General features: G+C 35.6%; 7 protein-coding genes and 2 long non-coding RNA genes across 11 annotated transcripts; 3 read left to right on the top strand and 6 right to left on the bottom strand.

Moving 5' to 3' along the window:
• Positions 1–6369: 6369 nt before the first annotated feature.
• On the bottom strand, positions 6370–44145 carry LOC117315412 (sodium-coupled monocarboxylate transporter 1-like). The gene is made up of 16 exons (XM_033869594.1): positions 44021–44145; positions 40369–40717; positions 38985–39053; positions 38454–38505; positions 37922–37989; positions 37001–37081; positions 34270–34343; positions 25308–25448; positions 24659–24880; positions 21408–21520; positions 16632–16702; positions 15309–15395; positions 14609–14880; positions 8280–8380; positions 7381–7511; positions 6370–6760 (listed from the first exon to the last, which is right to left on the bottom strand). The coding sequence occupies exons 2-16, from the start codon at positions 40702–40704 to the stop codon at positions 6629–6631; spliced, it is 1950 nt and encodes a 649-aa protein (XP_033725485.1). The 5' UTR covers positions 40705–40717; positions 44021–44145; the 3' UTR covers positions 6370–6628.
• A 3990-nt stretch (positions 44146–48135) lies between these two features.
• On the bottom strand, positions 48136–50047 carry LOC117315411. The gene is made up of 2 exons (XM_033869593.1): positions 49384–50047; positions 48136–49183 (listed from the first exon to the last, which is right to left on the bottom strand). Exons 1-2 carry the CDS (start codon positions 49453–49455, stop codon positions 48743–48745), a joined length of 513 nt encoding a protein of 170 aa, XP_033725484.1. The 5' UTR covers positions 49456–50047; the 3' UTR covers positions 48136–48742.
• A 14731-nt stretch (positions 50048–64778) lies between these two features.
• On the bottom strand, positions 64779–65729 carry LOC117315193 (zinc finger protein 239-like). The gene has a single exon (XM_033869338.1). The coding sequence runs from the start codon at positions 65727–65729 to the stop codon at positions 64779–64781; it is 951 nt and encodes a 316-aa protein (XP_033725229.1).
• A 5776-nt stretch (positions 65730–71505) lies between these two features.
• On the bottom strand, positions 71506–87384 carry LOC117315192 (zinc finger protein 600-like). Its single transcript, XM_033869337.1, has 4 exons — positions 87360–87384; positions 86301–87023; positions 82828–83673; positions 71506–72602 (listed from the first exon to the last, which is right to left on the bottom strand). The coding sequence occupies exons 1-4, from the start codon at positions 87382–87384 to the stop codon at positions 71506–71508; spliced, it is 2691 nt and encodes an 896-aa protein (XP_033725228.1).
• A 2848-nt stretch (positions 87385–90232) lies between these two features.
• Positions 90233–109119, bottom strand: LOC117315864 (zinc finger protein 26-like). 2 transcript variants are annotated; one of them, XM_033870270.1, is made up of 6 exons: positions 109008–109119; positions 107027–107286; positions 106085–106371; positions 105026–105442; positions 104338–104481; positions 90233–93642 (listed from the first exon to the last, which is right to left on the bottom strand). In XM_033870270.1, the coding sequence occupies exons 2-6, from the start codon at positions 107284–107286 to the stop codon at positions 91442–91444; spliced, it is 3309 nt and encodes a 1102-aa protein (XP_033726161.1). In that variant the 5' UTR covers positions 109008–109119; the 3' UTR covers positions 90233–91441. The 2 variants fall into 2 exon arrangements, with proteins under 2 accessions (XP_033726161.1, XP_033726162.1); XM_033870271.1 differs by lacking the exon at positions 90233–93642 and adding an exon at positions 97376–101739.
• LOC117315866 lies at positions 96430–97009 on the bottom strand. The gene is made up of 2 exons (XR_004529779.1): positions 96682–97009; positions 96430–96633 (listed from the first exon to the last, which is right to left on the bottom strand). It is a non-coding gene; the product is annotated as an uncharacterized LOC117315866 (long non-coding RNA).
• On the top strand, positions 96848–97181 carry LOC117315865. The gene is made up of 3 exons (XR_004529778.1): positions 96848–96933; positions 96988–97081; positions 97128–97181. It is a non-coding gene; the product is annotated as an uncharacterized LOC117315865 (long non-coding RNA).
• A 4281-nt stretch (positions 109120–113400) lies between the features above and the next one.
• Positions 113401–119653, top strand: LOC117315702 (zinc finger protein 664-like). Of its 2 annotated transcripts, XR_004529746.1 has the most exons (5): positions 113401–113464; positions 114663–114919; positions 116144–116331; positions 116958–118166; positions 118211–119653. XR_004529746.1 is itself a non-coding variant. In XM_033870026.1 (4 exons), the coding sequence occupies exons 2-4, from the start codon at positions 114669–114671 to the stop codon at positions 117833–117835; spliced, it is 1317 nt and encodes a 438-aa protein (XP_033725917.1). In that variant the 5' UTR covers positions 113401–113464; positions 114663–114668; the 3' UTR covers positions 117836–119653. The 2 variants fall into 2 exon arrangements, 1 of the variants encoding a protein (XP_033725917.1); XM_033870026.1 differs by having other exon boundaries at positions 116958–119653.
• Positions 119654–124034: 4381 nt separating this feature from the next.
• Positions 124035–143592, top strand: LOC117315701 (histone-lysine N-methyltransferase PRDM9-like). Its single transcript, XM_033870025.1, has 13 exons — positions 124035–124264; positions 124835–124877; positions 127166–127334; positions 129225–129353; positions 133439–133515; positions 134414–134567; positions 136143–136219; positions 137466–137669; positions 139728–140004; positions 141948–142333; positions 142560–142585; positions 142644–142669; positions 142728–143592. Exons 2-13 carry the CDS (start codon positions 124869–124871, stop codon positions 143102–143104), a joined length of 1911 nt encoding a protein of 636 aa, XP_033725916.1. The 5' UTR covers positions 124035–124264; positions 124835–124868; the 3' UTR covers positions 143105–143592.
• The last annotated feature ends 587 nt before the right edge of the window (positions 143593–144179 follow it).

Below are 144179 nucleotides of genomic sequence, written 5' to 3'. Positions count from 1 at the left end.
GGTAACATAACATGTCATCATCGTAATATACAAGAGATCCCAGAGGGATCTTGGCGCCCACCATTGAATGATCTTTATAGGTTCCATGTCAGATTGATCTTTTCTCTACTTTTCCCTTCCTCTAAGTCTTATATTACTAATCTGTGTAAATTCAGAAACAGCCCTCTAGTACTTTTCAAACAAGGGGAACTTATATATAAAATTTAAGATTTAGCGATAATGGCTGTCTGTCGGCCATGTTGTTTTCCGATTGGTCCCAAAATGCAATACCAGGGACCAAGGGGAACCTACATATGAAATTTGAGAAAAATCCCTTCGGTACCTTCTGTACAATAGCGATAACAAACTTCAATTTTCAAAATACAAGATGGCTGCCTGTCGGCCATGTTGTTTTTCGATTGGTCTCAAAATGCAATATGCCTAACTAGGCACCAAGAGGAACCTTTATATGAAATTTGAGAAAGATCCCTTCAGTGCTTTCTCAGAAATAGCGATAACAAACGTCAATTGTCAAAATCCAAGATGGCTGCCTGTCGGCCATGTTGTTTTCCGATTAGTCTCAAAATTCAATATGCATAACTAGGCACTGAGGGGAACCTGCATATAAAATTTCAGAAAGATTCCCTTATTAGTTTCTGCGAAATAGCGATAACAAACTTCAATTGTCAAAATCCAAGATGGCTGCCTGTCGGCCATGTTGTTTTTCGATTGGTCTCAAAATGCAATATGCATAACTACGCACCAAGGGAAACCTACATATGAAATTTGAGAAAGATCCCTTCAGTACTTTCTGAGAAATAGCGATAACAAACTTCAATTGTCAAAATCCAAGATGGCTGCCTGTCGGCCATGTTGTTTTCCAATTGGTCTCAAAATGCAATATGCCTAACTAGGCACCAAGAGGAACCTACATATGAAATTTGAGAAAGATCCCTTCAGCGCTTTCTCAGAAATAGCGATAACAAACGTCAATTGTCAAAATCCAAGATGGCTGCCTGTCGGCCATGTTGTTTTCCGATTAGTCTCAAAATTCAATATGCATAACTAGGCACTGAGGGGGACCTACATATAAGATTTCAGAAAGATCCCCTTATTAGTTTCTGAGAAATAGCGATAACAAACTTCAATTGTCAAAATCCAAGATGGCTGCCTGTCGGCCATGTTGTTTTCAGATTGGTCTCAAAATGCAATATGCATAACTAGGCACCAAGGGAAACCTACATATGAAATTTCAGAAAGATCCCCTCAATAGTTTCTGAGAAATAGCGATAACAAACTTCAATTGTTAAAATCCAAGATGGCTGCCTGTCGGCCATGTTGTTTTCAGATTGGTCTCAAAATGCAATATGCCTAACTAGGCACCAAGAGGAACCTACATATGAAATTTGAGAAAGATCCCTTCAGCGCTTTCTCAGAAATAGCGATAACAAACGTCAATTGTCAAAATCCAAGATGGCTGCCTGTCGGCCATGTTGTTTTCCGATTAGTCTCAAAATTCAATATGCATAACTAGGCACTGAGGGGGACCTACATATAAGATTTCAGAAAGATCCCCTTATTAGTTTCTGAGAAATAGCGATAACAAACTTCAATTGTCAAAATCCAAGATGGCTGCCTGTCGGCCATGTTGTTTTCAGATTGGTCTCAAAATGAAATATGCATAACTAGGCACCAAGGGAAACCTACATATGAAATTTCAGAAAGATCCCCTCAATAGTTTCTGAGAAATAGCGATAACAAACTTCAATTGTTAAAATCCAAGATGGCTGCCTGTCGGCCATGTTGTTTTCAGATTGGTCTCAAAATGCAATATGCATAACTAGGCACAAAGGGGAACCTAAATATGAAATTTGAGAAAGATCCCTTCAGTACTTTCTGAGAAATAGCGATAACAAGAATTGTTTACGGACGGAGGGACGGAGGGACGGACGGACGGACGACGGACCACGGACGCAGGGCGATTTGAATAGCCCACCATCTGATGATGGTGGGCTAAAAACATCATCATGGTAACATAACACGTCATCATGGTAACATAACATGTCATCATGGTAACATAACACATCATGGTAACATAACACGTCATCATGGTAACATAACATGTCATCATGGTAATATAACATGTCATCATGGTAACATAACACGTCATCATGGTAATATAACATGTCATCATGGTAACGTAACACGTCATCATGGTAACATAACACGTCATCATGGTAACGTAACACGTCATCATGGTAGCATAACATGTCATCATGGTAACGTAACACGTCATCATGGTAATGTAACATGTCATCATAGTAACATAACACGTCATCATGGTAACAGGTCATCATGGTAACGTAACATGTCACCATGGTAACATAACACGTCATTATAATGTGCAGGATTTTTATGCATCTGTTAAGCACAAACATAGTAAAATAACAAAAACAACATATTATAGCTATTCCCGCAAAAACAAAACAAGAAATATGGTTCAATTGTAGCTAATAAGACTGAGAAGAATTAGCAAGTCTTGATAAAATCCTACTGGTGGTATTTGAAAACAAAAATTCAAAGGTTTAAACAAGATGGACAGATTGCTAAGAAGACTTTTATTCCAAAGCAAAATGTAGTTTCAAGTTTTTCTCTATACATTATGTCAGTATACAACAAGAGATCCCAGAGGGATCTTGGCGCCCACCATTGAATGATCTTCATAGGTTCCATGTCAGATTGATCTTTTCTCTACTTTTCTCTTCATTTTACTAATCTGTGCAAATTGAGACATCCCTCCAGTACTTTTCAAACAAGGGAACCCTAGCTATATAAGAAATTTGAGATTTAACGATAATGGCTGTTTGTTTGCCAGGTTGTTTTCAGGACAGACTGGTCCAAAAATGCAATACAAGGGACCAAGGGGAACCTACTTATGAAATTTGAGAAAGATCCATTCAGTACTTTGAGAAATAGAGAAAACAAACTTCAATAGTCAAAATCCAAGATGGCGGTCTGTCGGACATATTGTTTTCCAATTGATCTCAAAATGCAATAAGCATAACGAGGCACCAAGGGGAACCTCCATATGAAATTTGAGAAAGATCCCAAGATGGCTGCCTGTCGGCCATGTTGTTTTCAGATTGGTTTTAAAAACGCAATATGCATAACTAGGCACCAAGGGAAACTTACATATGAAATTTGAGAAAGATCCCTTAAATACTTTCTCAGAAATAGTGATAACAAACTTCAATTGTCAAAATCCAAGATGGCTGCCTGTCGGCCATGTTGTTTTCAGATTGGTCTCAAAACGCAAAATGCATAACTAGGCACCAAGGGAAACCTACATATGAAATTTCAGAAAGATCCATTCAGTACATTCTCAGAAATAGCGATAACAAACTTCAATTGTCAAAATCCAAGTAGGCTGCCTGTCGGCCATGTTGTTTTCGGATTGGTCTCAAAACGCAATATGCATAACTAGGCACCAATTAGGGAAACCTACATCTGAAATTTCAGAAAGATCCATTCCGTACTTTCTCAGAAATAGTGATAACAAACTTCAATTGTCAAAATCCAAGATGGCTGCCTGTCGGCCATGTTGTTTTCCGATTGGTCTCAAATCGCAATATGCATAACTAGGCACCAAGGGGAACCTACATATGAAATTTGAGAAAGATCCCTTCAGTACTTTCTCAGAAATAGCGATAACAAACTTCAATTGTCAAAATCCAAGATGGCTGCCTGTCGGCCATGTTGTTTTCGGATTGGTCTCAAAACGCAATATGCATAACTAGGCACCAAGGGGAACCTTCATATGTAATTTGAGAAAGATCCCTTCAGTACTTTCTCAGAAATAGCAATAACAAACTTCAATTGTCAAAATCCAAGATGGCTGCCTGTCGGCCATGTTGTTTTCGGATTGGTCTCAAAACGCAAAATGCATAACTAGGCACCAAGGGAAACCTACATCTGACATTTCAGAAAGATCCATTCAGTACTTTCTCAGAAATAGTGATAACAATCTTCAATTGTCAAAATCCAAGATGGCTGCCTGTCGGCCATGCTGTTTACCGATTGGTCTCAAATCGCAATATGCATAACTAGGCACCAAGGGGAACCTACATATGAAATTTGAGAAAGATCCCTTCAGTACTTTCTCAGAAATAGCGATAACAAACTTCAATTGTCAAAATCCAAGATGGCTGCCTGTCGGCCATGTTGTTTTCGGATTGGTCTCAAAACGCAATATGCATAACTAGGCACCAAGGGGAACCTTCATATGTAATTTGAGAAAGATCCCTTCAGTACTTTCTCAGAAATAGCAATAACAAACTTCAATTGTCAAAATCCAAGATGGCTGCCTGTCGGCCATGTTGTTTTCGGATTGGTCTCAAAACGCAAAATGCATAACTAGGCACCAAGGGAAACCTACATCTGAAATTTCAGAAAGATCCATTCAGTACTTTCTCAGAAATAGTGATAACAATCTTCAATTGTCAAAATCCAAGATGGCTGCCTGTCGGCCATGTTGTTTTCCGATTGGTCTCAAAACGCAATATGCATAACTAGGCACCAAGGGGAACCTACATATGAAATTTGAGAAAGATCCCTTCAGTACTTTCTGAGAAATAGCGATAACAAGAATTGTTTACGGACGGAGGGACGGACAGACGGAGGGACGGAGGGACGGACGGAGGGACGGACGGAGGGACGGACGGAGGGACGGACGGACCACGGACCACGGACGCAGGGCGATTTGAATAGCCCACCATCTGATGATGGTGGGCTAAAAAGAGAATAACATGAATTTGAATTTGAAATGTTACATTGAAATGACTAAATATCTAAGGAACAAAGTTAAAATATTGTTTTAAAGGTGGCTGTCATAGTGTCATGATTGTTCTTGTTTTGGAAATAATTCCTGAAGAGGGGAATTCAAGAAGAATGAAAGAATTTACAGAAATATGATTCACGAGGATGAATGAAATGTGATGATTTCCGTCAACATGAACTTGGTCACTTGATTTGATTTGTAATCATTAACATATTATATACAATTGTAATTTGGAGATCAGACACATTTGGGTAATTCCAAAATTAAGCAACTTCATCCATTTAAATCTCTAAATACACCAAGCCCTAAATAACTAATAAAACTAGAACTGTCGCCAGGATGGCCGACTAATACCCCTGCGAACCGCAGAGTCAATGGTCATCTGGAATGGTTATTTTGAGGCTAACTAAGATAACCTGTGCATGCCCCTAATTCTGAAATTCAGAATGGCTGGAATATGTGTTGTTCATAATAAAAACAATTTAATTGTAAGTTTTGTTGAAATCAGTCCACAGATATAAGAAGAGTTGTCCGGACAAGAAAAACCTATGAATAGTGATCAGTAACCATGGCAACCAAAAATTGGAATTTAAACAACTGCATGCACATCTGTACATGTTCCCTAACGTTCCCGTAAAGTTTTGTGAAAATCGGTTCAAAAGTTTAGGAGGAGTTGTCCGGACAAGAAAAACCTATGAATAGTGAACAGTAACCATGGCAACCAAAAATTTTCGATTTTAACAGCTGCATGCACATCTACATAATATTATGGTCCTCTCTATTTGTGTGAAGTTTCATTGGAATTGGCCCAACGGTTTTGGAAGAGTTGTCTGAACAATAAAAACCTATGAATTGTGACCAGCTACCATTGCAACAAAAAATCATTTGGAATTTAAACAGCTGCATGCACATGCACATCTGCACATGTTCCCTAACTTCGTTGCGGGGGTTTAACTAGAAAACATCAGTAAGACATAAATGGCCCCGCAGCCATTTGACATCCAGAAACACAGATTGGTGAGGTTGGCATCAGCAGTTCTTGAGATTAGCTAGTTACATTGCATCAGGACGGGATGGACAAGGGTAACACTACGTCCCCCTATATCATGGCAGGGCTATAACATTGATAACAACACACAAATGCCTAATCATCTATCCTCTTACAGAGCCTGGGTCGCGACATTTAAAGTTTGATCTGTAGGCAGTATTTAGAAGCAAATTAAAAAATTCACTAAAATTTCAATATTTCCCCTGAACACAACCCCGCAAACCTCTACATCAATGAATTGATAGTATGTTTGCACCCTGTATACCTTACAGACGTCTGTACATGTGTTGCCACAGAATTAGCAAAGTTCAACAAAATCACTCATTCTTAAAAATCACCTAAATATGACATTTTTACCCCAAAAATCATTCATTCTAAAAAAAACAAGAGGCCCCGAGGGCCTGTATTGCTCACCTGGTTTCATTAGATATGAAACAAGAATGATGCCTAAATATATTTGGCACTGGTATTGCTCTGTCAATATATCATAAGCATTTTATATGGGTACATGTACATTGGTTTTATTGTAATTCGAAAAAATGCCAATTTCGCAAAAATTGACCCCTTTTGGCCCCACTCCTCACTCCCTATTTTTGAATCACCCATTAGTTACACTAAATTGTCACACATAAATACTGTTTTCTCTCGGCTAGTCCTGCCTCATGTTAAACAAAGGCTGAAAAAAAACCAATGAAAAATCACAGTTCCTACATTATACTTGCACACACTCGTAATACATTTATACACAGCTACAGTAGTTATTTTCACAAGCAGGTATCATCATCTATGATATTGTCGTTACTTTTATCTGTCGGTGACGTGGCATGGCTCTCTGAGAGTCCGACAAGCTTCCTGTTCGGGTGATGAACAGGAGCATATAACTGGTCCCCCTGATCCTGCAACACAGTTTGTTCATTATAAGGACATCAGCATTTCAATAACAAGCGATCCTCCTCAATATCATTTTTGGTCAAAATTTTCGTTGCATTAAATATGGATACAAGGGATTCTTTTTAGCATTAGCTACACAGGTGCGAAAATTACACAAGCTTTTTAAGTATACATACAAATATTCCAGATACCAGTGGAAAAAATTAAAAATCAAATTCTATCAAAACCAACCCCCATCCCCCAACCCCAAAAATCTTCTGGGCTGACTCATTCTGTTTCATTGGTTTTGATTCCCCAACCCCAAAAATCTTCTGGGCCGACTCATACTGTTTCATTAGTTTTGATTCTAAGAGAAAAGCAAATTTTTTTTTAGAAATTTTAGAATTACATATGTATACTGGTTCAATGACAACTTGACAACTCCAATTTCTTAAAATCACAATTTTTCAAAAATCACAAATGGCCCTCACTGTACATAATGATATAAGAATTATTTAAGATGTATTCTAAAAACCAACATATCTATCTAAATGGGCGGATATCCAGATTCATGCATGAATTAATAGATAGAAGTCATTTGTTTATCCCCAAAACCTAGACAACAAATATCAATATATAAACTCACATTATCATGAACTCGTGAGTGATCTATATCACAGTGGAGAATTTTTCGGATTTTCTGCGGTAGACAACAACAGAATATGTCAAAGATGGGTATCAGGTACTTGGGGGAGACTTCGTGTCTTTTCGTAGGCCCTGCAATAAAGAGTCAGTTTTTTTATCAGCATTCCACATGTGAGCGGTTCTGGTATCAAGGTTGTTCTCGACTGGCTGAAATGGGACAAGGCTTAATTTCACTTGTCAAAATGTGGGCTGCGGGCCACGGTGCAAAGGACCCTTTATCAAAATTGACTCAGAAAATATTTCAAGTTGCCCTTCTTCCTTGTCAAGTTTTCTATAACATTTACTAATTTTACAATAATAGGCTAAGCGTTCAATTTATTATGAAGCATTTCTTCTATAACATTTTATAAATGTTTTATTTATTTCAATTTTACAATAATAGATTAAGTATTCAATTTTTTAAGAAGAATTTCTTAAATAACATTTTATAAAGGTTTTATTTTTTTTCAATCTTGCAATAATAGACAAAGTATTCAATTTATTATGAAGCATTTTTGACTACATTTAACAAATTGTATCCATAGCGGTCAACATGTGTAAAACCTAGATGTCTATAAACTCTTTTAAAAGTAAACTTGATAAATACCTGACCAATCAAGAAATTTTGTGAATCTAATTGTTACTTTCAAAGCTAACGTTCAGATTAATGGATAACAAAAATTACTATTTTGTGTATTACTTACATATAAAAGTATGTACATTATTATCAATTTATATTTAGATAATAATTCCTGTATTGAAAAAAACACACACAAAAAAACGAAAATTAATGTGTACCAACTTGTATTAAGTAGAATGTATCACCTGTGATTATTAATAAGCATTAAGAAGGATTCTCACCTGTAATCAAGCTGACAAGGAGTCCCACAATTATACAGACGAGAGTACCAAAGGTGGAATACCACAGGTAGGACAGCGAGTAGAGCTTGGTAAGGGCACTTCTGTAATGTCCGACATTGTATGATTATATCTCAGTCAAGGGCATAATAATGAAGTTCTTAAAATTTCAGACGACCTGGTTGTAAATCATAAAATCTGTGATTTAATCCTGAATAAGTATTTTTACAAAAAACTTCAATCTATTTTCTACCAAAAATCATAAAAATTGTGATTTAATCCTGAGTAAGTATTTTTTTACAAAAAACTTCAATCTATTTTCTACCAAAAATCATAAAAACTGTGATTTAAACCTGAGTAAGTAGTTTTACAAAAAACTTCAATTTATTTTCTATAAAAAGAGTAAAAAAATTTTTTTTAAATTCCTTCAGAAATGAAATGAAAAAGAATATTTGGAATTAGTAGAAAATGTTATAAAAAGTGTCAAATTGCAATACTCTCTTCCGGTTTATAACTTAACTGCTGCCCCAACTATTTCCAATAGCGAAATTCAATTTATTATTGATGATCAGCTATTTTTAGAAACTTTGTTAATGGAAATCAGAGGGCAAACTATATCTTATGCTTCAAACAGGAAAAAACAGCAGAGCATTAGAGAAAAAGAACTGATAAGAGAAATAGAAACATTAGAAGCTAATTATGATCACAATAGAGAGGAATTAGAAGCAAAAGTAAAAGAGTTAGAAAGTATACGGATAAAAAAGATCAAAGGTAGTATAGTTAGGGCCAGGGCAAAATGGATAGAAGAAGGGGAAAAACCAACAGCATACTTCTTCAGTTTAGAGAACCGTAATTTTACTTCAAAAATTATTCCAAAACTACAGAAAAATGATAATATTATAACAGACCAAAAAGAAATTTTAAATGAAGTACACAATTTCTATGAGGATTTATACAGATTTAAGGAAGTTGAACATGTTAGTCTGGACAATTATCTACATGGTTGTAATATTCCAAAATTAGAGGAACATGAAGCCAATAGTATAGAAGGTATGATTACAGTAGATGAGGCAGGTATATTTCTAAAACATATGAAAAACAATAAAAGCCCTGGTTCAGATGGATATACTGCTGAATTTTTTAAATGCTTTTGGAAAGATCTAAAGGACTTTGTTGTTAGGTCTATCAACTATGGTTTCTCTATTGGTCAACTTTCAGTAACACAGAGACAAGGCATAATAACCTGTATTCCTAAGGGTAACAAACCTCGACATTTTATAAACAAGAGATCCCAGAGGGATCTTGGCGCCCACCATTGAATGATCTTTATAGGTTCCATGTCAGATTGATCTTTTCTCTACTTTTCCCTTCCTCTAAGTCTTACTAATCTGTGTAAATTCAGAAACAGCCCTCTAGTACTTTTCAAACAAGGGGAACCTATATATAAAATTTAAGATTTTGCGATAATGGCTGTCTGTTGTTTTCGGATTGGTCCCAAAATGCAACATCAGGGACCAAGGGGAACCTACATATGAAATTTGAGAAAGATCCCTTCAGTACCTTCTGTAAAATAGCGATAACAAACTTCAATTGGACCTAAATACGAAAATTTGAGAAAGATCCCTTCAGTACTTTCTGAGAAATAGCGATAACAAACTTCAATTGTCAAAATCTAAGATGGCTCCTGTTGGCCATGTTGTTTTCTGATAGGTCTCAAAATGTCATATGCATAACTAGGCACCAAGGGGAACCTATATATGAAATTTGAGAAAGATCCCTTCAGTACTTTCTCAGAAATAGCGATAACAAACTTCAATTGTCAAAATCCAAGATGGCTGCCTGTCGGCCATGTTGTTTTCCGATAGGTCTCAAAATGCAATATGCATAACTAGGCACCAAGGGAAACCTACATATGAAATTTGAGAAAGATCCCTTCAGTACTTTCTCAGATATAGCGATAACAAACTTCAATTGTCAAAATCTAAGATGGCTCCTGTCGGCCATGTTGTTTTCTGATAGGTCTCAAAATGTCATATGCATAACTAGGCACCAAGGGGAACCTATATATGAAATTTGAGAAAGATCCCTTCAGTACTTTCTCAGAAATAGCGATAACAAACTTCAATTGTCAAAATCCAAGATGGCTGCCTGTTGGCCATGTTGTTTTCCGATTGGTCTCAAAATGCAATATGCATAACTAGGCACCAAGGGGAATCTACATATGAAATTTGAGAAAGATCCCTTCAGTACTTTTTGAGAAATAGCGATAACAAACTTCAATTGTCAAAATCCAAGATGGCTGCCTATCGGCCATGTTGTTTTCCGATTGGTCTCAAAATGCAATTTGCATAACTAGGCACCAAGGGGAACCTATATATGAAATTTGAGAAAGATCCCTTCAGTACTTTCTCAGAAATAGCGATAACAAATTTCAATTATCAAAATCCAAGATGGCTGCCTGTCGGCCATGTTGTTTTCCGATTGGTCTCAAAATGTAATATGCATAGCTAGGCACCAAGGGGAGCCTACATATGAAATTTGAGAAAGATCCCTTCAGTACTTTCTCAGAAATAGCGATAACAAACTTCAATTATCAAAATCCAAGATGGCTGCCTATCGGCCATGTTGTTTTCCGATTGGTCTCAAAATGCAATATGCATAACTAGGCACCAAGGGGAGCCTACATATGAAATTTGAGAAAGATCCCTTCAGTACTTTCTCAGAAATAGCGATAACAAACTTCAATTGTCAAAATCCAAGATGGCTGCCTGTCGGCCATGTTGTTTTCCGATTGGTCTCAAAATGCAATATGCATAACTAGGCACCAAGGGGAGCCTACATATGAAATTTGAGAAAGATCTCTTCAGCACTTTCTCAGAAATAGCGATAACAAACTTCAATTATCAAAATCCAAGATGGCTGCCTATCGGCCATGTTGTTTTCCGATTGGTCTCAAAATGCAATATGCATAACTAGGCACCAAGGGGAGCCTACATATGAAATTTGAGAAAGATCCCTTAAATACTTTCTCAGAAATAGCGATAACAAACTTCAATTGTCAAAATCCAAGATGGCTGCCTGTCGGCCATGTTGTTTTCCGATAGGTCTCAAAATGCAATATGCATAACTAGGCACCAAAGGGAGCCTACATATGAAATTTGAGAAAGATCTCTTCAGCACTTTCTCAGAAATAGCGATAACAAACTTCAATTGTCAAAATCCAAGATGGCTCCCTGTCGGCCATGTTGTTTTCCGATTGGTCTCAAAATGCAATATGCATAACTAGGCACCAAGGGGAACCCACATATGAAATTTGAGAAAGATCCCTTCAGTACTTTCTGAGGATTAGCGATAACAAGAATTGTTTACGGACGGACGGAGGGACGGACGGACGGAGGGACGGACGGAGGGACGGACGGACGGAGGGACGGACGGAGGGACGGACGACGGACCACGGACGCAGGGCGATTTGAATAGCCCACCATCTGATGATGGTGGGCTAAAAATTGGAGACCTATTTCTCTTTTAAACATTTCATATAAAATAGCTTCTGGAATTATCTCCCAAAGAATAAGAAAATATTTAAACAAGTTAATTAATTGTGATCAAACCGGTTTTCTATCTGATCGCTATATAGGTGAGAATATCAGAACTCTATATGATGTGATGCAGTATGCTGAAGAAGAAAATATTCCTGGAATGTTACTATCAATAGATTTTGAAAAAGCATTTGATTCTGTTTCATGGAATTTTATTGAGAAGGTCTTAAATTTTTTTAATTTTGGAACTGACATCAAAAAATGGGTCAAAACTTTGCATTGTGAAGTTTTTTCTTATGTAAATCAAGGTGGCAATATTTCTTCTGCTGTCAACATCAAACGTGGATGCAGACAAGGCGACCCGATCGCTGCATATATATTTATTCTCTGTGCTGAAGTTCTTGCTGCTAGATTAAGAAATAACAAAGATATTAGAGGTATACAGGTAGATAATACAGATATTCTTAATTTACAATATGCTGATGATACCGGATTGTTGCTTGATGGTTCAGAAAAATCTTTAAAGGAATCTATTAATGAGCTAGACAATTTTTCTAAGATATCGGGGCTCAATATTAACACAGATAAAACACATGTTATTTGGTTTGGAAGCAAAAAATATAGCCAGGAAACTTTTTTGCCACAATTAGACTTACAGTGGGGTAAAAGCAGGTTCACATTTCTAGGAATAGACTTTTCTGTTGACCTAGCTGAAATGCCAAGGATGAACTTTGACAAAAAAATAGTAAAACTTAAATCTCTAATATCTTCTTGGAAAAAGCGGAATTTGACTCCTATTCGTAAAATTAATATTATAAAATCCCTATTAATCTCTCAGCTAAATTATCTTTTTATTACTCTGCCTAACCCACCTGAGAGATTCATAGTGCAATTAAATTCCATAATATTTGACTACCTTTGGAATGATAGGCCTCATAAAATAAAGAAAGATGTTGTTATCCAAAACTACTTAAATGGAGGCTTGAAAATGATAGATGTCCAGGCTTTCATAGATTCACTTAAGTTAGGTTGGGTACGTAGGATGTTTAAGTCTTCAGGCAAATGGGTTATCCTCCTAAAGACTATGATAGATTTTAAAAAGTTACAGTGCTGTGGGAATGCTTACATATCTGTATGTGAATCTAAGTGTTCTAATAAATTTTGGAAAGATGTTTTCAGAATATGGAAAAAATTGAGAAATTCTAGACTATTTAGGAAAAGGGCATTGGATCATGACTCTTTTTTGAAAACTCCATTATGGTATAATACAGATATAAAAGTTGGAAATAGCACCATCTTTTACAAAAACTGGTTTAATGTTGGAATTTATACAATTTCTGACTTGGTTAAAAATCATGGTAATCTAAGTTTCTATACAATTAATGAGTTTCTAGAAAAATTCAGAGCCAACACTAACTTTCTCCAATACCACGGACTGATATCTGCAGTTAGATCTTTTATGGATAATTATGTTTTAGAGCCTCCATTTGAAAATCCAGTTCAGCCATTTATACCTTTGCATTTAGAAATTTTCTATAAGAACCATAAAGGCTCAAAAGACTTTTATAATTGTCTCATCACACCAGCTTCTGTACCAACCGGTGTTAGGAAATGGCAGGAACAACATTTCTACTTTAATGAAGACAAATGGAAAAAAATCTTTAAAATTCCCTTTAATGTCTTCCGCAGTCCAAAGTTACAATGGTTTCAACTGAGAATTATTCACTATATCCTAGTCTTTTCTCTGCCTTTTTTCTTCTTTGTTTTCATGTATAAATTAATTATGTGTGTATGCGAGTTTGAAAGTTTGTTGTGTGTGTATGTGTGTGAGTGTGTGTACGTGTGATGGTGTGTGCGCATGTGCTGTTTGTATGAACATGATGTTTACAAGTAATTTATAAGTGTGAATATGATGTTTGCTTTTCTCTCTTTGTTGTTGTATGCATACAGTATATATTTATATACCGTCTTTGTTTTCATGTACAAATTGAGTATGTATGTATGAGTATGTTTTGAAAGTTTGTGTGTGTGTGCTGTTCTGTGTGCATGTGCTGTCTGTATGAACATGATCTTTGTTTACATGTAATTTATTAGTGTCAATATGATGTTTTGCTTTTCTCGCTTTGCTTGTGTATGTATTATGTATACAGTATATATCAATATACCGTATACCGTACTATGTTAATATATCTCTGGATATAAGATTGGATGTGTGTAAATGTATGCAGTATGCAATATGCGTGGGAATTTTATATACAATATTTTGTCGATGTACGTGAGAGCAAGCAAATGATATATATAGATTAGGTTTTTGTGTATGTTTGTGTGTGAGTGTGTAAAGGAATAATTGTATTTTATGTATATTGATGAAAATCCTGAATAAAAAGATAATTACAAAAAAAAAAAGAAATGAAATGATCAGTTTTAATGGAGAAGTCTATACATAACTCTAAGTTATGAGAATTTAAAACAAAAACAGAAATCAAATGGCATATGATTTTTTTTTGTAAAGAAGTACAAGAAACACAACAACATCTTTTCAGTTTGTGCAAAGAAGTGAAACAATTTGATTCAGAATAGTCCCCCTTTCAGGACCCCTCTCTGTATTCCCAGTGGTTGAACCAGCCTCATTCATATAAATGATGATTGCTCTCCCCAAATGATGCTCAAAACTAAATTTGGTTGAAATACATTTCAGATTTAAGGAGGAGTAAGTATATTTGGAAGTAAAAACTTACATATGGTGCACGATGATTGATAAAACACAATGGCTATACAGAATGAAATACTTACACAGACTGTACTATGCTGGGAGCATTAGTGACGGGTAAAGATGAGAAATTGGTGTAGCCTATATCCGTCATAGTAGTATTATAATATAAACTGTCTGGAGAATGTGTCGTCATGGAATACGACGACGTTACATTTATAGATGAAATGTCTGTATTAGCTGAACAGTTTGAAGTAGGAAATTCTAAAGTTTCCGGTGAGCCGATCACGGAATATTTTCCGATGTTGATCCACAGCATGATGATATAGGAAACTAAACTTCCAGCAACAGCACCCTGTAATGGAGGAATAACAATACACGACATGTACAGCAAAAACTCTAAAACACAAACAATACACCACATGTACAACAAAAACTCTAAAACACAAACATTACACCATATACAGCAAAAACTCTAAAACACAAACAATACACCACACATATACAGCAAAAACTCTAAAACACAAACAATACACGACATGTACCACAAAAACTCTAAAACACAAACAATACACCTGCTTCATGCTTTATCAGTCAACAGGTAAATTTATCATTTCCCCCGAAGTGTTGGGTCCAATGCGATGAACTGTTCCTTCGGCAGTAGACATAATTATTGCCCCGAGGTTTTGGGAACTCTCCCCGACATACTTTGCCCCGAGGTTTTGGGAACTCTCCCCGACATACTTTGCCCGAGGTTTTGGGAACTCTCCCCGACATACTTACCATCCAGTTACAACAAGGAAAGAAAGCCCCTAGTATTACAATTCCATTCAGAGAACCAGACGCGGCTCCCATGAAACTCAGGGATGCCTGAAATGGAAATCAAACATAATTTGTAAAGTGACCATTTTGTCAATCTGACATGGCTTCTGACAAGTATTGGAAAATATTCATGAAATATTTAGAATGTGTTGATATTTTACAGTTTAAGTTAAGTATCCCCACGCAAGAAAAAAAAATGGTTACCCACTAATATTAACGAAGGACCATTTTGGGGACAAACTTGTTTATCTCTTTTAAAATGTAACATTTAAGAGTTAAATCGTAATGCACCTACAGATGCTTAATGGAACTGGCCAAAGATGGCCCATCAGCACGTTACACAAACATACTGAGTATTTCTAAAGCAATATGTCCCCTACTGACGCCCGCTACCTATTATGGTCCTTTATAAGTGTCTGAAGTTTGATCTAAGGGATTAAGCCTCTTGAGTGCTGGCATCATAGACCTTATTTCTTAATCTTTATAACGATCCTGAAACTCCAACCTTCCAAGATTAATATAATATATCATGGGTCCGTTCCCTGGACAGGGATATCTCAACCCGAGTGTAAGAGTTTGGCCTGTCAGCACGAGGCTTGCCGTCATCATTTACGACTTGGTTACTCAACGTAAAATAATGACGTTACGTTATTTTGAGCAGCGTCATATAGCGCGTGCCGGCTGTCTTTACCCACCCTGTGTAAGATCGATTTATCTTTTCCCTAGGAACTGCCAAATAAACCTGTCAAGCATGTGAGAAATTATGGTTCTTTATGATTGCACAAAGTTTGATCAAATCCTTCCAGGATGAAGCCACTAGAACACTGATGAGTTTGGTGCTACGTACAGATGTACATACATACGTAATAACCGACGGATGGAGAGTGAAACTTTTATCTCCCACCGCGTTTCACGATTCCGGGACTAATAAGGTCACAAGGTCTATCCTAGTTTATAAACAGACTCCAATCTGTTCATCAGTCTAGATTACCATAAATCAAAACAATAGGTAAAGATGACCAGGACAGCTGTATTATTGGCTTTAATAAAGAATATTGACTAGTATGACACATGTGTTGTGTCCTCATCAGAACCGGTTCTGATGACGGCACAACACATGTGTCAAAACTTTACCTATTGATAAATCTACTACTACGGCTGGACTCTTGTATTCCTTGTGGAATCCATCTGTTGTCCACAAAGAAATCTACTGCACCATCTACACGAATGCTGGGTCTCCCTTTCCCCGTATAAATGAAAACAGTAATAAATGTGTATGCCTACCTGTAGTACAGTTCCTTTCAGATTTCTCACTATAAAAGTCACCCCGATTCCTATGGCACCGTAAATGAACACTACAATAGAAGCAGATCATGTGACACTGTGTATCAGGGCTGCGAAGGTATATAGGACGAGGAGAAAGCACTCTAATAAATTACATGTGGTGAGGCGAGTTCAAATTAAAATCACATCTATGGGTTGGTGAGGTTTGAAATAAATTAATTCTGTTGTTGGGTGTATGTGATGTGTTTGTACCATTTCATGCATTAAAATTGCTTCTATACCAGGGTACCGTACACAAAAATGTGGATATTTGGGAGGGTCATCAAAATCTTAAATTGCTTCAACATGTTGGTCCCTTGATTTCAAAGTGCCTTCCCCCCCGTCCTCACACATGTTTTCTAGGAACAGACCTTAGTAAGATGTCAGTATATATCTGACTGCTACTCTGGAAAAAGAGAACTATTTATTATAAACAAAAGTTCAAGATAAATCCTATCTGCCAAAAATTTGGATTCTTCGGAGCTAGATATACTGTAAGCCCATACCTGCCAAGTTTCCCGCATTGAGCGGGAGACTCCCGAAAATTCAGTTCAGAAATCAAAATCTCCAGTTTGAGATCAATGACCCGCGCGGGTCCCGCGGGTCCCGAATTTTATTAAATTCTCTAGTTTTCTCCCGCATGGGAAAGCCCCAGCTATCCGCCATGACACTGTGTAAATATGTGGAACTCTTCACGCTTGAAACAACAAAAGGACAAGGACAGTCAAACTCTTGTTTCGAGCGACGGTTCTTGCAAGCGTTGAATTAACCGTGATTGGAATTGAATTCACTTCCGAGTCATTCGTTACCGAGACTAGACTCGGTATTTATGACGGATTCTTTCGTGAATACTACTCACAGTTGAATAGCTGAGCAGAATTCGAGGTAAGTAATTTGTATTGCACTTTCTATCGTAGTCATTCAGAGCGTAGCTATGGACAGAGGTAGTCCAAACGTAAGGAAGCGAAATCGATCTGGGCCCACTACTCTTCAAGGGGGGACACCAAAGAAGAAAAAATATGACTGTGCTTTTAGGAAAGAATGGAAATCAGAATTTTCATGGACTACCCCCAGCGATCGCTTTAAAAGTGATGCATATTGCAAGCTCTGCAAATCTCATTTTTGGGTCAATTTTGGAGGGAGAAACGATGTCACAAAACATGCAAAATCTACGTTACATGTCAAGTTATGTCGTGAAAAGTCTGAATCGTTGTCATTAGTGTCGTTTTTTCCAGGTCAGAAAACTCACATGGAAATGAAACTTGAACTCCCAAAGATGGACTTAAGAATAGATGAGTTTTGGGGGAAAGTCAGATTCCCATCCCTTGCAAAACTGTGTCAGGGTTTGACTGTCATCCCAAACAGCAATGCAGATTCTGAAAGAGCATTTAGCATGGTTAGAAAGATTCAAGACAGACCAGCGAGGATCCCTCGATAACAATACTGTCCGTAACATCTTATCTTGCAAGATCAACCAGGACTGTGAATGCTGGGATTACAAGCCATCCGAGTTTGTCTTAAAAACTTCAAGGAAAGTAATTTGGGAGTATAACAAGAAACACCAGGACCAGTAATTTCATTTACTATTCAGTAGATATTCACTAATCATTATAACTAGAACACTGACACGTCAGAAAGGGCCCTGCTATGTGTCTGACCCTTCAGGGTAAATGTAATAATTATTGTCAGTGTTTTTCCTCCCTATATAACTGGGTGCGCCAAACGACCCCATTCTCAATGCGTTTTAGCCTGATTTTTTCCCAAAATCAACTCGAAAATTCCCAATAATTTCAACCAATCAGAAACCTCCATTTGTTACCATGGCAACAGACGGTTTCATAAGTGGTACCATTGTGTTTGGCTTCCCTAAAAACCACTATGTACCAATTTTCACCGAAATCGAACAATATAGAAATTTCAACCAATCAGAAACCTCCATTTGTTACCATGGCAACAGACGGTTTTGTAAGTGGTACCAATTTTCACCGAAATCCTTCAACTCTTGTCAATAATTTGGCGCAAAAGAAAAAAACAGACAGACGGACGGACAGACAGACAGACAACCTGATTACTATAGGGCACCACATCTTCGATGCGGGGCCCTAATAAACCAGGTTATTTATTAAACAAAATTACAGTTAACCTGGTTATTGCTACAAATTAAAATCAATCAGGTTATAAGTACAAACTTCAATGGGAAATTTATATAATTAACCAGATTATTAGTATACAAACTACAATAAGTTATATAATATTATATTCAACTTAGGTTATTAGTATAGGAGCAGTTGATGGTGATATCACGTCGGAAAACTAAGTAAGCAAAAACATTTCATGTTATTAGATGATTTGTGCTGAGAAAATGTCAAAATTGTTTTGACTGCTAAAATCCAAAAGGGTCGATTACCTGGCATTTTGAAGCCGACCCAGGATGACCTTGACCGTTGACCTTTGAACTTGTGACCTTGAACTATGAGTTTGATCATTCTGTCAGTTAACTCTTGGTTTATTTCTTGACAACTTTGCATAATCGAATAGTGAACAGTTAAAAACAACAAAGATCCAGTATTTTCATGTTAAAGTTAAAATCCAATATGGCCGCCTAACAGCCATTTTGAATCCGATTTGCATGAAATACTACACATCTGATCTAGGATGCATGAGGAATCATCAGTTCCAATTTGATAAAAATCCTTCATCTCCTTCAATCATTTTTGTGCAGAAGAAAAAAAACGGACAGACGGACGGACGGACGGACGGACAGACAGACGGACAACCTGATTACTATAGGGCACCCGCATCTCTCGATGCGGGGCCCTAATTACTCAGTTGCATTCATGTGTAATTAAACTGAATATATCAATCAATTAATTTGTGTTGTTTTTTGTTGATGAACGCACCATGTTCTGTAAAAATGTCATCGCGCACAATCTCCAGTTTGAGGAAAGTCCTCAAACTGGAGATCTCTAGTTTGACAATATTGGACCCTTGTCAGGTATGCTTAAAGCCATTTTTCAAAAATAAGAGGCATTTATATTGATATAAATATGTATTAATTTATAATTCAGTTCATTTTCAATATTTATTAAATCTCTCATTGATATTAATAAATGAATTGTTAATATTAAGAAATGAATCATTAATATTAAGAAATTATCCATTGATATGGATGAGAAAGACATTGATAAATGCATTATAAATAGCAACATATTTTCACTTAAAACCACAAAAGACTCAGACTATACCTTATAGCAGAATACCCAAGGCTGTGGAAATGGTAAAATATTCATTCATAAAAATTTTCCAGACGAACGTATCTATTCATTATCATATATTAAGCTTAAACATCACTTGAATATTTCTGTAAACTTGTAAACCATGCCAGCTGATCTTTAGACCAGAGAACGTGTGTTCCACCATTAATGTTCAAATGGAACTCTTTTGTGTTCTATTTATAGACACAGGTGATTTCCCAGATCATTCCAGACATCGTTTTCTTTGACCTAATAATTGATTTACAATGTCTTTTACTAGCTTTCTGTTCTGAACAAAAGTTATTTATCAACAAGAATGAAGTCTTTTACTTTATCTTCAAATAAAGATGGTAAGTTATTATTTGTATGTGTGTTTCGTTTCGGGTGCTCTTTGTGTTCCAGTTACTTAATTTGCTGAAGAAAATAAAACACATAAATTGGCAAAACATTTCACGTGAATTATTACTTTTGAACACCATTTTGACACTCAGTCAAAGATTTATTTCCTTGAGAAAAGGTAGAGGCGCCCTTATTAGGGTAGGCACCCTTATTAGGTCAAATACCGTAGGTGTTGTTCAGGAAAACCATGATTGTGTAATCATGTTACAAAATGGCCGCCATGGCTGCCATGTCAAAGTTTTTATGAGGCCGAAAAATAACTACACTTTGTTGGCTCTCCTTCCTTAACTGGAGAAGAAGTTTAAAAATTGTTTTTCAAGATGACTGCCATGACAGCCATCTCGGATTTCTGACCGACCTGAAAAATAACAACACTTGGTCAGGACCATCTCAGGATCATTTCTGGTAAGTAAGAGCTGAATCTCGCTGGTGGAATTTGAGAAGTTTGAAATAGGTGTTGTTCAGAAGAACCATGATTGCGCAATCATGTTACAAAATGGCCGCCATGGCTGCCATGTCAAAGTTTATTTACGAAGCCGAAAAATAACAACACTTTATTGGCTCTCCTTCCTTAACATCCTCACCAATTTCCAGCTCATTGGCATGAGTGGAACTGGAGAAGTTTAAAATGTGTTTTTCAAGATGGTTGCCATAGCTGCCATCTTGGATTTCTGACGGACCTGAAAAATAACAACACTTCCTTAGGACCATCCCAGGATCATTTCAGGCAAGTTTCAGCTCAATCTCACCAGTGAAACTTGAGAAGAAGTTTCGAATGTGTTTTCAAAATGGCGGCTGTGGCAGCCATCTTGGATTTCAGACTGACCCAAAAAATAACAACACTTGGTCAGGACCATCCCAGCATCATTTCAGGCAAGTTTCAGGTCAATCCCACAGGTGGAACTGGAGAAGAAGTTTGAAATGTTTACGCACAGCGGACGACAGACGGCGCACGACGACGGACGAAATACGATGACCTAAAAGATATCAATATTATATCTCATAAAAAATATATATCTTTTTAAAAATGTTAATGAAAAATATTGGAATGTTATAAAAACAAAATGACATGACATACACTCACCTATACAGCGTGTGATTCTTGCCTTTGTCTGCTCCGAACGAAGTTTGAAAAAAGGTTTCAAAATATCCTCCCATGTGATTGCACTTAATGAACTTAGGTTTGATGACAGGGAACTAGGATAAACAAGAGATCCCAGAGGGATCTTGGCGCCCACCATTGAATGATCTTTATAGGTTCCATGTCAGATTAATCTTTTCTCTACTTTTCCCTTCATTTTACTAATCTGTGCAAATTGAGACATCCCTCCAGTACTTTTCAAACAAGGGAATCCTAGCTATATAAGAAATTTGAGATTTAACGATAATGGCTGTTTGTTTGCCAGGTTGTTTTCAGGACAGACTGGTCCAAAACTGCAATACAAGGGACCAAGGGGAACCTACTTATGAAATTTGAGAAAGATCCATTCAGTACTTTGAGAAATAGAGATAACAAACTTCAATTGTCAAAATCCAAGATGGCGGCCTGTCGGCCATATTGTTTTCCAATTGATCTCAAAATGCAATTAGCATAACGAGGCACCAAGGGGAACCTCCATATGAAATTTGAGAAAGATCCATTCAGTACTTTCTCAGAAATAGCGATAACAAACTTCAATTGTCAAAATCCAAGATGGCTGCCTGTCGGCCATGTTGTTTTCTGATTGGTCTCAAAGCGCAATATGCATAACTAGGCACCAAGGGAAACCTACATATGAAATTTCAGAAAGATCCATTCAGTACTTTCTCAGAAATAGCGATAACAAACTTCAAATGGTCAAAATCCAAGATGGCTGCCTGTCAGCCATGTTGTTTTCCGATTGGTCTCAAAATGCAATATGAATAACTAGGCACCCAGGGGAACCTACATATGAAATTTGAGAAAGATCCCTTCAGCACTTTCTTAGAAATAGCGATAACAAGTTTCAATTGTCAAAATCTAAGATGGCTGCCTGTCGGCCATGTTGTTTTACGATTAGTCTCAAAATGCAATATGAATAACTAGGCACCCAGGGGAACCTACATATGAAAATTTGAGAAAGATCCCTTCGTTACTTTCTGAGAAATAGCGATAACAAACTTCAATTGTCAAAATCTAAGATGGCTGCCTGTCGGCCATGTTGTTTTCCGATAGGTCTCAAAATGTAATATGCACAACTAGGCACCAAGGGGAACCTATATATGAAATTTGAGAAAGATCCCTTCAGTACTTTCTCAGAAATAGTGATAACAAACTTCAATTGTCAAAATCCAAGATGGCTGCCTGTCGGCCATGTTGTTTTCCGATTGGTCTCAAAATGCAATATGCATAACTAGGCACCAAGGGGAGCCTACATATGAAATTTGAGAAAGATCCCTTCAGTACTTTCTCAGAAATAGCGATAACAAACTTCAATTGTCAAAATCCAAGATGGCTGCCTGTCGGCCATGTTGTTTTCCTGATTTGTCTCAAAATGCAATATGCATAACTAGGCACCAAGGGGAACCTACATATGAAAATTGAGAAAGATCCCTTCAGTACTTTCTCAGAAATAGCGATAACAAACTTCAATTATCAAAATCCAAGATGGCTGCCTGTCGGCCATGTTGTTTTCTGATTGGTCTCAAAATGCAATATGCATAACTAGGCACCAAGGGGAGCCTACATATGAAATTTGAGAAAGATCCCTTCAGTACTTTCTCAGAAATAGCGATAACAAACTTCAATTGTCAAAATCCAAGATGGCTGCCTGTCGGCCATGTTGTTTTCCGATTGGTCTCAAAATGCAATATGCATAACTAGGCACCAAGGGGAACCCACATATGAAATTTGAGAAAGATCCCTTCAGTACTTTCTGAGGATTAGCGATAACAAGAATTGTTTACGGACGGACGGACGGACGGAGGGACGGACAGACGGAGGGACGGACGGACGGAGGGACGGACGGAGGGACGGACGACGGACCACGGACGCAGGGCGATTTGAATAGCCCACCATCTGATGATGGTGGGCTAAAAATCAAAGTACTCAAAGTACAGAAAGGCTTAACATGTTGATAAAGAGTATACAGTGTTTTAAAATCAGGGAACTATGCCAAAAAAAAAAAACAGAAACTTTAATACAGCATATTTATGACGCTGAATGAAGTGTGTATAATGTGGAGCTGGAGTGTGTATGATGTGGAGCTGGAGTGTGTATAATGTGGAGCTGGAGTGTGTATAATGTGGAGCTGGAGTGTGTATAATGTGGAGCTGGAGTGTGTATGATGTGGAGCTGGAATGTGTATGATGTGGAGCTGGAGTGTGTATGATGTGGAGCTGGAGTGTGTATGATGTGGAGCTGGAGTGTGTATGATGTGGAGCTGGAGTGTGTATAATGTGGAGCTGGAGTGTGTATGATGTGGAGCTGGAGTGTGTATGATGTGGAGCTGGAATGTGTATGATGTGGAGCTGGAGTGTGTATGATGTGGAGCTGGAGTGTGTATGATGTGGAGCTGAAGTGTGTATGATGTGGAGCTGGAGTGTGTATGATGTGGAGCTGGAGTGTGTATGATGTGGAGCTGGAGTGTGTATGATGTGGAGCTGGAGTGTGTATAATGTGGAGCTGGAGTGTGTATGATGTGGAGCTGGAGTGTGTATGATGTGGAGCTGAAGTGTGTATGATGTGGAGCTGGAGTGTGTATGATGTGGATGAGGAGTTTGTATGATATAAGGGAGGAATTTGTTATCCATACTTACCCTAATTCATTATAATAATATATCATGTAAGATATCTGAAGGAGAGATTTGTTTTCTTTACAATAATATGTATATAAACTGTTTATGATGTGCCATATGCTTTAAGATGGTGAACCAACATCATTTGTACAATTTTGAATCCCCACCTCAAAGTGATGCTACCAGGCAAATAGGAGCAATATCCTTTACTTGGTTTCAGAGAAGAAGTCGTTTATATTAATAGAGCAAAATTGACCCCTTTTGGCCCCGCCCCTCAGACCCCTGGGGGGTCAGCCCCACCATTTGTACAATTTTGAGTCCCCACCCCATAAGGATGCTTCTGACCAAATTTGGGTCAAATTCTGATCTGTGGTTATGAAGAAGAAGTCAATTGTTGACGGACAGACAGACGACGGATGCTACGGTATGGCATAAGCTCACCTTGGTCCTTTGGACGAGGTGAGCTGAAAACCAACGAAAACAAAACAAGACAAGACACCATACCGATGAATTGATTGTATGGAAGCACCCTGTATATATGCCAGTTAAGGATGTACATAACTCAGAGATAATACCTACCTCAATGTCCCGCTAAACAGGCATGCTATAAATAGACCAGGCATTCCCGGTATGTTGAGGATGTCCATGACGAAATGCGGAATTAGTTGGTTCTTGTTCTTTATCTGACCACTGGTCAAAGGGTCACAACCTAACTGTGTGTAGTAGGCAAAGGCAGACACACCCATCAGACTCGCCCCAGTCAACAGGAGAAACACACCCACACAGTTCACCAGGATGGCTCTGGTAACATCAAATATCAATAAGGTAAATATCACAGACATACAGACCAATAATGATTAATTAAACCCTCAGCAAAAATTTGAACAATGAATTATGTAAATCTATTCACACAATGTATAGATTCCTTTGTTTGTTTACAGCAAAATATTTTGACAAAGCGGTGTTAAGCAAAAAAATCCCTGCAAACTGATTTTGATCAGGAAATCAGTGAAAAATATGGCCCACAAAATCAAAGGCCTAAAAAATTGAAACAACTGTGTGGTATAGTATACATGAAAATCACAGAGAAATTTTGTTGCAAATCATCTAAAAAAAATTCAAAAATACATATTTTTTTCACTGCTCACTAAATATGTGAAATTCTATAGGTATTGTGAAAATTTAATTGATAAAAAAGTTGGCAATACTGGCAGGAATTTCTACTCACTTTTTTGCATCTTTCAGACTTCTAAGAGCACTGTAGCGTTGGATACTGGATTGACTGGCACCGTACGACCCCACCCAGTTCAAGGCTGACCCCACGACTAGACCCCAGAAAGTGTGGCGGACTGTCGGGTCTGGGTTAAAACTAGAAAACAATGCCACATGGTCAGTTACAGCTTTAAATTAATTTGTTATCAATTGTGTTAAGTCAGCATTAACCAAGAAAAATACATGATTTACAATTAGGAAATATAACCTGGTATTATGATTTAAAATTTGAGGCGGTCTAATTATCAATTATATGAAAAACTGAATTTTATTGGTAAGCTTATTATTCCACAATCTCAATACATAGCTGCACATTTAAAAACATGGTACAGTTAATGAAAACATTATAACATGAAAATAAATAAAATGTAGCATATTCAAAAACATTAGTTCAATTGAATTTACCTTCCAATGATTCCATATATTGAATCAATAATAATTTTTTTTTAATAATCTAAATATAGAAATTGAAGGCTCTTCTTCTTAAATCAAATCCATGTATAAGTTTCATTGAAAAAAGAAAAGAAAATCAAGTATCTTTCTTTTTTTAGTTATGTTATTTCCCGGAAAACAATTGTCTAAAATCAGGAGAGAGAAAAAAAAATCCTGAAAAAATTGTCCATTTCCGGATTCCGAGTCCATTTTTAGAATATTCATCACAATACAATCGGAACTCCTGTGCTGTTGCATAGTTACATCCGAGGAGTTCCGAGTGATCACAACAATCATGGTCGCCGTCAACAGCATGGTGCCGATTTTTTTTTAGTCTGACTGCATTTCTTTGTCAACATTCTTAAATCAATAAAAAAATATGATTTGTTGGCAAATATGGCTAGTTTAGGGTTTGTATAACTTCTTTGGGAAAATCTACGTTGCAAATAGCATATTTTACTACAGGTATGTTGATTATTGGAAACTTCACCCGAGACAGTCGGGGGTTTGTCACAGTTGACGGACTGTTTTAATTAACCCCTAGGGGTCAATTAGTGTCACTATCATGCTAATATGCCCTTTGTTGAGTCTGTATAGGGTTGGACTACGTTTTGAGGGTTCATTCCCACTCAGCCAACATGTTGTTTTTGCTATATAAACATTACCTGAGTTTACCTGTGGAAAATGTAGGTATAGTCTGTTTCAGTACATGTATACGTATACATGGGATTCAAAGGTGACTAACAACAATAAAATTGAAGAAAATGTTTAAGAATACCTTTAAAAATATACATTGATATTTACGTATTAATAACAGAATACATATAGTGATAATTTGTCACTTATATTAATAATGATATTACACAACACTATAAAATGAAATAATGGGGAAAAAAATTCATAATAAAAATGCACCATATACATGTATAGGTAACAATGATATACAGTGTACTTTCAATCATTTTTTTCTTGGTTTTTTCCCCTTTCAATTAGATATGATTACTATATTATAATAAGCAACTAATTCTTACTAATTGAATTACTGTTTCAAAAAAAAAAAAAAAAAAAAGTGCATTTTTTTATAATCACATAAAGAGTTAACAGCATAAACTTCAATGATATGTAGTCAAAACATTTTACCAATTCCATTAGTTATTTTTCTCTGAACACTGACTGTACTTGACGTTACTGAAAATAGATTATAGATTGCAATTGCAATGGCAAATGCCCAGATTAGGGTTGATTTCTTGGAGAATGGTAGAGTATCAAGCTGGAGGTAAACCATTGCGCAAAGAAGAGGAAAAATCGCCAACTGGAATGGAGACTCCAGACTCTCAAGATGAGACTACGAAACAACACCATGGATGTGACTGCATATGCTGATGCAACTTCACATCTTGTCCACTTGGAGTAATAAATCCAGGATAATGACAATTATATACACGTGTATCATATACTTGCAATTGTGTTTCCTGAACATTAACATTCAATATCATAAAGCGACCTAAGTGATTATGATATACTTTGAGAAATGGAACTTGTGTATTCTAAACATTATATACAAGTGTAATTTAACATTCGATTTCATAAAGTAACTTGAACTTGCAAGGGCTATGATTACCATATACTCGTGTTAAAGGAAGTGACAATTATATAGACTAGTGTTTCTTTGTAATAACAAGATTAAACTATTTATTACGTGAATAATTTCGTATGTGAAGACTGCATATATGAGAACCACCGATATGATTAAACATTGACTTTGGTGATATTGTGAACTTTATCCGTGATTTCTAGGATTATACTGATTTATGCTTTATTATTCAATCAGTTTCATGATCATACGTTATCTAAATTGTTTTACTTTAAATATTAAAATGTCATTTAAAGTGTTTTTGTTTTTAATCGTTTTCTATTAAGTACATTATATCAGAGACTTGTATATCACATATACAAACAATATACAAGTCTATGATTATATATACCTGATATATATCACAATGAAACAGGTAACGTTGAGGTAACGTTGACTTGAACTTATTGATAATGTGCCATTGCAATGTAAAGGTTAAAATTGAACAAATGTATTTTCTGTTTTATTTATAACACATTAGTTATGATAAAGTGTGAAATTTATAACAATGAAAGATATAGAAATTTATGAAAATTTGAGTTATTCGATTTTAATATTTTTTAATTATATAAAAGTATTTGTGATATATATATATATATATATATATTTAGTATACATTATCTATAAACTGTTAACAGCATGTAGCACAGGTAATACAGGTAACCTGAGAATCAAATACTTCTCCAAAACAGGCTATAACTTACCTGTAATTAGTGCCTATTGTTCTCTATTGTTCATACCCCCAATGTTAAAATAGGATATGTTGGCTGAGATTGATATACACACTAGTTTTAGTCAGAATTTGAAGCGTCAATAATTTCAAACTGGAGAATTTGATTTTTGTATTGAATATCGGGAGTCTCCAGTCCAATGCGGGAAACTTGACAGGTATGTGAAACATTTATTGGGTATAAACTTACATTTGGTATAAACTTACATTGGGTATAAACTTTCATTGGGTATAAACTTTCATTTGGTATAAACATTGATTGGGTATAAACACTCATTTGGTATTAACTTTCATTGGGTATAAAGGTTCATTCAATGGGTATAAACGTTCATCGAGTATAAACTTCCATTGATTTCACGGTTGCTATGGAACCATAAATACAAATACATGTGTACGCTGAATACTGATGTACAAATGTATGTATCATTTCTATGTCATTGTTTCATGGGCTAACCATGAAAGTTTGTACCTAAAAAATAATTTGAAACCACAAAACCACAAAATGAGTTACACACGAACATTTCATGTAAACTTCAATGAACAAAAAAACTATTTATTTTTTATATTTTGACGTTATTACCAATCTCCATTCAGGATGTGCTGGGTGACGGATGTTATCACCAATATTAATCCCCATTCAGGATGTGCTTGGTCATTGATATTATTACCAGGATTCATACACAAATGAGAAGTTTACACACAGTATTCATTACTATTAATATTATTAGACACACTTTCATAAAGGAGCAGGGGCAATAAGAGTCAATTTTGGCCCATCCAATGAATATTCTGTTTTTTATGTATTTTGTACATTAGGTTATGGGTAATTCAAAAAGACATATTTTTTTTTATTCTTGCAAAAACAGACAGCGAGGCAGACATTCAAAACGAGGCTCTGTATTCTGATTTCTGGTAAAATTGTCCAAAAACAAACCTAACATTCAAAATCAACAATAATTATTTTACATAGTAGTATTTATTCATTTCATTCAACAACAGTAGATGGTAGCTTTCTTCATTCTCTTGATGAATATATACAAGTTAACATATTTAGTGATTATATGAGTCTAGTTGATGAAAAGATGTAATGGTAACCATGGAAACGGAAATCATATTGTTATCTTTGTATCCGGATTAAAGTATGTATATATTTGGCAAAGATGTGGAAAATCTTCATTAAAATACATTAAATGTTATCTTTTAGGGCATAGCACATCTATTTGTCATATACATTGTATATATATGTGTGTGTGTGTGTGTATAATTATAAAGCCGTAGGCAAATTATACCTTTGTGCTACTTCAGCAATAACAATGCATGTACAGTAGACTTATATTACGACAATGGTACAGCAGGTGCTTTTCAATAACTTACAGAGATATCCGATCTTGTGGTTGCACAAACATAAATAAGTACGATAAGTTTAATTACAATCTGTATTGAAATTAAAGACATTAGATGACGAACAAGAACAGTAGAGATTAACTCGTATAAAAACATAACTGTGTCATATATAATAAATTATATATAGTTTTAATACCCGGTAAAGCAAATATGGTACATTCTAAAGAGGAAACATGGTGTTACACTTCATGCAATAAAACACGAAAATATGCCAATATGATATGAACAATCAAACATATTCTACAATATGTCTTTACATAAAACACATTTCATTAACATTAAAACACTACTAAAGTATTATCATTACCCCATGAACCTTTAAACGTCAAGCCAAATACATGTTTTATATAATTTAATGATCGTCAAAGATATATATGTATTTATATCGTCAATGCACTTGACAATATGGTGACCATTGCATCTGATCAGTAAATAATTTTTAAAAAGTCATTGATTTATTTCTTCAAAACTATCATGGTTTCTCGGTACATTCTAGGTCCGTATCTAAAACATTTTCTAGAGATTGTTTAAGTTTTACCAACTGAAACGTTCCTTAGGTAGATATGAGGTGGTGTTGTAATAAATGTTTAATCATGAATCATATCAAAAAGTATCTAATGCTATACTGTTATAATAACCTTTTCAAAAACCATTAGGATAGCGTACCCAATAGCAACCAATTCAAATCGTTAAAACGTGATGTCATTGATAGAACAGATAAAGATGAATAAATAACTATAAGTATACATTCGAGTAATGAAACATCACAAATAGATTCCGCAGGAGAGGAGAAAATGTTGAAGATAAATGTCACTCTCATTGCTATCGTCCATTATTGTTCATCACTCTTCAGAAGTTTCCTCGTCACTCCCATCGACACTGATTGGTTCGTGACTAGCTGCATCCAGGAGGTATTGAGACCAATCTTTTCCCATATCATGGAAATGTATGTTATTTCAGTCTGAAATTACAAAGTTGAAAATGTAAAAATTCTGAAATCAGGTGATGATTAATTCAAAGTATATTGAAAAGTGTGCTTTGGGGAAGGGAATTATAAAAACTGTATTTAAATAACAGTTAAATGAAATATTATCAGGAAGAAACATTTATGAGAATAATTACCTAATTTTTGTGACAAGACGGGATGCGTTGCTTTCCATTGTTGTGTGTTGTCTTTTCTTTGAAAATGTTGGCATCTCTGTATGGATCCCGAACTCTTCCAACAGCTCAACAGAATCCCGGAACCCCCTATCAACTATTACCACGTCATTTTCTGTCAGCCAATCAGTGATTTCCTCAACATTTCTTCTAAGGATATGATTGAGGATGCCTGCATCATTGTTTTTGCTGTCAGCAAAGTAGGGACCGATGACACTGACAATGTACCCAGTAGTTGTTACAAACATCAATGCATGGCTTCACAAGTGGTTTGTGTTTATGCATACTATAGTTCCTACGTTGGAACAAGTATTGACCACTCTTTTGGGTGTATATATACGTTCCATCAATTACAAGAATAGCTGGTTTCATAAGTCCTCCAAATAAGGTCTGTGCCAATGGTCTTGTGTGTTTTGTAATCACATCATCACGGCTGATATGTTTGAATCCTAAATATGATGGTACAAAATCCTGTACCAGGGCGTTTCTTGCTGATGTCATAGCACGCCTGATGGAATCCTTGCCTATATTAAAAACAGTTGACAACATCCTGTTTGACATGCCACCCTTCAACTTGGTTAAAAATATACCAACACAAGCTTCCAAACTTCTGTTTTTAGTATTACGCAATGTACTTTTCAAGTGAGAGCACAAATCACAAAACTGTTTCCTGCCTAACCCTGTGAGCGAAACATAGTCATCATTACTGAGTGCATCAGGAGAGTCAAAATTGATGCGTTGATCTTGGCTTTTATTGGCAGCATCTCTAATACTGGTGATCAACTGTGCAATATCTGTCCAGGTTCACTGAGGTCGAATCGCGAGATGCAACAATGCATTCTAGTGCTTCAGAGCTAAATAGTCCATGTTTTATAGGTACAGGACAACATCTTGTGCCAAATGATAACAAAATAACTTTAAGTAAAAACAAACTGTACTTTGTGTCACGTGGAACAACTATCAAATGGGATGGAAAACTTTGACAAACAACGCACTTAGTGTGGCTTCCACCTGTCGAAGGTATTGGCAGAGTTATATTTCGTGGAGATGACAATCTGCTTTTCTTCGCTGAAATGTCATGATCGGATGATTGATTAGACCTGGTTGATGAAGGAATATTGGAAAGTTGATGTCTGCGATGTTGCTGACGGCACCTACCACAAATCACATCACCTTCTTGGGCACGGATGAGATATGTTTTCAATAAATACTTTCTCAGCGATTTATTTCCACTGATTGGCCGTCGTTCCACTGGTTTGGTTCTTTTTGAGCAAACTACACAAGGGTAGGCTCTAGGTGCCATTCTGAAATATCACAAGAGGAATTAAGTTGTTAAGGCAGATTTGGAAATGCAATGTTTACTGTGATAGTAACATTGAGATATATTATATTGTTTCACAGAGCTAACTAGCTTTTGGTATGACATAAAAATGTGTCATTTGAAAACAAAAAACAAAAAACAAAACTAATGCATTTTTCCAACACAGTGATGGCAAACAGACAATGAATGGTGTGTTTTAACCATTTAGCTAGCTAGTGCCGCAAGAGCCAACAATACAGGTTAACTAACGAAAAATACTGACTTAAATTTCTCATTCCATGTTTTACATGCATGTATAAACAACGACAGATGACATAAACCTGTATAACAAATTAATAGAAATTATCTTATCTGTAATGCTTTTCGGTCTCGCATGAATATTCATAGAAAACTTGCGGGAAAAAAATTGTTCCTTTATATTGTTAACCAAGTCTTTATCATCTTGACACATTATATTTTTATCTTTGTAATTGTATGTACTATGCTATCATCCCAATGTTATGTAACATGTATTTTTTCCATTGTTAAACAATCATTTAACCTCAAAAAGTCGCAAATGTTTTAACATTATGAGAAAAAGGCCTATAGGATTTTAGATTAGAAAATTATATTAGTCACTGACAGAAAAACTTTACTGCTTGTTTGATAGTAAAAAAAAATTTTAAAAAAATATAAAAAATAACATCGTTACTTAGGAGGGATCGAACCGCCCATCATTACTACACAGGGACACCGCCCTAACCGTTTGAGCTATGCGCGCCTCTCAACAAAATCGAAAAATTAGGTGTATTACATAAGTCATCTGCGTACACAAGTTTGTGTGCAAGCAACGTAAATCTATTCCATTATTTAATTTCTTAATTTTTATTTACTAAACTTTTATAATTTCTATTTTTCCACTGTACATAACCCATAACATTCATTTTGTGACCAGAAAACGTGTTTGTGAGTGGTTGAGAAATGGCTTGTTGACAATGTCCAGTGTCTATTTTTAGAACTTCAATCGCATTTTTTTTTCTCGGTAGGCCTAATATAAACTGAAAAAACGATACAGAAATAAAAAACAAATGGAGGAAGGTGATTATTTTAATCATCATGTTACTGGATAAACCAGTAATTAGAGAGCATTTATAATATTTTGCAAAAAAATTGCCGTCCTGACCCCAGTCTTTTGTCGGCTGCCCGTCGGCTGTCAACAGTGGATCTGCAGATTGCGGTAGGTTCAACCGGCCGACAATCTTAACATTGCGAACTTATTATTGGTGAAAATTTCATACAAGAGACAATCTATACATGTTGGGGACTAGAATTATACTTACTTATCCTTTGGAATTTGTCTTGGACTACATTTTCTTCTTTGTTGAAAACTGGATTCAATGTACACAACCCGGCATAGACTACTCGCCAAACCCGGAAGTGATTTACCGCAACAAACAACACCGAATAATAGATCTATCGAATAATCTTTATCAAATTTATCACGATTGAATAAAGAGACTATTTCAACAAAATATATAACTCAATTTGATATCAGGTAATAATATAATTTATTAAAAACTGCCGTTTCCCGACCGACCGGACCAGTCCTAGGCGTGCCCGTGACAACGCTGTGAACATCGGCGCAAATAATGACATTTTCTGTCATATTTTCTGACCGCCTTGTTCAATTTTCAATCCCTCCGCAAGGGAGTACCAAGATTATTTTTTGGAATTAGCTAGACTATTGACTTATTATTACGTATGCAAAATTTAATGCTGGTACTAGCATGCGGAGGTTACTAGATATTGATGTGAACATCAAAAATAACATCATAATTCACAAATTTGTAAAATAACGTGAAGTTTCCCGCCAGTTTTTAGACGTCATGACGTCACAATTTTTCTCCCTATTTGCATATTTTTACTTACCAAGTACTCTATTGATAGAAAGTATACATGAAACAAGAATCTTGATAAAATTATAAATGGACATTTTTGGGGGCCAATACACCTCATTATTGCCCCTGCTCCTTGACCAATGATATGCTGTGTTACATCATAAAGTAATGAACTTGCCCTTTGACCCCTACATTTGACCTTCATAGCTGCAGCCTTATCTGGTCTTGATTGTTTCTAGGCAAAAATATTTGTTGTCATTCTTCTTATTATTCAATATGCGAGTAAAATTTAATGATTTTCCTGTTTCATATCTCAAAAACATTTTACTGAGTATACTAATAGTCTTGATCCGATTTACTCACTTCCAAAAGTTTACTCTGTTCCATTCCTGATTGATTTTCCACATCTCACCGAACCCTCCAACCTCAAGCACCCCCTGGTGGAGAAAATAAAATACATAGGTAATAAACATCCAACATCCTTTTGTGGGGAAAATACAAAACACAGGTTATCAAAAACCAACACCTCAGAAGTGATTTCAGCTTTAATACATTTTTAGCCACTTTACAAGTACAATATATATGTAGTTTAATACAAAATATATCATTAAAGATAGGATGGATAAGAAGGATTTTCAATTCAAAAGGGAAATGGTTAGAAATTCTTAAGACCCGAATAAACCTTAACCTTTTGGCTGTTTCTGGAAGGAAATATCTTGACAAAATATTGACTTGTTGTAAAAATGTTTTTTGGGTGGATGTTTTTAAAGCCTGGAATAATCTTAGAGTAAGAGAAGAAATATATAAGAAAGATGGTTATTCTATTCTTAAATCACCGTTATGGTATAATAAAAATATAATTGTGGGTAAAAAAGTAATCTTTTTTCCAAACTGGTTTAAGAAAGGAATAATAATAATTAATGACCTAATTAAGGATAAAAGTGATGGTTCTTTCTTTTCATTTGAAGAATTTTGCAATATATATGGGAACATAGCTAACTATTTACAATATCATGGAGTAATTAGAAGCATAAAAGAGTTCCTTAATAACTATCCTATCCTAAATAGAACCCCACAATACCCGATCATCCCTTTAGATTTAGAAATTATTTTTAAACAGAAAAAGGGGTCTCAAGATTTTTACAAACTATATTATGTACTTATAAAACAAGAAAACATTGTTTTAGCTCAAAATAAGTGGGGAAATATATTTGATTTTAATAATGATGCATGGAAAAAGATAAACTCTCTCCCATTTAGAATAACAAAAAATACAAAACTACAATGGCTACAGTTTAGAATAAATCATCACATATTAACCACTAATGTTTTTATTTACAAGATTGGCCTAACAAATAATCCTAACTGTACATTCTGTAATGGTGAAAGGGAGACAATCACCCATATTTTATGGGAATGTAATGAAGTTCAACAATTTTTGTTCACTTTTGAATCACTTTTAGAGATCATTACTATTCCTTTTGCAATTAATAAACAAGCTATGATTTTTGGATTATTTGAACATAAAGGCATTTATAATAAAGTTGATAATGAAATTATTTTAATTTTTAAACAATATCTGTACCAAACCAGGTGCGCTCATAAATCATTAAATGTTATGGCAATGGTAAATTTGATAAAAGATTATTACAAAGTCCTAAAGTATATTGCTCAGGGAAAAGGTGAACAGTGCCTCAATGTTTTAAATAATGAATGGAAAAAATGGTTAAAACTTGTTGAACTTGCCTGATCAAAAACGTTAAATTTAATATTTTTTATATACAGTATAAACCGAAAGTCTGACCACCTCTCACCCTAATATCCCCCGATCTTCTCTCTATCTTTTCCATCACCATCAACCCCCCCCCCTCCCTCTTTTCTGTCTCTTTCTTTACTATAGCTCTTTTATATGTGTTATATTTTTGTTCTGCTGTTTCTTTGTGTTTTGTCTGATTCTGTATGTCTTCATGTTGTATGCGAGTGTGAATGTAAGGTGGGTTGGATCTAACATAAGTATTAGTGTGATCAGTTAAACTGTTCAAATGAGAAAATGAAGAAAATTTGTGAGCGAGTAATTATATAAATGTACTTGTGAAATGTAACCTATTTGATGTTTATCATGCAAAATGTTTAAAAAATAAAAGAAATATAAAAAAAAACAAAATATATCATAGTAACAAGCTTCAAGTTCGATTTTAAAGAGTGAGAAAATTTACTCCGACTAGATCAGTAATACATGTAAATATACATATCAAACTTTGAAAATTTGAATTTGAAATAAAACTCTGATAAAATTCAGCTATACAGTATTGCATAATTTTTTTTTTTTTTTTTTTGATAGGCTTATCACCCCATAAACAGCCAGTCATTTTAAGGCAGGGTTTCCTTGTAGTAGCTGGTGACTACCCCACTAAACAACATCCAGATCAATTAGGGTAAAGTATCTTGCCCAAGGTCACGATCATGACAGTTTAGACCGGCCAGTTTCTCAATTTCACAAGAAACAAGAAACACATACAGACAATGGTAGGAATGGTAGGAAGCACCAAACCTTGGAAATAACATCACCACCTGAGGTTCTTACTGACTGAGCTATCGCAACCTTTAACGATGCCAGGTCAAGTGACATCATAACAATGCCAGGTCAAGTGACATCATAACAATGCCAGGTCAAGTGACATCATAACAATGCCAGGTCAAGTGACATCATAACAATGCCAGGTCAAGTGACATCATAACAATGCCAGGTCAAGTGACATCATAACAATGCCAGGTCAAGTGACATCATAACAATGCCAGGTCAAGTGACATCATAACAATGCCAGGTCAAGTGACATCATAACAATGCCAGGTCAAGTGACATCATAACAATGCCAGGTCAAGTGACATCATAACAATGCCAGGTCAAGTGACATCATAACAATGCCAGGTCAAGTGACATCATAACAATGCCAGGTCAAGTGACATCATAACAATGCCAGGTCAAGTGACATCATAACAATGCCAGGTCAAGTGACATCATAACATTACACAAAACAAGAGTTTAAAACTTAATGAAAATGTGACTGTTTGACATCATGCAGTATCTACTTACTTTGACAATGATGACCAGAATACCGGACATCATGATCAGGAACTGAAACGCGTCCACCCAAATTACAGCCTTCAGTCCGCCCTGTAGGTGTACAAAGGGAGATAATTCAACACCGTAAACCACTGTTATAACTGTTTTTAATTATAGAAAAGTATAATTATGATGATGTATCTTGTATTACAAACTAATTGTCAAAGAATTGTAAATGGTGTACATATTGTACGTACATGTATGTCTTCAGAATAACTCTGCATAAATGAATATAATCAAAGGCATTCAGGTTATATCATGATGTCCTGAAAACAACGTAAGATTTGTATATATATGGAGTCTAGCTTGATAACTTTCAGTATAAAGAATGATTCATAGAATGTTGCATCTAAAAAAATAATGTTTTTCCAATTATTTGGTTTATTTTGTTAAACATTGCAGAGACTCATGTTCACTAATTTCACACAAATTGGTAAAATATATCTGTGCAGCAGGAGTCCAATGTCAGGGTATTCCACCTTCTGTTATATATTAACACAAGGATTGATAGTATTGCAACAGCAATACAAAGTCCCCTGCCTGAACTTGTAGTGTACCTATTTATTTCCCATTTTTAACTACATGTTATACTGATCATGTATACCAAGTTTTGTTAAAATCGGAGTAGTACTTTAGGAGGAGTTGTCCGGACAATCCTCAACCAATGAGAAGCCGGCGGCCATTTTGAAAAATGGTTTTTCGAAAAGAAAAAAAAAATGTGGGATGCACAACTACATGTTATACTGATCATGTATACCAAGTTTAGTTAAAATCGGAGTAGTACTTTAGAAGGACAACTGTTGTGTGACAGACGGACGGACGGAGGGTAAACCTATAGTCCCCCCGTTTTTCAAACAGCAGGGGACTAATAAGTTAACAAACACAACTTACCAGGCAAGTGTACAGGGTACATACAATTCCGATGGTGACAAAGGAAGCCCACTCTGGGAAGCCAGTCACTAAAACATGGAATAAATGACACAACACACATTATATAAAATTCCATACATGATAATACCGCATATCGGTTTTTTTTAGCGAGTGTCTAATTTTCGCTATTTTCGCGACCAGACTCGGTCGCGAATTATAAGATATCGCTAAAATTGGTCACATTTTACAGTAAGAGTTAGCTCCCTTAAAGGACAAAGAAAATCCGATCAGGGACAGACCTGAGTTTGCTGAAGCAAACAAACGTGTAGATAAATTATTGTTACTGTACTTATTCGTTTTTGTTGTATATGAAACACATGTACGCTAAAATTTGAATTACACGTTGTGAAAACGCTAAAAATGAAATACGCTAAAAATAAAACGTGTCATTCTGTACAGAAAACGCGAAATTTGGCATACGCTAAAAAAAACGATATACGGTATACCATATAATGTACTTCATAATCTAACACACTTCATAAAGGTTACTCACTTGCTTGCAGAGCAGTTGAAGGGGCAAATGATGTGATCCCTGAGTATATCAACTGTAGACATGAAAATATTTTTTTTTTAATTAACATAACATACTGATACAGTATAATCCAGTATCAAGAGGCAGAATGGGTATGTTAGCTTACCACTGGCCTGTTAATCATTAACTATCTGTGACCATCAAAGTATTCCAACTAATAATTTATCATGAACAAACTCAACATCAATTAAGGTCTATGACCTTATAACCATAAATGACTTTCATGTGAAGATTTCATTTTGTTGTACATGTGAAAAATCTATAAAGTAGGTCAAGGTCATTCATTTGAACAAACATCACAATTTTTCTGAGCTGCAATAACCTTATGTATTTAAGAATATCTTATATTCATCTATATTCCCCAACAATTCCTACTGTCGAGAGATTAATTTTTGCAAGGAAATATTGTATGTTTATTTCTCAAAACTTTTTTCAATCATGGTATCTAATTTTAGCAAAACATAAAACCACTAAGAACAGCACTAGACTTACTGTAGATATTATGTTGATGAAGGTCCCAGTTAGTTTAGCAGCTCGCGAATTAAAGCGAAGTTCAAGGTACTGAAACAAAGGAAATGATTCATATATCACACTGGAAAACTACATGTATGTATACAGGGCAAGATTCCTTCAACATAAATACTAGCAGTAACTTAAGGAGATCAGACTGGTAGTCTTCTGAAACCTAAAAATCTTACCCAGAGGCAAGCGCAGATGTATCCTCTAATTTTACTGTTGTGAGATTAATAGAATCTCTAACATGATGCCTGTTCCGTGGACAGGGATATCTCAACCCGAGTGTAAGAGTTTGGCCAGTCAGCACGAGGCTTGCAGAGTGCTGGCCGGCCAAACTCTTACAACCAGGTTGAGATATCCTTGTTTGCAAAACAGACCCATGTTTGATTATTTTTCTCACACACCTGCAAGCAAATTTAAGTTTTTATTGAAGTTTTTCATAAAAACTACAAAAGTCAATCATCTCATTATCAAATCGTGTCATCATTTACGATATGATTACTCAACGTAAAATGATGACGTTACATTAACGTGAGCATTATCTACTACTTAATACAGTTGAGACAAGCTGCACCTGCTCTTAGTTTGCATGTTCTTAACAATTGTATGACATCACGGCAATAAAACAATGATGTCATGGCAACAATACAATGATGTCACGGCAACAATACAATGATTTCACGCCACCATTGTAATGCATTTATTGAGATCCCCCTCTAAATTCAAACACAAGGGCAGAAAGTTTTTGAATTTTCTGCCAGACATCTTCATTCCCTTGTCTTCATTCTTTAATTGAGGCCTATTCCAGACTTGAGGTTTTATATAATTATCTTTTCAATTGATAAAGTATACTATAATTTTTTTTTTTTACAAAAATTGTGAAACAAGTTACATGTACAAATGTATATTAACTCATATTAATCACACTTGTTGTTCCAGATGGAAACTTGCAAGGGATCTTACTGTGGGACAACCTACATGGTCGAGCAGGTGACCCCATACATTACATGTACCTTTTAGATCTGATCAGGGAATCGAAACCCTGGCCACCTAGGTGAAAGGCAAGTGTGTTATCTCTGTGCCATCTAACCACCCTTCGCATACATATGAATGCCTGTGTTGTAGGCTAAAGGGAAATATCTGACAGCCTGAAGTATTAATACTTAATATGTGTATGAAGAATGTGTGCACAAGTATGTGTTTGTATATATGTGCATGCACGACTGATAATTTTTTTCATTTAATAATCGTATAGATGAAACAGTAGTTTTCAATGGCTCTACAGAATCACTCTTGCAGCCGACCGAAAAATTACGCTATGAAAAAAAATTAAAAAATATATACAGTATTAATAATTTACCTCGTACATGCTGGTCAGTTTTAGTGGGTAAAACAGTGGAACGTAGACAACAGACGCCAACAACACTGCAAACATTTGTCCAAAAGTATATAAATAATACTGAGTTCCTTTGGTGTAGACTTCTGCCGGGGCACCTAAAATCAATATGGCCGATTGAAATGAGACTAGGATGGAAAGAGCAGTTGGTATCATGCTCATCTTTCTGTTGCCCATCAGGAATTCTCCAGTAGTTTTCTGTCCGCCGCCTGCCAAGGCATGGTAGATACCAATCCCGACAGAAACTAGCAGTATCCCAACAAACACTATCCAGTCATAAACGTCAAACGTCCGTGCCATGGCGATTTCGAGCCTGTGGAAAATGTGATTTCACTATATAAACTATAGCAAAGTTTACCATCTATGAAGAGTATTTGATTCTAACATATCTGAGAGTAGAGAAGAAGATTTTTGAAATTTCAGTCAATTTGACCCTTTTTGGCCCCGCCCACCAGCCCCTGGGGGTCAACCAGGGCCAACATGTACATAACATTAAACTGTAATCCCATGCCGATAATTTGAACCAAGTTAGAATGAATTCCAATACAAATCCAACAAATAATAGTCAAAAATGGGATTTCCCTATATAAACTATAGTAAAGTTTACCCCCTACCCAGGGGCAAACGTGAGACCCCAGGGTCATGAAATTCACAATTTTGGTAAAGCACCTGAAGACCCTTCCATCTATGAAGAGTATTTGATTCTAACATATCTGAGAGTAGAGAAGAAGATTTTTGAAATTTCAGTCAATTTGACCCTTTTTGGCCCCGCCCACCAGCCCCTGAGGGTCAACCAGGGGCAACATGTACATACCATCAAGCTGTCATCCCATGCTGATAATTTGAACCAAGTTAGAATGAATTCCAATACAAATCCAACAAATAATAGTCAAAAATGGGATTTCCCTATATAAACTATAGTAAAGTTTACCCCCTCCCCAGGGGCAAACGTGAGACCCCAGGGTCATGAAATTCACAATTTTGGTAAAGTACCTTAAGACCCTTCCATCTATGAACAGTATTTGATTCTACCATATCTGAGAGTAGGGAAGAAGATTTTTGAAATTTTAGTCAATTTGACCCTTTTTGGCTCCGCCCACCAGCCCCTGGGGGTCAACTAGGGCCAACATGTACATACCATCAAAGTGTCCTCCCATGCTGATAATTTGATACAAGTTAGAATGAATTCAAATACAAATCCAACAAGTAATAGTCAAAAATGTGATTTCCCTATATAAACTATAGTAAAGTTTACCCCCTCCCCAGGGGCAAACCTGAAACCCCAGGGTCATGCAATTCACAATTTTGGTAAAGCACCACAAGACCCTTTCATCTATAAAGAGTGTTTGACTCCACCGTATCTGAGAGTAGAGAAGAAGATTTTTGAAGTTTTAGTCAATTTGACCCTTTTTGGCCCCACCCCTCAGGCCCCTGGGGGGTGGGGACCATATAATTCACAATTTTGGTTGACCTTCAGCCATAGAAACTTTCTGCCAAATTTCATTGAATTTTGTTAAGTGGTTTTGGAGAAGAAGTCGAAAATGTAAAAAGTTTTCGGACGCACGACGCACACCGCACGACGCACGACGCACGACGGACAAAAGGCGATTAGAATAGGTCACTTGAGACTTCGTCTCAGGTGACCTAAAAATTAAATGTAAAAAAAAAAAAAAGAACACAATCAAATGTTCACACAACAGAATATGTACTAGATTTCTACCACACGTAAAACAACAAACAAACAAAAAATTTCTTATGATGGGAAATACACTAGATCTATACTCAAGAGTCGGATTTGAACCTGTCACTATATACATTGTATACATAGAGAAGGGGTGTTCTCTGAACGCCAACATTTTTTTAACAATAGATAGGTGTTGTTTCAGGAAACAATGGGGATGCAATTATATACTCTTTCATATAAGATGTCCTGTACAGTCACCTGAGTATCATAATTATATTTTTTCCCAGCTTTTTGTACATGCCCACATTCAACAAATAGCAACAAATATATGATACAATGTACCATGTAATAACATCATTTTTTTGTCTATATACTTATACAGATCACATTTACTAGAAATATTCAAAGAGTTTACTTAGCTTGATCAAGTTTACTTAGCTGTTTGATCAAGCTTAAGGGTAATAAACTGAAGAGCAAGTCTCATCCATATAAAACCCAATCCAAGTTCAAAAAGTTTCTGTTTTACAAACTCTAGCCAATTAGATTTTGGATAAGCTTTTTCAGTTTCTTGTGACAAAAATCTGTAAATTTCATTCAAAATACAATATGTACAATTATCATGATTTAATAACAAAGTAATATTTTATGTGATTAAAAAATGTGGTTATTTCTTAATCTTAAAAACGGAGATAGATTTCGCCTTTTCGGGCCCCGGAAGATACCATCTTTACTTACTTTGGCCTTGATACCATTGTATAATTTTTTAATAATCCGAAAACATTTGCATCGATATTATTGATATTATTGATCAAAAATTTATTCAAAAAAGACCAATTCGCCATACACTATCAAACGCCTTTTCAAAATCTATAAAGGCACAAAAAAATTCTTCGAAACCCTTCCTGATTTTCGAGAATGAGTTCAATGTTATTAGCATATTGATTTAAACGGGGATCGTACAAACTAACATTATTTTTAAAAACAGGAATAATAGATAAAAAAATCATTTAAGTAATGAGTATACCTTTCATATTAGTATTGTCACATCAGAGGAGATTACTGAGGCTGACATAATCAATTCTGTGTGAAAGGAACAGAGCTCAACGAGAGCGATGATGATGGAACTGACCCGGAAATTTACATGCGTTACAGATCGCGAGGCCCTCGATTGCCTTGACAAGTTGAAATCATTCGTTCAAAATCAAAATGACGTTCAAGATTGTTTTGACTGTAAGTAAGTTCAGCTCGGAAAGAGTCAAACAAACACTGGTCAGTAAGTTTTTTTCGCAGCTGCAAAACGTGATTAGCGCAATCGTGACATGAACTATGAAATGTGTGTGCATGTGCTGTGCGTGCATACATGGTGTTGCACATTGGAAATACGACCCAACATAATACGAAACCCGTATAGTACGAAAACATTTGAGGGGTCCCCAGAAATTCGTCATAACCGGGTTGGACTGTATACATAATCACGTTTTGAAAAGTAGGAAATTGAAAAGTAGGAAAACATCTTCTCTTAATATTTATTTTCAAAAAGTCTGTTGGCATTAGACTCCTTTTTGGAAAAAGACTATAATCACTATCAAAACAAACTGCCCTACAGGTAACTTCAAAATGTTGGCGTTCAGAAATACACCCATAGAGAATACATGGTCAGTGCCTTAAAATATAAGCTGTATTATGGCAAGGGTAAAGAAAGACAAAAGTGGCGAGCCACTTTTTTCTGTCCCGAGCCAAAAATACAGATTATATTTTAAGATACTAACCATGTATTCTCTCTATCAACAGTTCTTCAGTGACTAGCGCAACCGGACCTGTGACGGTGCCGCACTAGATTTCTACCACACGTAAAACAAACAAACAAACAAAAATTACGACGTTAAACACAATAAACTCAATGAAAACGGCCTCATCTGATTATATAATTACTTCACATTGCAGAGACTTCACATCTTTTAAGCTGTTGTTTTCTTACAGAGCACATGCATTGTGTCGAGGTCGGTGCAGGTGAAAAGGCATGTGGGCCCTACCTACCTACATGTGTGATCTGGTGAAAGTAATCACTGGGCGAGTACAAAACCCGGAATACACTCAGGCGTTAAGAGATTTTTGTTGATTTATTGTGTTTATTAGGTCATAATTCCGTTATTACTGAATGGATTTTTGTTCGGATACCAGCAGTAAAAGGGTTGATTTATCCCCTTTAAAATGGTATAAGTAATATTTAACAGTATCAAAAATTAGAAGTGAAAGTGGTGGCCGGAATGAACCCATATGGAATAAAAATGTCGATATTTACAACTGTTTTTGTTATAATAAATACCCATATCTCAAATATTACTGAACAGATTTTTGTTCGGGAACCACACAAAAACGGAGAATTTAGTACTCTTTCACATGATATAAACAGTTTGAATACATGTTCGATATTACTTTCAAAAGTGGTGGCCGGAATGAATTGATGTGGTGTGAAAAAATAGCAAAATCGTCAAAGTTACATGTAAATTTCCATCTTTATTGGTCAATAACTCTTTTATTACTTAACCGATTTCTGTTCGGAACACACTCTGGACAAGATAATTTTATAGGCTTTAAGCTGATATAACTTTTATTAATATTCATTACAAATTCGGTGCAAAAGTGGTGGCCGGAATGAACCTAGTTGAAATTCACGGACGCCATTTTACGAGTATGTCCAAGCCGATACCACACTACGTCTATACTAAAACAACATATAGGTCTACACGGTACACCGGTCACCATGACCAGGTAACGGGCGGCTCGTTCACACCTTGATGAATATAATTAATCTTTAGATGACCGATGGCCGATGACTGTTAACTAGGAAGCCAATTATATACTACTTATAAGATAATCCAGTCCAAGACAGTGAATCAGTTCAAGAACCTAATGTTAGTAAAGTTAGTGAATCTAAAGAAGTAGACATATCAAACGATCTCAAAACCGACAAACAACAAATAACTGATAATATTCAAGAAGGTTTAGAAAATAAAAGTCAACCATCAAATAAAAATCTGTCTCAGGTATGTTTAGCTAGATTAGTTTTAGAAAATAATGGTGTCACTTTTGTTGAAAATCAAAAAGCGTTCATTGTATGTGGGAACAACAATTCTAAATATGCAGTTACATTATATCCAAAGGAAACTTGTCAATGTCCGTCTACTGGAACTTGTTACCATATCATGGCTGCTAGAATGAAAATGGGGGATGAAATTGTAGACAGTAAAAGAACCGTTAGTTTAAAACAGTTATCTAAAAACAGTTTAAAAAGAAACGATAAAAAATCAGGCAGAAAAAAACCAAGATGTAACGATTATGATAGGGATGTAATTGCGGCACCTGATTCGGTTACTCTTAATCAAGATAATGATACAATAATGGTAGATAGTACGCCACCTAAAACGCCAAAATCTACGAAAAATCTAGGTCCATCAAAAACTCCTATTCAACAAATAAAGACTCCTACAAATCAATCTATTAAAAAGGAAACTTTAAGTCCTGTAAAAAAGGAAACCACGTGTTCCAAAAAGAAATTAAGATTTCAGTTAGAAGATTCTGATACATGTAATATTAGCGAAGATAATGTACAACTTGTTAAAAAACGTAAAGTCGCTGATAGCACAGAGTCGCTACAAAACCCATGGGTAAATAACTTAAATGAAAGCCATAAACTTAAAATTTCCAATAAAGAATGGATTTGCTCTGATATTATAAATGAAGTACAATCAATAATGTCTAAACAATTTCCTGGTTTGAATGGTTTTCAGTTGACAAACTTAGCTCCAGTATATGATTCAAATAAATGCAAATGGAAAAACCAAATAGCTTTTCAATCTGTAGTTTCACCTTCTGTTCAAATTCACCATAATGGAAGAGACCACTGGGTTACAAGTTTTCAAACAAGTAATGGGGATATATCCATTCTAGACAGTTTAGCATCAAAAGAAAAGCATACAGTTAATACTCCGTCAATCGAACTTCAGCTTTGTAGTATTTACGGTAATAATAAAAATAGTATCCCAGTCAAAATTTTAGATGTACAGGATCAAAATAATGGCTACGATTATGGGCTTTTTGCAATAGCTAATATGGTAGAATTTTGTTTTAAAGGTAATTCATTCAAACAAAAAACTAATTTCATTGAAAAACAAATGCGGGATCACTTAATTTGGTGTTTAGATAAAGGTTATTTCATGCCGTTTCCACAGTTCGTTAAAACAGCATCACAACTAAAAAAGGCAAGTAATAACAGTATCACAATAAATTGTAGTTGTTCTTGTGGTTTTCCAGATTGGATGGATGAAATGATTGGCTGTGACTGGAGAACAGGTAGGGTACATTGCAAAACGTGGAAACATAAAGAGTGTGCAAATCTTACAGAGACTGAAGAACAATGAAACAAAAATAGAATAAAAAGATTACAATAAAAAAATTAAATTCATTTAAATAAAACAATAAAGCAAAAATAAACTGACTCTATGAAAATAAAAGAATAAAAAAAAAATAAAATAAAAAAAAATAATAATAATGGGCTCTTAGTAGAACTGCGTCCACGTCGCAGAGCCTGGTAACATTCTAACAGAATGGCTAAAAGTTCTACAGGTAATTTTTCCTTGCTCGAGTTACTTCCCTTGTACTAAAGAACTAGCATGTAGCTTGTGTTGTTTTTACATTCAACTTATGTTCAAAATCGAAGCGGTGCCTCGGAAAGTCATCGAGGGTATCTACGACACAACAACAACAACAATGGCGTCCGTGAATTTCAACTAGGTTCATTCCGGCCACCACTTTTGCACCGAATTTGTAATGAATATTAATAAAAGTTATAACAGCTTAAAGCCTATAAAATTATCTTGTCCAGAGTGTGTTCCGAACAGAAATCGGTTTAGTAATAAAAGAGTTATTGACCAATAAAGATGGAAATTTACATGTAACTTTGACGATTTTGCTATTTTTTCACACCACATCAATTCATTCCGGCCACCACTTTTGAAAGTAATATCGAACATGTATTCAAACAGTTTATATCATATGAAAGAGTACTAAATTCTCCGTTTTTGTGTGGTTCCCGAACAAAAATCTGTTCAGTTATATTTGAGAAATGGGTATTTATTTTAACGAAAACAGTTGTAAATATCGACATTTTTATTCCATATGGGTTCATTCCGGCCACCACTTTTACTTCTAATTTTTGATACTGTTATATATAACTTATACCATTTTAAAGGGATAAATCAACCCTTTTACTGCTGGTGTCCGAACAAAAATCCATTCAGTAATAACGGAGATATGTCCTAATAAATACAAAATATTATGAAAAATCTCTTCACGCCTGAGTGCATTCCGGGTTTTGTCCTCACCCCCACCAGGGAACGTCCGGTACAACCCATCAAACATTCATTGACGAAACAAATAGACATCTAGGTGTTACGTACACATATACATCTAGGGGTTGGGTCACATATAATATCTAGGGGTTGGGTATGATAATGTAAAATGATAAGAAATAGGATCCTAGGCTACACATCCTTACTTGTGACTATGCAATATATCTAAATGGGCCAATTCCCCTAGGGTACGGCCACACTAAAATACGCCATAGGGAATTATACGCCATAGGTACGCCATAGGGGTTTTCCGCACGCCATAGCAAAATAGAAACGATAGATTCACAAAATGAATTGTTTTTTGCGTTGGTATGTCCTTTTTACAGGTTCTGATGACGTTTCATTGAAAAAAAATGTGTACTTTGTAAGAAAATTGATCTTGTTTGCGCAGCCAGGTGAGAGCACTTTACACTAAAATACGCCATACGTGTATATTCACGCCATAGAACAATCAAAGTGTTATTTCTGCAAAATCAATGTTTTTTCATCGTTGTATATGTATTATACATGATATGTAAAAGTGTCATTAAATTAAAATGTGTATTTTGTATGAAAAACGATGATTTTGTCCATCACGATTTCCGAGTCAATCCCAAGGGAAGTAACTCTTACACTTACAAAATGAACAACACAATATTTGACTCACTATGAAACACTGGCCTATTTATTTATGAAAACACAAATCATAATGTAATATATACAACATTTGTAAAACAATTTGTATTTAGTAATACAAATAACATAAACAAATATAAATTGTGATATAATCATATATTATTAGAAATGACCAGTTGCAATTAAATACTGAAAACTTATTTATTTTTTGTAGTAAACTAAAAATATTAATTTTTCAAATTCATGTTACTATCAAATCTACAAATGATATATTTAAAGAAATCATTATTGTACACATAGAATTATGATGCATGTGTATTTTCATTTTCAACAGATTAAATATTGAAACATATGACATACATTATAACAATATACATAATATATATCAAAACAGCTTCTATTTCAAAATGAATTACATAAATTTAATACAACCTTTTTATTTATTTTACAATGTCATAAATTTTCAAATCTAGCGAATAGTGACACACTTAAAGTATATGTTTTATAACATTGTCTCTATTACCCATTATCAATAAATCAATCATTTTTAAGATTAAATGCTTGAAACATATTATAAATTACAAAGCGTAACATGACATAATAAAAGGTGTTTATCAATTTCAATCAATTATGCAAAAAATGGTCGTCTCAAAGCATGGAACTGGGTCCTGAGTCCTGAGTCGTTGAAATGCACTTGGTCACGGTCATAGTCCTCTGGAAAGTTAACTCTAATCTTGATGTATCTCAGTCTAGTCAGCAGTAGTCGATTTATCTTCATCCGTTGTTTCTCAAAAGACGTCGCTGTCAGGCCTGGGGACTTGTCAGAGTTACCACGTCGCACAATCTCTGAAAAGTACACCTCCTGAATTCCAGCATGATGTAGGTCCACCTGCAGTGTCAGAAGTCTCTGGAAAATGTCGTTGGGGGATGATGTCGCTGAGATGTCATTTCCTCCTAGTTGGATGAGTACAACATCAGGGTTGTACTCTATCAGGTCTCTAAGTAGTTGTCTTGGAATCGAATCAGAACGCATGCCACCCTTCCCGAAGAATCTGACGGTGCCAGGAACCTGCATAAGAAACAATAGTATGAATAAGCATAATATTTCATATTAGTGAACAAGATTGAAAAATTAAATTCAAATACCAACTTTGACAGTTATTATTATTATTTTTTTTTTTTTAATATTACTTGCATTTTGGGAATTACCCAACACATAGAGTTTTTGATATTAATCTATTCTCAAACACATTTGCTATCATTATTTACCTTAAGATCACCATGACAATATCTCTCAAGACGAGTAACATAGCTGCTCCCAAATACTGCAAACTTGGCCATTGCTGGGTAATAGATGAGTATGAATGTTTCTTTGTAGGGGGAAGGTAATAGAATGAACAGAAATTGAAAAGGGTCTTATTTATACCATCTGACACAATGCAGGGACAGCTTAATTACCTTTAATAACTTATTTTCTTTAATTGCTCATGGAATGTCCTGATTTTAAGTTCATTTATCAACATCCTTCATCAACCTGTTTATGAGTATCTATGTTTACACACTATTCAATGTGATGTAATTGTGAACACTTATTAGAAAATATTAATTCATTAAGTAAACAACACATTATTTGACCACTCTCATTAATAATGAAAAACACTGTTCACAAATTGTTTAATGGTTTGGGATTATGTGAACAGCATTGAATCACTAAGTTCATTAACACATGAATTAAGTATTTGGACTGATGTTAACTGTACAGGTAAAGGTAATGAAAAGTGTTCAGTATTCTTGTAACAACAAATACTAGTGTACCTTGATGATGGAAACATTGCTGCCAGTGGAAAAATTGTTACAATGTTATGAAACATGCATACTTTAAGTGTGTCACTATTTAATAAGTTGTATACATTAAAAGATTTTATGAAATCAATGAAAAAAAACCAAAAAAAAAAACCACACAAAATAAAATGTTGAAAATAAAACTTTTATTGTGTGATTCCTTTTGAAATTGAAGTCATGACCAGGAGTGGACCGGATCAAGCATTACCCCACTTAGAGCTACTTGTAGTAAAAACGATATATTATACATGTATGTGTATATACAATTGTAAAACACGACATCTCTCCCTTCTTCCGCTCAGTAGACTCTGACTGCGAATAAATTAGAATATACGCAGTGAAAAAAAGCAAGAATTGGTAATTTATTAACATGGAGTTGTCTATTTGTGACGTTACCGGAACGTCAACTAGACGGTGATATTTTCAAAGGACTGATCAACGCAATTTTAATGTTTTCTCCCGTTCCTGTTTCCTGTTACCCGATGACCTCTGCCAAAAAAAAGCTGACGTCAAGTAAGTATTTTGTCAAAAACTAAACTGAATATTGCGGAAATGGGTGCATAATTAACACCTTGACCGGGTAAGTTATCAAGAAATGGCTGAAGTGTACAGTTCCAAGAGAACATTTGACCACGTCACTACAAAATCTGTGTCAATACACGCTGTACTTAACAACCATAGTTAATCTGAGACGTCGCAAAACACAGTTTATTTTATTTTCTTCGTACTGTGTTTAAACAGTTTATATTAATGTAACGCGCTAACGATAGGAAATGTTCGTTGTCAACAGCGGGCATACTACCATATGCGCAGTCAAAATGAGGCACAATCATTAAATAAATTGATAAGATTGGAAAAGGTCCAAGTGCACACAACCTATTACTGGTGCTACTAGTACATTTCTAATGGAACCAGTTGTTGAAGTATGAAAAACACTTCCAGACTGATTTAAAGAAGGCGGGGACAAAAGTTTGCCTTATATTCTATTTTTTCAGAATGCTTATGATGAAAGTAAGAAGTATTGTCGATTAGAAGTCATAAGGTGTACGGTATTCGTGTAAAACGTATGCCTAGTTTCTAAGGGAAGCGAATCTCAAGTTTAATGAACAAGTCTAAAGCTAGAAATTGTTGGACAACAGTTTGACGGACTTTTTACCTAAATTACACACAAGCCGCTTTAGAATGACATCATATCAAAAGTCTCGCTATTTGGAGCGGGAACAGTCTTCTATACCTGAGTTTGACTGTGCGAAATGTGGAGAAGTGTTTCTCGGTGGAAGTCTGTTTACAATCTTCTGTATTTCAATTACATGCAAAATGTCTTCTTTTTTTTTTTAAGCCACATCTCACACTTTTCAACATGAAACTCTCATCTTTACTCGAAACATACAGTGTACGAATTTAATAATAGAAAAAAAAAATCAGAAATATGCCTTTATAATAATATTCGCAGAGAAGAGCTCGTAAATTGTTAGAACTCATCTTACTGATTCTACAATAAGACATATTCAATCACGAATTCAGAATGAAATGATGTTTTCACTAGCATCATAACTGTCCTTAGTAGTGAACGCTGACATTTTGACATAAAAGTAACACAATAAACAGTGTTAAATCAAAACGTATCTCAGTCATATTAGGTTGCAAATTCAAATTCAACGGTGACTGCAACAGCACAATCCCTTCATCTGGATCCTAGTCACTGTTTAGTTCCGTTTTATATATCATACTTATATCAACACGGATTCCGCTGACGCGTAATACAATCTATTAATGATGAGTCATTTCCTTATTTTTCTTATAAAATGGTCACAAAAGAATGCAAGTCTTATCTGGCTATTTTCATCACATTCCTTTACCATTTTTTGTGTCTGTATCTTTATCAACAATATATTTCATTTTCGATCTGACATTCTGGCTTGTGACAATGGATTTACAATAGCTAAAACAACATATTATGCTTAAATGTATATCAGCCCTCTCCTGGACTACGAGCTACTGAGGCTGCTGGTGGATGATAGGACCATATTTTACTTCTTTTTTTTCACCTGAAAACATACCTGGTCTTAACAACTTAACAGCAGTGAAAGGAACTGGGGGAAGTGGCGCGAAATCGAGTCCAACTGAGCTGTCTGTTCTCACGGGGGAAAAACCTACGAAGCAGGCTGAACAGACCTTGGGGAAAACATATAACATGACTTACCAACGTGTAACTGATGTATCCTCTGGGCAACTAGAAAAAGTTGCGTCAGAAGCGGCTATATATATATAGCTTACCGACGTGCATGGACCACGAACCAGAGGGTTATGGTTTGATATCTGAAAAAAAAATGTGATCCATCATGTCTAATCGGACATTGATCTCTGTTTTATGCCCGCCATGAAAGGGAGGAGGGCATAGCGTTACCCATATCCGTCCCGTCCCGTCCCGTCCTGATTTTTTTTTTCAATTCAAGTTTATTCCTTATGCAATGTGCGTGTATGTGATCCTCACCAAACTTTGTTTTGGGGTGTCAAGTGGCAACAGGGGCATTTATGTCTTAAGACAGTTTTTAGTTTTATTTAAATTCTAAACTCGTTGGCATTTAATAAATAAACAAACAAACAAACAAGCAAAAAAAGAAAATGAATAAGTAAACAAAATAAAAATGAAGTGGGAGGCAAATAACGTATTAAAAGCAAAGCACATGATTAGCCATGATACATACTAACAATTGATGAGGATTTTTCTGTTAAATTCCACCAGAGTAGCGATGTACATATAGGCTTACAGACCACAACTAGATATGCTGTTTAGTTCACACTTACGTTGGTTTGCAAGAGTTTAAGCTTCTGTTAAATGCTCGATACATCCGTTGTAACCAAATACATTCAAACGTACATACTCCGGGTACATATCTTAACCGTTATCAGTGTACAATGTAAACATCTCTTATCAGATCACATATCGTATCGACATGTATTTAAGATATGATACAAAGACCAGCAGACATGTTCTCATACGATACTGGGTGGTCGGCTGGCACAGTGGTAACAGTAACACACTTACCTTTCACTAGGCGGCAGTAGTTGGACTCCCCGAAAGGACGTCCACTTGGGTATTCTCCGGCTACTACACTAAGACCCCTGACACTTCAAACCACGCTAACCAGAGCGATTGATATAGTTAGTATAGCTTGTTTCGCAAAAGTTGTTGTAAAGTTTGCATTTTTTACATGCGATACCTATATGTCTAGTAACGTCCATTAGCGTGAACTTTCAATGTGCTACATCTCTGACAAAGCGTAATTACGATCGAATATTTACATTTGGCACCATAGCTTCCCATTGCCTCAATGCTAATCTGCAGTCAAGATTGATAAACGTCACGGAAGTGCTTCGTTATGCGATACGAATAAATCAAACGCAGTGAAGATACTCCTTGAGAATAATAGCGTTATTATACGTCATTTTGGCGCTATGTTGATCATCGTCACGGCAAGGCTTTATACTGTGTGTCAGAATGGTTGCAAATCAATCGCAGAAAGGAGTTTGATTTAAAGATGCTATTCTTTCTAGTGAACAAACAAAGAAATGGGTGAAATAAAGAATGTGTTTATTTAAGAAAGACATATTTTAACGTTATAATTGTGAATATAACAATTAAACGCTATCGGGCGCCATTCTCTTAATTAAAAAGTACCATAAGCTAGTGTACAAACATTACCAAATGTGACATAGTGTACGCCACTACCAACCTCCTAAAGTTTGAAGTTTTACATTTTTATTGAAAAAAAATCATTTTTACAAATGACATTGGCCAAACCCTACTAAATTTACTTTAATATCGTAGATCGACCTCGCAATAAACATATTTTCCCACCTCTGGGCTTCGAAGCGGATAAGCGCAGCCATATTTTTACTCGCAAAGCAAAACAAGATATTAATAGAATATATAGGTTCGACCTCCTGATCTACATGTATCATTACAGTAGCTGTGCTGCTTTTGATAGTACCTGAAGATAGGGAATGCTGATTCGAATGCGCATATAAAGTGGAATAAAAAAAACTTGAAACACATGCTGTGTAGTCAGCTGTATAATTCGTATATTCATTTGCATTTTATTGTATGTTGATATTTGATAGAAAGGCCATTGTTTAAACTCGGACAATATTTTCACCTTTGAACATGAGGAATCAAACGAACTACACTGAAGGACCTGCTACTAAAATCATTATCTAGATTTATTTTTACCTGCATTTCACCTGACATGTGGGCAAAATGTTAACAGGGTATGTATTTCTACACGGAAAATCAAGATTCATGACTCCACATCGAATTTCCAAATCAGCAACAACAACGATTTAAAGCCCATACTCATAAAGAAATATATATAAATGTTTACAGTTTGACATCTACAGTTTTCAGACTTAATATATACCTAACAAATTATCGCGAATCAAAAACTGGAGGGAAATGTCTATTTATGAAAGTTTATTGGAAATTCCCAAAAATAATAACTGAGTCCAACGGACCAAGTTTCTCTGCAAATTAGTCCCACAATGCAACGGGAGGGTTATCAGTCAACACAAAATGGCGGACCGCCAAAAGCGCAGGCCTACCAAAACACAGACAGATTCTGCCAAAAAAAGAAATGTAAAAGGGACTGGAATCGGCAAAACCCAAGGATTTCCTTGGGAAAGAATTGATTCATTGGGACTTTAGCAAGAGAAGAAAAAGGAATAGACTCGAATTCAGATTTTGCCGGACGACCGTTGGATTGCTGGTTAGCTTTCACGCATTCGTCGAACATTGTCAGCTTCACCAATCTGAATTGTATCGATGTTTTGATGTATGGATATTGCTTTATTAAAATTCAGTATATCTATTCGTATGTTTGTTTACATTGATCAATTGTTAAGAGAATACTTTGCTGATATGTTCAAATGAAAGCATTATTACGCGAGTTCCACTGGTTCGGCATAGCCGTATACTATTCTTTTGGCCCCGGATATGACGCGACAGGTGGCGTTACTGGTCAAGATGAAGTATGTGATTGGCCAAAGTAGCGGTAAATGCAAAATGCAGACATTCAGTTAAAAACGAAACAAAGTTAAGATTGTATGCAAGCTGAATAAGTGGATATATCTTTTCGAATGACACATTAATACAATTATATTTCTGATTCAAATGCAGTCTCATATCACCAAAAATGATTTAAACTGATATAATTTTGTTATCCGTGCTGAAACGCATAAATTCGTTAATTTATTTCACCAGCAGTTTTACATTATAACCAGCAGCATTGAAACTATGACGTTAATCTTTTTCGGCATAGCCGTATAATATTCTCTTGGGCCCGGATATGACGCGACAGGTGGCGTTACTGGTCAAGATGAAATATATGTGATTGGTCAATGTAGCGGTTAATGCAAAATGCAGATATGCAGTTAAAAACGAAACAAAGTTAAGAATGCAAGCTGAATAAGTGGATGTATCTTTTCAAATGACACATTATAAAATTATATTCCTGATTCAAAAACAGTCTTATTATCACCAAAAATGATTCAAACTGATGTCGTTTTGTTATCCGTGCTGAAAGGCATTAGTTCGTTGATTTATTTACCAGCAGTTTACATTATCACCACCAGCATTAAGAATATGCCGTTTATCTTTTTTTAAAGACATTTCTTGTTAAATATTGATGTCGCAAAGATTTCCCCAGTCAAGCGTCCAGTCCAATGGTCATTTCAATATCAGGAGAGCGTGAATAAGCATCTTGGTTTGCCATTAAACGTGTGTGCAACTAGAATGTTAGGTTATTTGGGAGTATGCGGCTTTAACTTCGCAACATTCTATATTCAACTACGCGCATGGGACAAGACTGCACATGTGATTGGACAAACTGCTACACTTTATGAAAGATACTTTATATGCTATGTGAGATATCTTATATTTTATGAAATATGTATCTTTTTTATATACATGTATATTGTGTATATCCATATTAAAAAAAACTATATACATTTTTTGACTTATTGAAATATCTGTAGTTCATCACAAATTAACTTTTTAAAATTAATCTCTGATATCTTGAAGATTAAGTGATTTGTCAGTGACAACGACAATGCTATTTTTTTTTATAAAACTATCCATCCTCCACATGGATGAAGGTTCAGGGAAGGTCAAGGGAGGGCCATTTTAAGAATTTCAAAAACTTTATTTGTAAAGTCATACCAAATCATTACACTCCATGAAAATTTCAAGTATCCCTTTAAAAAATGTTATTTTGTGAAAATAAGCTTTTAATTTAACAATAATTTCTAGAAAGACATAAAACTGCAAAAAAAAATGTTGCTAGTAACGAGTTGTAGACAATCAATACCCGTGTCGACTATTCACAGAGTAAAGAATTAAAATCATTATGATAATATAAAGGAAAAAACGCAGTACATGCATTGTAATCGTATCTACCGAATTTCAAAATAATGTCTGCTAAGTGGAAAAGAACGTAAGGACGGTGGTGTATCTGTTATCTAATAAAATATATACATGCTTTTTACATATTCTACAAGGTACCACATACAGTGTATCATATATCTGATATCCTATATAGGACCTATTACATAATTAAGATAACGTTTCGACCGATATATGTTCACTAAATAAATATTTGTTTTGCAGTAAATGTGAAGTCTTATGTTACGATATAAACATATGTAAACCGATACGATAAATCCAGTTACACGTAAAAACACCTTACGCAAAATTAATTTCGGACTCAACTTTACGTGTATTTCGTGGATAATAAGGATCTCGTACTTGTGAACATGTTACAAGTAAAACTAAAACGGATTATACGAGACCTGGTGAAATATTTGATTATAGTTTCGGAAGGTTAATATCCTAGTTCACGTTTAATACTTCTGCCTCTGATACCACATTTATGCTTGATTAGGTCTTTAACACAAAAATCATTCAAAAATTTTCTTTAACAGACATTGTTTATTTTAATATTCATTTACTCCTTAACTTACATAATACACCTATTTACATTAGTAAACCATAATCGTTTAGCTATATAATATAAAAGACATGCATATATTTTTAAACAATTATGCACTGTTTGGTTATGTTAAGAAGACCTACCAGTGAGAGTCCCGTAGAGAACAGCCTCAGCAGGTTGTTGTGTGTTAAAGCTGTGGTACAAAGATCTGTTTTATTTGAATAAATATCGTCTTATAAAGAAGCCTCCGTCCAATCATGTGGCGCTGTCGAAAGTTACCAGTCATGTGACTGAATTCGTTGAAATAAGTCCTATTGGTCCAGCTTTTAATGACTGTTAGCCAATCAAACTTGGGGACAGTTGGCCAGCATCGCTCTCCTGGATATAGCTGTCATGTCCACAAATCACTTCATTTACATGCAAGTTATACTGCAAATATTTCCCCCTTCTAAGACAACCTCTCCATGCACGGAAATCAACACTTTTCATTTACTAATAAATAGCTGTCTGGTTCTAAAGACGATTCAACTATATTCACCAATATTTTCTATTGAATTACATCACTCTACTTTTTGGAACGTAGATAATATACAGTAATCCATGCCTTTAATTCTCCTTTCACAAAGAATGCCACGCCCCAAATTTGATTCAAATAACTTTATACAAACATCATTAACCCTATGAGGGCAGTCCCTCTATTGCCTAAACAAGGAATTTCTTTTCATAAGATCAAGAAGGAAACTATAGGGTTTACTAGAAAGACTATATAATAATAAAGTTTGCTCAATTACATATTTAGAGAACCATGCTGTTATCTATGAAAAACTGTTTTCATGTATTATTCACCTATTAGTTATAGCTAAGCTACATACTCTGTATTCTCTGTATTCAAGTTATATATATATCCAGGAGCGACCTGCTATCTATTGTACATGTTTTATTAAACATTTTAAAGTCACAATATAAAATAAAAACGAGAAAAGTTATTACCAGTGCTGTAATGGCCATGACATCTGTTGATATGCAGGAGAAAAGCTTTGATAGGGTTTTGGTTAACGTCCTATCAACAGCTATAATCATATGACAACCTATCCTGTATCGTGATGTATAAGTGTAGCGTATATATTTGTGTTTTTAGAGGCTGCGGTATATTCGTGTTTGTCTGCTTGTGACAACGCGGAACTGATACGTCTTTAAAGTGCTACCTCACTGATATGAAGCATACTGCCGAAAACACTCAGCAGGATACCCCCACGTGGTTACATTACACTGACAACGGACAAACCAGTCATCCCACTCTCAAAAATGCTTAAATGTAGTGAAACTACTGTTCTTGTTGATTGACATTCATACATACATAAATACATACAGTCATTGTGATAAGTATACGTATCCTATGTAGGTAACAGTTGTGTAGGCTGGCAATCTGTTACTTTGTTGAAGCATAATGCATGTAAATACACAGATTACATGTTTCATAACTAATTTCACAGCATCGTGTATGGAAAGTAGGGCGCCAGGTTCAACAAAATTATCATAGGGACCTCATCTTTTCTTTTCTTTCTAGCAACCGTATTCTTCCTAATGTCTTTGACACTGTCTCACTTTTGGCCTTTAGTTGAAAGTTCGTCCCTGTGAGGAAGGCCTACGTCCTCTCCCCTAACCTTGAGTTGATACCATGAACAAGTGGAACCTTTTTGTGAAATCTGACAAACATCCCTCGTGTGCTTTTCAAGGAATAGCAATAACGAACTCCCATTCTCAAAATTCAAGATGGACGCCTGTCGGTAATTTTGTTTTTCTGATCATAAATCTAAATTCAATTGCACAACAAGGGACCACGGGGATCCTACACATGAAGTTTGAGGAATATATCTCCAGTACTTTTCAAGAAGTAGTGATAACAAACTTCCATTATCAAATTTCAAAATGGCCGCCCGTCGGCCATTTTATTCTGATCAGAAATCTAAATTCAAGTGACACAACCAGGGACCCAGGTGAACCTACACGTGAAAAATGTTTGGAATTTTATCGGACCCCATTTTCGGTGGATTGAAACGATGTTCTGAACAGTCACTTGAGTTTTGAAAGACATACTTGAACGTAGGTAAAGGTCATTCAAATAAACACACTTTTCAGTTTTTGTCCCAATATCATGACCCTGGGCCTCTTGCTGTAGATAATGACTACATATTGTGTTTCGCACAATAGCTAGTCTATCGTCGATGAAATTATCACAGGCTTACATCTACTTCTTCATTCTTTATTCTGTCACAAACATCTGGCAAGGTTAGGCCTGCATCGTCCATGTTGTTGTAGGAGTTGTCATGATCACTGCATCAACAAGCGATCATGGCGCTGTCGTAAACCTGTGTGGTGATTAATAGAATCTTTCCCTACCTTGAGGGTGTGACAGAGAAATCTCAACCTGAGGGGGAGATTCTTGAATGTCCAACCCGAGGCTTGCCGAGGGTTTGGACATTCAAGAATCTCCCCCGAAGGTTGAGATTTCTTTGTTACACCCTCAAGGTAGGGAATGATTATTTTTCTCCCACCTCTTTTCTTTATGTGTTTTCCCATCGGCGATCTCCGTCTGTTTGTAAACAAGTACACATGGGCGTATGAATATAAAAAATAGGACGAAAAGTGCCAACAATTTTGCCCTTCCTACCATTTCCACCAACCGTAACAGTGTCACTTGTTTGAAATATCTCCGAGATCGCTTTGTAGACCTGTATTATTGTGTACACAATTTGTTTGTTGACGTAGCAGACGACGTAATGTAAACAAACAAAGTAGTTCCGGTAGTACTTCCGGTGAAGAAAGTGAGCGCGTGCAATCTGTCACACCCTAGGGTATGACAGATTGCACGCGCTAAAAAAGACAGAGAAATCTTGTACACTCAAAACGGGAGACAAATCAGTGAAAGGTGGGAGAAATTTCTTTCTCATGTACAAGTTGTAATCGTTTATGTTGCATAAAGAGCAAATGTGTGAAAAGATTGTCTTATGCACAAAACATGTCAAAAAATGCTTAAGATGTGCAGTGAAACCTGACTTTACCAACCATTGACTTTAACAACAAACTAATTCAAACTAGACTTGTAATGCGGGTAATGTTAGATCTTGTATTGCAGTGTATTGTAGAGTATCTTAAAGGAAATTACAAGTCTTATTTATTTTAACTAGATTAATTTCATGATTTCGATATGCAAACGGTGTCATCCTGTTTCTCCCAAAACTGAAAAATATATATCCTGTTTCTCCCAAAAACCTATGTAAACAATATAGGGAGAGTGTTGTTTTAACAGTTAAGTTAACTTCTACCTGTACAGGTAAATCAACGTTCCTGTTACCTGTACAGGTAAATTAAGGTGTCTATTACTGAATGTATCAGTTGACAAATAAATAAAATAATAGATTTATCCATATACTCATATTTACCTGTATTTACCTGTATTTACCTGTATTTACCTGGATTTTGCAATAAATGAATGAGAGAGATAATGACCTTCTGTGTTTACTTAATAATTAGACTCCTGTGTAAACAAATCCTGTTTCTCCCAAAAAAAAACCACCTAGATTTTCAGTTTTGGGAGAAACAGGATTAAACCATGCAAACTATGTACCTGTAGTTTGAGATTACGCTAATTGATATCAAAACAATAGGCGTGGGATAAATTTTCGCGATCGAAAGGACCCCTCGCGTAAATTTCCACGTTTTCAGTATGTGATCAATGTATTTCAACATTTCCTTAAATCATTAGACAGTTGAAAGGAAGTATGGTCATAACGGTATAGTGTTTTTGTATACGAAAGCAAATAAACAGTTGGATTTAAATATGCCTAATAATACACATGTCTTGTGACACGGAATTTTCTTATGCAAATAATGAGTTACGGAAGTTGATGACTCCTTGGCGAGATACTTGTAAATCTATCCTCGGGTCAAGTATACCCATTGAAATATCCTGCACTTTGTGCAAATATATTTATTACTATTTTTTTATCTACAGCAGTTAGACTGATGGCCAAAAGTGTGTCGTCTGTGATAGGGTATTTAAAGAGGCTTACCCGCAGACAGACCGGTAAACGGCACATCTCCGAATGAGGCGATCACTAAATAAACTTCAGTACACGTTTCTATGTGACAAAATTAGAGGCTTTCCGACTTTATTTCTTGAAAACAATTACAGCATATGTATTTAAAAGACGTTTTAAAACTCAACCTGAGAGGGAAATGTATGGAATATAACGGCAAATCTTCTTTGTAAATCGCCGCTGCCTTTGAAGTTATCACTGTGCGGCACTGTGCACGTGCTTGTTTCTTTGATGTGTCAATCAAATTAGACTTATTGCGGGTTGCGATTAAATAAATAATATTTAAAAATGAGGTTTTAATATCACTTTTCAGCGTTTTATAAGGAAAATAAAATGAAAAACTCAACAATTCCAACAATCTGTCATGTGTAAAAAATCTTTTTCTATTAGCCAATTTTTCTGATCTCTCTGCGGGCAAGCCTCTTTAAGACCGTTTCAATACGGCCACACAAAAGTGCAAGTCAAACGTCCTTGTGCTGTACATGGAATGTCCCTTAAATCTCACGTCTGGGTGTCAAATTTCCCCACTTTCGATTTCTCGTCTCACAGGAAATAGAAAAATGTTGTACGGTACAGTTAAGCAAGTCAAACTTCGTTTTCTCGAACTCTGAAAACTCGGGGAGTCTGCTTAACTCAAAGTTAACACTCAATTCTGTTAGTTAGAAATATTACCTAGAATATTCTGGATATCTTGAAGGTTTTTTATGACCCCAATGACTTCGATATGACGAGGTATAATTGATATTATAAAATATTCGGTGTTTACTCTTAATATCCAATTGATATTGAACTGTGATCTTCATTCTTAAATATATTATGAAAATATATGGAAATGATAACCAACTAACTTGAAAGCTGATCCACCATCATTTGTATAGAGTATTCCAGGTATAACTATTTACATCCCTACCATTTCTCAAATGACTAAAGTAATTTGTCCAGATTTTACACATTTATGCTGAACTATTTAAAGTATTGTTTGTGTTTTAATATGATTATTATGCATGTATACGCTAATTAATGTATCATTATTTAATTTCGGTGAAAATTTGAAAGATCTAAATTTTCAATTCTGTAAAATAACAGTATAAATGTTAATTATTGATCCGTTCATATTATGCTGATCTGATAGAATATTTCCATATACTTTAACATATATTTCAACGCTGACAGTGTAAGTTAAAAGGCGCCCAATTGATACCTTAAACAAGAGGCACAGAAGGCCTGCATCGCTCGCCGGGATATTTCAGTAATTATGGCAAAATACACAAATTTAAGTTATACTTCAAAATTTTCCTTCTTTTGAACTGTCTTTCCCAACAATGGCTCTAACTGCAGGTGGACCAAATCCTGTCATTCTTTAAAAAGAAAAAAGGATTATAAGGAATTTTTGTTTTTGCTGTATTGTCTCTATTCAATGGGCCCCTTTTCTCCTGTCCTAAGAGTGCCACATTCTTCGTTTATACATTAGATCTCTTTTGCCCAATGTTTATTAAATATGTTAACAGCGTGTGTAAAATATGACGAAGTCAACGTCTCATTCTATCAACGATCATGTTGATGTCTTACAACATATAGCTAGATAATAATACTTCCTACCTTGTGCAGCCAAAAACACTGTACCTGCACACTTTGTATTAAGACCTTATTGTGGTTTATTATATTTACATACACTGATTTAGCCTTTCGAAAGCTGAATACAGTCAACGTGGTAAACACGCCTATATGACCGCCATCTTGTTTGGCCTAGTAATGACAGTTTTTATCAACAGTGTGCGGATCAGGAGGCGAAATATCTATATTATGTTGTAGGTATATTGAGTACAATGCTATAATATGTAGGCATGAACCAGAGATACAATGTTAAATTAACAAGAACATTTCCAGATAATTAGATTTTATTTCTTAGGAAATAAACACTAGTATGTAAAATACTATTTCAAACAATAGATACAGCTTTTTACTTTTTTAATGAACAGCATATATATTGTATGTATGTGATAACAGTTTGTAGGCAAACAAGTACAAGTATCGCTGTGCTTTTCAGTAAAATAACGCATCAGTTTAAAGTTATTTCCCTTTCAACAATGAAGGTCATTCCTTTTTAAAACGAACAAATTAACTTTTAAAATTTATTATATCAAATTAATGATTAGAAAATACCAAAATAATTGACCAATCAGAAAGCCCGACATATATGTCAGCACCTGGACAGGGGAAACTACATTTTTTGTTTACAAATTATCGCTGTAGGCCTAGTTAGCATACGGGGTAGGGTTTTCGTTGATAAAAATGTAATAAATAGAATATCTAACAGTGTCTTCAGTAATACCAAATATATTTCACTCGTGCGGCTAATATTTTGATATCAAAATATTAGCCCCACTCGTGAAATATATTTGGTATTACTGAAGACACTGTTAGATATCCTCTATGACTTCTATGGAATTAACAACAATATAATCTTTCTAATTACTTACTGCACCACATTATATGAATATTATACCGGTAACGGTAAAATTAAAGCACACATCTACAGCAGATAGATGATAAGGAGTGTAAAAGAAGATATAAGAACTCTTTAAGTTGGGAGATTGACAAGTGATTGACATCAGTACCCCTTCATGATCACAGGGAATTTGTACACAGAGACAAGACTTGCAGTAAGTCCAAACTCTCCCCGTATACTCTTAATCTGTCGTCAGCCATATATACTTTGATTGGTTCGCTAGCATTATACATACCAGTGATTGGATACCTGTTGTCTGTGATTAGGTACCATTGGGGAAATTATTTCCAAACAAGATGAGATTTGTAAGTCAGAGAGATAATATCATTAATGTTCATACATATTATGTACCCAAGATTAGTATGAACTACATAATTATCACGTATTGACATCACATCCTCGTTACTGTAGAAGTCACTTTCACTTTGGTTCTATGCATCCATGGAATGTGTCTTAGTACATTCGAAGGCACAACTAGTCATTTGATTGGTATCATTAAACAAAACATGACCAATCGCTGAAGCATTTCTTTTGAAGATCACAGAGAAGCGACAACTAAGTTCAAGCCACGCAATTAATTTAACGGTATGGTAGCCTAGAGAATCGTTTGATTACCATTAAAGTAGTCTTCTTGTTTAATCTACAAGGTGATGGTGACCTGAGTCTTCAATTTTCCATGACACATCCCACGGGAGCAGGGAGCGGAAGTGAGCGTAACACCTAGAGAGTCGAGGAAGATGTATAAATCGTATTGTATCCTTTGCACTCAAAAATCTTTGTATTGTGTATAATTCTGATTATATTCTGTATACACAGGAATTTATGTATTGTGTATATAATTCTGCATGTTTTTTAAGCACACAGGGATATGTTATACTGACACATAGACCTATGCAGGGCTCAAAGTGGCGCCTATTTCAGTGGCCATGGCGCCTTAAATTCACCATTGGCAACCAGTTTGACCTATAAGGCGCCTACATGCACATTAAAAAATAGTGAAAATTTGCAATTTGGTTAATCTTTCAAAGTCTGCAGTCAATGCTAAAATGATGTTCACAATCAAATAAGTTACAGAGATGTTATATTGATCTTAATAATTAAAAGTGGTTTTTTTTCTTCAAATTTATGACAACTAGGCCAGGCGACAAATATTTCTAATTTGCGCCTAGATTTTATGACTTGGTAGTCAAATAGGCCACCTGGTAAAGATATATACTTTGAACCCTGCTATGTATTGTGTACTTTCTTGTGGTGTTGCTGAAGACTTTCCTTCTGTTGGTAACTTTTCCCACAGATAAAACACATGTGCGGTTTTTCTCCCGTATGCATAAGAAGATGCCGTCTCATACTTGCAGCGAGACCAAACCCCTTGCCACAAACGTAACATTTGTGTGGTTTCTCTCCCGTATGAGTCTTGTTGTGTGTTTGAAGGTTAAACTTTTTGTTGAAGGCTTTCCCGCATACCTCACATTTGAATTGCTTTTCCCCGGAATGAATTCTAAGATGCTTCCCAAGATATGATGGCTGATCAAATCCTTTACCACAGACATCACAGATGCATGACTTCTCCCCAGCATTTCTATGAGTCATCAGGTGCTGACGAAGGTTACCGGTTTCATTGAAGCCTTTGCCACAGATATCACATTTATGAGGTTTCTCGCCTGTATGCGTCCTTAGGTGGGATCGTAAATTCCCTGTCACGCGGAACCCTTTACCACAGAAATCACATATGTGAGGTTTATCCCCTCTGTGTTTCTTTTGGTGTCTCTTTAAATCGACCGTTAAGTCGAATTCGAGACCACAAGTCTCACATTTATGTGATTTCTCGCCAACATGTTTTTTGCGATGTGTGACCAGAGTTGACTTGAGACTGAATGCCTCGCCACATTCGTCACACTTATGTGGTGTTTCACCCGAATGAATACGAAAGTGACTCGTTAAGTTATCTTCTCGTCTATAGCCCTTACCGCAAATGTGACATGCGAATATTTTTTTTCTTGATGATTTCATATTTTCGTGTGTCATTTCAGTACTGCTAGAATGAAATTCTGTTTCTCCCCAATCAGTTGCAATACCTGTTTCGAATCTAAGAGGAATTTCTGCCCTGAACAAGGTAGTGAATTTCGCAACGGTTCCCGGAGTAGCGGAGATCGCACGGATACCGAGATTGGCAGGCATACTTCTGGACTGTCGGCAAGACGATCCAGTACTCACTGAAAATAGACAGTCATTTTAGATATATCCAATACAACCATAACGACCAATATTATAGCAATAAACGTAAAACCGAAGAAAGTCCAAAATTGTATAAACATCCATTCTACTTTCAAATGAATATACTGATATAATGACCGTACCTAACGGAAATGAGATTACAACTGTGGTATTAACTGTTTTAAAAGTAAGTATATCATCAGGAAAATAGTCTAAATGAAAGAAGGGGAAACCTGGTCATTAGATATCAAAGCATGAAGATATGAGAGGCTCAACCAAAGGTCCTAGCCTCGTGTGTCAATACATCCAATAGATTATATATTGGATGTTTTGTCAGAGGAGGCTAGGACCTGTGGTCCGACTAAATGAAATCTGACTATTTCCCGATGTTTTGTGAAGTATAGTGATAGTTCTATGGCTTCGTATATAGTGAATCATATACAAAATTAAAGGAAAAACATGTGTCTGTCGATTGAGACAATAACCAGCTGTAATCTTCGATGGTTTGTCTACAATTACAATTTTCCTGAAATTATGTGGTTTATCTATGCCGATCGAGTTATTGACCTTGCTTATATATTGAGTGTATTAACAGACGAGGCTAGGACATGTGACTCAACTGTGAAAAATATCCTCACTGGCCAGGAAACCTTCTTTAGTACCATTGGTTTTAGAAATGTATTTAACCAATCAGAATGCTTGTTTTAATTTACCGCGGATGGCACAACATGGCTACTCAAGTGGAAAATCTGCTATCAGTATGCATAAAAAGTCCTGGGGCCGTCGACAGGGTGCTCGTATACATCACGTTAGTGTATGTAATAGTTGTATTCGGTGATCTGATGAAGCGTACCACTTGATTAGCCCGTGGACTTCGTATTTAAAGCTATGCCCAATGGAGTCGAAGCGTGGTGACCCCAATACGTCAACTTGTCCGCGTAAACAAAATCGAGATAATTTTGAAGTTTCACGCCCGATTTCGTGTACTAATATCGAGAAATCGACAACATGTTATGGCTTATCTTAAAGATTGTCCATTTCTCTTCAATTTAAGGCCTACTTCGACCACAAATCCACCCAATACAATCGAAGCTACGGTACTTAGAAATAAATCCATCGGATTTCAAGCCTGAGGGAGTTCAGAACCTTTCTCATTTATATGTACTCTTATATGTTATTATTTTATAAAACGAGTCAGCTACCTGTGTATTTACAAGTAATGATACATACGTGTTTAGGACCACCTTCCTTAAATTACACATTGTAATTGTCATGAGAAATCGTCTACCTTTGAATCACTGTCATATTTACTGTAAATGTCATGAACAATCGTCTACCTTTAAATCACTAATAATTTACTGTTATTGTCATGAAAAATCGTCTACCTTTGAATCACTGTAATAATTTACTGCAAAATTGTCATGAAATATCGTCTACCTTTGAATCACTATCATATTTGCTGTAAATGTCATGAAAAATCGTCTACCTTTGAATCACTGTCATATTTACTGTAAATGTCATGAGAAATCGTCTACCTTTGAATCACTGTCATATTTACTGTAAATGTCATGAAAAATCGTCTATCTTTAAATAACAGTAATAATTTACTGTTATTGTCATGAAAAATCGTCTACCTTTGCATTACTGTCATATTTACTGTAAATGTCATGAAAAATCGTTTACCTTTGAATCACTGTCATATTTACTTTAAATGTCATGAAAAATCGTCTACCTATGAAGCACTGTCATATTTACTGTAAATGTCATGAAAAATCGTCTACCTTTGAATCACTGTCATGTTTACTGTAAATGTCATGAAAAATCGTCTACCTTTGAATCACTGTCATATTTACTGTAATTGTCATGAAAAATCGGCTACCTTTGAATCAGTAATAATTTACTGCAATTGTCATGAAAAAACGTCTTCCTTTGAATCACTGTCATATTTACTGTAATTGTCATGAAAAATCGGCTACCTTTGAATCAGTAATAATTTACTGCAATTGTCATGAAAAACGTCTTCCTTTGAATCACTGTCATATTTACTGTAAATGTCGAAATATCGTCTACCTTTGAATCACTGTCATATTTACTGTAAATGTCATGAGAAATCGTCTACCTTTGAAGCATTGTCATATTTACTGTAAATGTCATGAAAAATCGTCTACCTTTGAATCACTGTCATATTTACTGTAAATGTCATGAACAATCGTCTACCTTTAAATCACTAATAATTTACTGTAATTGTCATGAAAAATCGTCTACCTTTGAATCACTGTCATATTTACTGTAAATGTCGAAAAATCGTCTACCTTTGAACCACTGTCATATTTACTGTAAATGTCATGAAAAATCGTCTACCTTTGAATCACTGTCATAGTTACTGAAATTGTCATGAAAAATCATCTACCTTTGAATCACTGTCATATTCACAGTAAATGTCATGTAAAATCGTCTATCTTTGAATCACTGTCATATTTACTGTAAATGTCATAAAAAATCGTCTATATTTGAATCACTGTCATATTTACTGTAAATGTCATGAACAATCGTCTATCTTTGAATCACTATCATATTTACTGAAATTGTCATGAAAAATCGTCTACCTCTGAATCACTGTCATTTTTACTGTAAATGTCATGAAAAATCGTCTACCTTTGAATCACTGTAATAATTTACTGCAATTGTCATGAAAAATCGTCTACCTTTGAATCACTGTCATATTTACTATAAATGTCATGAAAAATCGTCTACCTTTGAATCAGTCATATTAACTGTAAATGTCATGAAAAATCGTCTATCTTTGAATCACTGTCATATTTACTGAAATTGTCATGAACAATCGTCTACATTTGAAGCACCGTCATATTTACTGTAAATGTCATGAAAAATCGTCTACCTTTGAATCACTGTAATAATTTACTGCAATTGTCATGAAAAATCGTCTACTTTTGAATCACTGTCATATTTACTATAAATGTCATGAAAAATCGTCTACTTTTGAAGCACTGTCATATTTACTGTAATTGTCATGAAAAATCGTCTACCTTTGAATCACTGTCATATTTACTATAATTGTCATGAAAAATCGTCTACCTTTGAAGCACTGTCATATTTACTGTAAATGTCATGAAAAATCGTCTACCTTTGAATCACTATCATATTTACTGTAAATGTCATGAAAAATCGTCTACCTTTGAATCACTGTAATAATTTACTGCAAAATTGTCATGAAAAATCGTCTACCTTTGAATCACTGTCATATTTACTGTAATTGTCATGAAAAATCGGCTACCTTTGAATCACTAATAATTTACCGCAATTGTCATGAAAAAACGTCTTCCTTTGAATCACTGTCATATTTACTGTAAATGTCAAAAAATCGTCTACCTTTGAATCACTGTCATGTTTACTGTAAATGTCATGAAAAATCGTCTACCTTAAAATCATAGTCATATTTACAGTAAATGTCATGTGACCTCAACAAAATCGTCTATCTAATTGACTGGCATACTGTTAGTGCCAAAACAATTCGAGATTGGTCTGATTGACCAAGTGTGACCAATCAGCGTAACGGTGTTACCAGAGCCTACTGTTGATCTCTGGCTTTCGGTCGAACATCATCATATTGTTTATACAGGTGCACAGGTGAAGTTTAACGTTAAGGTGAAACTAACTTTGAATAAAATGTACACGTTTTGGTCAAACCATAACATCCTGCATTACAGTGTTCTGTTTACTGTTTTGATAATCATGGCCGCCGAAAAATAGAAGGAAAAAATAAACGATAAATTACGTATCCACCCCCTGAAACATGCATATTAAAATGCTTGTCTGTCATTGATTTATTTATCTATGCCTAAATTCTGAATACATCGATGCAATAGTAACAATAATACGCAGGAATCTTTTTATTCCATGCAAAACTTCGTGGTAATATACATGATCATGAAGCCGATAAACACTGACCACGGCCTTCACCTCTTATACAAAATCAGCGCGGTCGATCAAATTTTCCCAAACAGTGTCCTGTTTCATATTGTTTCATTATAGAACAATATAGACGTATTTTAAGAGAAATAATGTGAGTACAATATGTACATGTATATTCCTATACTATATATATCGTTTTCATAGAATAGCACGCTATAATGTATGGAATGTGTACGTAAATCGCCTGTATGTACGGCCAACATAATTTAACCCATGTATTTTGTTTTGTTCTGTAACCATACACATTATTGTTTATTAGATAAATGAACAATTGTTATGTAAAATTAATTTCTTTGTTAGTGCTTAATGCTTATTTCCGACGACAATGTTATCAAGCAAGCACTTAATCGGCATACAGCCAATGGTACTCGGGTATTTCGTTTCCTTATACACGAACATGGATAAGTCGAATCATCTGATAAGTCGAATATTTTTCTTGTCCCGCCGACTTCGACTTATTTAATGTACATGAAAATTAACACTACGTTTGTATGGTACAGACATCTTTTTCAAGTGTCAGAATGTTTGTGTTCATCGCTACGGGAACAAATGTATCATGACATCATGGTTGGTGACGACGTCATCTTTTCCCGTACTATCTATGGGTTGGAAATAAAACGTCATTATGACTCTTTTCACTCAGCTCATATATATATGTACTTTTTAAGAAATGTTGGTAAAAGTATTAAGATTACAAGAATCACCTTTTCTGAGTTCCTACCAAAGAGAATAACGTCCTTCTTGTTGCCAGTCTATTCTTAATGATTTCATCTAACCACATATTATTTCGAAATATACAGAACCCATAACATCATTACGAGTTTAATATTGCAATTTACGTTACCCTTTAAATTATGACAAAAAACTATATAAATTGCTTATTTATTGAATTAAAACAGCATCATGAATTGATACAACTTCACATAGATTGCGTTACATGTATTTTAGTAAAAAAAATAACTTTTAAAAAACAGCATCATGAATTGATACAACTTCACATAGAGTGAGTTACATGTATTTTAGTAAAAACTAAAACTTTTAAAAAACTCTATTGGTGTAAGCTGCATTGTAGGCATTGATCTGTTTTATCAACGTTCCTAAAATTAGGACATTCTTTAACTTAAAATAATGATAATAAAAAAATTCCAAAGGAAAGCACTCCAGAACTTAAGAAGGTTGCTTAACCATGTTTTTTCTCCTTAAATTATGTGATGTTTCCTATGGATTTTTTCAAGTTAATGAATTTCCTTAAGTTAACGAACCAGGGCCTAGTCTTCTTTCTTATTGTTAGATTACACACATTCCTTGGCATAACAATCATAATTATACATATCCCAAATATCAAAGTTGTTCTTCTCCTTTGTCCATTTGTACCATAACTTCCACTTACAAAACAAGAGGCCCAGAGGGCATGTATCGCTCACCTGGTTTATTTGAGCTAACATCAAAATAATTATGTTCCATTTGTTAATACCTTTATGTGTCGACATCTAACAATGTTATATATATATATGATTATGGGGTCTCAACCGCTTCAGATATATAACCCAGAAACGAAGTCAAGATTCAACCATCAGTCCCTTGGGATGGGGAAAGACTCCCGGGCCTATTTTAACATCGGCAATGTGTTCATTTCTTGATGCCCAACCATTTTCGAAATTATTCCCCATTCCATGATGATGCTACCAGTCAAATTTTGTTCAATTCCGATCATTCACTGATTCGATAATTTAATCCACGATTCTATCTAGACGTTCTGCTTTTTTGTCTTCGTTCGTTTGACAGGTTCCGTTTCTGTATCATTGATACCGTTACTTGATTTGCTCTTTTCGTGTGATTCTAAGTGTTTAGTATACCATACCTGATTTTTGTATATTTTCCGACAAATTTCACAAGGGAACTCTGTTTCAGGTTCCGTACGTTTACGTTTATATGGCTTAACAAGCATATGCCTTTTCATGTGAGCGTCGGCCCGTTCTTTTGTTTTGAATTTTTTACCACAGACATTGCAGGCGAAAAGCTTCTCACTTATATGAATTTTCACGTGCCTGGTCATATATCTGTGTGCATCAAATCCTCGGTCACAGATTGGACATCTGTGTTGCTTCGTGGCTTTATGTAAATTCACATGTTGTCGCAAGGCTGAGTCCTGGCGGAATGAATCTCCACACAGATGACATGTCAAATGTTTTTCCGCAGAATGGATACTAAGATGTTTCCAAAGGTATACACGTCTATCAAAGCCTTTCCCACATATATGACATAATCCGAACAGATTATTCACTAGCTCTGTACCATCCAGTGCTTTCCTCTTTTTCAGTGGTGGTTTATAAGGTCCTTTAAGAGGATGACAGATTGCCACATGAACCCTCATATCACTTGGTATTTCACTACAATACTCACATTTACCCTTCGGGACATTTGTAACCTTGTCAGAACCATTTGATCCATCTGAAATCTTGTTAATATAGTTTCCGTGTCTGTTGGAGCCCTCAGAAATTTCATCTATTTTTCCTTTTCTTGTACAGTTTGTCTGCATTTTACGTTGGTCTTTTCTTTTCGACGTCATTGCCCCATTAGCATTACTTTGGTTATTCGCGATCAGGATGATTAGTTTCTTACTTGGCGGGTTTCCGAGTTCGGAAGACGAGACCGACTTTTCTGTTGTGGTTTTGTTCCTGTCCGAGACTATCCCAGACAGGGCAAATATTTTAGTATTATCGGAACAGTTTGAACGGTTACAGCGGAGCTGAAGGTCCAACAGGTTCGATGATTTATCCAATACTGCTGTAATGGGCTGAAGACATTTCGACGTTGATTTCTCATTGGTAGTTCCTTTATTGGCTGCAATATAAACGCAAAATTGTGTTCATTCATATCCTCAACAAAAATGCACAAACAAATGAAATATCATGCATGTTTTCGTATCTCTATCAACGTTCTGTTTCACCCGTACAAACATAACTCAAATAGGTCGATGTCATATAATTACCGCTACATCAATTGCATAACAGTAGGCAATTCTTGGACAACACGTTTACCTTAACCATCTCTATATAACATGGAAGCTTGAACAAGAAGCTCATGGGCTTTACATTAGTTCTCAAATATTTCAGTTACTCTCCCATTGTAAACACCGTCAATGAATGAGCCCTTTGAGGTTAGTGAAGGCCATCATGTGCATTTCTATCAAACTGCTATACTTATAATTCTAACCAGGTTTTATCATTTGCAATGACACAATGATACAGTAGATGCTAAAAGATGTCATTTGAATCTTTAGCAAATTTACCCAACCCATGGGGAAACGTGCAACTCCAAGGTTACGAAATTCACCAATATGAAAAAGAACCAACGACTCTTCTATCTATGAGGAATATTTGACTCTACATTATCTTAGTCTTGTGATTGAGCTTTTTTTTAAATTTCTGTCAACTTGACCCTTTTGCCACAACCCTGAGGGCCATATAATGCACAATTATGGTTGACCTTTGCCCATTAAAGGTTTCCTTCATAATTGCATTAAAATTGGTTCGGAAGGCTGTCGAAAGTCGGAAGTGTCAACTGTCAATGACGGACGAGCACGAGAGACAAAAGGCCATAAGAACAGGTCTGGAGACTTCGTATTGTTTTTCTATAACTTTCTTAAAGGATTTCAACATTTCTTTAATTTTTCTTATGGATTTCCATATTTCTTTGATTTACTTAAGGATGTCCATATCTCTATTTTTTACGGATTCCTATTTTCCATAACTTCATATGACAAAAACAATATGATATCAAAAGCATATTGAAATAAGCGACTCAAGTGAGCGTTTTAAGTACAAAACTAAACTCACATGCAAAATTAATAGAATAGATGGTTTGGTTTTGTATTATTAAACGTCCTGGCCACAGCTAAGGTCAGTGATGCATCCATGTCGTCAATGTTTGTGTTTGTCTCCTTGTCACAGCGCGGAAGTAGTGCCGATTTATAGTGCCAACTCAACTGAAGCATCCTGCCGAAGACACTCAGCAGGACACCCCACCCGGTCACATTATACTTACAACGGGCGAACGAGTCGTCCAACTCCCAATATGCTGAGCGCTAAGCAGGAGTAGCAACTACCATTTTTAAAGAATCTGGTATGTCTCGGCCAGGGGACATAACCCAAAGCCTTCCCCACTTCATTAGTTTACATTATACTGACAATGGACAGATACGACTTAGACTATTTATAAACGGAAAACAGCATACATATTTTATCGTTGATCTTATTTTAACGCTTCTTGCGGCGGATGTGTTGCGTTAGAATATGACCACGATAAAGGGACATCAAGGTAAAACCAATATATATATTTATTGCACGTGCTTTATATACTTCCAATTACGCATATACGCTATCTCGATATTCGCATCGATTTCAAGTGTCCAAGTTGACCACACGATTTAGTTGGGAAATCCCTTTCTTTTATAACGCTAATGATACACAGCATGTTTACACCAGTTTTTCGCCAATGGATTTAGTTACCATGGTGGCAGATTGATGAAAATGTGACATTCATTCACAGCTTTGTAACAAATCATATTTCTGACATGCATTTTCTAATGACTAGACCTTGTTAACCTTGTGAAGAATTTCATTTAACAAAAGAAAGATGGGAATAGCCCGGCCTTTGAATGTGTATTGACAATGTAATAGACAGTCATAAAGGTTAATGTAATACAGACAGTCATAAAGGTTAATGTAATACAGACAGTCATAAAGGTTAATGTAATACAGACGGTCATAAAGATTAATGTTATACAGACCGTCATAAAGGTTAATGTTATACAGACAGTCATAAAGGTTAATGTAATACAGACAGTCATAAAGGTTAATGTAATACAGACAGTCATAAAGGTTAATGTAATACAGACCGTCATAAAGGTTAATGTTATACAGACAGTCATAAAGGTTAATGTAATACAGACAGTCATAAAGGTTAATGTAATACAGACAGTCATAAAGGTTAATGTTATACAGACGGTCATAAAGATTAATGTAGTACAGACAGTCATAAAGGTTAATGTAATACAGAGTCATAAAGGTTAATGTAATACAGACAGTCATAAAGGTTAATGTAATACAGTCATAAAGGTTAATGTAATACAGAGTCATAAAGGTTAATGTAATACAGACAGTCATAAAGGTTAATGTAATACAGACAGTCATAAAGGTTAATGTAATACAGACAGTCATAAAGGTTAATGTAGTACAGACGGTCATAAAGGTTAATGTAATACAGACAGTCATAAAGGTTAATGTAATACAGAGTCATAAAGGTTAATGTAGTACAGACAGTCATAAAAGTTAATGTAATACAGACAGTCATAAAGGTTAATGTAATACAGACGGTCATAAAGGTTAATGTAGTACAGACAGTCATAAAGGTTAATGTAATACAGACAGTCATAAAGGTTAATGTAATACAGACAGTCATAAAGGTTAATGTAATACAGACAGTCATAAAGGTTAATGTAATACAGACAGTCATAAAGGTTAATGTAGTACAGACAGTCATAAAGGTTAATGTAGTACAGACGGTCATAAAGGTTAATGTAATACAGACAGTCATAAAGGTTAATGTAATACAGACAGTCATAAAGGTTAATGTAATACAGACAGTCATAAAGGTTAATGTAATACAGACGGTCATAAAGGTTAATGTAATACAGACAGTCATACAGGTTAGTGTAATACAGACAGTCATAAAGGTTAATGTTATACAGACAGTCATAAAGGTTAATGTAATACAGACATTCATAAAGGTTAATGTAATACAGACAGTCATAAAGGTTTATGTAATACAGACAGTCATAAAGGTTAATGTTATACAGACGGTCATAAAGGTTAATGTAATACAGACATTCATAAAGGTTAATGTAATACAGACAGTCATAAAGGTTTATGTAATACAGACAGTCATAAAGGTTAATGTTATACAGACGGTCATAAAGGTTAATGTAATACAGACATTCATAAAGGTTAATGTAATACAGACAGTCATAAAGGTTTATGTAATACAGACAGTCATAAAGGTTAATGTAATACAGACAGTCATAAAGGTTAATGTAGTACAGACAGTCATAAAGGTTAATGTTATACAGACGGTCATAAAGGTTAATGTAGTACAGACAGTCATAAAGGTTAATGTAATACAGACAGTCATAAAGGTTAATGTAGTACAGACGGTCATAAAGGTTAATGTTATACAAAATGTCATAAAGGTTAATGTAATACAGACAGTCATAAAGGTTAATGTAATACAGACAGTCATAAAGGTTAATGTAATACAGACGGTCATAAAGGTTAATGTAATACAGACAGTCATAAAGGTTAGTGTAATACAGACAGTCATAAAGGTTAATGTTATACAGACAGTCATAAAGGTTAATGTAATACAGACATTCATAAAGGTTAATGTAATACAGACAGTCATAAAGGTTTATGTAATACAGACAGTCATAAAGGTTAATGTTATACAGACGGTCATAAAGGTTAATGTAATACAGACATTCATAAAGGTTAATGTAATACAGACAGTCATAAAGGTTTATGTAATACAGACAGTCATAAAGGTTAATGTTATACAGACGGTCATAAAGGTTAATGTAATACAGACATTCATAAAGGTTAATGTAATACAGACAGTCATAAAGGTTTATGTAATACAGACAGTCATAAAGGTTAATGTAATACAGACAGTCATAAAGGTTAATGTAATACAGACGGTCATAAAGGTTAATGTAATACAGACAGTCATAAAGATTAATGTAATACAGACAGTCATAAAGGTAAATGTTATACAGACAGTCATAAAGGTTAATGTAATACAGACGGCCATAAAGGTTAATGTAATACAGACGGTCATAAAGGTTAATGTAATACAGTGTCATAAAGGTTAATGTAATACAGAGTCATAAAGGTTAATGTAATACAGACAGTCATAAAGGTCAATGTAATACAGAGTCATAAAGGTTAATGTAATACAGACAGTCATAAAGTTTAATGTAATACAGACGGTCATAAAGGTCAATGTAATACAGAGTCATAAAGGTTAATGTAATACAGACAGTCATAAAGGTTAATGTAATACAGACGGTCATAAAGGTTAATGTAATACAGACAGTCATAAAGGTTAATGTAATACAGACGGTCATAAAGGTTCATGTTATACAGACGGTCATAAAGGTTAATGTAATACAGACAGTCATAAAGGTTAATGTAATACAGACAGTCATAAAGGTTAATGTTATACAGACAGTCATAAAGGTTAATGTAATACAGAGAGTCATAAAGGTTAATGTAATACAGACAGTCATAAAGATTAATGTAATACAGACAGTCATAAAGGTTAATGTAATACAGACATTCATAAAGGTTAATGTAATACAGACAGTCATAAAGGTTAATGTAATACAGACAGTCATAAAGGTTAATGTTATACAGACAGTCATAAAGGTTAAGTCCTTAGCAGATAATTGATTAGATATCTCTGTTCCTTCATGTTTTGTGTATTTTTATTGTCGCCCTCCTAAAAGACTTTTCACATATACAACATATAAACGATTTTTCTTTGAACATGACTGGTGATGATTTAATTTTTATAGTGGCTGATTGAAGCCCGGCCCACAGACTGGAACAGGTACATGGCTAACTCTCATCCACCCCTTTCATTTTTTTCTCTATAAATTACTTCAAGTGGTTGACATAATGCCATATGGATCATCATATTGCTGGGTATTTCGCTATCAAAAACACATCTACCCTTCAAAACTCTTGTAACATTTTCAGAATCATTAACCATCGAAAGGTTGTCAAATATGATTATACTGTGTTTCTCGTCCCTACAGGAACCATTAAGATTCTTACGATCTACCGATTTCAAAATCGTATCTGGTTCTACTGAAAGATATCCTGAAGAGTTCGAATATTTTATCAAACACCATCACGTTATTCATCCTCTACTGTGTGCGTTATGTTGTAACTCATATAATGTCATCGTTAATACCATAATCTCTCTGTCTATCTAAACGACATTTAGAAGTCTAGAAACTGTAGTTTTGGCATAACAGTATATCAGTGTCGAATGTTGAGTTCCAATCTCCTTTGTTATATCCGAAAAAAATATTGGTTTCTGTCCGATAGTAATATAATATAAATGGTAAAAAATTTATTTATTTTACAGCACTTGCGAAACAATGTATATCAACTAATATTAATCACGCTTGTTGGCCCGGATGGAAGCGCGCGAGGGGTCTTACTGTGGGAGGAAACCGGAGAACCGGGGAAAACCCACGTTCAGATGACCCCATACCTTTTCACCTCCGATTATGGAATGGACTGCCACCCAAGTCTGAAGATGCATCCTATTCTTCATTTATCCTTTGATCACATCAATAGCCATTAACGTAAGGGCGATAACTCCATCCGAAGTCTCGGCTATAATGTAAGGGAGATAATTCCAGATAAAGCAATGACTGAAATGTAAGGATGATAATTCCATCTGAAGTTTCGGCTATAATGTACAGGAGATAATTCCATCAGATTAAGTCACGACTAATGAAAGTCAGCAACCTCAATCTAAAGCCACGATAAAATATTCAAACAATTCCCAACAGCCAAGAGACTCAAATACCTGATATTCGGCCAATACTGCCAATAGTATGTTAGAATGAAAGACTGAGAAAATGTGTTGACATGAGTAAAACTAACCTACTCAGGTATTTGAATAAAGTGGTCAATATATAATCAGCATTGTATAAACGGAAATGACGGTCAACTTCAAAGTAGATCCAGGTGAGCGATACAGGTCCATTGGGCCTCTTGTTATGAATAACCTTAAAGCAGAAATAGCTTTACATAAACGATCAGCAAAATGGAAGAAGCCATGTCGGGAAAAGAATCAATCAACTAGACGTAAGCAGAATTTACCAATTTTATGAAAAAAACGGGATGGGACTCGTATTTGGATTCCAAATCTGTTTTTAACAGAAAAGAGGAGGCAAATCTTCTCACAAACCCTATTGGAACAATGAGTTAGTGGCACAATTGAACATAGTGTTACAATGTGAAACCAGGTAGAGAAAATGTCCATCGAGTCCAACGAACGTGAAAATTTTGTTACAAGAGGATATTATTTGATCGATTAAATCGGAGATTCAAGCGTAATTACCAGAATTAAAAAACGTCAAGAGTTGATCGATTGATGCAATAACTCATTGTGTCCTCTGGAATCACATACAATTTGTAGGCAAACATGGAACGGCAACTGAGAGGAAACAAAAAATTCCCTTTGAAGTGGTTGATAAGGACGGATGAGTTAGTTATGCCGACGAATCGGTACTTAATGGTTGGAAACTAGACTTTAAAAATGTATTCAAAGATAACTCTAATCCGATTGACAATGGGTTTTTATCATTCGTTGAGGAGCAATTCAGTTGAAAAAAATTTTAAAGATTGAAATGATTCAGACAAATTAGGGCAAATAATGAATTTTGCTTCGAGGAATGTTTATCTTCTATTCTGTGTAAAATATTTAATGGGCAAAACATGTACAGCTGTTTGACTTTGAACATTCAATTTTAAATTGATTACTATCTAGTGAATCAAAGAACTTGTGTAGACACGTTTATATTGAATGTTGTCTAGTGTCTCATAAGCCCCCCCCCGGTATGGCTGGCCATTTCATTTCTAGATGTTTGTACACATGTTAATAACTTGTAAAAATTACAAAAATAAAAAAAGTGATACTGGAATAAAATATTTGATTAATTCATTGATTGTGTTTGACAAATCAAATATTTGATTATTCAGAAGCCAATCAATATTTAGAAAGTGTGTTTAAAATGTCAGATTGCGACATATTCAGCTGAAGACTACAAACTATGTGATTAGACAACTTTACGACATCATGAAGGTATTGTACAACAAACAGAATTATATACCCAATGTGTATGACATCATGAAGGTATTGTACAACAAACAGAATTATATACCCAAGTGTATGACATCATGAAGTTATTGTACGACAATCATTAATATACACAATTTGTACAACATCACGAAGTTATGATGCGACAAAGTTATAGATAAGCTTTCTTTTATTCCACGACAAAGTAGAGAAATAAAGAGCTGAAAGGATGGGAAAATATGGCAAACAATATCGGAAAAATAATAGAAAAAATAAACGAAAAATTACATATCCCCCCCCCCCCATAATTTAACGCATGTATTTTGTTTTGTTCTGTAACCGTACACATTATTGTTTATTAGATAAATGAATAATTATTATGTAAAATTAATTTACAGACATCTTTTTCAAGTGTCAGAATGTTTGTGTTCATCGCTATGGGAACCAAGGTATTATGACGTCATGGTTGGTGACGACGTCATCTTTCCCGTACTATCTAAGGGTTGGAAATAAAACTTCATTATCACTCTTTTCACTCAGCTCATATATATGTACTTTTTTAGAAATGTTGGTAAAAGTATTAAGATTACAAGAATCACCTTTTCTGAGTTCCTACCAAAGAGAATAACGCCCTTCTTGTTGCCAGTCTATTCTTAATGTTTTCATCTAACCAAATATTATTTCGAAACATACAGAACCCATAACATCATTACGAGTTTAACATTGCAATTTACTTTACCCTTTAAATTATGACAAAAAACTATATAAATTGCTTATTTATTGAATTAAAACAGCATCATGAATTGATACAACTTCACATAGATTGCGTTACATGTATTTTAGTAAAAAAAAAAAACCTTTTAAAAAACAGCATCATGAATTGATACAACTTCACATAGATTGAGTTACAAGTATTTTAGTAAAAACTTTTAACAAACTCTTGGTGTAAGCTACATTGTAGGCATTGATCTGTTTCATCAACGTTCCTAAAATTAGGACATTCTTTAACTTATAATAATGATAATAAAAAAATTCCAAAGGAAAGCACTCCAGAACTTAAGAAGGTTGCTTAACCATGTTTTTTCTCCTTAAATTATGTGATGTTTCCTAAGGAAATTAAGTTAAGGAACCAGGGCCTAGTCCTCTTTCTTATTGTTAGATTACACACATTCCTTGGCATAACAATCATAAGTACAGTCAAACTTCGATGTTTCGAAGTTCAAGGGACTAACAGAAAAACTTCGATACAGCGGGACTTCGAATTATTCATGGTTGACAATAGATCGATGTTTTCTTGATACTGGCCATATCTGTTAACGTTACATGTCCTCAGTGTCTTCGTGTTGATCGTCGCCTGTCAGGCTCACATCGAAAAGTTTACTTAATTTATACCTCGAACACAACAAAATAAAAATTCTTTTCATTAATGATACCTAAGCATTTTATTAATTAAACAAAATATGTATCGGTTACAAAACACTTATATCGCGTTTAACAGATGAAACAAAAGAAGTACAATGCACACTTACGTAAGTCGTTAGGCTTTTCTGCGAAAGACACGTGCGTTTACGTTATGTGCATATAAAATACGGAATGCCGATCGGTTCGAGAATGCATGATTGAATGACAAATAATCGATTTACTTGGATATTTATGTAAAAGTTTGAAACGTGACACTTTGAATATGAGTGAAGCCATCGCTAATTGTTTGTGTTTAAAATTGGTCCGGTTGTTTTACAGTTCCGAAAATTTACTCACCGATCGCTGATTTCAATGGCGGCGGAGATTATCAGAGACGACTACCGAAATGTTTTACCGGAGTGATTAAATGTCATGGCTTCTAAATACACTTTTTATCTTATCAATTTGGTCTGATTATTAATAAACCCCATGACTGGGAGTGACAACACACGCTATCGTTATCCCTATTGTCAGTCAGGGCATTTGGGGGAGAGGTGTGAAATCTTGCCGCAGGGGTCACGACAAACACCTGTCCAGTGGTCAGTACAGGTAATTTTTTTGTTCGAATCATGAGATGTCAATTACCTATAATATCATAGCTAACGGGTCATGAAAAAAGTTCGATACATCGAAAACTTCGATTTATAAAAATTCGAATCATACATAGTTTCGTTAGTAGTGTTATATAGTGAGAAAATTCGGGACCAAGCAAAAAGTTCGATACAGCGAGAAATTCGAATCAACGAAGTTCGAATCATCGAGGTTTGACTGTATATATATCCAAAATATCAAAGTTGTTTTTCTCCTTTGTCCATTTGTACCATAACTTCCACTTACAAAACAAGAGGCCCAGAGGGCATGTTATCGTTCACCTGGTTTATTTGAGCAAACATCAAAATGATTATGTTCCATTTGTTAATAGCTTTATGTGTCGACATCTAACAATGTTATATATATATATATATGATTATGGGGTCTCAACTGCTTCAGATATATAACCCAGAAACGAAGTCAAGATTCAACATGGTTGTGTCTAAAGAAACCATCAGTCCCTTGGGATGGGGAAAGACCCCCGGGCCTATTTTAACATCGGAAATGTGTTCATTTCTTGATGCCCAGCAATGTTCTATATGGTTATGGAGTGGGGATCTGTATGGTTCCCAGTCCAACCATTTTCAAAATTATTCCCCATTCCATAATGATGCTACCAGTAAAATTTTGTTCAATTCCGATCAGCGGTTATCAAAAAGTCAATTGTTGACGGACGACGGACGCCACGGTATGGCATAAGCTTACCTTAGTCCTTCGGACCAGGTGAGCTAAAAATAGCAATATCTTTTGTCGTTTGTGGTTTATAACAGAGCACACATGTGCTCATTCTTGATCATTCACCGATTCGATAATTTAATCCACGATTCTATCTAGACGTTCTGATCTTTTGTCTTCGTTCGTTTGACAGGTTCCGTTTCTGTATCATTGATACCGTCACTTGTTTTGCTCTTTTCGTGTGATTCTAAGTGTCTAGTATACCATACCTGATTTTTGTATATTTTCCGACAAATTTCACAAGGGAACTCTCTTTCAGGTTCCGTACGTTGACGTTTATATGGCTTAACAAGCCTATGCCTTTTCATGTGAGCGTCGGTCCGTTCTTTTGTTTTGAATTTTTTACCACAGACATTGCAGGCGAAAAGCTTCTCATTTACATGAATTTTCACGTGCCTGGTCATATATCTGTGTGCATCAAATCCTCGGTCACAGATTGGACATCTGTGTTGCTTCGTGGCTTTATGTAAATTCACATGTTGTCGCAAGGCTGATTCCTGGCGGAATGAATCTCCACACAGATGACATGTCAACTGTTTTTCCGCAGAATGGACACTAAGATGTTTCCAAAGGTATAAACGTCTATCAAAGCCTTTCCCACAGATATGACATAATCCGAACCGATAATTCGCTAGCTCTGTACCATCCAGTGCTTTCTTCTTTTTCAGTGGTGGTTTATAAGGTCCTTTAAGAGGATGACAGATTGCCACATGAACCCTCATATCACTTGGTATTTCACTACAATACTCACATTTACCCTTCGGGACATTTGTAACCTTGTCAGAACCATTTGATCCATCTGAAATCTTGTTAATATAGTTTCCGTGTCTGTTGGAGCCCTCAGAAATTTCATCTATTTTTCCTTTTCTTGTACAGTTTGTCTGCATTTTACGTTGGTCTTTTCTTTTCGACGTCATTGCCCCATTAGCATTACTTTGGTTATTCGCGATCAGGATGATTAGTTTCTTACTTGGCGGGTTTCCGAGTTCGGAAGACGAGACCGACTTTTCTGTTGTGGTTTTATTCCTGTCCGAGACTATCCCGGACAAGGCAAATATTTTAGTATTATCGGAACAATTTGAACGGTTACAGCGGAGCTGAAGGTCCAACAGGGTCGATGATTTATCCAATACTGCTGTAATGGGCTGAAGACATTTCGACGTAGATTTCTCATTGGAAGTTCCTTTATTGACTGCAATATAAACGCAAAATTGTGTTCATTCATATCCTCAACAAACATGCACTAACAAATGAAATATCATGCATGTTTTCGTATCTCTATCAACGTTCTGTTTCACCCGTACAAACATAACTCAAATAGGTCGATGTCATATAATAACCGCTACATCAATTGCATAACTGTAGGTAATTCTTGGACAATACGTTTACTTTTCAATTAACCATCTCTATATAACATGGAAGCTTGAACAAGAAGCTCATGGGCTTTACATTAGTTCTCAAATATTTCAGTTACTCTCCCCTTGTAAACACCGTCAATGAATGAGCCCTTTGAGGTTAGTGAAGGCCATCATGTGCATTTCTATGTAACTCATATAATGTCATCGTTAATACCATTAACTCTCTGTCTAGCTAAACGACATTAAGAAGTCTTGATTTTGCTCCCTGTGAAGTTTTGGCATACCAGTATATCAATATCGAATGTCGAGTTCCAATCTTCTTTGTTATATCCGAAAAAATATTGGTTTCTGTCCGATAGTAATATGATATAAATGATAAAAACTTTAATTATTTTACAGCACCTGCGAAACAATATTTATCAACTAATATTAATCACGCTTGTTGTCCCGGATGGAAGCGCGCGAGGGGTCTTACTGTGGGAGGAAACCGGAGTACTGGGAAAAACCCCCGTTCAGATGACCCCATACCTTTTCACCTCCGATTGAGGAATGACTTGTCACCCAAGTCTGAGGATGCATCCCATTTTTAAATTATCCTTTGATCACCTCAATAGCCATTAACGTAAGGGAGATAACTCCATCCGTAGTCTCGGCTATAATGTAAGGGAGATATTCCAGATAAAGCAATGACTGAAATGTAAGGGAGATAACTCCATCTGAAGTTTCGGCTATAATGTAAGGGAGATAATTTAAAAACAAAGTGAGACTGGATTAAAATATTTGATCAATTCATTGATTGAATTTGGTGTTAGACAAATCAAATATTTGATGATTTGAAAGCCAATCAATATTGACAAAGTGTGTGTAAAACGTCAGATTGAGATGATTATCATTAGCCATCGGAATGCATGTACATCTTCATGCCACAAGCTGAGACATATTCAGCTGAAGACTACAAACTATGTGATTAGCCATCTTTACGACATCATGAAGTTATTGTACAACAAACAGAATTATATATTCAACTTGTATGACATCATGAAGGTATTGTACGACAATCATTAATATACACAATTTGTACAACATCACGAAGTTATGATGCGACAAAGTTATAGATAAGCTTTCTATCATTCCGCACCTGAGACGACAAGGTAGAGAAATAAAGAGCTGATAGGATGGGAAAATATGGCAAACAATATCGGACAAATAATAGAGATACTATTAAGTATTGTAATTACATTTTCCCATTTTATTTCAACTGAATCTATCAGCAAAAGAGAAAAGAAAAAGAATTTAACTCAAACACAGAAATTAAAGTCAGGTAGCTAATCCTCCAAATCCATCAGGGATGGGAACATAGGTAAATACATCTCTTATGCCATATACCGAATTTTGATAAAATCATAAAACATGAAAAGTTTGTTGCTCTTCGAAACAAATTCTGTTTCAATCAAAAGAATGTGTCTAAGAGAATCATAATGAACATAATGAATAGTTACTATGCAGACTATCAGCGGGAGTCCCTTCCCCGCTATTTATACTGTTTTTCGAGCTCAACATTTCCGCAAGGTCCGACATCAGAATCATAGACTCCTCCTATGCATCCCAATTGACTTGTTTACTGTCGGAGAGTATTCCGAGAGGTGCCAGGAGTTCAAGTGACCAATTCGAAAGATCAAGGTGTAGGTCATCCGAGTCTGATGTATCTGATTCTTGGTTAACTGATTGAACACATGTATGGGTATAGGAGTAATGTATGGGGTGAAAAGTGAAGTGTCTTGTTGCTCTTCGAAACAAATTCTGTTTCAATCAAAAGAACGTGTCTAAGAGTATCATAATGAACTAGTCATGATAAATCCATAATGCTACTTCTTTTTCAGTTCAAGTTTCGTGTTTGTCTTCCTTACTTGTCCTTCCTTTGATACATTAGTGTGTGATTTCACATGCCTATCATACCACATTTGTTGGTAGTATATTTTCCCACAAACTTTACATGGAATCTGATATTTTGTTTCACGGCTATTATCCGGGTTTCCTTTAACCTGCTTGGTTCTGTGCCGCGTGTCTGACTTTCCTTTTAGAGTCTTTTGGGGAGAAACGTGTTTTATGTTTGTAACGTGTTTCTTTTGATGACCATCACGGGATGTCTTTGTTAAGTATTTCTTTCCACAAAAGTCGCATGGGAACAGTCTTTCCTTTATATGTCTTTTGACATGGTAGTACAGATAGTTGTGAAGGTCAAATCCTTTGCCGCATATCGGACATTTGTGTTGCTTCGTGCCGTTATGTATTTTCATATGTCGCTGCAGGCAGGATGTGTGTTTTAACGCCTTTCCACATATATGACATACGTGCTGCTTTTCATTGGAATGTGTCTCAAGATGTTTTTTAAAGTACAGCGGCCTAGCAAAGCCCTTCCCACAGATGTGGCATAGATGGAAATGATACATGAATAACTCACCTCCATCCGATCTTTTTTTCTTCTGTTTCAATGACGGTTTGTACGGTCCTTCAAGAGGATGACACAACGCCATATGAACCATCATATCAGTGGGGTTTTCACTACAGTGTTTACATTTACCGTTCGGAACACTTGTAATCGTGCCAGATGGGCCTTCAATAGATTCTTTTGTAGCCTTGTCAAATTCAACTTCCTTCTCTTCATTTTTAGAGTCATCGGGATTTTCAAAATCTGCCTCTTTAGAAATAGTATTAGAAAACCTAGTAGATTCTTTTGAAACTGTTTCTGAAGAATCAGAATATTCCATTTTAGCAAAATTGCTACAGTCATCGTCAACTTGTTTCCTAATATAACTACAGTCTTGGTTATCTATAAATGTTTTATCTCTAAGGGAAGTACCATCACATGCCTGTCCTGGGTCCGTATTAAGCGACTGTGAGTTACTATGCAGACTATCAGCGGGAGTCTCTTCTCCGCCATGGAAACTGTTTTTCGAGCTCAACATTTCCCCAAGGTCCGACACCGGTAGCAAAGACTCCTCCGGTGAATCCGAATTGACTTGTTTACTGTCGGAGAGTATTCCGAGAGGTGCCAAGAGTTCAAGTGACCAATTCGAAAGATTAAAGTGAAGGTCATCCGAGTCTGATGTATCTGATTCTTCGTTAACTGGTTGAACACATGTATGGGGTGATATCCCATTCACTGTGGCAGTTTCTTCAATAACTGAAAAAATCACACAAGAATGTGCTCAGTATTATACCATATAATTTAGCTTAGACAGCGCATAACAGATACAGTGTTTATAGTGCAATGCTGAATTTACTCTCAGACTACTTGTCCTAGAAAACAGTGCAGTGTATTTTGAAACTGCTATTAGCTCAATACAATTTTAGGGGAATGCTGTCAGTGCAAAAGAAAAATAATCCAAAATATCACCAATCGACGTGAATATTTCCTGTACTGTGGCCTAGATATTTGCGCTGTGATGTTGGATTGGTCAGATGGCAGTGGCAAACACTTGCCTTGCACCTAGTTGGTTTTCACTGGAATCTCACTCACAATAAGACCCATCGTATGCTTCCATCGCAAGCAAACAAGCAGAAGTTGATACATTTTGTTTCACAATTGTTGTAAAGTAGATAAAGCTTACAACTAATGGTCAACACACATTTCAAGGAAAAGTCCACCATACTGCTATCTTACAATAACCACATACAATAGTTGTATTGTTTAGACATATTGTTATTATTATCTACATGCCAAGCATCACTGACCGCTCCAAACATAACATTGGTACAGTTGTATGTATATTACTCAGCAATTACTTTATTTAATTCATATTAAGAGCTTATCGCTTTTGTGTCTTTCACTATTAAAGGCCCACTTCCCACTTTGGTAGACAAATAGTTACAGGAAGAGTATGAGATCTCAAAACTAAGTTCCCCTTTTGGTAATGGTACTGTTTCTGTAATTACGAGATTTTCTTCTGTATGTCGTTAATTATCACACAAGTCAATAAAACTAGTGATTTGTGGAGCATTGCTCTACTTACATCAATATATAATTGTAACATGACGAAGATATTGAGGTAAGGTTGAAAAAACTAATATGGACTTCCCCACTACACACAAACTATGAAACAAACAAGTTAGAATAAAATGCATAATTTTCAAAAGTTTAATTGATTTGTATGCAGTGTATCACATCATGATACACAGGTATTTCCCGTCCCCAGCACAAACTGTTATCTGTGTATCTATGTATTTTTTTTCGCAATCAATGTTGAAATGTACAATAATAACATAGCTATGTACTCCAAATGTCTTCTGTAAATGCAACTTTACAAACTACTGTCCATAAAATTGTCAATGGAAAATCAGAAGATGAATGCTTTGTTTAATTTATTGCCATTCAGCTTGACACTCTTTATATCCCAGTAACACTACCTATATCTTAAAATTTCATACATCACTTGCTATCTCCCCTAGAATAACCCTATCTCCCCTAGAATAACCCTATCTCCCCTAGAATAACCCTATCTCCCACTAGAATAACCCTATCTCCCTAGAATAACCCTATCTCCCCTAGAATAACCCTATCTCCCCTAGAATAACCTTATCTCCCCTAGAATAACCCTATCTCCCCTAGAATAACCCTATCTCCCCTAGAATAACCCTATCTCCACTAGAATAACCCTAAATCTCCACTAGAATAACCCTATCTCCCCTAGAACAACCCTATCTCCCCTAGAATAACCCTATCTCTCCTAGAATAACCATATCTCCCCTAGAATAACCCTATCTCCCCTAGAATAACCATATCTCCCCTAGAATAACCCTATCTCCCCTAGAACAACCCTATCTCCCCTAGAATAACCCTATCTCCCCTATAGTAACCATATCTCCCCTAGAATAACCCTATCTCCCCTAGAACAACCCTATCTCCCCTAGAACAACCCTATCTCCCCTAGAACAACCCTATCTCCCCTATAGTAACCATATCTCCCCTAGAATAACCCTATCTCCCCTAGAATAACCCTATCTCCCCTAGAATAACCCCATCTCCCCTAGAATAACCCCATCTCCCCTGGAATAACCATATCTCCCCTAGAATAACCCTATCTCCCTAGAATAACCCTATCTCCCTAGAATAACCCTATCTCCCCTAGAATAACCATATCTCCCCTAGAATAACCCTATCTCCCCTAGAGTAACCCTATCTCCCCTAGAATAACCATATCTCCCCTAGAATAACCCTATCTCCCCTAGAATAACCCTATCTCCCCTAGAATAACCCTACCTCCCCTAGAATAACCCTATCTCCCCTAGAATAACCATATCTCCCCTAGAATAACCATATCTCCCCTAGAATAACCCTATCTCCCCTAGAATAACCATATCTCCCCTAGAATAACCCTATCTCCCCTAGAATAACCATATCTCCCCTAGAATAACCCTATCTCCCCTAGAATAACCCTATCTCTCCTAGAACAACCCTATTTCCCCTAGAACAACCCTATTTCCCCTAGAACAACCCTATCTCCCCTAGAACAACCCTATCTCCCCTAGAATTCAGTCAAGAATAACATTCACAGCACCTAAACAATATCCTAATCTAATAACCTACTTATTCCAAAATGAGTATCGATCAACCCTTCCTCCTATTCCAAATGTCCAATAATTCTAACTATCCTTCATGTAGCTACCTATACTTAATTTCAAATAACCCTAATTACCCTAGATTTTAAGTTACCTGACTTTCACCAAATTTACACTAATTCTTCTATACTTACTCTCCTGTATGTATTATTTACATTATAAGCATTCACATCGGTTATGAAATGAAACATATTGCCAATAATCGGGTATATAATTACATATACAGTATGAGAAATACAGACAAGCCTGAATACATACAGCTATAGCTGAAAACATTATTCATCTCCCCTTGCCAGAAAAATCTTCAATTTAACCAACTTTGTCTCCAGCAAGTACTGGTCGCTGTTTATCATATCGTTGTACGTATACCTGGCTTGCAATTCGACAACATTCCTTATCTTCAGGAAATTTCTTACTTAAAATTTTCCATTAGAGCAGTACGATAATTGGATTTAAGTGAGAAGTCAATCCAGGTTCTGGTAAACAAGTATAATATGGTCACATGAGACCAACTGTCAGACACGACTAACGTCCATAAAGAGACTTTGTATAAACAAATGTGAGGTCGTGCAAAATTAATAACTGTAAACTAGGTCGAAACATGGACAAATGTGACATGTTAGCCCTGTAGAAGTAAACGTTACAGTACCCAGTAGGTACTTTTCCTTTTATTATGTAATGTTTTCTAATGGAAATTTTAAGTGGAAGAAATTCCCTTCAAATAAAGAATTTGTATTAAACTAGGACCAGAAACATATATACTGGACAGAGAAGTCACAAACAACTTTTATGTAAACAAAAATATTAGCCTTAATATACACCAAACTGATGATCTTCCAGACATCAGATAACATAGTAAAACATCCACAGCAGCATTTATAGTAATATTTACATCTCGACTAAGTCAACTGTGACTATGAATAAGCACATACGGAGTGCAAATAGGCTCAGCGGATTAATAAGTATGGGAATCTAACATAATTAGTTCAACGTTACTGGACTAAACAGCACCGTTATGAAAGGACTGATCAATGTAATTTTAGCATTTTCCTGTTTCCTCTCTGCAGAAAAAGCTAATGTCAAGTGAGTATTTTGTCAAAAACTAAACTGAATATTGTGGAAATGGGTGCATATTTGACTTCTCTACAGGGTAAGCTAATATAACGACAAATGGCTGAAGCGTACAGTTCCTAAAGAACACTTGACCACGTCACTACTAACTCTATGACAATACACGCTGAATTTTAATTTCTTTGTACTGTATTTAAACAATTGATTTGATGTAAATATACGGATTGTACCTCATTTGGACTGTGTATACAGTAGGATGCCCGCAGTTGGCAACAAACATATCCTATGGAGCGCTAAGCATAGGAAATGTTCGTTGCCAACTGCGCATGCGGACATACTAACTACCTAACTGAGGAGTCCCAATACAAACAGTTATACTGTATATAGTCAAACCTGTCAAAAGTGACCTTCCAAGGAAGTTAATAAAAAAGGTCACAGATGACGGGTAGTGATATAATCCAGGTTCTGGTAACTAGTATAATAACTAACATTGGGAGTGAAAAATATGGTCACATATGAGAGGGAGTCACTTAATCCAGATGGTCGCTATGGCAACCCATGTCATTTACTATACTAGTAAACTCAATTAAGCGACCAAATGTCAGCTACGACCAAACTGTCAGACACGACTAACGTCCATAAAGAGACATTGTATATACAAATGTAAGGTCGTGCAAAACTAATAACTGTGTCAAACATGGACAAATGTGAAATGTTAGCCCTGTAGAAATAAACAACTTTACAGTGCGCATAGGGTACATAGAAGAGCGCACGCCACAGGAAACCATCTGTCCAGGACTAGTACAACAGTCACAGAAATCATTGAACACATCACAGTCCAATAGGAATAAAAGTATTATCTTCCTAACAGACTAATATTTTCCTGGAAGTCTTTTTTTCTAAATTCCTTTTCTATACTGGAGATGAACTCGAGGGCCCTTCCCCAGATAACTCGTTGCTAACTGTGTTACTATAATCAACATTTCTAAACTGGATACTATCCTTATTGTGGGCTCCGGAGCGTCTGTGCCTCGTAAGGTATTTTTTGTCGGAGAATCCTTTACCACAAGTGTCACAAACAAAGGGCTTCTCCCCCGTGTGGATCTTAACATGACGCTGTTTGTCACACAAATTAGTGAAATTTTTTCCACACATTTCACATTTATATGGTTTTTCACCGGTGTGAATTCTGAGATGGACTTTAAGTGCCGAATCTCTACTGTAGAACTTTCCACAGATGTCACACTTGTGTAATTTCTGACCCACGTGTTCTACGGTATGTTCGAGAAGTGCGACTGAATCGTCGAAACCTTTTCGGCAAATATTACAGTTGAACGGCTTTTCTTTAGCATGTCCCTTTAAGTGGTGAGTAAGTTGATGTTTCCCTACGAAACTCTTCCCACAAACATCACATACATGTGGTTTTATTTCTTGGTGTGTGATCAGGTGTCGTTCCAGCGAGTACTTTGTCTTATAGGCCGATCCACAGACGTCACACATGTGGGATTTCTCGTTCGAATGCTTCAACAAGTGAGATTTTAATACTTTCTTCGTTGCAAGACCAAGTCCGCATTGCTCACATTTGTAAGGCCATCGACCCGTGTGAAACAACATGTGGCGTTTAAGTCCTTCCTGGGACTTAAACTGTCGACCACAAAAATCACACAATTCCTCTGAATGTAGATATTTATGTTTTTTGAGTAACTCCAAAGTCAATTTTACTTTCCCACAAATGTCACATGGATACGAGGACTGTTGGTCCACAGATACACATTGCAGAGTTGCTAAGTGATTCTTATATGCCTTTTCATATTTAAATTCTCTGCGGCAATTGTCACACCGAAATTTGGCATCTGTTGCCTGATGAGATTTCCGGTGTCGATTAAGGGAGGCTTTCTTCTTAAACTCTTCGCCGCAAACAGAACATATGTAAGGCGATTGTCCATGACTTACGATTTCGTGGTTCTGTAGAGAGACTTTCAAATGAAATCCTTTACTGCAGATGCTGCACACATGGGGTCTCTCACCGGTATGGACCATCATGTGCATTTTAAACCTTTGACGAGATTTAAGTTCTTTCGTGCACAAATTACATTGGTAGGGATTAACCCCTTGATGGTGCTTCTGCATGTGTTTCTTATATGCATTTTCAAACCAGAATTTTTTCCCGCAGTCTCTGCACCTTAACTGTTCTTGCAATTTTGATTTCCTTCTTGTCAATGCTTTTGATGTGTTTGCATCAGGGGAGTTCTTCTGAGTTACTGTTTTCTGACAATTATCAGATTTTTGTTTGGACTCTGTCTTTGAAATGTGATGTTTGCTGTGTCTCTTTAGTGTGGATTCAACTCTAAAGTTACCACTACTGGTACTGTATTTAAATGGGTCAATCACATTGATTTTCAGATGTTTATTTTGTTGGGACGTTGGGAAGTTCTCAATAGTTTCATCCATGCAATCAGAGTCCAAAGCAGATCCAACAGTTCCTTCGGAAAGTGAAACCATCTTGGATTCAGTAACATGGACTCTGGATGAAGACTCAGTATTAGAGGATGTAGGGAGTTCAGACATGGCAAGTTTATTTCCTGTTTTCACATTTTCATCCAGGGAAATGTGATCAAAGAATTCTTTTTTACAAATATCCTGATGCAGGAATTTGTGTGCGGACCTTGCAATAACTAGTCTCTGCCCACGACCTTGGACAGCCCCAGTAAGGTTATACCCATGGCTTTGCTTTGGTACACTCTCAAATTGAGAGTATTTATCGCCATGACATTTGATATCCTCAATTTGAGAATATTTATTTTCATGACCTCCAGCACTCTCATTTCCAGTATTCCCATCGTCATGACTTTGGACACCCTCAGTTACAGAATTCTGGACACCTTCCGTTTGACTGTATCCATAATCTGGCCTCTGGAATCCTTCTGTTGGAGAATTTCCGACGCCTGGCCTCTGGACACCCTCCGTTAAGGTATTATCATTGGCCATTCTGACAACCTCCGTTGGAGAATAACCATCGGCCCATCTTCTGACACCTTCTGTTTGGGTGAATCTAGGGTCCTGTGGTAGTTCTACCTTGACTGTGGTAAATGTCGTATCCATAGTAGTTTCCGCTGAAAAAAGAGGTGTAAGTTTTACTTGTCAGCAGAACAATGGTTACATGAGTAAGCCGACAAATGAAATATTGACAGAAAGGTTTTTTCTAATATCAATATATACCCAATACATCCTGATTGGTAGGATAACAATTGAATAGAAAAGGCTCCAATATAAGATAAATGTATCTTAAGAAAGGCATCAATATCAGCTTAAGCTTGCTTTCCAATCCAAAATCATAAAAAAATGTATGTTTACATGAATAAATAATGAATAAAAATATTGTTAGAATATTCTGAAATAATATGGCTAAAGCTAGCCGAAACCAAAGATATTCAAATGAAAAATATAGGTCGCTGTGACTTGCACATACATTTGCTATGTTGATGACATAATTGGTATATGTTAAAGAAACATCCATGTAGTTGGATCCACACACATGCTGTGCGTTTGGTAAAATAATGGAATTTGAAGTCTTAGATCACAAAGGCAAACCTCTAACAAAGATGTTGTACAGAAAGTCTGACATTATACGCATTCATGTCCCTTGACACCATGTCACTTGGACAAAATCAAAATTTATGTGACTTACGAAATTTTCAAGATGGCACATCAAATAAATGATTGAACAAAGTTATTTAACACTTTACTGCAGGAACTGTTCATGAATCAATGAGCATAATAATACATATGTAATAGAAAAAGGCCTAATGGACCTGTATTGCTCTTGTATACTTCTTTAAATGTAATGTTGAAGTAGGTCTAGGTCATTTATAGCGATACTAAACTGATTTATTCAAATATAAAACAAGGCTAATTTCAATATATTTTGTAGACCTTTAAGATTTTTTTGTAGACCTTTAAGCTATACTTCTGGCCTGATTTATCAGGTTTCTGGGACTCATGGTTAATGAGAAGTCATTGTTTAAAGATTTTAGAACATTTGACCCCTAGTTTGTAACCTTGGAAGCTGGTCAAGGCCATTAATTGGCACAATCTTGCATTTGGTAGCCCTTCATCCCTTCAGACCTAATTTAGGACATCTAGTCCCTTGGTCATTGACAAGAAGTCATTTGAATATTTTAGCATATCTGACCCCCTCTTACATTGAAGGTAGGTCAAGGTCGTTCATCCCAGCTGTTACATATTGGCCACATATCTAATTTCTGGGACTCTTGGTTATTTATAATTACAAGTTATTTAAATTGAAAACATTGACAACGTACAGAGGGACGACAGCTTGATGACCAGATAACGGATCCGGGAGCAACACCACAGCATAAGCTCACATGCCCAACAAAAAATCAGAAAACCCACATTATGTTTGCTTTGGTTTTGTATTGATCAACGTCCTATCAACAACTATGGTCATTGAAGATGGCCTTCCATGTTTATAAATGCATGTGCTTTGGGAGACTGTAGCATGTTGGTAATGGGTGTCTCCATGTGATATCGTGAAACTGAAGCCGACTTTATAGTGTTACTTCACCGAAACATACTGCTAAGGGTCAACAGGACAACTTATCCCATCACTTATATTGACAATGGTTGAAACTTTTGTTACACTCCCATAATGCTGAGCATTCAGCAGAAGTAGAAAACTCTTGAAGAGAAAGGGAACCGATGTTGTCACCCTGGCATGGGCATTTGTGTTGGTTTGTAAACTTATTCAACTGTTACAGGTAGCTTATCCCATACATGTAGCTACAGGAAACTTACTGGCCAGTCTCAGACAATTTATTAGAAAAGATACAGGTAACTTATAAGAAATATTGAGGTAACAGCTACTAGTAACTAATTGAACAGGTACAGGTAACTAATTAGACAGCTATACAGGTAATTAATTGAACAGCTACAGGCAACTAATTGGGCAGCTACAGGTAACTAATTGGGTGGCTACTGGTAACTAATTGAACAGCTACAGGTAACTAATTGAACAGCTACAGGAAACTATAATTGAACAGCTACAGGTAACTAATTGAACAGCTACAGGTAACTAATTGGGCAGCTACTTGTAACTAATGAAACAGCTACGTATATATACAGGTAACTAATTGGGCAACTACAGGTAACTAATTGGGCAGCGACAGGTAACTAATTGGGAAGCTACAGGTAACTTATTGGGCAGCTACCGGTAACTAATTGAACAGCTACTGGTAACTAATTGGGCAGCTACAGGTAACTTATTGGTAAGCTACAGGTAACTAAGTGGTCAGACACAGGTAACTAATTGGGCAGCTACCGGTAACTAATTGGGCAGCTACAGGTGACTATAATTGAACAGCTACTGGTAACTAATTGAACAGCTACTGGTAACTAATTGAACAGCTACTGGTAACTCATTGGGTAGTTTCAGGTAACTAATTGGTCAGCAACAGGTAACTAATTGGGCAGCTATAGGTAACTATAATTGAACAGCTACTGGTAACTAATTGGATAGTTACAGGTAACTAATTGGACAGTTATAGGTAACTAATTGGACAGTTATAGGTAACTAATTGGACAGTTATAGGTAACTAATTGGACAGTTATAGGTAACCAATTAGGTGGCTGCAAGTAACTTATTTGACATGCAGTTAACTTATTGGACAATCACATAAACACATATTCTGGTAAAGCACACAAATAACAGTCAATTCATGATCAGTCACAGCTGCCTTAAGTTACCAGGGTGTGTATATGTAGTCAACAAAACAATACAATCAATAGGTATCTTTGTCAGAACCATAATCTATTGTCATTTTTTTATTTGCTGTATATATATTCTAAGTCTCCGTTTGAAAAAAAAAAAAACCAATTTGTGGTTTATTGGTTTCAAAGTATAGAATATTTAATATTTAAAATCACACTCGATCAACAAACTGAGAAATAAATAAAAAGGGGACATTATTCTGATAAACAACAATGTAAAATGTTTGTGTAAAACATCCATGTAAAACATATTAATGTTCTTGTAAAACATCCATGTCAAATGTTTGTTTTTAATCAGTCACAGATCACATGCGTACCTGAACGATCCAGGTGAACATATTCATCAGTACAGATCACATGCGTACCTGAACGATCCAGGTGAACATGTTCATCAGTACAGATCACATGTACCTGAACGATCCAGGTGAACATGTTCATCAGTACAGATTACATGTACATGTGTACCCGGACAATCAAGGTGAACATGTTCATCAGTACAGATCACATGCGACCTGAACGATCCAGGTGAACATGTTCATCAGTACAGATCACACGTACCTGAACGATCCAGGTGAACATGTTCATCAGTACAGATTACATGTACCTGAACGATCCAGGTGAACATGTTCATCAGTACAGATCACATGTACATGTGTACCGGGACAATCAAGGTGAACATATTCATCAGTACAGATCAAATGCGTACCTGAACGATCCAGGTGAACATGTTCATCAGTACAGATCACACGTACCTGAACGATCCAGGTGAACATGTTCATCAGTACAGATTACATGTACCTGAACGATCCAGGTGAACATGTTTATACCTGATACATATATGTTAAAATGAGTTGACATCAATTCCCAACTCCTAAGTATTCTGTATATGTTAGATACATAATGCTGTTTACACATAAGTATGTGGACCTTGATCGACAGTGTTTTTCCTACCAAATTCGAAAGGATGCTAATTAAATAATCACAAGCTAATTCCCAACATCAATTCTGTACTGTTTTTATTCTTCCAAATTAAGGCATTAGTTTTTTGGGAGTTTTTGTTTTTGGTCATTTGAGGACATCCTAAAATCAAACAGCAAATGTTTCAAACCCTTAAACCCTTGCTGCACAAAAGTTTTCAATTTATAATTACATGAGTGGCAATTTCCTATAATGCGCAGGAACATCAATGTTAAAATGAGATAAGATCAGGAATATTAATACAGCTAAGTGTGTGATATACAAAACGACAGCTGGGTAGCTAGGGTTCTGTCGCAAGGTAACCCCAATGTTTGTAGCCCTATACTTAAATCTTTGTAATCAAGAACAGTTGGGTCTCAAGTGAACCCCAATGTTTGTAGCCCTATACTTAAATCTTTGTAATCAAGAACAGTTGAATCTCAGAGGATTTTTACCGTCTTTAAGCTTCCTGTGTCGAAATTTAAGGACAGAATTTACTTAAGTATAAAAGAAACATACATTGGTGAACCAGATATTTTAACAACATTATGTGTTATCTTAATTTTCAGGCTATTATAAATGTAAATTTCAAGTTAAGGGTATATCCTGATTATATATAGTAATGACGTGAAATAATGTGCCTTTTCCTGAATTGGTAACATTTAAAAACTGTTTCTTTAAACTGTCAAAAGTCAGTTTAAAATATAATATTTCATTCACATGACTTCATTAATTTCATATACTGTAAACAAACTTTTGTTTATTTTAAGTAGATTAAATTTCAGCCTCTAATGACTAATGATGATTTATTGATATATCGGGGAATCCGTGATGTGATTTTCAGAATTATGACTCAGTCATGTTTGTTCGTTTTCAACAGCCGGAGTAAAGTGTACACAATAAATGGCCATATGATGCTCAAGTGTGGCATAGATTCTTTTGATAAAATGCTAAAATATGATAACATAACAACAATTATCCAATCAAAATGCTGCTTACAAATTAAAGGTCACAGATCTGTGACCTTTAATTTGTAAGCAGCATTTTGATTGGATAATTGTTTTTGGCTATCACTTTCAATATAGCCAAATATCTCCAGATAAGATCACATAACTGAAATAACAGGCATTAAATACTTTCATTAACCGACAAATCAAAAAACACTCAAAACTCTATAACATATCATGAATGTAAAGCCTAACAAGTTTTAAAGAAATATGTCTGTCAAAAATTCAGAGAGGAGATCCCGGATAAGATGGAAATAACAATAATATAAAAAAGGGCATTATCTCTAATTGATGGACAAATCAAAACGCGACTCAGGTAATTTGCTATATATACCGTGTACCAAACCGAAAGAAAAACACTGCGGTTCAGTTACACCACGGTAAACCGTTTCACCCCTAGAAAACAACCACATAAAACCCACCCAGTTAGAATATAGGATTCCAGGGAGGTAACTCCGACTCCTGTGTAAAAACACTCTCTAGATCTAGTAACAGTATTCCAGTGAGGTAATAAATCCAGTGTAAAGCCACTCTCTGGTAAAAGTATTCCAGGGAGGTAACTCTGGTATAAAATCACCAGCTCTAATTACAGAATCTGGTTACTAGTATATATTCTAGGTCTATTTATATACAGAAAATGTGAAAAATTTGAAAAATGTGAAAACCAAAACCTCACAAACTGCATGACTATATTCTACTACAGGTTGAAGAGGAAAAAGGGTTTTTGGCTTAATTATTTACAACAGTATATATATACATCGGTGAAAACAAACTCCAATATTTTGTTGTCTATAGATTTTCCTTTACACAAATATGAATATACTGCAGACTTCTTATACTGATTTACTACAGTACGCGCCGGCTCATTGACTGTCGAAAATCCATGTCTGATCGATCCCACTGTGGAGTACATTTCTATATCAGTGGTAATGTGGCTGTAACAGTTAGCTCAAGAATAAAACATTAAGTGTCAAAACTTGTACATGTGCTGTCAATGTCTCTCAAGATCATGTCAGGTAACAAACTACCAATAATTACAAGAGGCTCAGAGGGCCTGTATCGCTCACCTGGTTGATTTGATCAAACTTCAAAATAATGTTATTAACAGCTTTATTTGATGCTGTCTAAATATAACAATTCTACATATGGTTTCAAAAGATATAATAAATTACCAATAATTATAATGCCTGTTCTGATGTACAGTGTTATTGAAACCCTGTGATTATTCCCTTATAATCTTCCTAACGAAGAAAACAGCCAGGTTTGACATGAGCATGGAAGTATATATATGTATATGTATACATGATTAAGTTTGAGGAGCATGGAAGTTTATATACATTATTAAGTTTGAGATGGTGATCAAGGACTAAATGTGGATAAGATCTGGTTTATGGGCATTACTAAGAGTATGTTTTCTCAGGTATTTTTTATCAGAGAATCCTTTGCCACAGATGTCACAGATAAAGGGCTTCTCTCCCGTATGGATTTTGATGTGACGCTGTTTGTCGCCTAAATTGGTGAATTTTTTCCCACACATTTCACATTTATATGGTTTTTCTCCGGAGTGAATTCTGAGATGGACTTTCAGTGCTGAATCCCTACTGTAGAACTTGGAACAGATGTCACACTTGAATAATTTCTTGCCCATGTGTTCGAGAGTGTGTGTAAGTAACGCATCACTGTCATCAAATCCCTTTCTACAGATATCGCACTTGAATGGTTTCTCTCTGGCGTGTGCCTTCAGATGCATCTTCAGTTGATACTTGTCCGTGTAACCCTTTCCGCAGATCTCGCAAACATGTGGTCGGTCGCCACGGTGACTCATAAGGTGCCGATCCAGCGTTACCTGATTTTTGTATCGATTTCCACATACATCACACATGTGCGATTTCTCGGACGAATGTGCCAACATGTGCTTCTTTAATTCTGCATTTGAGCTTAATCCTCGTCCACATAATTCACAGTTATATTTCCAGTCTCCTGTGTGGAACATGACATGGCGGACAAGGGCACATTTCGACTTATACTGCTTTCCACATATTTCACACTGAAACGATTTGTCTTTGTCATGTATACGATTGTGTTGTTGCAGAAGCTCAAGAGATGCAAACACCAAGTCACAGGTCTCGCATTTCTGACGGTTCTCATTCATTTTCATATGAATCCTCAAATGATTGTTAAAAGCCTTTTCAGATCTGAAAGTTTTTGTGCACTGTCCACAACAAAGATTACCTGGTTCGTCAAATGTCATGCCCTCATGTTCCTTTGTACAATGCACATTGTACAATTCTTCATCCTCAAATTGCAGTTCACAATGTTGGCAGGCCAAAGTCATGCTGACCCCGTGAGTTTCCATGTGTTTCATATAAAACCTTTCATCCTTGAACTGTTTCCCACATCGTACACACGGGATTATCCGGTTCGCACGCACCCGTGTATGAGTGGCGAGATGGTTGCGTAGCAACACAGGTGTACGGAATTTATCATTACATACATTACACGAATGGACATCTTCATCGTTGTGTTTCTTGATGTGTGTTAACAAAGAAATTTTCTGACGGAAACCCTTACCACAAATACTACACACATGAGGTCGTTCACCAGTGTGTCCCATCATGTGAAGTTTTAGCCCTAAACGAGATTTAAAGTCTCGATCACACAATTCACACTGAAAAGGATTGCCCTCGCCATGTTCCTTCGCAAAATGTTCCTTGTACGAATTTTCGTTTCTGAAATTCATTCCACAATGCTTACAGTCAAAATTAGCCATAGACTGATGGACTTCATTTGTGTGTGCATTGAGATGATGATTGCCATTCTGCTTGCATTTAAACGTTTTATTCCACAAGTATTTTTTGTAATGCTCCTCCAGTTGGGTTTCAAGTTGGAAGCCACGTCCACAGCCCTGACAGCTGAACGGCATCCCCAACATCTTGATCCTCAAGTGTTTGTTTTGCTGGGAGGACCCTACAGCAGATGCAGAATTCAACTTTGTTGGAGTTGTCCACAGTTCCGGCAACGCAGTATCCTCCTGAAAATTTGAAGAGGAATCGGACTGTTCTGGTGTGCTGTCAGTAGTAGAACCTGGGGGAATATTTGAAGTCTTATACATTTTCTCAAATTCATTATCAGGATTTCTGACACCACCATCAAAACGGGATAGATGATTCATCTCAGAAAACTTGAGTTCGGACATAGAACCATGTGTATATTCAACAGAATCAGATTCCGTTTCAGTGCCGGGTTCCTGTTTCACTTTGTGGGTGATTTCATGCTCTTGTAAAGTGTTTAAATCGAAGAACATCCTTCCACATGTATGACAGCCATGAGGCTGCCATCCAGAGTGTATCTGCAGACATTTTGGCTTTAGTCCACGGACCATACTGGTTACGACATACGACGGCTCATCTGGGTGCGTTGTCTCGCCACTTCTGTCGCCAACATCCACCATTTCTTCATCTGTAGAAAAACAGGTACAAGTTGAGTCAATAGGCCAAGGCAGAGAGGCAGCATCTTCATTATATCACTATTCTAAACACTCGTCACTTCGATACAAGGGACACAGGCACAGCGTCTTCACAAAACCAAGATTGTTTACAATTTTCACTGCAAAGTTACCCTGCATAGGTCACCAACTACAGACATTGTAGACCCATAAACCCAGCAAACAAACAAATAGTTTCCATTAAAACATATCTTTATTCAATACATTATTTTCTCTTTCCTGGATAGATACGCTTACAGTTAACAACTGACTGTAAATGCACAAATCTATGATATAACAGATTTCTGTAACAGACTAAATATGCTATAGTGAATTGACACATCAACCTTGATCACTAGAGCAAACAGAACTGTCCATTAGCAGAAAGCTCCCACACAGCACAAAAACTGTGATAGAAGGACACAATTCAAATCTGTACATATATCCTCATAGTGGTATTTGCATATCATATATCTGAATTTGCCACAATGACATCATAAGTGTAATCATGAGAACAGGACAGTACACTCCATAAACACTGTTGGTTCCTCACAAAGATAACCTAATCCTTATCGACCTTCTTATCAGTGTATGGCAGTTATTCCATTATTAAACCACAATGTCCGTAAACTTCAATGTCTGTGATCATGAACAACAATGTCCGTAAAGCTCAATGTCAGTAAACCAAAATCACCTAAAACAACAATGTCAGTACACAAAAATGTCAGTAAACACCAATGTCTGTAGACCACAATGTCCATAAAACAACAATGCCCATAAAACAACAATGCCCATGGCAATAAAACAATTTCAGTGAACAACAATGTCTGTAACACAATAATGTCAGTAAACTACAATGTCAGCAAACTACAATCTCTGTAAAACAACAATGTCATGATCAGTAAACCACAATGTCCGCAAAACAACAATGTGGTAAACAAAAATGTCTGTAAAACAACCATGTCCGTAAACATCAATGTCCATAGACCTAAATCTCCAATGCATATTGTAACAACCCTAAAATACATCAGGGTTGTTATACCCACCAGGTGATGTGTATACAATTTAAATTTTATCATCAACAAAACATCCTCCTTCATGTCAACTGGAAAGTACTTCCAAATCAAGACTTTTTTTTCACAATTATTGCAAACATATATATATCAGCTGGATACAAATGATATATATGATATATCCTGATTACTTTATATAAATAAACAAGAATTCTGTACAAAAACCATAGGCCAAGTATTCTTCCAGTACAAGATTTCCTTTCCAAAATAACTTAATATTGTAATCCCAAAACACATAAAATTCAGAAACACGCTTATGATTCAAAACCATATTTTATTTGCTAAAATATATATTACATTGTATAATAGAAATATATACAGATTTTCAGGTCAATTTGAAAATTGCTGACAGATTTAATTATTGAAAATTTGAATTTATGATTTTCACCCAGAAATTGGACAAAGCACATAATCCCTATCTTTATCCTGATTTATGCAGATCTAATATTTCTATAACTATTGACCAAGATTAAGTTGCTAGCTATAGGTACACATTATTTCTGAGAAACTGAGTTAAACACAACCCTCAGATAGACAGGAATACTGGAACCTCCTTTTGTACATATAGATTTTCAGACCATTTCAAAAATCACTCATTACAGGTATATATATAATTCAAGGAGTCATTGCAAATTCTCTACATCCACCAAATCTCATGGATTTTTTTTAATCCATAATATTTATTTTTTTAAATCAAAAATTAGACACAAAACGTCCTGAATCTTTTGTCTTGATTTGTGTGTATTTTCTGTAATCTAGAGCTATCTTATAATACCAAATCAAATTTACTGACATATACACCTGTACTTTCCGAGAAGCTGAGTTAAACATGACCTGCTATCATATGTAACCTCAGGCAGAACAGTAAAACTGGTACATTCTTTAATGATGCCGAGACAATAACTATTGTTTAAATCTCACTATCACTGACTAAACCTTGAGATATGGGGTAAGGTAGATGTTTTACTTTGAATTGTGGAAATTTTGTACACTAATATAACTTTTAATGCAGACGTTGCAGTATATATCATATATTGTATTTATCTAGCAATGAACACATGCCTCTGTTCTGTAATAAGCCAATTCAACTGGCTATTTTTAGACAGTGTATGTGTTGGTTTCGGCTTATTACAGATTAAAAATATGGTGTGGTTTTTTTTTGTTGCATAGTATTAAACCTGATGGAAAATCTGTTATTTGACTATCATGATGAAGTACACTACATACAGGATTGGCTTCACAATAGTTTTATATTCTACAATATAGTAACACAGTAAATTTGGACTTGACTATTTTCATGTTAAAACTCTAAATTCTAAATGTAAAAAACATTCAACATTAATTTACTTTTCATAGTAAGATGATTTTCCCAGGTACGTAACAAAAAACAATAGAAAATCTCAAAAAATTGATTTTGCAAAATAGTTTGTGAATAAAAATCCACTGTGGAATCAAACCTGTATGCTTTACTGAAAGCCACTGAGTAAAGAAAGACCTTACCTCCTGAGTAGGCCGGGGTCATGTTATACTGCTTTTGCTGACTGGGTCTTTCTGACGGGACTTTAGACGTGGAAGAATCTATTGTGAGATCCATCGCTGAGGCTTCCTCTATTACAGGAGTATCAACTACTGGGGATTGTAAATCTGGAAACAACAAAAAAACATACTGTAACATTTTGTACAAGTAGAAAATCCTCTATTGATTACTATAGTAAATGAGCTGGATTTTATTTCAGCAGGTCAAGATTTTCAAGGGTTTTGATTCAGAAATGAACTTGCAATTTATCAAAACATGTGTTCTCATCTGTCAACATAAATGTCTCTATCATACAGAAAACAAAGTACACAACAAAATAATAAAATTTTCAGACAGGTACCAAGAATGCATAACAATATTACTAACAGTTATACAACGTACCTACATGAAGCATAAAAATTCAGTAATATTTAAAATCTAACACTTCAGATTCCTGTTCGAAGTTCAGCATCGGTTGATGGAAAGACAGCTGCTATTAGTCAGAATTTGTACATTAAGACTATTGATATTTACTTAAACTGGAATGAAATTTATAGGAAGTATTTTTTATGTAGGGTCAAATACTGGGATTATTTGCAAGGTAGAGTTAATTAATAATATTCAATTAGATATCAATCAAACCATATTTACACAAACTCTCAGACAACCTACTTTCACTTGGTATAGAAACTGTCTTCAATGGAATATCCTGATGAGCATCAGCCTCAAGTAGGTGCTTGTCTTCTTCGTCAGTCAAATGCTTTTCGCGATCTTGGCCATCCAAATGTTTTTCACTATCTTGGTCATCCAAATGTTTTTCACTATCTTGGTCATCCAAATGTTTTTCACTATCTTGGTCTTCCAAATGTTTGCTATCATCTTCATCACTATCAATTAAATGTTTTTCACCATCTGCATCAGCAATGTCAAAATGTTTATTACCATTATCATCTGCACCAATCAAATGCTTGTCATCACTTCCGTCAGCATCAACCAAACGCTTGTAGCCATTTTCATCTCCATCAAGGTGAAGCTTGCCTTGATCAATCTCTGTCACCTCAGACTTTGTCTTCATGCAGTCATCCATCGCTGAATAAAAAAAAAAGAGATTTTTTTCACAATTTCATTCCTTAGTTTTTGCTAAATTGAAATTAAAGTCTGACAGAAAGACTAATGTTTCAAGGCCGAAATTCACTTTCTACAGTGTTCGAAAGTTAAGGTGGTCCAATGGTCCGAGGCTATAGAAAACCTGGTTGGTCTATGTAAAATTTCAAAGTGTTGGCCCCATTGACTATGAAAAGTTTGAGCCCTGACATACATTACAATTCATGAAAACAACATTCCAATATTTTCTGACAAATGATCATACAAAATCAGAGCTTACAATAGAGGTTTTTTACTCGTAACAAGCGTGTTATTACTGGATGATGCAAGCATTTGCGTGACAGTTATGCTACTTTCAACAATATGTTTACAAAATGGGTCTATGGAAAAATGACTTGGGCTATGGGATTTCAATTTTCTGTAGACATATTGTCTAAGGAATTTTCATATATACTTTCATACACTGTTTCTAGCAAATGTAAGTTGGGATATTAAGTAATTCTTCAAACAAAATTAAACGTTTCTAATAAAATATCAAAATTTACATAATGAATACACTACTTCTGAATTGAAGTTCGAGTTTTTCACGAATAAGTTTAATACTGTAAATTGAGCTTGTAAAGCTACCTGTAGGTAATTTTTCATCCTGGTCTGAAGAAGGCAACTCTTCATGCGACGTCTCGTCATCAGATTCTACCGCCATATCCTCGCCGTCTTCCATATCATCCTCTTGGGTATCAGCGTCAGGTAGTCTGGAGTTCTGCACAAACATGACAGCATTCTGGGAGGCAAAGTTCTCTTTCAGGAATGTCTCACACTTCCTGATAAGGTGGTTCACACAATACTGGCGAGCTAGCGGTAACAGGGATGTAGCCAAGTCAACAGTCAAATCTATTGTATCTGTATACAAGTATCTGAAATAATACATCAATATCACTTAAAATCTGATCACATGTATCAAGTGACATTTGTTTTACAATAATTAAATTCAAATATTTTATTATGCTTTCTGAGACTTGTAAAAAACTCATTCCTATATAAAATGAAAACTTTGAAATATTCTTTCTAATTATCTGAGAATCTGAGATTAATTAACTTTTCTATATTTCTTCTAACAATGTTTTTTTTTTAATTTCTTCTAGGAATGTTTTTTTTTTAATTATTTTTCATTCAATTTCAATCCTTATTTTTCTGTATGGGACAATATAAGGTTTGCTGTAGAGGTGCAATATGTTTGTATCTTGTTTCAGATATATTTTTACGTATATATACTTTGCATGGTAAACATTATTGCAATATGCATTTGTTTCAAAATTCATTTTCTGCACTTGTTATGTTAGAAATGGGGTCCTACTATATAGTTTGAATGGAAATCAAAATATGAATTGAAGCACACTAATTATAATAGTATCAAAATTTATTTTTTCATCTCATTTTCCAACCATTTCATTAATTAGAAGCTAATTTTCAGAATTTAAAAAATCCAATCTATGAATAAAACAGTATCAATGCTCTTTTAATTCAGCTAAAAATGTTCAGTTTGGAGAGCAAAAACAATTACACAGGTACCTTAGAAAAAGTGAGAAAATGTGCTGCTGTGTATCCAAGAGAGTTATCTCCCATTTACTAATGGTAGGGTCATCCAGCATTGCACAGAATACAGAGCTTCGAGACACCAGGATAGTCTTATGGGCCAGGATTTGTTCCTTGCCTCCATTAACCACAAAGGCAACATCACTGGCTGTTCCAGATGTGTACAGGTAGTACAGGCAGTCAAGAAGGGATCTCTCACTCTGCCAGTCAGCATCGGGAATCTGATCAGGCTCCATCTAAAAAACAGATCAGGCTTTACTATAGATTTAACAAACCTCACTATAGATTTAACAAACTCCAAATTGAGCAAATATTACGGCATTGAGAATTTACTATTGCAAACAAGTTCTATGACACTAGCTATTCACATATCATTTGTCACAATATGAACACTGAACAGGGATTTTGCCAGCTGAAATAATCATTGATATATATAATGTCCTTTATATTTGGGTTAGGTATATATCTACCTTGTCCTAAAATTGGCAAACTTTCAGATTTTTTGGAGGATGTGGTTCAAATAGCATTTCTATAGTCTACTTTTTATTTAGTGTAAAATAAGGACAGGTATAATAAACAAAAAATATTACCCCTTACTCTTCTAAAAAGGTGTAACACTTGAAGGTCAGTCAATGCATCAATTTTGGAACAGAAGTAGCTAGGTATATATACTGTATATATCACTAGACTAGCTACTTAGAACGGTTTTAAAACAGACAGTCTGATTATAAAGTTAGTATTGTTTACAGAGCTGTCCACCAATCAGACTACATTGCCTCTTGCAAAACCACTCTAAATTATATAGTCTATTTCCATTCCACAGTTGATGCATCTTCGGGTATCACAACCAATTTAGGTCCATTTTAATTTCTCATCTTGAAATCATGATCATTGTCACACGACAAATTAAATTAAAAGAATTACCACTGTGTAAAAGGAGACAAAGAAAATATAGCAGCCAGACCGGGGTTCAAACAATAGCCGCATGCTCTACCAATTGAGCTACCTGGTCATCGATGTTCGACTCGGTCCGGTTCTGCTAAAATGTATTGATTTTTAAGAATTCTAAGAATACCTTTAATAATGAAGTTTGTATTCATTTGATATTTTCGTTGGACTGAACTTAAATCAAAATTGAATTGATCAAAGCTCATTCTTGTCATCTGACATTTAATTTTCAAGTGTTACGCCTTGTTGATAGTGGGGAGTGATCATGAGGAGCTTAGATATTTTTTTATAAAAACTACCCTGCCAGATGCAGGCGCCTGTGATTGGTCCAATAAATTGTGAAACTGATTGTTGCATTTATTACAATACAGTAATCAGAGTTGTCTAGCAGACTGATGGAGAACAGCTTATAATATAATTACGTAATATCAACTCTTCGAATTGTTTTAATTTCCACAGAAAAACTTAGAATTTTAATACATGTATCGGTATGGCTTAAAATATTCTTCTGTAGCACGATTTCAACAATTCAGAGATAGAAGAATTTGTAAACATCATTTTATCGTATATAAAAAATATGTAAGTCACTTGAAAACAGAGACCTATATACTAAATTGATATAGGTCTCTGTTGAAAACAAACTAAAATTGTACCTTATGAATATTCATTAACTAAATGTCACGTGATAATGAAAAGCCCAGTGTCTGGGATAGCATTCAGATAATAAATTAAAGTCATACAGTGAGCAAATTCACTCGAAAACAAACACTCAAATCATAATAGAACAATCAGTTACCAAACTAGATTGTTATTGTCTCGAATAAGGAGCAGCATGTCGGCTAAACTGCCTACGTCCGAACAAGAAACTGCTTTTTACCTGCAAGCGCAAACCAAGTCCCTGTGCCAACACCCTATCCCCCCACCTTCTTATTCAAAGCGTGTACAATTAGTTATGGCAGTATAACATACGATAGCAGAGGATACGGTCAATCTTGATTTGATGTCTCACCTTGCAGATGAAAATTCAACTAAATATAATGGTTACGTTGGTATTCGTCTCATTGTTAAAATTTTAGTAAACTGTATATTCCAGGTCACTGAGCAGGTGCGCGCATACCGGATGTGACGTAAATCTAACTATTACCGCAATGGACAGCTGTAACGACTACAAACGTCAAGACGAACGGGAGTTACTTGGGTTCCGAATTTAGCCATTAATATCGGGCATTTGTTACGAACTGAACCGATTGGTCTGTCGAAGGATCAATGTTAAAGCTCACCTCTGAAAAACACACGGAGGTCTGCATTGAGGGAGTCTGCATTTTAGCTCATTCGAATATGCGCTGTTTCTAACTTGTCAGATAGCTCTTATACAGGTAGTATATATTATCTCATATAACTATCTGTTTTATTTAAGTAATAATAAATAAGTTAGATGATATATGTTTGTTGAATAAAAAGATTATGTGGGTGAATGCATGGATATTGTCTTAAAATATAAAGCTGTTTTTTACCCGGTCGCCAAAATACTTACAGAGACGTACACGTGTATGTAAAGGAATCTGTTAAAATACAGCTTATACATTTTGAAGACAATGGCCATATTTGCTATTTATCAAGCAAAAGTCATCAAAAATAAACATTTCTAAGTGAAACGATATATCAACAATGTTCCAAATATCTTCGTTTTTTTAGATCTAGGGCCGTTTTCGTTTATCGTGATCCAAACGGTTGGACCAGAGTTGCTCGTTTATGAAATAAGGACGGACCTGGTGACCTATTTTGTTTTCAGACAAGTTATGACAAAGACTTTCCAGGCCTTTATTAACACCGACAGATCCGTCAAGAAAACAGTCGAACCGGTTTGTCTGCGTAAACGAACGGGCCTAGGTCAGTGGAATTTACGCACGTGCAAAGATTCTAAAATACACACTCTCTCTCTCTCTCTCTCTCTCTCTCTCTCTCAAATTTCTTATACTGTAGTTATGTTGTAAATTCATATTATGTACATAATGATTATTGGAAGAAATTTAAGCGTTTTGAAGTTGCGATAACTTGTGTCCTATTCCTGTTGTTATATTTAACAATAAAAATATGTTTAAATCAATAACGTTTGATGGCCCCGGATTGAAGTGCGTGATGAGTCTTACTAATAGGAATCCGGAAAAAGTTTACGTGGTCGGGCAGGTCACCCCCATACCTTTTCATATCAAAACGGGAATCGAACCCCGGCCGCCTAGGTGTAAGGCGAATGTGTTGCCATTGTGCCACCCAACCACCAATCCTAGTCACTATACTAATTATTCAGGTACATCATTATGTAAAGCAGTTAAACCTCACATGGAGCAGAATACTAAACAACAGCACACCAGGGAGGGGTACTGGACGGAGCTCAGAACTGGGAGTCGCGGTTTGACTTGGGACAAAGACTGATTTTTCAGAGGTCGTCCAAACCAACCTTCGTCCAGATATGCTACTTTGGTCACAGCAGGGAAAGAAAATGATAATAATTGAGCCGACTGTCACCTGGGAGGAGCGATATCAAGAGGCATATGAACGGGAAAGAGCGAAGTACGCCAGCCTTGCTGATGACGTGAGAGTGAAGGGATAGAGGATTCCAGTAGAGATGGGGTACAGGGGATTCCCTGCACAGTCCATGTGGAGGATGTTTGCAGCATTAGGCATCCGGCGCAAAGACCGTAATACATATGTACTACGACAGGCATCAAGAGAAGAGAAGTCGTCCAGCTGGCATTGGTGGAGAAGGGAGGACAAGAACTGGAAGCCATCCATCGTCGGGCAGTGATTTGGCCAATCACTGTCGACTCGCCACCTTAAGGACGTTCCAGGATGGGAGTCGAAACGACAGTAATAGGTGGTCAATGGATTTCGCAGTCAGACAAATGTATTAAGGTAAAAAAAAAAAGTAAAATTAAATATTGTATATAAACGTGACTTTTTGTGTTTATGTGGAGACATTGAAACATACCCAGAACACTTTCAAATACTGAAATAGCTATATCATCAAATCCTCAAAAAGACATGATCAGTATCGTTCACTTCAATGTTCAAAGTATTCTATCAAAAATAGACACTCTTTTGGAAGATCAATTCCCATGATATTCAAGCTTTTACTGAAAAATCCTTCCACAGAAACATCACAAGATCTGATACTAGATGGATACTCATGAACATTTTGTACAGGGGCTGCGGTGGCCGAGTGGTTAAGGTGTCCCGTCACTTTATCACTAGCCCTCCGCCTCTGGGTTGCGAGTACGAATCATACGTGGGGCTGTTGTTAATAGGACGTTAAACAAAAACAAACCAAACCCTTTTGTAGCAGATAATGTCGTTTTTATAGGGAGGCGGTGTTGTTGATTATGGCCGTAGCAATCATCATTTAGCTAAAAGACGTTCAGATGTAGAATTACTATATAGACTATATATGGTTGTAGATTGAAATTTAAAATGTGCACTTAATATTTTGGAACGTCTTATAGAGGGCCTAATTGATAAGCGCGGGAATCGGTAACATAATCATGACGTCGTCTCCATAATTAATTGTGACGTTACGAAACGTCAACTAGACGGCGTCATTTAGAAAGCACTGATCGACGCAATTTTTCCGTTTTCTCCTGTCACCCGCTGATCTCTGCCTAATGTCTGTACGAAAAGTGAATGCCGAGTGAGTATTTTGTTAAGGCTGCACATTTAACTTCTCCACGAGAAAGGCTAACAACAAATGGCTGAAGCGTACAGCTCATATAGAACATTCGACCACTTCACTACTATATCTGTGTCAATACACACGATGTGCTTGACAACTATACATGTAGTTAATCCGAGACGTAAATTGTGGACTGTTAAAGATATTTAAAAAAAAAAATGCCTAGTTGTTTCTTTTAATTTTGTTAACCAATACTGGTGTATTTACGCAGATTCCCTGGATTTATATTATCTTAGCAACCACAGCTGATGTTTAGTTAACAACGTCGCCACATATCCTAACTTTTATTTTCTTCCTACGGTATTTCAACGATTTGTTTGATATAAATATATGCATTGGACGATGCTTTTATTGCATTTACAATGGTATGAACGCATTGGGATACAGATATATTCTATATTATATATCTTATGTATTGCGTTTAATACCATCGTAAACGCAATAAAAACACTGCTCAATCTCTATATCACGCGTAAGCGCCATATAGAATACATGTATTTATATATATATATCCAATTGCGTTAATACCACTGTAAACGCAATAAAAAAAACAACGTTCAGTCCATATTAAAAAATAAGCTGGTACCTGGCCCCGTTTTCTTCAACGTTGCTTACTTAGGAAAATCCTTAGCTTAGATGTCCCCTTAAATAAAACAATGCTTTCCTATGTAAAGGAATATTGACGAAACTGGTCCCTCGTACTGTGACGAGAATCTAATCGGTTTATAAATAATGTCTTCTAAATCATTAAGAAAAATAAAAAATATTGACTGGCAAAATACGTTCAGAAAACGTACAAACATATCGGATACCGGTGTACCTAATGAGTGACCAGGGACATTTTGCACGCCCAGGAATTCGTTATTGAAGATTTTTTTGATTATTTTTTCTGTAACATACTTATGAGACCATTATATAACACCATGCAAAATTTCACTTCGATCTTAAATGATTGTATAATACAGAAATGCACCTCTGAAGTTGCAGTGCAGCGTGCACTCGGGTGTCGGGGGACATTTTGCACGCCCAGGAATTCGTTAATGAAGATTTTTTGATAATTTTTTCTGTAACATATTAATGACATCATTATCTAACACCATGCAAAATTTCACTTCGATCAAATGATTTTATAATACGGAAATGCACCACTGAAGGTGCATTATAGCGTGCATTTGAGTGTCCAGGGCGTATTTTACACGCCCAGGAAGCCGTTAATGAAGATTTTTTTTATATTTGTTTCTGTAACATACAGATTTTACCTTTATCTAACATCATGCAAAATGTCACTTCGGTCAGACGAGTGCATAATACTAAATTTTACCATTAAATCTCACGAACGTTCGAATTCGTGGAGTGTAACGTAATCAGAAGCCTTGGCTAGCAAAGATGAGCTTGTATCAGAATAACATTGGTTTCAATAATGTTTTCATTAAAACAATTGATACGGTGCATACGACATGTAGAAATTTAAATGCTAATTTGGAATTGAGTATACAGTCCTCCACTTTATTATCTAAGGTTTACATACATAAACAAAAATAATTATAGAACAAAACTTAAAAAAAAAAAACCTCACAAAGTCCTCGACACGAGACCATGATCCTGTTGTCGTAATAGGTCGCATTTTCAGTATCTTGCGCGTTAACTATGAACACATTTTTCATTTCCTGTTACTTCCGGTGCAGACGGTTTTCGTTTCTAAGTTTACTTCCTGGAATATCGTGTCAACAAACATTACAGTAAGTTTTATTTTCCCTTCCGAACATTAATATCAGCTTATATTTCATCCTTGTTATACCCGTTCAAGCATTGGTAAGTTGTCTGTAAAAGTTCTTGAATGCACAGGCTATTGAGGAAGGGAGGTGTTCGCCATCGTCGCAGGCGTTCGTCTGAGGACATTATTTTTACCCTCGATTTATTTATTGTTGTCTTTTGTTGTCTGTTATGTCATGAACATTAATTTTACTGTATTGTTTGACAAGGGAAGAGAGAGTTTTTAGGTAACTTGTGGTAATTATGGAGTCTATATTACATGTTTAGTTATTTATCTATCACAGCGAACATGATTTAATACCTATAATATATAATATTAATAAAGCATCACTTAAAACTTAAAACATTTAAAACTGGAAAAGGGAATTTTTAAACCTATAATAAAAAAATTATTATAGTATTCACCATTATATAAAAACTCAGAACAGTACACGTACATGTATACAAAAAAAATGTAGACTGATATATTAATTAATTCACCACAATTGATCACATCCGATTTTGCTGCGGGTGCTGAGTATTTCAATATAATGAAATGACCTGTAAATCCTTGTCACAAAGACAGATATTTTCTGAAATTTTATTGACAATGTCGTAAATTGTCATTCCACTTGGCACACATCATAAACTTTAATGGATAAGTTTTAAAAAAAAAAGTCTAAAAAAGTTTAAAATGTTAATGCCGCTTTGAAAGACAATTATATTTATGTCTCAATAATTCCTCATACCTCAGGCCTGAATGTAGATCAATACAATATGTAACAGATAATGGCAGTTTCAGTTTTGACAAACTGTACTCGTACCCATATAAGAAAACTCCTTAGGATACATACACATATACATGTAATTGAAATATTCAACTTTCAGTTTCAGCCTATTTTATAGTTTCTTAACTAATTCTGTATTAACCTCAACCTCACCAGAGCTATTCTTACCAAAAACATCCTTACTAATACAAATCTGCAATATTTAAATGTATGCAAAATATTGTATTTCAACACTCCCAGTCTTGAGATTTTTTTTCTGATTTGAATATTTATCCTCAGTCGTTTTCATTAAAATTTTCCAGAATAAAGATAACTGAGTTGTGACAGGCAGTATAGATTATCAGTTAATAGTCCGTGATCTGATTTAACACAAGTCGTTGTCATAAAAATGTTCCAGATAAAGATGACTGAGTCAAGACAAGATGTAGACTGGCAGTGTGATCGCTCACTAGTACAGAGTCTGGACTACCTCTTTACAACTGGGACGGCCAGTGACGTCATATTCAGGATCGGAGACACAAAGATTAACGCCCACAAAGTGATTCTGATCAGCAGAAGTTCTGTATTCTACTCCATGTTACCGCACACTCACACTGACGTATGGGAGGTAGCAGTTACAGATGTATCACCAGATACGTTTAGATGTTTCCTTAGGTAATTAATGAACCAATTAGGTGTTAAGGCAGAAATCAGAGAAATGATAATCACTAAAATTGGATTTCAACTTCTTTAAAAAGTTCTAAATATAGAAAATAAATCAGATATCAATTACTTAACAGGGAATTCCTTTAATATTGAAAATTAAACATTAACTGTCTTATATGAGAATAATTAAGATTAGATTTAAGTTAATCAAATTGAATATTAATAAGTAAATATATGTATGTATTGCAGCTTCATTTAACTACTTTATCAATATCAATTGCTTTAAATATTAGTAAATTAAAGTTATTAAAATTAGATATCCATTTCCTTTAATAGCAGTCATTATAAATTGCAAAAATTAAATACCAATTATTTAAAAATTCAGTTAAAATAAATCACTAAAATTAAGTATTAGTTATTTCATATGTATGTACATTGTATTGATGTAAATTAATAAAAGGTACTACGTGTATCAAGTATCAGTTACAAGCATTTTTTTGAAATTATTGATAAAAATTCATTTATCAAAAAGTAAGTATGTATCAATTTACTGCCAACACCTCAGTAAAATTTGTATTGCTGACAAAGCTTAACAATTATCCTTAAAATTGAATATTAGAAACTTTCTTATTTTCTGAAATTTTACAGCAGTCTCTGCTTGTGAAAAAATGATGACTATTCCTGTTTTTTTTTTGTATCTATTTTTGTCTCCTTTTTGAAAGATATTAACTCTTAGCAAAGACATATGTCTTATTTAGGACTGTATATATTATATAAGCAGAATTTTATTTTAAAATTAAATGAATATTTATTTCTTTAAAGACAGATGTTATCACTAATTAGTATCAAAAGCAGTAACATATATATATACATTTACATGTATATGATTCTGTTTTCATAAAAAAAATATGTATAAATAATGTTTTATAGACACATTTGGTTCAGTAACAGATTTTTGTGTTTGCGCATGTTGCGAGATTAACAGTCAATGACATTTTATATATTGCTATGCAGACATTTTGAATGTATGGGATTGATTGAGTTATCAAAGCCATTTAATAGTTGAATTTTCAAGGGATATTTGATGTTTGTACATTTTACGAGAATTACAGTCAGTGACATTTTAGATTATGCATGGGATGGATTGAGTTTTAAATTCCATTTCATAGTTGAATTTTCAAGGAATGTTTTGTGTTTGTGTATTATATGACAATTTTCATTAATTTGTTTCAGATACATGTATACAGACATTATACTGTTAACAGTAGACCTGGCCACCTCTGTGTTACCTGTAGCTCGGCAGTATCACATGGACCACCTAGTAAAGAAGTGTACAGTGTATCTTCAGGACCAGACTTTACCTTTTGTATATATTGAAAAGACTTTCACACAGGGGGAGAAACCATTTAAAGTTGAGCAGTGTAAGTATTGCACGTACAACCAGCAGTTACCTCCCCTTAATTAATTAAGGCATATTATATCCCATATCAAAGTTTTTGATTTCTAGCACAAATGGTTTTGCTTAGATAGCTTACATGATATCCTTACTATTATTCAAAACATGGCTATAATTTCAACTTTCAATTTTATCTTGGATACCAACAATCATGTGGTTGAATGGGAAAATTCTAAAGTGATTTATCGAGAGGGCAACATTCTTAGACAGCAGGTGAAATAAGCTATCTGGATGTAAAAAGGGATGAGGGGGCCCATTGACATTCATACATCTATGACGAAGTTTTAAACAAAGTGTAGCCGAATCAAAAGTTAAAATACAGTCAACTAGACTGCTCAGTAGGGTAGCCTATTCAACTTCTTTGGAAGTGAAGCAACTTTGCTTGTACACTACCACCATAAGCTAACCTGTCAACGTCTATTACCATCTCATACACATGCTTTAGTGGTCATTCAAGTCTAAGGAAGATAACAGAGCTAATATTCAAAACATTACTAGTAATAACTCTATAAGTTTTGTCTAAGATAACCTTTTAGATATCTCAGATAAATTTGTAGTGCTATTCAATGACACTAACTCTGTTTTTTTCAGTAAATGACTGTGATGAATATACAGAAACAAATGAAATGAGGCAAATGGATAAAACTATCAAGATTTCAACTACAGAAAAACAAGAAAAGAAGAGGACAGAGTTAGTCTGTAACATGTGTGGACAAATATCTAAATTCAGAAAGAAATACCAAGCTCACATGGCTACACATCCCGACTACCATCCCCATCAGTGTAACGTATGTGAAAAAACCTTCTCAAGTACAGGCCACCTGAAGCGCCACCTCAAGATCCACACAGAGCAGAAACAGCACAAATGTGATATTTGTGGCAAACCTTTCCACGACCTTGATCGAATGAGGCGACACCGCCGTATCCACTCTGGTGAAAAGCCACACATGTGCGATATTTGCGGTAAAAAGTTCAGTGAGGCTGGTAACCTACGTAAACATTATATGATTCATACGAATGAGAAACCATTCATTTGTGAGAAATGTGGGAAATGTTATTCTGTACAGTATGAACTGAAACAACATCTGAAGGCTCATGCACGGGAGAAACCGTACAAATGTGACATCTGTCGAAAAGGGTTTGATCAGCCGGAATCTTTACTGAGTCATAGTATGGAACATATAGGGAAAAAACTGCACAAGTGTGATATCTGTGGGAAGTTTTACAGCAGAGAGTCAGCTCTGAAGGTTCACCGCAGAGTTCACACGGGGGAAAAACCATACAAGTGTTCAGAGTGCGGGAAAAGGTTTACAAATAGTGGCGATAAACAGAGACACCTAAAAATACATACAGGAGAGAAGCCACATATATGTGATATTTGTGGGAAAGGATTTAGTGATAAAAAGTACCTCAGGACTCATACAAGGACACATAAGTTAGTCGATACACCAGTAACTGGTCAGGGATAACTCCAGGGGGTCCATGAGGCCAATTAAAAAAAAGCTCACCAAAACTCATCAATTTCTTCAATTTTCTATTTTGGCCCATACGAATTATGAAATATTGTCAAAATGGCCCATGATTTTTTGGTGAAGGGTGAACTCTGACTGGTGTGTTTTCATACAAAGATATACAATTTGCAAGTCACTTGAGACACTGGTATCTGGTATGTAGGGTTTCATACAAGGGCATACAAGTCACTCGAGACACCAGTTATGTACTGGTATGTAGGGTTTCATACAAAGACACAAAAGTCTCTCCCTCCAGACACCAGTAACTGGTGTATAGGGTTTCATACAAGTCACTCGAGACACTGGTAACTGGTGTATAGGGTTTCATACAAGTCACTCGAGACACTGGTAACTGGTGTATAGGGTTTCGTACAAGGACACACAAGTCACTCGAGACACGATGCAATTACTGGTATGTAGGGTTTCATACAAGGACATACAAGTCACTCGAGACACCAGTCACTGGTGTGTAGGGTTTCATACAAGGACATACAAGTCACTCGAGACATCAGTCACTGGTATGTAGGGTTTCAAACAAGGACACATAAGTCACTCGAGACAACAGTAACTGGTATGTAGGGTTTCATACAAGGACGTATAAGTCACTCGAGACACCAGTAATTGGTGTGTAGGGTTTCATACAAGGACATAAAGTCACTCAAAACACCAGTCAGTGGTGTGTAGGGTTTCAAACAAGGACATACATGTCACTCGGGACACCAGTAACTGGTGTATTGGGTTTCATACAAGGACATACAAGTCACTTGAGACACCAGTAACTGGTGTGTAGGGTTTCATACAAGGACACACATGTCACACGAGACACCAGTAACTGGTGTGTAGGGTTTCATACAAGGACACACATGTCACTCGAGACACCAGTAACTGGTGTGTAGGGTTTCATACAAGGACACACAAATCACTCTGGACACTGGGAACTGGTGTGTAGGTTTTCATACAAGGACACTCGAGTTACTCTAGACAGCAGTTACTGCTGTGTAGATATTCACTATTGAGTAATTACCTACCCAGGTAAATAAGCCATTTTCACATTTGATTCACCTTTACTTCACTCTTACACCATGTACCAGTATTAAAGCTAGAAGTGTTTTATCATATTGGAAATAATCATTGTGATATAGATTCTGCTAGTTATATCTAAACTGTTACTGTTTGATATTGTTATAATGTTTAAGAGTAATAAAGAGTTATTGTATTATATTCAAAGATGAATCATAATGTTGTTGATGGTTAACAATAGAGCAAGACGTCCAATGGTCCTGTATTACCCACCTCCACATTAAATCGATGATAATTTTGTTGACAAGTAAAAACAGATTAAGAGGTCCAATGGTCCTGTTTTACCCACCTAGCCCTGGTATAATGAAACAGTTTTAAGCCTAAGACAAAATTTGCACTTAAATTTTAAGACTTTACTCCGCTTAGACTGCAATCATAAGTTGGTCATGGAACGTGCTAAGCATAATCTTTAACATTACAAACTATTGTTTATGGATAAAATGTCCAATTTCTCTCTTAAGTTGAGCACATAAGTGTAGTGTTGGCCATATTTAAGACAAAATTCAGACTTAAGGCTACCTTATTGCAGTGTTAGCATTTAAGCCAGAAGATTAGACTTAAGTTTTATTTCATGATCCCCAATTTAAGTCTGTTTCAATACTTAAGTCTAAAATCTTAATTTTAAATCCAAACTTAGACTTAATTAAGACTATTTCAATCATAATGTTGTTGATGGTTAACAATAAAGTAAGAGGTCAATTGGTCCTGTCTTACCCACTCGGACATTAAATCAGTCATAATGTTGTTGATGGTTAACAATAAAGTAAGAGGTCAATTGGTCCTGTATTACTCACATGGACATTAAATAAATCATTTTGGTTTGGTTTTATTTTGTTTAACGTCCTATTAACAGCCAGGGTCATTTCATGAGGTGCCAGGTTTTGGAGGTGGAGGAAAGAGAAAAACCACTGGCCTATGGTCAGTACCTGGCAACTACCCTACTCGCAACCCAGAGGTAGAGGGCTAGTGATAAAGTGTCGGGACACCTTAACCACTTGGCCACTGCGGCCCCTCAAAAATAAATCATCAGAAATGTTCTAATTGTAGGGATTTTATGGACCGTGAGTCGGGAATTCATACCAAGAACAGGCATGCATACATCTCCTTATGAGTAACTAGATTTATATATCAAATACATGTATACTGTGATATCAAACATCTCAACATAAGATTTTTTCACATTAAGTAAGAATATGGTTTTGAATTAGAGATATTAGCCTAAATGTCACCTCTGTTCTTGGAGCATGACTATATATATATATATACTCTAAACAAGATACGGTAATCCTAGTAGGATCAGTGTATGGATGACTACATCTCAAGGAGAGAGTTTGAATCATGGAGCTTTTCCTAGACATACCTGTATGTGCTGCAGTTGTGTTTTTTACACGCAAAGGCTTTTTGAAAGAATTGGCAAAGTTTTCTCTTTTGAGCCACTATCTCAACCAGCTCTCAGCCTCTAAAGCATTAATAAAACAAAATAAACCTACATACGGTCATGTTCTCTGTGGTGTATAACCACTCAATCAGATCTAACCAAGGTCATGTATCATAGCTATAGGTTTGACCTGTACTCGCAACAGTTTAACTTCTGGTAATCAGACCTAACCAAGGTCATGTATCATAGCTATAGATTTGACCTGTACTCTCAACAGTTTAACCTCTAGTAATCAGACCTAACCAAGGTCATGTATCATAGCTATAGATTTGACCTGTACTCTCAACAGTTTAACCTCTAGTAATCAGACCTAACCAAGGTCATGTATCATAGCTATAGGTTTGACCTGTACTCTCAACAGTTTAACCTCTAGTAATCAGACCTACCCAAGTTCATGCATTAATGGTGTCAACTCTACAAATTAGACCTACCCAAGGTCATGGTCTGAGTGGTGTGACCTGTATGAGTCGGACCTACTTGGGGTTATGTTCTTAATTGTGTAACCTCTACGAGTCGGACCTACCCAAGGTCATGTCCTAATGGTTTGACCTCTATGAAACATATCCACCAAATGTCATGTACTTAGTGGTGTGTAATCTCTACAAATCTGACCTACCCAAAATCATGTTCTCAGTGGCGTATTAAACCTCTTCAAATCAAACATACCCAAGGTAATTTGACCTCTATCAATCAGATCTACCTAATGTCATGTCATCAATGGCCTGACCTCTACAAATAAGACCTATGCAAGGTCACATTCTTAATGGTGTTGATTTAAACATATTTTATTTGTATCAATATATGTAAGAGGATTGGGCACAAGTTTTCAAACTTATATGATGCCCTTTCCTCAATAGTCTGACCTTGATGAGTCAGACATTCAGACCTACTCAAGGTCATGTTCTCAATGACATAACCTCTTTGAATCGACCTATCCAAGGTCATAGTCTCAATGGTATGGCCTTTATGAATCAGACCTACTCAATGTCATGTTTTCGATGTTGTAACCTTTACGAAACAGACCTAACAAGGTCATGTTGTCAACGGTATGACCTCTTCGAATTAAACATACTCAAGGTCATGGTCTCAATAGTGTGACCTCTACGAATCAGACTTCCTTCACTTCATATTCTATTTTAATGTGTAACCTTTACAAAACAACTACCAAGGTCATGTTCTTAATGGTTCGACCTATACGAATCGGACCTACCCAAGGTCATGTCCTCAATGGTGTGACCTCTACGAAAATGACCTATATTTAATGGCGTGTTCTCAATGACGTGCCCTCTACGAATCAGACATATCCAAGGCCATGTTCTCAGTCCTATGACCTCTACGAATCAAACCTACCCAAGGTCATGTTCTCAATGGTGTGACCTCTACGAAAATGACCTATATTTAATGGCGTGTTCTCAATGGCGTGCCCTCTACGAATCAGACATACCCAAGGTTATGTTCTCAGTGGTGTGACCTCTACGAATCAAACCTACCCATGGTCAAATTATCGGACCTTAATTACATTTCAATTCATATGATATTTTATGACACGAATCTTTTTAGTTTTTGTGAGCCTTCCAATTTGTGATTAAGAGGTAAACATTGGATACGAGTTTTATTAAATGGCACATGAAATGAAAAGAACTTTTTTTTTAAACAACTGTTTAACCTTTAAAATGTGGACAGCAAATTAAATCAAACGGAGACAGGCATTTTGTTGCGCCATGTACAATTGATGACGTCACGTCACTCTCTGTGTTATAGGCGTTACAAACGATTTCTGACTGACGCAACCAATGAAAAACGTCCCGGGTTAGTGCTTGTGACATATAAATGCAAAATTATTTCAATGGATAATGGATCGAATCTAAAATAATAAATCATTTATAAATTTCATAGACTACATACATGTATATCGTATCGTCATATTGCTGTTTTGTCCAACCGTCTATAACATTCTTGTTTCCCGCAAATGGATCATATCCATGAGAGTAATCTATGTTTCTGCAGTAGGCGACGTTTTCTTTTTATCTACGGGTTCCGTACGATATATTTCCTGATAAAAGAATTAAACATATTTTCTTATATAAAAATGTTGTGATAGACAAAGAATATTCTTTCTTTTTTTTAATTCAAAAGCATTTTATATAAAATAGTTTCAAAACTATAAATTAAAAAAAAAAAAAGAGAGGCACCGATATTTTATATCCATTGAGAACAGACCAATTATCTCCAACTAAGTCCTCTACATGTATAAAACTTAAATTCATCAGATACGCCAAGATGTTATATACTTTTCTCAATTTGGTTACAAGAGATATCTTGATATTGCTAATTAAAAAAAAATATTCAAAAAAATTAACAAGGTTTCGGGTATCTTCTCATAGATTGAATATATTCCCATACCTCCGGAAATGCATTATTGTATTTTTTGTACTCAAATTGAAAACGAATATCATTTTCTTATGGAATGTCTCTTTTACTCAGAAATTAGGTCAAATATTTTGTGTTGGAAATATTATGTTAGAGCTATTTTGTCTTAATGTATAGATGTTGTGTCATGACCCTAGTAATGACCCTGGCTGTTAATAGGACGTTAAACAAAAATAAACCAAACCAAATGTCATCAGAGAACTGTACCGTCATTCAAAACCTGGCTAGGTATGTTTTACAATGCAAATGAATTAAGAAATTGAATACTGTTTAACTAAGAGACATGTGAAATTACGTTGACCAGTTTATTATCCTTCGCTTACTTTATGGCAATACTGTTTTCCATGCTTTAATGTTCTGTCGTGAATACTGTGATGGAATATTTCATTTATCAGTTCATCAATTGTTGTTGGCTGAAATCGTACGCAAGTAGAATTATATCTATAACTGTTCCTACTGAGTATTAATCCTAGTACATATGTATGTATTTTTTATGACCAGCTGGTATGAGGTACCCAGTCTGTCTCCGAGGCTTAGGTTAACTCTTATCAAACCAATTGATGACAGCTTGGTATTCAATTAATTTGCAACAGTAATGTTTGCAGAACTGAAGTAATATGTTTATTGTACATCCACATACAATATTGTCTAATAATTGGCCTACTGTAATTATGTATAGCTATTCCTCAACCGAATTACATGAAATGGTTCTAAATGATTTATATAAAAAGACACGGAGGGTCAAGTCAAGTTATCTTAATTGCCGTTTGCTTGACATTCATACAGTTTTCACAGATCTTTCACAGATAATTTGCTAATCAATCAAGATTTTCAAACTCAGACTATTTCTAATAATTTGTGAAATAATTCAGTATCTGACAATAATATGTATTTTACAACGCTGCAACTTGCAAGTGACTACATTGTTGTACTCCGAGTATATCATATCTTATTATTTCTTAGAATCACGTCACCTGATAAATATACTGTTTGGTGATAATGAATTAACTTTTACATTATTTTTTTCTTGCATGCAATATTTAGTCCAGATTCAGTGTTAATTAGCATGCATACCACAACGACTTAATAAAATGTGTTCCCACAATCACAATGATTTCATTAAAAAAAAGGTTTTAAGGAAAAATACTTCTAAATCTCTAATTTTAGGGGTTGATGATGCACTAGAATGGACCACAGAGTTTTATATATTTCATTTTTTGCGGTTTTGGTTTTTATTTTCTAAACCGTCATCGAGGCAAAAACGTTATCGAACGCACCGAAGTTTTCATCCGGGTGTTTAAATTTTTTTCCCGCCTTCAACATTCTGTGACGTATTGTATTTAGATCGTCTGATCCTGAATTCTAAAAGAAGATTGCTTTTGCATTTGGTCGTAGTTGCTTCGCACAAGTTTCCTTGGCTTATCAGTTTTAAACGGCTTGTAAGTATGTTCTAAAGAAGAATAATGTGTGTCCAGGGGTAGATGGGTTGGTAGGCCTAGAATGTTTTTGAAATGAAGGTCTACTGGAGTGTTGGCTGCTGAGCAGAAGTCATAACCATCGCGCACAGAATTAAGAGACTTCCAATATTGTATCCTGTTGACAATGAAGTATGGGTTGTTTGAAATGTAACATAATTCGATAAATTAATTGCATAACAATGGATATTATAGTATGTTTAAATGAAATAGCGTTATGGTGATTAGGAAATGTGACTTAAACTACATTGATTAATAAATGCCATAACAAATTATGATGAGGATGCATATTGATGATGCATGATGATGATGATACTTGTTGATGATCACAGCATGTAAGTGTGAGAGTATGTGTATGTATGTTTTTTACCTTTTTCATTTATGCCTATTGTTTAATATACATGTGAAAAATATTCAAAAAATAAAAGAATTATAAAAAAAAAATGACATAACAGTCAGTGACATGCGTAATTTGGCTTTCTCTTGATACGTTTTGATTGAATGTAATTAATTTAGGTTGTCTTGTTTACACAGGTAGAATTTTGAACAGCAAGTGTGAAAGAACATCATGGCATCGGTAAGATACAATCAGTTGCATACAATTTCCCCTATAAGGCTATTTATGTATTGACTTTCATAGTAAAGGATTTGAGGATATTGAGATTTTTTTTTGCTGTATTTTTCCATCTTCTAAAAAGGGAATGTTAAAACTTAAATCAATAAAATTCAAATGTGTATACAGTATGTATTATTAACTATTAATAAAATGAATTGATAATTTTTTTTTCCATTTGACTTCACAGAATCACACATTGTAAGTTTGTAGTATAGTGCTGACAAAATGTTTATCTTGGTTGTACAGCTGTGTCAGGTAGTGTACCTATTTTATACATCATTATTAGGTTGTTGTACCCTGAAATCTATATTAAACCTGTATTGACAAAAATTTAAGAGGTAAGTTCCTCTGGCCTAATTCCAGATGTAAGACAATTCTGACAAACAGATTTACAAGTGGGAGACTAGAATGAAATGCAACTGTATACCATGTATACATATGAAAACGTTGAACCCAGGGCTGAGTTTTACAAAGCATCTTAAGTTACGCAAAACAATCCAACTTACGATTTTCTTAACTGCAATCTTAAGTTACGATTTGCCTGTTTTACTAAAGCGTTCGTAAGTTTTCGTCGTAAACTTAACTTAGGAAGATTCGTAAGTTGCGATTTAGGAACTCTTGTGTGCTGGGGGTAAGATTCTTCTTAGCAACGACGCCACGCAAGCGCAATCGTTAGTTTCACTTTAGTCTACGTCAATTTTTGGCAATAGCGTTGATGTCTGCCAGTCGGGCCATGGACGTGAAACGGTGAAAACATAACTGGTCAGAGCAAAAGCTCCTCGTCCTGGCAGAGGCAGTAGTCTCCCAAAACTATATTTTGAGGGCCAAATTTTCGCCTTCTGTTACGTCGGAACGAAAGCAAGCACTATTGACTTGTGGTTCGCCATTGCAATTTGTACTGTCCAGTAGATGTAAAATCATGTTCATCGTATGGTAGGCCTATGGACAGTTGCACTAGAACATAACATTCTGTTTGTGCTCCTTAATTGTTATGTATGCTTTCAATATAATCGTTGACACTTTTTTAAGACAGTACATGTGCAGTGACAATTATAGATTTTCATCCAATTATCAATAATAGGGTCAGTACCTTACAGAATCTCTGTTTCCTTTTTCTTTTCAATTATTGAAATTATCTTGATAGTTTATAAAACTGCTGGGTGGATCTGTATCATCAAATTAAAGTGGACACAGGTACCTCCTCGGGTATATGAAGCACCGTTTTATTATTTGTGAACAAATCATGAAAAAAAATGTTTTTGATATCTATCAATCATTTACTAATACATGTAGGCCTATAACAAAATTTCTTATCAAACATTTATTTCTTTTAAAAGAAAATGCTTCAGATTTTTTAATAAGAAAATCATTTTTATTTATCAAGAGTTTGATAACTTGATATAAAAAGGAAGATTTTTGTTTTTAAATCAAAAATTTGATTTTTTAGATGAAAAAATACACATTGAATACCAAAAATTAATCTCTTGATATCAAAAGTTTTAATTTTCGATTTTTTTAATACATAGAAAAAACTTGTAGTGAATAAATACCCAATAATGCTGAATTGAGACACATTTTAAAGGAAAATAGTGATAGAGGGGGGTCAAGTTATATGCTGAGATATGTTGCGATTTTATACATGTAAATTGTATTTCTATAACAATACAGATTACTGAACTAAGGGTTCTTAGGCATAAATCTTTAATTTTTGTACCGTCAATTTTTCCAAACAGAGTAACTTCATCATCTAGGTATACTGATGGGATAAAAAACGGACATACATGCAATCATTGACAAAGAAGAAAAATGACCCGCCTTGGAATCCTATAACCGCTGTATTAATTCAGGGTTGGTCATGGTGTCGCTCGCATCTTAAGTTTTCTCTCTCTTACTGTGTTAAAAATACATAAAAATACACGTAAACGTGAGTATATTTTCCTGTTTTGTGTAAGCTAAGAATCCAAGATGCATTAATTCAGAAAAATTCGTAAGTTAAGAGTGGTCCTAAGCTGTCGTAAGTTACGACGTTATTTTATTCGTAGGACGGAGATATAACGTAACTAAAGGTTATGATACAAATCGTAACTTGAGATGCTTAGTAAAACTCAGCCCAGAAGTCCAATACAGAGTGTCGCTAATTTTTTATTTTATTTTTTTGGGGGGGGGGGGATTGGTGTTTCCTTCTATCTGACTATTTACTAAATATATGATTTAATATAAACTTAAGAAAATATTTCATTTTATTTCAGAAATTCCCTGTTTTACCTGGCATGCCGATACTGGATTTCTCCAATCTGGACAAACAAAATGACAGCATTAATGAATTCTTCACTAAAGCACAGCTTTCGAACATGTCTGAATATGAGAAACTGCGATTTAGGAACATGAGAAAAAATTATGAAATGATGGCATATCTAGGTATTCATTTAAACTATTGACAAAAAAAAGTACAAAAGAATTATGAACTGTGTATGCTAGATTGGAATCTTTTGAAACGGTGGAATCCAATCTAGCACAAGGTGGAGCATGACACTTGTGTAGTAGGACAGCATAAACCTTGATACTGCTGTATCACAAAAATATAACATGCCATCAAATATAATAATCGAATGCTAGAAGAGTATATAGTCTTTATATTTGTGCCAGCCAATTAGTTTATAATAATAATAATAGTCTTTATTTATACTTGATAAAATGTTGAGCCTAAGAACTCGTCTTACATATGGTCAATCAATAAATGATGGTGTTGATCAGTTATTGGCCAAAAATATTAGTATGAAAATTTGATGAATTTAAATGCAAAGTTAACTAGCTGAGGAACATTTGGTCTGATTGGCACCACTCGTGCACAGGTAACCGTCGTCTGTGTCAAGACACACCTTGAATAAGTCTATATGGGCTAGCTACGCAAGTATTTATCATCTACGTCTGGTTAACTTGCATGACTTCCTGGTGTGTTATGAAAAACTCTAGAATTTAGAAAGCATAAATCTGAAATGTGTTTTTTGTGAAATAGTTACAATAATATCATTGTATAAGTGTTTATCTGTGTCATGCCAGGCTTTAAAAAAAAAAAAAAAAGTGAAAAAGCCAAAATTAGACGGTTTGTATGGTTTTACATGAATGCAAATCTATCTGTCTTTTATCATGAAAGTTATCAATGCAATACTATTTTGATCATTTGAACAACAACAGGCCTGGCACAACATGAACACAAAATACAATGATATAACTGTTTCACACAAAAAATAGATAAGATGAGATTAGATAAGCTTTATGTACCAATTTTCAACTAGGTAATTTTACCTAATTCAAATAATTTTATATTGAAATTTCTAATGTTTCTGTCACTATCCCTTAAGAAATATACCACATCAAAGGCTTATGATTGATTTAGGGGTTCATCATTTATTACAAATCGTTTGGTTATGTCTTAAATCTTACTCGACACAAGTGTACTGAAGTGCCTTAAAAAGTTACAACTTTTTGTAGCTTTTCTGTACCTTGAAAAGGTAAAATTGGTTAATAATTCAGCACTTCTTTTTGGTTCAGTCATTTTATTTTGATGAAATTTTTTTTTTCCATGTCCAGAAAGTTAAGATTGTCAAAAAGTTCAAACAAGTTATAAAAAGTTATAGTAATATTTGATATTGTAAGTTTTTTTGTATCGTTTTGGAAAAGACACCCAACAGAATCAATTTATTTCAAATCCCACTAACCCATATATATGTCATTTAATTTTAACCCACCCAACCACCTGTAATTTATTTATTAAAAAAGCCTTTTGATGTTTCACGGAGTCCTGTTAGAAATAGTTGAGGCTCAGGGAGGGATTATTTGTAAGTTTTGAACCACTTTTAAAGTTTTCTTTAAGAAAAAAAAAAATGATTCTGCTAAACTAAAAAGTAGGTTCTTGGAGGGGACTCATTTATATCAAATTAAATATGGTTGGAAAATAAGGTCTGTTCCAGGAAAACATTTGGACCTACCTATAGAAGCAATTTAAATTTTTGAAGACACTCCATCATATCCACTTTTTTGTGAACAGTACACTGGTATAAAAGCTAGTTTAATGTAAAAAAAAAAAATCATCGCATATATCTAACAACAGAATTAATTTATTTTAAACCCCACCAACCCATAGATGTGTTTTTAATATGAACCCACCACATGTAATTTCACCCATTGGGGCCCATAATATCGGCTCCAAAAAGACCTCATACAAAAGGTTCAAAAAGCCATGTTTATGTAATGTATATATAGTTTAGTTAGTAGCATGATTGGAGCTCTTAGATTTCTTTTTTCAAGGATTACCTGCCATCAAACCAGACTTTATGAAATGTCGTCGAGGACAAACAAAAAGGAAAAGGAAGGACATGTCTGATGATAGTGATGATGAGTGGACTCCTACTTCTGAAAGGAGGAAGAGCCAAAGAGGTAAAGGCAGGGAAATTATTTGGATTTAATAAAATGTATGAAAACCGGCCTTACCTGAGTGATCGTGACACGAGGTCAGGCTATACCTTCCAGCATGAGAAAAAAAAATTCAAGTCATTATTGCCTCGCGGGAGGAGAGCCTGATATCGTATATTTGCAGTTCCCTCCAGTATTCTTTGTCACCATTTTTTGTTTACAAATTGGTAGTTTTTCTACAAGATGTTATGAGATTTGGTTAAACGTAGCAATCATGTAATCCGTTTGTGACCACGTATTCAAAATGGCGTCTTTTGGACACAAGCTTCACAAGAAGCTCTGGCTAGTGTGATATTTGTCGTTGCTAGAATATGGTATCATTTTGAATTAAAAGCAAAAAGCAACTCAGAGTCTGGTCAGACGGAAAAATCATGAGTTTCATATAAAATGTTTATCATGGTTCTGATAGTATGATGAGATCTGATCTTCAATTTTCGTTAATACTGTAGCTTTCAAAATTCCATTGCTGTAAAATTGACAATATTCAACATTGACAATAGTCATGTCCCTCACAACTCTCCCTTATTTTAGGCAAAAACATCTCTTAATATAATCATCAATCTCCCTTATTGGTCTCCAAAAAGTATGGCGTGAATGCTTAAGTACTTAATGACTATTATGGGTCGTTCTCATATTTGAATGTAGTTTACCCTTTGTCTCCAGTTGTGCATGCAAGTCTGATTAAAATAACTAAATGGATGACAAAGAATATGATCTTCTTGAATTTTGGCAATTGCAGGTTGCTCCTGCTATGAAGTGTTATATAAAGTTATCAATTGTTTTGAAAGAAGAGTGAGGGGGGGGGGGCGGGTCATTCTTTCATTTAATAGGTCGGCGCCAAGATCCCTCTAGGATATCTTTACTATTTGATGGAACATTATAGTTATGAAACTTGGTAAATGGGATGTAACATCACAGCGCTCGTTTTTGTTCAAAATATGGCTGCCCAACCAATGCTTCTGATTCATTGGAATTGAAATTTGGTCCAAGGCTTTTTTCTACTACTTTGGGAATGGGGCCTATGGCTTTGGGATTTAAAAAAAGTGCGCGGCAACAGGTAAATTAGGAAAAATTGACGTAATAGTGAAAATAACAAGTATAGACACAAATATGGATCAATGCTATATTTATTTAGACTCTAGAGCATTATCTCCCTTTATCAGGCCAGAATAACCAATAAAACGTTGACAGGATGGCACCATCCGGGTTTTTAGGTCATCTGACCCAAAGGGTCATGATTACCTATAGCCATCGTGCTTCGTCCGTCGCCGTCCGCCGTGCGTAAACTTTTTCTTTCAAAATGCTACTCCTCCTTAACGCTTGGGTGGATTACTTCCAAATTTGGCTTGAAGCATCATCGGGGGAGGGCAATCATATTTTATATAAATGAGGCTGGTCTGACCCCTAGGGCCAGAGGGGCGGGGCCCCAAAAAGGGAACTTAGGTGAATATTTGCTATAAAATCCTACTCCTCCTTTACCCTTGGGTGGATTACAACTAAATTTGGTGTGAAACATCATTGGGGGAGGGCGGTCATATTTTATATAAATGAGGTTGGTGTGGCCCCTGGGGCCTGAGGGGCTGGGAACTTTGATGAAATGTTGCTATAAAATCCTACTCCTCCTTAGCCCTTTGGTGGATTTCAACCAGATATTGTGTGAAACATCATTTGGGGAGGGTGGTCATATTTTATATAAATGAGGCTGGTGCGACCCCTAGGGCCTGAGGGGCGGGGCCCCAAATGGGGAACTTTGATGAAATTTTGCTATAAAATCCTACTCCTCCTTAACCCCTTGTTGGATTTCAACCAGATATGTTGTGAAACATCATTTGTGGAGGGCGGTCATATTTTATAAAATAAAATTAAATTTTGCTTTAAAATACTACTCCTCCAAAACCCCAAAAGTAGATTATTACAAAATTTGGTGTGGAACATCGTTGGAGGAGGACAATCATATTTTATATAAACGAGGCTGGTCTGACCCCTGGGGCCAGAGGGGCCGGGCCCCAAATAGGGAACTTTGGTGGATATTTGCTATAAAATCCTCCTCCTCCTTTACCCTTGGGTGGATTACAACTAAATTTGGTGTGAAACATCATTGGGGGAGGGTGGTCATATTTTATATAAATGAGGCTGGTGTGACCCCTGGGGCCAGAAGGGCGGGGCCCTAAAAGGGGAACTTTGATGAAATTTTGCTATAAAATCCTACTCCCCCTTAACCCTTTGGTGGATTCATTCGGCGAGGGCGATCATATTTTATATAAATGAGGCTAGTGTGGCCCCTGGGGCCAGAGGGGCGGGGCCCCAAAAGGGGAACTTTGATGAAATTTTGCTTTAAAATACTACTCCTCCTAACCCCCACAGTGAATTATTACCAAATTTGGTGTTTAACATCATTGGAGGAGGACAATCATATTTTATATAAATGAGGCTGGTCTGACCCCTAGGGCCAGAGGGGCGGGGCCCCAAAAGGGGAACTTTGGTGAATTTTTGCTATAAATCCTACTTCTCTCTAACCCTTGGGTGGATTAATACGAAATATGGTGTGAAACATCCTTTGGGAAGGGTGGTCATATTTTATATAAACGAGGCTAGTGTGACCCCTGGGGCCTGAGGGGCAGGGCCCCATAAGGGGAACTTTGGTGAATATTTGCTGTTAAATCCTAATCCTCCCTAACCTTTTCGTGGATTACAACCAAATTTGATGTGAAACATAAGGTGACGGCAATCATATTTTTTAATGAGACAGGTCTGACCCCTGGGGAAAAAAAGATGGGGCAAAAGGAGCACTTGGGTTAAACATTTCTAAAAAATGCAATTTCTCCTTAATGCCTTAATTGATTACAATCATATTTAGTATGAAACATCATTGGGGAAAGGCAATCCTAATTAATATAAATGAGTATTGACTGACCCATTGGGACAGAGGGGCATGCCCCAGAAATGGGAACTTGGCTGAAATTTTGCTTTAAGATGCTGCTCTTCCTGGACAAGCTAAATGGATAAAGACCAAATTCGATCTAAAACATAACTGGCTATAAAAACCAAATTTGATCTAAAACATAACTGGCTGCGATAAATAATTGATGGTAATAATGCTGGATTGAGGGGTGTGTCCCTGCTGTAAGTTTAAGTGTTTGTCAGATGACCGTTAAGGCCCATGGGCCTCTTGTTTTTAAGACATCATTTTTTTATAGATTATTTGATTGGGAATTTTAACTGGTCGGATTGGGAAAAATACCCAATTTTGCTGTGGGGAATGGGGCCGAATTTCGGCCCCAAATTGGCCCCAAAAAAAGCCCTGTGGTCTGTATGTATATTGTGACACTATAAAACTATCTAAGGAGAACCAAGTGAAGTGGTGTTGCAGAATTTGGAAGAGGGAGGTGGGGGGCACTGTCACTATTGCTCAAAGTTGCATTTCTAGTAATCACTTTTGCACCATCATTTCTTGTTGTTATAGTTAGGCCCAAGTAGTTTTGGATATATACAGATACCATGTAAGAATCAGATCATTCTTGTCATAAAAATAAAAATCCAATTGACTACACAAAGTAGTATTGATTATCTTATAACCAATTTCAATTTTGTCAATTCTGATCTGTGGGGTTCAATAACATTTTTTTATTGCTTTAGCTGGGGTTTTCATCTGACAAGAAGTTCACAATATATAAAAAAAAAATGAAAATGAACCTTAATGTACTTGCCCACTATATTGGAGTGTGTGCAAATGATATATAATCTTGTTTGGGAGATCTCCTTGTGCTAAGGTCACTCTCTTTGAAAACTTTGTGGGCTTTTGAGTCACTAAATAAATGAAAGTATGTATTAAGCATGATTTGTAAATATTGCACCAGAACCAAATTAAGTTTTCAGTTAATTGACAAGAGAGGGTCAGGAGTTATATAAGTCATTTGAAAGATTTGAAAAACTTTCTGTAATTCTGGGAAGGTTGATGAATCACGTGATTCCTAGTAACAATTTTTCTGTAAAATCTTACATGAACTGGACAAAAATCTGCATTTAACATTATAAATTCTTTCTTTTAGATAAGAGACCAGTACCTCAGTTCAGTTTTCCCATCAAACAAGAAGCTGATGTGCCTAGGAAAACAACAAAACAGAAGGTATAATTTGACTCCCTGAACAATTTGAGGAAAACTTTAAATTAAAACATTTACACAGTGTCATGATATAGCGTCAGTAGCATGCCAGAAGGATGGCATACAAAGTTCATTTAAATGAATGACCTTTACCAAATTTGAAGGTTACAGGCATAGTGTCAAAATTTTATTTTTGATGGAAACACTAATTTCTGGTAGCATACTTATAAATCTGAATGTGTGCCTCTTTTTATTAGCTCACTTTGCTGGAAGGGCAAGTGAGCTTATGCGGCGTCCATCCGATTGGCATCAACTTTTTTCTTTTAAAAATCTTCTCAATAATCCTGAGGCACAGAAAGTTGATATTGGTCCTGTGGCATGCTTAAATTAAGGAATACCAAGTTTGTTAAAATGAATGACCTTGATGTACATGCAAGGTCACAGGGTTCAAATATGCTTAAACATTACAATGACTTGCTCTCAATATCCAAGATGTCAAGGGACTTGATTTTGGGTCAGTAGCATGCTTGTATGAAGGGCCTTAAAGATATTCTAATGAATGACCTTTACCTACAATGATGGTCACAAAAGTCAAATGTGTTAAAATCTTAAAACAATGATACATCTTGATAGCCAAGAAACCAAGTTGAAGATCTGATATTCATATTGTAATACTGCTACTTATCAATTACTAGTATGCTTGAATGAGGACTGGAAAATTTATGTACATGAATAAACCTAGCCTACTCTATATTTGAATAAAGGGGTAATCAGATTCTCTGCATAAATGATCTAGTTTAACTTAAAAGTCTTAGAAGCTCTACAAGCAGGTGAACAATACAGGCCCATTTTGCCTCTTGTTTATATATCAAGGCTTACAGGCCTTTTCTTTAATATTTATATATTATATTCAATGTTTCAGAAAGTAGAAACAATAACAAAGCCTAAACCAGAAAAACGTGCATCTAAAAAGAATACAGGAAGCAAGGAGCCTACACACACATACCCTTTGAGACCTGCCTCCTCAGCCGTTAGTTACATGCAGATCGAGGTCCCAGATGATGATGAATTTCTTTGTAAGTATCAATTGCTGACAATGAAGGCAGACAGCCAGACATTATTTGTACACTTCATTTAAAATTTTATATTTTATATATATACTTATTTGATAATTTCATTTTAGAACTTGAATGGATATCAATCCATAAGCACATAGCATGCTTCTCATTGTCATACAAATTCGAGTTATAATTGTCAAGTTGAGAACACTAGAAAGCAAGAAAAAAAATTGGGAAGACTGCTTTCAAAAAGTTTTGAGAACAGTTATTTTGACGAAGTCTCAGTCGACCTATTGTGATCGCCTTTTGTCCGGCGTTATCCGCCATAAACAATTTACATTTTCAACTTTTTATCAATTACCAACAGGCCCAGAGACCTGAAATTGGGTCTGTAGCATGCTGGGATAAAGGGCTACCAAGTTTGTTCAAACAGATGAGCTTGACGTTCATTCAAGGTCACGGGTCAAAAACGCTAAAATCTTTAAAGGACTTCTTTTTGATAACCAAAAGGCCAAGAGACACAATGTCATGTCTGTAGCACACTTAGATGAAGGGCTACAAAGTTTGTTCAAATGGACGACCTTGACCTTCATTCAAGGTCACAGGGGTTAAATCATCTTCGCTAGCCAAGGCTTCTGATTATGTTACACTCCATGAACCCTTGGCAGATATAGGCGTCAGTTCTGGCCCTCTAGCGGTGATTCGAAATTACCACCCTTCACGCATGAAATTTTCGACCAATCAAAACAAGCGTTACCGATTTACTTCATCGGTGATGTTTACAAACACACATCGAGGTTTGGTGTCATTTCGATGAGATATGTGATCAATGACTTATAGGAATTGATCAAACACTGCGAATGTTACCCCAAAGATTGTGATTTTTGTATTTAGGTAAAATGCTATGACATAGTCGGCAATGTAGCTCTGTACTGGGTGCCGCATTTTTTGTTTACTGCGAAACCAAGCCAGAATGTAAAACGCGATTTGATTGGGTGCCCTGGGATTCCAGGGCGCGACGGTTTGAACATGACTATATCTGCCAAGGGTTCGTGGTAGTGTAACGTAATCAGAAGCCTTGGCTAGCGAAGATGGGGTTAAATTATGCCAAAGTCTTCTTGATACCCAAGTGCCCAGAGACCTGATATTTGGTTTGTAGTATGCTGGGTTGAAGGAGTTCCAAGTTTTTTATCAAACGGATAACCTTGACCTTCATTTAAGGTCACAGGGGTTAAATAGGCTAAAATCTTTAAACGACTTCTTTGTAACCAAGACAAGAGGCCCAGAGACTTGATATTGGGTTTGTAGCATTCATGGGTAAAGGACTAATTAACGATTGTTCAAATGAATGATCTTAACATTCATTCAAGGTCACATGGTTCAAATATATCAAGTTGGTGGAATATACATATGTTATAGGCATCATAGGATTAGGGAATTTCCATAAAGAACAACAACATTTCAATTTGTCATGTGTCTTCATTGGAGATATAGAGGGGATCAAACGGTGGTGTTGAAACCTTGATTTGTCGAGGACTGTCAGGTGGTAGATTTTGAGGATATAAACAGTAAGTTTATGTTTTGTATATACAGATTGTGAAGAATGTAACAAGGAATATGAAGGAGATTGCCCTGAACATGGACCACTGGATATTGTTGAGGACACTGAGGTATGGGTATAACTGATGCTCGTATTTTCTTTAGTGTTAACTGTGAAAAAAATTGAAATGATGCTGCATCAAAGAAAGTTCTTGTGAAGTGGACTTTTTTCTTGTTCACTATATCATTAGCTTGGCAATTCTCTTGACAAGTTTGATTACAAAGCAACAGTTTGTACCAGATTTGTGGTATAGTTCAAATTAATCAGACATAAAGAAAAAGGATAAGGTAACTAGTGGTCTGGATAAAGAAATATTTTGTATCAGATTCAAAGTCTGATCGCAGAAACTACAGCCTAAGTTATGGCACATGTGATTCATTAATTTATGATTGAAAAGACCTGTCAATTGTCAAATTGCTATCATATTTTCATGCATTTCCACATCTCTGAAGACTAATGTTTCACTCTAAATTGGAGTGCTTCAATTAAATATTGTCACTATTAAAAACCTAGCTCATACAATTAATGACAGTAATCATTTAGTGTGATTTATAATTGTTGATACAATTTATACCATAAAAAACTAGTTAGATCAAAATAACATCATCACACAGATAACTTGATATCAAAAAATAAAGAGTATTTGAAATTTGAATTTATGAAATTCGTTTGGATATAGCATTTCACAAAAAGTTACTCAGCAATTCTTGAAATTAACGATTTGACCTTCAACAGAAAGTCTGGATTCCATTGTAATTAATATTAAGGTTTATATTCAATGTATTACTAATTACAATATACATGTATACAGGGGACCATTTCTCGTCTCGCCCCACCAAAATACACAGTATTCTGTAACAGTTTTTCTATAATGAGAATGTATTGACAAAATTTGATTCAAGCACATTTATAATGTTATATTTTCCTGTCTAATAGGTGAGGAATATTCAAATTAAAATAAGTCGATGTAGGGATTATGAAATGAAATGCTATCATATGAAGTTCTGTCACAGTTGGTCCGTCACAGAGGCAAATTTATAGTGTTTTGATACAGTGACAGGATTTAAACCTAAGGGATACCATGGTCTGGTACATACTGTATATCGAAAAAATATCTGCAGAAAGAAAAATTGTAAATGTAACCAGCCAAAACCAGCGTCAGCAATCCAACAATTTGAAAAAAAGTCCCAAGTTTAAAGAATATCAAAACATTTTATATCATTACATTGTATTAATTGTTCTCAAATATATGCCATGACTTTATAAGAACAGATGGGAAGAAGGGAACATTAACATGTGTTCAATTTTAATTGCAGATTGTGGACATAAAACCAAAGGGTAAAGATCGATCCCTTTATACTTTGCCACCCAGCCTTTGTGTGCGGGAATCATCTATACCAAATGCTGGTCTGGGAGTTTGGTCTGACCGTGAGATTCTACCGAGGACAAGATTTGGTCCTTACAAAGGGAAGCAAACACAGGATTTGGATAAAGCACATTCTACTGGATATGCATGGCAGGTAAATGATAACTGTGGCTGAAATAATGGCAATAATTTCATTTATAAAAAAAAAGTAATAATCATATGTAAAGTGTTTGACCATATTAAAAGGAGAGGGTCCATTCCACATCTTTATAAAATTGAGTATAAAATTCATATCTGATGTAAGAGTCTGAAGTACTTGTATGATAATTGATGAATTACATGTAAGTTATGAAGTGATCTGGGCATGAACTGATAACTTGGGGTAAGAACTTATAAATCTGAAGGCCATTGACGTGAGGGTTAGGGTCAATATAGGAAATTCCTCATGAAAATATTTCTGAATTCAGAATTGCACTGTGATCAAAAGTACAAAAGGATTATTTTTTTCAGATTGATGATAAAATCTAGATAAAGTCCTCCAAGGGGTTAAAGATATGCCTTTAAAGAAATAATAAATTTTTGGCCATTTTCCTGAAAAGTTTTGGGAAGGTTTAAGGGGTACATTCTAAAAACACAGATTGTCTGATTCTTATATCGGGGTTCATCATTGTGCGAATTTAACGATAGACCAATAGACCGAGTCTAGTAGATTTGCTGTTGGTCTATGAAACATTGAAGACCGAATGTCTATGCACAAGAATCTGGTGCATATACAATAAAATCGGGATTGACATAACACCTACCTTACATATATGGATAAATGAGATATTTATTTAAAGAACACCCATTTAGTACTTGACTCGACGCCATATATTGCTAACTATGTAGGTCGTAGTCGGCCTAATTACCCTAAGTGCGCGATGGAGCGAAAAGAAAAGAAATTTTTTATTTTTATATATTTTACCGCTTATAGTTTATAAATAATACATTTTTGAATTGAATATAACAGGTTTTGGGAATAATAAGCTTAGTTTTCTTAATTTTAACTATGTAAGAAGAAAAACACAATTATTGATATGTGGTCTTTTCGCTCCATTGCGTTCCGATTCGGGTAGTATAGTCATACCGTCACTTTCAAAATGGCGGATCGACAGTATGAAATTTTGACTAGCGTAACGTGAGGGTCTATACGAACGGAATAAAACATCTAGGTGGGACTGAATGGGTGTTCTGGGGTAAATAAATATCTCATTTATCCATATATGTAAGGTAGGTGTTATGTTACGCCCGATTTCATTGTATATGGACCAGATTTTTAGCAACACCGTTTGGTGTCGGATAATTCCACGTTTTCATATAGTAGTGCGCTCTGACCCTACACCAGACATGGTGACAGTGCCAGAAAAACTTGGGCTAGAGAGCAATTAGATTCATCACTAGATCTAGTCTTGCATAGAAATAATTCAAATACAGGTAACAATGTTTTGAATAAACTTAATCATAGATGACTTTCACAATTAAACAAAAAACACATATCGCATACAGGACTCGATCAATACTTAAAAATGACTTTAAAATCGTACTTGTTTTAACTGTATTCAGATCGATTCTGTCAACATGTAATTTTGGTAAAAAATCTAGGTCTATGAAGTTTTTAACAGGTCTATGACATTTTGAAATCCCATAGACCCATTGTCGATGAAGATAAAAATCTTAAGTTCCTTGACTGGTTCATACAGGCCTAGAAACCAAAAGGCCTTAAAACAAGGCCAAGATGAACTTGAAAAGCCATTAAGAATTAGATATAGTTTCTATATATATCTTCCCTTTGCATTTCTTAGGTCACCTGAGCAAAGCTTGGTCACCGTTTCCAATCCAACTTTGTCTGTTGTTAACATTTTCACTAATATTTTCACATTTTCAACTTTTTCTCAAGAAGTCTTGAACCAGTTTTGATGAAATTTCGCAAAATATTTCCTGGGCCCAAAGGTCTACCAAAATTGTAAATTATGCAGTCCCTATCCACCATTCCTCAGGGCCAAAATGGGTCAAATCGACCAACATTTCAGAAAACATCTCAAGACCCAGATTTGGTATAATCAAATACTTCTCATGATAGAATTTAAAGTGTTTTATCAAAGTTGTAAATTAATTAAGATTGCTGCAATAAATGAATATTTGCTCTTGAAGAAACCTTTTTTTTTTCCTTCAGATTTATGAAAATGGAAAGCCAAGCTATTTCATTGATGCCTTTGATAAAATCCATGCTAATTGGATGAGATATGTGAATTGTGCAAGGAATGAAGATGAGCAGAACATGACAGCTTACCAACACAAGGGACAAATATATTACCGGACCCATAGAGTGATCAAAGCAGGCACCGAGCTACTTGTATGGTATGGGGATGACTATAGTGATGAGCTTGGCATCAGGAGAAGAGCTGCTGAAGACCCCAGTCAATTAAAGCCGTTCACTGTCAATGGAACAAGTAAGAGATATAGATGTATAGTATAATGTTGGTATATATCTTATACATGACTACGGAGCATCTATCTGTCTGTCTAACCATACATGGGTTTCGCAAGAATTCTCTTGTATAAGATATGTTAATCATGTATTGACCAAGTCTCGGGTTAACAATTCCTAGAATTCACCCAATATGTTCATTTATTTTGACAGTGTCTTAATGAAATGTAGAGAAAATTGACATGTGTTACACTTTACCAAGCTCAAAAATAAAAATACTGTACAACTTTTTAGAAAGGCAATACCGTTAACAATGGTAATTAGTACAGTCAAACCGTTAGGTGACCTTCTGAGGGAAGCAATAAAAAATGTCACATACATGTATAACAGTTAGTCTCTTAATCCTGGTTTGGGAAACTAGTACAGTAAATAACCTTGGGAAAGAAAAATACAGTCACATGACAGGTGTTCGCTAAAGGCATTTGACTGTATAGCTAGTTTAGAATTCTTACTGAAAGCCAACTTAAAAATTATGTATAATTTCTTTCATCTTAGATGAAAACAAAAATTGAGTCCCCACCAACCAAACCTTTACATAATGTAGAGGTTACTTTTTATGGAATATAAAATGAGGTTCTGGGGAAAATGTGTGCCAGTATCAATGAGGGCTAAATATTGTTAAAAGAAGAGTAAATTGCATCGATTTTAAGGTCATCTGACCCGAAGGGTCACGATGACCTATAGCCATCGTGCTTCGTCCGTCGTCGTCCGCCGTGCGCCGTCCGTAAACTTTTCACATTTCAATCTTCTTCTCAAGTTCCACCAGTGGGATTAAGCTGAAACTTGCCAGAAATGATCCTGAGATGGTCCTGACCAAGTGTTGTTATTTTTCGGGTCGGTCCGAAATCCAAGATGGCCACCATAGCCGCCATTTTGAAAACACATTTTTAACTTCTTCTCAAGTTCCACCATTGCTATTGAGCTGAAACTTGCCTGAAATTATCCTGTTATGATCCCGACCAAGTGTTGTTATTTTTCGGGTCGGTCCGAAATCCACGATGGCCGCCATTACCACCATCTTGAAAAACACATTTTAAACTTCTTCTCAAGTTCCACCAGTATTGTTTGGCTGAAACTTGCCTGAAATGTTCCTGAGATGAGTCCGATCAAGTGTTGTTATTTTTTGGATTGGTCTGAAATCCAAGATGGCCGCCATGTCCGCCATCTTGAAAAACACATTTTAAACTTCTCCAGTTCCATTGGTGCCATTGAGCTGGAAATGGGTGAGGATGTCGAGGAAGGCGAGCCAACATAGTGTTGTTATTTTTTTGGCCTCGTAAAAACTTTGACATGGCAGCAATGGCGGCCATTTTGTAACATGATTGCGCAATCATGGTTTTCCTGAACAACACCTATTTCAAACTTCTTCTCAAATTCCACCGGTGGGATTCAGCTCTAACTTACCAGAAATGATCCTGAGATGGTCCTTACCAAGTGTTGTTATTTATCGGGTCGGTCAGAAATCCAAGATGGCCGACATGGCCAATAGTGCCACTATATACTTGCTAGAGAGAATACATACTACAATAATATAAGGGTTTTAATTTTGAGTCAGATGACCGTTAAGGCCCCTGGGCCTCTTGTTTTTTTTAATATTACTATACATATATGCATGTTTTCTGGCCTGTTCTATCAACAAAGTACACTAGAAATGAAAAAGTACTTACGAGAAAAAGAGTAAGATATGTTGATATGATTTCAATGTATACAATCAAATCCATGGGTCCAAATTTTAATTAGCATTTGACTGATTGGTTTACAAATGTAAATCAACATAATCATATTCCTGAGAGCTCAGAATAACATATTTTTAATGAAATATAAATGTTTAAGTATTTCAAGTGTTATTAAATATTGGTGAAGCCATCAAGTAATCTTGCTTTGTTTCTTTTCTTTTTTTATCAGGGATGTTCAGGTGTCCTTTTTGTGGAAGATGTTTCAGCTCAGAAGTATGTATACTTGGACACAGTAAAGCAAAGCATGGGATCTCTCAATTCACAATTGACCTTGCAAGGAAAATGATGGAGAAAAGAAAAGAAATTGACATGAAAAAGGAATCACAATTGTATTTAGATCAAGAACCTGTGATTAAGAAAGGCTTTGAACACTCCATAGAAAATAAACAGGATGTTATGCAGATAAAACAATGTGCCACAAATATTAAAAGACCGAAAAACAAAGCTAGTGACTACAATGGACTAAGCTTACATTCATTTAAGTGTAATGTCTGTAGAAAAGTGTTCAATAAGTCACGTCAACTACAGAAACACCTCAGGACACATACAGGAGAGAGACAATACAAATGTGATGTCTGTGGTAAGGGGTTTAGTGTGACTGGTGACCTACAGAAACACCTCAGGATACATACAGGAGAGAAGCCTTACAAATGTGATGTCTGTGGTAAGGGGTTTAGTGACAATAGTCCCCTACAGAAACACCTCGGGACACATACAGGAGAGAAGCCGTACAAATGTGATGTCTGTGGTAAGGGGTTTAGTCAGACTGGTAACCTACAGAAACACCTCAGGACACATACAGGAGAGAAGCCGTACAAATGTGATGTCTGTGGTAAGGGGTTTAGTGACAGAGGTAACCTACAGAAACACCTCAGGACACATACAGGAGAGAAGCCTTACAAATGTGATGTCTGTGGTAAGGGGTTTAGTGACACTAGTCCCCTACAGAAACACCTCAGGACACATACAGGAGAGAAGCCTTACAAATGTGATGTCTGTGGTAAGGGGTTTAGTGTGACACATAGCCTACAGACACACCTCAGGACACATACAGGAGAGAAGCCTTACAAATGTGATGTCTGTGGTAAGGGGTTTAGTGTGACACATAGCCTACAGACACACCTCAGGATACATACAGGAGAGAAGCCTTACAAATGTGATGTCTGTGGTAAGGGGTTTAGTCAGACTGGTAACCTACAGACACACCTCAGGACACATACAGGAGAGAAGCCTTACACATGTGATGTCTGTGGTAAGGGGTTTAGTGACACTAGTAACCTACAGAAACACATCAGGACACATACAGGAGAGAAGCCTTACAACTGAGATGTCTGTGGTAACTTAAAAACACTCCAGGGCTTTCATAGAAATACTTTATAATGATTATATATTTAATAAATATACTTAAGTTCACTTGCATCCAATCCATAATGACTATTTCATCAATATATTATTCTAATGTGTATAGCATAAAGGTATTTTAATTCAATTCATTGTATATGTTATTCTTGCATGTTGTCTTGTGTATAATTTAATATTAATGTCTATTTAATAAATTATGAATACAATTTTGTTTTATTGCCAAATATGGTTATGTCAACTGAGAATGATTTTCATGTCCTGGTTCCAAACATATTGTCAATTTCAGCAATAAATTTATTGAAATGAACACTGAACTGTAGAACTGCTTGTCAGTTACAGAAACTGACAACTTCCTGGTCAGAAAGATAAATCAATATTGTACATCAGATGTTACTTTTTTTGTCATAATATTCTTCTGTTAAGATTTACTTCTTTAGGTTATAAATTGATTATTAAAAGTTGTTGTTGGTTGTTTTTTTTTCAGTTTGATCTATAATATATTTAAAGCAATGAATTGCCACGTAAATACAATAACTTGATTTTGCATGCAGGTTAGTAGGACCCAATTGGGTTTCATGTGGTTCAATATTCTAGTTAATGTGATCACACAAGTAATTATAGACAAATGAATAGGTAGCACAATGGAGTGATTCGATTGGCATATTATCAAAAGTTATGAAATGATAAAAAGAGTATCTGTTGCAGTAGAAATGTATCAGTGATGTGCGCATCAATTTAAAGCAAACAAACGCTCTGAATTGTCATAGCATTTTGAAGTTTTTGTTCCGTTAGTTTGCATCACTATTAAACCGTTAGTCCAATTTAATGTCACAGAAAAAAATTCAATCGTGTGTTTTCTCTGTGGTTCGGGTCAAATGGAATTTTCCACATTCTAACCCCATGTTCACATGGATCGTATTTGTTTGAAAATGCCGATGAACCCAAAGGCCTAGAATCAGGATGATAGGTCCATAGGTTTGCATGATAATGTACGATACATGATAGTGAGTTTGCAAAAAAGAAATATACCAGATTTGAA

This window comes from Pecten maximus, chromosome 17 (assembly GCF_902652985.1).
Source record: "Pecten maximus chromosome 17, xPecMax1.1, whole genome shotgun sequence".
NCBI lineage: Eukaryota > Metazoa > Mollusca > Bivalvia > Pectinida > Pectinidae > Pecten > Pecten maximus.
This window is presented reverse-complemented; position numbering and strand designations above follow the sequence as displayed.

Coding starts and splice junctions, on each gene's coding strand:
- LOC117315412 (XM_033869594.1), bottom strand. CDS start 40,704: ATGGCACGGACGTTTGACGTTTATGACTGGATAGTGTTTGTTGGGATA. Junction 37,990..38,453: donor TTCAACTGCTCTGCAAGCAA/GTGAGTAACCTT, acceptor TCCATGTTTTAG/TGACTGGCTTCCCAGAGTGG. Junction 15,396..16,631: donor TGAAAGGAACTGTACTACAG/GTAGGCATACAC, acceptor TTTCCATTTCAG/GCATCCCTGAGTTTCATGGG.
- LOC117315411 (XM_033869593.1), bottom strand. CDS start 49,455: ATGGCCAAGTTTGCAGTATTTGGGAGCAGCTATGTTACTCGTCTTGAG. Junction 49,184..49,383: donor ATTGTCATGGTGATCTTAAG/GTAAATAATGAT, acceptor TTTCTTATGCAG/GTTCCTGGCACCGTCAGATT.
- LOC117315193 (XM_033869338.1), bottom strand. CDS start 65,729: ATGCCTGCCAATCTCGGTATCCGTGCGATCTCCGCTACTCCGGGAACC.
- LOC117315192 (XM_033869337.1), bottom strand. CDS start 87,384: ATGGAAGCATACGATGGGTCTTATT. Junction 87,024..87,359: donor AGCATACGATGGGTCTTATT/GTGAGTGAGATT, acceptor TGATTTTTTCAG/TTATTGAAGAAACTGCCACA. Junction 83,674..86,300: donor GAAAAAAAGATCGGATGGAG/GTGAGTTATTCA, acceptor TTTATATTGCAG/TCAATAAAGGAACTTCCAAT.
- LOC117315864 (XM_033870270.1), bottom strand. CDS start 107,286: ATGGAGCCTGATCAGATTCCCGATGCTGACTGGCAGAGTGAGAGATCC. Junction 104,482..105,025: donor AGTTTCTATACCAAGTGAAA/GTAGGTTGTCTG, acceptor TGTTGTTTCCAG/ATTTACAATCCCCAGTAGTT. Junction 93,643..104,337: donor GACCCCGGCCTACTCAGGAG/GTAAGGTCTTTC, acceptor CTCTTTTTTCAG/CGGAAACTACTATGGATACG.
- LOC117315702 (XM_033870026.1), top strand. CDS start 114,669: ATGACTGAGTCAAGACAAGATGTAGACTGGCAGTGTGATCGCTCACTA. Junction 114,920..116,143: donor ACGTTTAGATGTTTCCTTAG/GTAATTAATGAA, acceptor AATTTGTTTCAG/ATACATGTATACAGACATTA. Junction 116,332..116,957: donor ACCATTTAAAGTTGAGCAGT/GTAAGTATTGCA, acceptor TGTTTTTTTCAG/TAAATGACTGTGATGAATAT.
- LOC117315701 (XM_033870025.1), top strand. Junction 127,335..129,224: donor TGAAATGATGGCATATCTAG/GTATTCATTTAA, acceptor TCTTTTTTCAAG/GATTACCTGCCATCAAACCA. Junction 142,334..142,559: donor TCAGGACACATACAGGAGAG/AGACAATACAAA, acceptor GTAACCTACAGA/AACACCTCAGGACACATACA.